Here is a 144,179-nt window from a genome sequence, read left to right as displayed (position 1 = left end):
GTAAAGCAAAGGACACTGTTATCAGAACAAAACGACTGCCTACAGATTGGGAAAGGATCTTCACCAACCCTTTATCTGACAGAAGGCTATTGATTTCTTAATCACCATGATATTTCTTATAGCCGCTCTCAGCTGGAAAATATGTAAAATTGTGACTTATTCCATAATACTGCTTGCACATTTGCTTGCACATTTATTCATTTGCTATATTATTTATTTGCTTTTTATTTACATATTTATGTATTTAGATTTTTATTTATTATTTTGTCTAGAGACATGACTTAGAAATTAGGAACACTGGCTGTTGCCGTTCCAGAAGATTGGGGTTCAGTTCCAAAAACACACGTGACAGTCCTTAACACCAGTTTCTAATGCCCATACACAGGGATACAAACATGAAAAACTCAAATGCACATAAGATACTTATTCATCAATTCAAGATTTTTAAAGTTTTACATTCACTGTACATTGTAATGTATTAGAAAAGACATTTCCATACAGTACATACTGAATTCTGAGCTTTTCCTCTGAAATGTAGTAAACCCCCAGCTTCTTTCTCCCATCACTCCTTTGTTTCCCTAGAAACGTCTACTTTCATATTATATACACGTAACTGCTTTTATTTATATCTATAAAATCAAGGACTTATGATTTAGAAAAATCAGATGACGTATGTCTTTCTGAAGTGGATTAATCGCATTAGTGGCTTTTTATAGACCTCCTATGACCCTCCCAGGGCTACATGGATGTTCTAATTTCAGGATTCCCACACCCAGCCCTTGTCTGTTTCTATTTTTATTCCACTTTCTTTAAAGATATTCTCTCTGTAATAACTCCACAGAGATTTTCAAAGAGAAAAGCACAATCATTACAGTTGAGAAACTGCTCTTGAAAGTTATTAGCTTGTGACTCATACCTGAAAGGAGCTAATACCTTAATTTCATATTTCTCTGCTCAAATGCAGACCAAGGCGTAAACTGAAATGAAACTTTACACTAATGGCTTCTTAATTATACCCATCTAAAAGCAATTACCTGAGTTTTAGCAGATACAAAGTTAGGGTTGATGGGACCAGCAGATGAGAAATGAGATGAAAGGTCATCTGCCAAGAAAGACCAGTGGAGAGGAGATAAAACAGCCAGGAAAGGAATAATACCCAGGTAAGTGAAGGTTGATAAATGTTGAACAATAGTCTCCTGGGTTCTGAAACGTTTGCCCCTTTATACCCTATTAGAAATGAGGCTAAAGCAGAAATGTTTTACTTAAAGATAGAAGTTCACTAGACCCAAGACCTTGTTATATGAATTAGAATTACTTTTCCTTTTTTTGTCATGTTGTGAGAAAATGTTACCCCTGGAACTAGGGTTCTAACGCAGAAGTAATTGAACAATTGCTCTTAGCATGTTGTAACTAAAAGGTGGGTATGTAGCCTTAATATCTGAACGTTGTGCATTTGTGTGCACAATGATAGAGTTTTCCCTGAGGTGTACCATTTATCTCTGACTTTTGATGATATTTTGTACCATGCACATTTTTATTATGTTCAGACTATTTGCAAAAAGCATGTATTCACTTGGAGATAAGTAGGTCTAAAATAAAAGTCATCAATGAGCCATTCTAGCTGAAAAAAAATACCAAATGGAATAAATCTATCTCTACTAAAACCTAAATTGATGGACAGATTTGATACCAGAATCATGTTTCATATTTTTTATTTTAACACAAAGAAGTGAATCAAGCTTTATTTGGGTAAACAAAGGCATTAAGCATTTTCTTTTTTTAAAATTTTTTATTAATTACACTTTATTCGTTTTGTATCCCCCCATAAGCCCCTCCCTCCTCCCCTCCCAATCCCACCCTCCCTCCCCTTTCTGCATGCATGCCACTCCCCAAGTCCACTGATAGGGGAGGTTCTCCTCTCCTTTCTTATCTTAGTCTATCAGTTCTCATCAAAAGTGGCTGCATTGTCCTCTACTGTGGCCTGGTAAGGCTACTCCCCCCTCAGGGGGAGGTGATCAAAGAGCAGGCCAAGCATTTTCTAAGTTGAAAGCCATTCTTGAGTCTTGTAAGCTCAATTTCTCTTCCTTCTATTTGTCTTCTGTACTTAAAAAAAAAAAAAAAATCTGCTCCACATCCCTTCTTATCTTCTTTGCTCCTTCCTTCCATTATCTGCCCCACCCCAACCTGTGGCACACATGGACTTACGCACAAGCACACACAGACACAGACACACACAGACACACACAGACACACACACACACACACACACACACACACACTGCTTCACTTTCACCTTTGAACCTTTCCACATTTCTCTCTGTGATTCATAGCCACAAGCTGTAGCTGTAATTTTTTTCCCTCTTCAAGAGTGAAGTACAAAAAAGAAATTGGGTGTTATTTTTTTTTTTTAATAAAACCACTTGTTGGTCAGTCTCAGTTTTCAGTTTAATGGGATCTAGAATTAGCAGGGAGACAGACTTCTGGGCCTGCTGTGAAATATCTGATTAGTTTAATTAAGCTGGGAAGATCCACCACACTATATGTGATACCATTCCCTGGGCTGGATCCTGAACAACATAACAAGAAAAGTTAGTTGAGCGAAAGCCTTCAACACTCTCTGCTTCTTGTCTGTGCATGCAACATGACTAGCTGCCTCATTTTGTTACTTTTGCTTTGTCTTCTCTGTTAGATGGAATGTATTCAGGATATGTTAGCCAAACTGAACCCTTTCTCGCTGAAGTTTCAATCTTTTATGTAATTTTTCACTGCAACAGAAAAATTAACTTAGGCACTGAACAGTTGTGATGATATAACTTAGACTCTCCAGAGTTCAAATAAAAGCTGGACACGGGACATGTATCATGAGTATTTTTAATCCTTATCTCCAGAAGAAACAGCTAAGGCAGAGAAGGTAGAGATGATATATAGACCTACACAAAGACACAGACCGACACAGACACAGACACAGACCGACAGACATAGACACAGACAGACATAGACAGACAGACAGGCACAGGCACAGACGCAGACACAGACACAGATAGACACAGACATAGAATAGATATATATTCCTGGGAATTTTCTGGCCACCACATTTGGCATACATAGCAGAAGAAAAACAGAGATCCTGTCTTTAAAAAATGTCTAAAGCAAGGAAGGATACCCAAAGTTATCTTTGACCTCCACATGAGCACCTCAGCATGCAAATGACTATATTTACATACAAACACATATTCAAATTAATGTGCAGGAACATACAGAGTATATAAATCTTACCTACATGCATCATACACACCACACACATACATAGCATGTATATCATAGCCACAAGTATCATAAACACAAACAAACTAATGCCAATGTATGTATAACTTAAGTCATGTTCAAGGACAATGCTACATCATCAAAATCTCCCAAGGATTTTAAACCTTTTCTCTAATACCTTAAAAATTTGAACCATCTCTTAAGCATCCCTGATTTTATTATTTAAAAAAATGAATGTTTTTTTTTCCCCAATGGCCAGGAACCAGTTATAGATTAAGCATTATGAATACAATACAAATTTCCAATTATTGACATGCATTCATATCCTTTCATGTTGTAATGTTTCCTTAGGCAGAATGTGTAGGAGGCATTGGTTTCTAGTCAGATAATATTTCATGCACTATTACAAAATTTAGATTCATTTTTATTTTTGTGACAGAATTTAAGACAAGAAACATTTTCTATCATATGCACAAAATAAAACAATGCTATCATATGTTACTTGTTTTGAATACTTTGATTTGGGGGTTGTATTATAAGTGATAATTTATTTAAATTATTGTATGAGTACTTTGTAATGACACTGGCACTCACTGAGATAAATAAAATTCTGAATACAGCGCAGTTGTAGGTCTTACAAAGGAATCCATAACCTATATTAATATACTCTGAAAGTATGAACTATTTTATGGGTAGAGAAGCATTCTCTGACAGAGGCATGAAAGAATGCAGCCTGCTTTAAGGTTCTGCAATTTCATCTGTTCTTCATCCCTTACTTAGGGATGTCATGTCGGTAGCCTCACGTGCTTGACGATGGCAGCATTTACACACCATTTGACATGTACTATGATTCATAGATCCACTTGGAGAGGATAGACACTTAATATATACTTGCTGGCTTAACAGTCCTTTTTAACTAGAGTCAAACTCAGTTCCTTCATTCAACAAAGGATCATGATACCAAGGGATCAAATGGTACAAAGATAACCACTAACTTTAGAAATGTGAGATTACTTAAATTTAATATAGAATGAAATTAGGGATTGCAATAGAGAACAAGCAAAGCAAAAAGTGAAATGTCACCATGTTATGCATTAAAGAAAAATAATTCTGTTTTTATAATCATAAAATGTGTGTTTATGAAGTACAGATATTGTAAAAAATATTTTTTAATAGTAACAGGTGGTGATATACACCTGCAATCTCAGTACTTGAGAGGTAGAGGCATGAAGATCAAAAAGGCAGGAAGGAAATGGAATCCTCTCTCAATCAAATACATTTTATCTAAAATTTCTTGTGAAAATAAAAAAGTAAACATTTAAATAATTTAAAGGTTATGTTAAATCTTCCAATATTCATTCACATAATAAAATGCATTTTGTTTGTCCTCTTGATTCCTTTTATTTTAAAATTTTATTTGAGTCAGAGTATTTTTTTCAATAGTCTTTGCTGGCCTCAAAGTAAAAATCCTCTTACATGTGGCTTTCAATTATTGGCGTTACAGGCTTGTATTACTTCACTCTGTTTGAATATGAAAGTTTAAATAACTGTTATCACAGTTATATCAGTCTTTCAACAGAATTTATGTTGGTTTCAGACCTTGGGCCCAAAAGAGAGGGAAATATGCTACATATCTCTTTGATCACTTTTCTTCTTGATGTATCTTGTAGAAAGTTCAGAGTCTGACTGGAAAGATGCTTTGATGGTTACAACTGCATACTAGTGACCCAAGTTTGGCAGATCACAATAGCTCATAGCTTCAGGGAATCTAATACCTTCTTCTAGACTCCAAAGGTGCCTGAGCTTACATGGGTAAGCAGCTTCCCCCAATATGCACAAAAATAAAAATTAAAAAAAAACTTTATAAAAATAAAACAATATTATCTATACTACTTATAAAATAATCAACATATTGTATTGTGCAGATATGTATGTATCTATTTTAAACTTAGAATATTTTACAATTCTTATGAGAACATATCAAACAAATATAAGGACCTTGTAGCTTCACCAGGAACCCCCAAACTTAATGGATATTTTTATTCATTGGAAACAAAGGAAAATGATCTCAAACTTATGCTTATCCAGTTATTGGAAACACTTAAAGGAGAAATAAACAAAACTCTCAAAGAAATACAGGCAAATAGAGCCACTCAAATAAAGGCACATAATGAGGAAAGGAACAAAGCAAACAAAGGAATACAGGAAAATATACCCACAGAAATAGAGGCACATAAAGAGAAAACAAGTGAAAAAAACAGAAGCCATCATGGAAATATAAGAATCCACATTCAAACTGATGAAGAAAATGGTGCAAGACATGAAGACAGAATCAGATCCAATAAAGAAATCACATAGAGAGAAACCCCTGGACCTGTAGTACTTGGAGAAAGGATCAGGAACAAAAATGTAAGCATCACCAACAGAATACAAGAGATGGAAGAGAGAATCTCAGGTGCTGAAGACACAATTGCAGAAGATGATGCATCTCTCAAAGAAAAACTAAAATCGGAAAAGTTCCGGAAAAGTTCCAAACACAAAACATCCAACGACTCCATGAAAACACAAAATTAAAGAATAATGGGAATAGATGAAAAAGAAGATTCCAGCCTCCAATGTCCAGGAAATGTTTTCAAGAAAATCATAGAACAAAAATTTCCCAGTTAAAGAAAGAGATGTCCATAAACATACAAGAGGCCTACAGAAAACCAAATAGACTAGACCAGAAAAGAAACTTTTCATGTCACATAAGAGTCAAAACACTAAATCTACAGAACCAAGAAAAAACATTAAAAGCAATAAGGGTAAAAGGCCAAGCAACATAGAAAGGTAGACCTGTCAGAATCACATTAGACTTCTCACCAGCAACTGTGAAAGAGAAGGACCTGGACAAATGTCAAACAGACTTTAAGATACCAGAGATGCCAACCCAGACTACCATACCCAGCCAAGTTTAGTTTTCAATCAACAGATGGAGAAAACAAAATATTCCATGATGAAACTAAACCTAAACAATATCTACACAGCAACCCAGCCCTACAGAAGATACTAGAAGGAAAATTCCAATCTAAGAAAATCAACTACACCCAAGAAAACACAGGCTGTTTATAATTTCATGGCAAAAAAAATTAAAAGGAAACAAGCATAGAAACATAGTAACACCATCTACACTACAATAAAAGGAACTAACATTCATGGGTCACTATTAACTATCAACATCAAGGGCCACAATTCTTCAATAAAAAGACACAGACTAATGGAATGGTTGTGGAAACAGGATCCAACATTCTGCTGCATTCAAAAAACAGACATCTACAACATATACAAACACTACCTCAGAGTAAAGGGCTGGAAAAAATGTTTTTCAAGCAAATGGACTCAGAAAAAAAGCTGGAGTAGCTATCTTAATATCTAATAAAATAGGCTTCCAACCAAAATTAATCAAAGGAGATGTAGAAAAACACTTCATTCTCATCAAAGGAAAAAACCACCAGGAGGACATCACAATCCTGAACCTAATAACCCAAATAAAAGAGCAAATGCATTTGTAAATAAAACATTATTAAAGCTTAAATCAAACATATACCCCAACACCTTAATAGTGGGAGATTTCTTTTTTTTTGGTTTATTTATTATTATTATTAGTAGTAGTAGTAGTTACATTTTATTAACTCTGTATCCCAGCTGTATCCCACTCCCTCATTCCCTCCCAATCCCACCCTCCCTCCCTCAGATCCTTCCTGCCACTTTCCAAGTCCATGGATTGGGGAAGACCTCCTCCCCTTTCTTCTGGCCCTGTTTTATCAGGTATCTTCAGGGCTGGCTGCAAAGTCCTCCTCTGTGGCCAGCAGGACTGCTCCTCCCTTGGGGGTAGGGAGGTCAAAGAGCCAGTCATTGAGTTCCTGTTAGAAATAGTCCTTGTTCCCCTCACTATGGGAAACCAATTGGTTACTGAGCTACCACGGGCTACATCTGAGCAGAGGTTCTAGGTTATATCCATACATGGTCCTTGGTTGAATGTTAGTCCCAGAAAAGACCCTGTGCCCAGATATATTTGGTCCTTGTGGAGCTCCTATCCTTTCCACGTCATACTAACTCCCTTTCTGCCGAAGGTTTGGTTATGAGTATTAGTATCTGTTTTGAAACACTGCTAGGTAGAGTCTTTCAGATGCCTTCGGCGTTAGACTCCTGTCATACATTCAATGCATATCCCATTTGTCTTTCTAAGTGAGGGTTGATCATCTTACCACGTGTCTGCTTTCTTGTTTATCATCTTTAGGTGTATAGACTTCATTATGTTTATCATATCTTGTAAGTCTATATAAGCGAATATATACCATGCTTGTCTTTCTCCTTCTGGGATACTTCACTCGGAATGATCTTTTCTAGATCCCACCATTTGCCTGCAAATTTCATGATTTCCTCCTTTTTGATTGCTGAGTAGTATTCCATTGTGTAAAAATACCACAATTTCTGTATCCATTCCTCTGTTGATGGACATCTGGGTTGTTTCCAGGTTCTGGCTATTACAAATAAAGCTACTACAGACATGGTTGAGCAAATGTCCTTGTTGTGTACTTGAGAAAATTTTGGGTATATACCTAGCAGTGGTATAGCTGGGTCTTGAGGAAGCATTATTCCTAATTGCCTGAGTAAGCGCCAGATTAACTTCCAAAGTGGTCATACCAGTTTAAATTCCCACCAGCAATGGAGGAGGGTTCCTTTTTCTCCACAACCTCTCCAGCATGTGTTGTCACTTGAGTTTTTCATCTTGGCCATTCTGATGGGTGTAAGGTGATATCTCAGGGTCGTTTTGATTTGCATTTCCCTGATGGCTAATGAGGTTGAGCATTTCTTTAAGTGTTTCTCTGCCATTTGATATTCCTCTATCCAGAGAATTCTCTCTTTAGCTCTGTTCCCCATTTTTTAATTGGATTACTGGGTTTGTTGCTTTTCAGCTTCTTTAGTTCTTTATATATACTGGATATTAGCCCTCTGTCAGATAAAGGGTTGGTGAAGATTCTTTCCCAATCTGTAGGCATTCGTTTTGTTTTGATGATGGTGTCCTTTGCTTTACAGAAGCTTTTCAGTTTCATGAGGTCCCATTTATTGATTGTTGCTCTTAGAGCCTGTGCTGTTGGTGTTCTGTTCAGGAAGTTGTCTCCTGTGCCAATGAGTTATAGGCTGTTCCCCACATTTTTTTTTCTAACCGATTTAGAGTATCTGTTTTTATGTTGAGGTCTTTGATCCACTTGGACTTTAGTTTTGTGCAGGGTGATAAATACATATCTATTTGCATTTTTCTACATGTAGACATCCAGTTGGACCAGCACCATTTGTTGAAGATGCTGTCTGTTTTCCATTCAATGGTTTTGGCTGCTTTGTCAAAAATCAAGTATTCATAGGTGTGTGGGTTTATTTCTGGGTCTTGTATTTGGTTCCATTGATCCTCCTTTCTGTTTCTATGCCAATACCATGCAGTTTTTATTACTATTGTTCTGTAGTACAGCTTGAGATTGGGGATGGAGATATGAGATATCTCCAGATGATCTGTTGTTGTACAGGATTGTTTTGGAGATTCTGGGTTTTTTGTTTCTCTATATGAACCTGAGAATCTTTTTTTCAAGTTCTGTAAAGAATTGATTTGGTATTTTGATGGGAATTGCGTTGAATCTGTAGATTGCTTTTGGCAGGATGGCCATTTTCACAATGTTAATCCTACCAATCTATGAATAGTAGGAGATTTCAACACTCCACTCTCACCAAGGTACAAATAATCTAGACAGAAATGAAACAGGGGAATAAGGACACTTAGAGAGGTCCTAAATCAAATGGACTTAATAGATATTTACAGAACTTTTCACCCAAACTCAAGAGTATACCTTCTTCTCAACATAGCAAGGAACTTTCTCAAAAATTGTCCATACAGTAGGGCACAAAGCAAGCCTCAACATATATAAGAAATAATCCCTTGTATCCTATCAGACCATCATGGCCTAATAATAGACCTCAATGACAACAGAAAAAAAAAACCTACATACACTTGGAAACTAAACAACTCTCTACTGAATGACAGCTTGGTCAGGGAAGAAATAAAAAAAGAAATTAGGGACTTCCTAAAATTCAGTGAAAATGAAGGCACAACTTACCCAAATTTATGGGATACAATGAAACCAGTGCTAAGAGGAAAGTAACCTAATTAAAAAATGGGGTATGGAGCTAAACAGAGAATTCTCTGTAGAAGAATATGGAATGGCACAGGAACACATAAGATGTTCAACATCCCTAGCCATCAGAGAGATGCAAATCAAAACGACCCTGAGATTTCACCTTACACCCATCAGAATGGCTAAGATAAAAAACTCAAGAGATAATGCATGCTGGATAGGACGTGGAGAAAGGGGAACCCTCCTCCATTGCTGGTGGGAATGTCAACTGGTACAACCACTGTGGAAATCAATCTGGTGCTTTCTTAGACAATTAGGAATAGTGCTACCTCAAGATCCAGCTATACCACTCCAAGGCCTATATCCATAAATGTTCAAGTACACAACAAGGACATTTACTCAACCATGTTTGTAGCAGCTTCATTGATAATAGCCAGAACCTGGAAACAACCCAGGTGTCCATCAATGGAGGAATGGGTACAGACATTGTGGTATTTTTACACAATGGAATACTACTCAGCAATTAAAAACAAACAAATCATGAATTTCACAGGCAAATGGTGGAATCTAAAAAAAAAATCATCCTGAGTGAGGTATCCCAAAAGGAGAAAGACACAGATGGTATATATACACTTATATACATCTATAAGATAGGATAAACATACTAAAATATGTACACATAAAGAAGATAAACAAGAAAGATGTCCAGGGGTAAGACGATCAATCCTCACCTAGAAAGACAAAGAAGATGGACATTGGAAATAGGAGAAAACAAGTAACAGGACAGTAGCCTACTACAGAAGGCACCTGAAAGACTCTACCTAGCAGTGTATCAAAGCAGATGCTGAGACCCATAACCAAGCCTTCAGCAGAGCGTAAGGAATCATATGAAGGAAGGAGGAATTAGTAGATCCTAGAGGGGACAGGGAGGCCCACAAGGTACAAATATATCTGAGCACAGGTGTCTTCTATGAGACTGTTTATCCAATCAAGGACTATGAACAGATATAACCTACAACCCCTCCTCAGACATAGTCCATGGTAGCTCAGTATCCAAGTAGGTTCCCTAGTAAGGGGGGGAGGAATTGTTTCTGACCTGAACTCATGAGCTTCTCCTCCCCCAGAGGGAGGAACATCCTTGCTAGTCCACAGATAAGGACATTGCAACCGTCCTGAAGATACCTGATAAGCTAGGGCCAGATGGAAGAAGAGGAGGACACCCCATCTCAGTGGACTCAAAGGGGGCAGGGAGTAGATGAGGGAGGGAGGAGAGGATTGGAGGGGAACGAGGAAAGGGGCTACAGCTGGGATACAAGTGAATATATAAAATTATTTAAAAATAAAAAATATTAATATAAAAAAAGAAACAGTCATAAAAATTCTCCCTTCCAAATAAAGCTTAGGGACAGATGGTTTCAGCACAGAATTCTACCAGACTTTCAAAGAAGGGCTAACCACAATTCTCTTCAAACTATTCCACAAAATAGAAACAGAGGGAACATTACCAAACTCATTCTATGCTGTCCCAGTCACCATGATACCTAAAACACACAAAGACCCAAAAGAGAAAAGAGAACTTCTGACCTATCTGTCTTATGAACATTGATGCAAAAATGCTCAATAAAATACTTGCAAACCAAATCCAAGAACACACAAAAGATATCATCCACCATGATCAAGTAGGCTTCATCCCTAGCATGCAAGGATGATTCAATATATGGAAATCCATCAATGTAATCCACCATATAAACCAACTGAAAGAGAAAAATCACATGATCATCTCCTTAGATGCCAAAAAAGCATTTGACAAAATCTAACACCCATTCATGTTTAAAGTCTTGGAGAGATCAGGGATATAAGGCACATATCTAAACATAGTAAAGGCGATATACAGCAAGCCTATAGCCAACATCAAACTGAATGGAGAGAAACTTAAAGCAATCCCACTGAAATCAGGGACAAGACAAAGCTGCCCACTCTCTCCATATCTCTTCAACATAGTACTTGAAGTCCTTGCTAGAGCAATAAGACAGTTGAAGGAGATCAAGGGGATACAGATTGGAAAGGAAGAAGTCAAATTATCACTATTTGCAGATGATATGATAGTATACATGAGTGACCCCAAAAATTCTACCAGAGAAATCCTTCAGCTGATAAACACCATCAGCCAAGTGACTTGATACAAAATTAACCCAAAAAAGTCTGAAGTCTTCCTGTATAGGAAAGATAAAGGGCAGAGAAAGAAATTAGGGAAACAACACCCTTCACAATAGCCACTAATAACATAAAATACCTTGCTGTGACTCTATCCAATTAAGTGAAGATTTGTTTGAAAAAACAAATAAAAAAAAAACTCATGTCTCTGAGAAAGAAATTGAAGATCTCAGGATATGCAAAGATCTCCCATGCTCATTGATGAGTAGGATTAACATAGTGAAAATGGCCATCTCATCAAAAGCAATCTATAGATTCAATGCAATTCCCATCAAAATACAAACTCAATTCTTTACAGACCTGGAAAGAAAAATTCCCAATTTCATATGGAAAAAGAAAAATCCCAGAATTGCTAAAACAGTCCTGTACAACTTTTCCTGATCTCACACTGTACTACAGAGCAATAGTAATAAGAACTACATGGTACTGCATAGAAACAGAAGATTCGGCAATAAACCCACACACCTATGGATACTAGATTTTTGACAAAGAAGCCAAAACCACATAATGAAAAAAGACAGCATCTTTAACAAATTGTGCTGGTCTAACTGGATGTCTACACGCAGAAAAATGCAAATTGAACCATATTTATCACCCTGCACAAAAATAAAGTCCAAGTGGATCAAAGTCCTTAGCTTAAAACCAGACACGATAAATCTGTTAGAAGAAAAATGGGGAAAGGCCTTAACTCATTGGCACAGGAGACAACTTCCTGAACAGAACACTAACAACATAGGCTCTAAGAGCAACAATTAACAAATGGGACCTCATGAAACTAAAAAGCTATTGTAAAGCAAAGGACACTGTCATCAGAACAGAATGACAGCCTACAGACTGGAAAAGGATCTTCACCAACTCTATATCTGACAGAGGGCTAATATTCAGAATATATAAAGAACTAAAGAAATTAAAAAAGCAACAAATCAAGTAATCCAATTAAAAAATGGACTACGGAGCTAAACAAAGATTTCTCAATAAAGGAATATTGAAAGCCAGAGAAACATTTCAAGAAGCGTTCAACATCATTAGCCATCAGGGAAATGCTGACCAATAGGACCCTGTGATTTCACCTTACACCCATCAGAATGGCTAAGATTAAAAACTCAAGTGACAACACATGCTAGAGAGGATGTGGAGAAAGGGGAACCCTTCTTCACTGCTTGTGGGAATTTAAACTTGTACAACCACTTTGGAAATCAATCTGGTGCTTTCTCAGACAATTAGGAATAGTGCTACTTCAAGATCTAGCTATACAACTCCTAGGTATATATACAAAATATGTTGAAGTACACAACAAGGATATTTGCTCAGCCATATTGCTAATAGCTTTATTCATAATAGCCAGATGTCCCTCAGCAGAGGAATGGATGCAGAAATTGTGGTATATTTATACAATAGAATACTACTCAGAAATTAAAAACAAGGAAATCATGAAATTTTGAGGCAAATGATGGGAAGTAGAAAAGATCATCCTGAGTGAGGTATCCCAGAAGCAGAAAGACACACATGGTATACACTCACTCATAAGTGTATATTAGACATATAGGATACTAAACATACTAAAATCTGTACACCTAAAAAGCTAATCAGGAAGGAAGACCCTGGGTCAGATGATCAATCCTCATTCAAAAAGGTAAATGGGATAGGCATTGGACATAGGAGAAAACAGGGAACAGGACAGGAGCCTACCACAGAGGGCTTCTGAAAGACTCTAGCCAGCAGGGTATTAAAGCAGATGCTGAGACTCATATTTTTTGGGCCAAGTGGCAGGGAATATTTTGAAAGAAGGAGGACATGAAAGACCTGGAAGTAACTGTAGCTCCACAAGGAGAGCAACAGAACTAAAAAATTCTGGGCACAAGGGTAAGGTCTTTTCTGAGACTAATACTCCAAGCAAGAAACATTCATGGAGATAACCTAGAACCTAGAACCGATGCACAGATGTAGCCCATGGCAGCTCAGTATCCAAGCGGGTTCCCTAGTAGTGAGAACAAGGCCTGTCTCTGATATGAACTCAGTGGCCTGCTCTTTGATCAGTTCCCCCTGAGGTGGGAGCAGGCTTACCATGCCACAGTAGAAGACAATGCAGCCAAACCTTATTGTCTAGGATCAGTTGGAAGGTGAGGAGGACCTTCCTATCAGTGAACTTGGAGAGGGGCATGGGAGGAGAAGCGGGAGGCAGGGTTTGATTGGGAGGGAAAAAAGGAGGGGGCTAAAGATGAGATACAAAATGAATAAATTGTAATTAATAAAAATAATAAATTAATTTTAAAATGATTGGAGAAGAATATAGTATTGTAAGTTGTCAGCCTTGCCACCTGAGGCCATGGTGGAGCCCCAGACCATGCCTACCTTAAGGCCATGTCTGGGTCCATGACCATGTTGCTTCAGGGGTTAGTGCTGATTAGTTCTTGGCTAATATTACCACTAAGGCCAATGTGGACCTCCCTGTTCTGGGCTGCCTTCCTGGACCGTGTTGATATTCACTGGCAGCAGCACTAAGGAAAAAGTGTCACGCACCTTGCTGGGCAGTACACCTTGCTGATCCTGGTGGCTAAGGAAGGTGTTAGACGGCCAGAGAACATGAGCATGGGAGAGCTGGCCCCAACACTTGCCTGCCCTGAGGGGGTATAAGCACAGGGAAGATGCCTTCCTTACCTACACCTACTGAGTTCGCCCTGATGTCATGGCCGTGAGGGTTCTGGTCCTGTCTCTACCAGCTGCTGGACTCTGGAGAGCAGGCTCTGAACCTGACCAGGGCAGCAAAGTAGATCTGGCTCTTATGGAGAAGGCACAGATGAGCCAGCCCTGAAGATGTGCAAGTGTAAGAGCTACCCTTACCCCTTGCCTGCTGCAGCATTAGGTGAGCTAGCCAGGGCAGTGCCTATCATGTGGGTGGCTGTGTGGTAGGGCTGGCAGGTTGGCCAACTCATCTACCACCCGCTTCCAGCTCCAGAGCTTTGAATTTTCTCACTCTAAAATCTACCGCATGTATGAAGTGCTGGAACTTGTGAAAGGGCCAGTCCTATAATCCAAATCTGAGGACTCCATGACATAGGCCAACAGGATATCCAAGGGGAATCCAGGTCAGGATCCATTATCAATGATGTAGCAGAAGCCAGAGGCCTTGAACCAGACCAATGACTCACTGTACTAAACATTTTCAAGTGAGAATGTGTGAAGAAAAGTATATACAATGGGACAACACACTGTGACACACTATGGTTTTCAGTTGAGATGTTTCCTATGCTTTGTTTATTTATTTTTAATTTTCATTATTTCCTTTTTGGGGGTAGGTTGAAAGGCAGAGGACTTATACTAAGGGATAGGGAGATGAATAGTGTTTGGATGCATGATGTACAAGTCACAAAGAATCGATAAAAATTTTTAAAAATATAATGAAATGAATTATGAGATGGGGTGAATTCATTGTTAGCATATTCATGGACTACTTAGGTAGAAAAAAATGGAGAGTTAGAAGCTGAAGATAAAATCAGATCCCTCTCTATATATCCCAAACACACAAAGACATTCTAAAAATTGTAGCTACTTACACTGTTTTGGAGGACACTGGCAGCCCCAGACTCATAACAGAAAGGTGGATAAGGCCACACCCATTTGAAGAGAAGCAATATCAAGTTGACTCAATGAGTTAAAAAAAAAAAACAAACAACTCACATTACTTTCAACTTTGGCCAGAGATGCTTCTCTTTGTAATGGGTAGTGACTAATGTAGAGACTCAGATCTGTTCAGAGTTGCTGGTTGTGCCCAGCTATGGTTCCATCACCTACATAAACCTTTAAACTCAGGTCTCAGGGAACACAGTGGGGAAAGGGAAAAAGAGGATGTAAGAGAATATAAGAAAATCTGTGAAATGACAACTTCTAGACATGACATGCAGCTGTCAACATCATCTCGTACTAGTTGTGATTACCTAAACAGGACCTGCACAAAATCAAGGACCTTTGGGACTTCAACCTTCGCAGCCTGCTATTGGCAGCTGATGGATACTGAAAGGAGATAATCCTTTCGTTTTGGGGACATTGGTACTGGTAAGTTACCTAGGTTCCACTGGTTGGCCTCATACCCATGTGTAAATGTAAAGCACTAATATAACTCAAGGCATTAACAAGAGAGAAAGAGTATATGAAGTTGGAGGGAAACAGTGCAGGGCACTAGGGGAGGTAAAAGAGGCTAATGGCACATGTTTAAAATAGATTACTGAAAGGTATGAATAAGCATCAGTGAAGTTGGAAGTTTTTTGTTTTTTGTTGTTGTTTTTATATAGTCCAGAAGGAGTTACAAAGGCAGGAAAGTAGATATTATATACTTTGTGTGTGTGTGTATATATATATTGTGTGTATATACATTTATGAAATTCTCAATTAATAAATAAAACATTTAATCTACTACTCTCCACAGACATTGCATAGAAGAAAGAAATAATGTGGGTATTTTCCTACCCTTCTGCCAAGTTCTCCAGTTGCAGATTCATGGCTTTGTTTACTCTGCATAACTCAGATTCAAATTAAACTGACACAGGACTCATTTCCATTCCCTTTTCAAAATTCGATGACTCATTAGATGGATTGGAATGGCTTTGAAGGATTCTCCACACCTAAAAAGCACCCAACTGACCCTTTAAAGATAGGAAGCTCCACTTTAAAATGGACAGATTCTTGAATGTGGGTCTTAGTATACAAACCAACCTATGTATAATTCAGATAGAGAGAAACCAGAACATTCCTTTAGATTTATTTTTTGTTATTGTCGAGTTGGGAGGATTATTCCCTTCACCAATTGGTTTCATGTTTTTAAGTTTTCTTGATTGATGCTCTGGTAAAAGCTTCAAATGAACACAATTTCTGCTAAAAGCTGTACTTACGCAATTCTCACAAACCACTGGCATTCAAAAGCTAGAAAGCACTGGTTTCTAGGGTATAGAATAAAAGGATTTAGGAACACAATTAGGAACTTGTTCCAGCAATTAGAGCTGAGTTTAATTACAAACTAACCTCTCAATAGACCATTTGACAACCAGCGCAAAGTGAGGAAGAAAGATCAGGAGGCTGCTAGAGGCAGCAATGGACAACTGTGCCCACTTATTTGTTTTTGCTCATGTTATCTCCAGGCTCAGTGTTGCTTTCATGAGGAAATAGGTAACAGATTTTTATTATTTAAAATGTCTTCCTGTTTAAATCTGCAAAAGGATTTTACTCTTACATGCTTTGTATTTCATCCATTCAGCATTCAGGCTTAAATTCTGTCTTATTCCACACCTAATGTTTATGGTACCCATGTGTCTTTTCTCCATCTCAAGGGAGATATCTTCTTAACAGACTCAAAGGTCTTACAGTGTCAAGGACTTATTGGTCTCTGAGTCTCACCCAAGCAGTATAGATGGGCACTACAGATGTGTCTTTGAGATGTTACTTCTCTAAATCCCTGATGTAGGTCTGAGGCTATGATCTCAACACGGAATTCTACAGGTTAAATTGAACAAAGGCCACTCTGGAATTGAGGACAAGTTTATAATTCCTGTGTGGCACTGGAGTCATTTATTTTTTACACATTAGCACTTCCCAAAATGGAGCCCTCAAAAAGATAAATAGGAAGCCATTGTTCCTATGCCACAATTTTCCCCTTAAGAATCAAGACTCAGATCCATTGGCTGGGTCTGTTACGTGGATACAGCTCTATGCAGGGCCACTCTGGCCCTGAGCACTGAGCCAATTACATGAGAGGCGGCCTGGGCCGAGTGGGATAAAGCGTGTCGTTAGGAATTAGAAGAATGGCACCGTGCCCCAACTCTGTTATTTTCTAGCCTTATGGTCTCAAATCACTCTCTTGACTTCTAAATTGGAAGCACAATTTCTTACCAACAAATTGCTTGAGTTCAATATTGCTTAATGCATACCATGTAACAGACATCACCTGAAGTTCTGAAAGTGTGATACAAATCAAACAAAGCCTTTGACATCACAGAGATGACATTGTAGCTTGGGACAACCTCTGAAGAAGCAGACGATTGAGCAGAGAAATGAAGAAAATTGGGGGATATGCCATTCCAGAGCAGAAGAGTTCCAAATCCAAAGATGCTGATGTTGGACAGCAGTCACCCTGCAGCAAGGCAAGAAACACCTTACAAGAAGAGGAAGCTTAGTGCATGAAATAGCAAAGGACGCTAAAAACCCATTCTAGTAATATATGTTACACTTCTAAAGTGAATTATATTATTCTCCATTTTTAATTAAATTTTTTATATTAATTACACTTTATCCACTTTTTATCCTAGCGGTAGCCCCCTCCCTCATTTCCTCCCAATCTCTTCCTCCCTCATCTCCTCCCATGTCTCTCTCCAAGTCCACTGATAGGGGAGGTCCTCCTCCCCTTCCATCTGACCCTAGGACTGGCTGCATTGTCCTCCTCTGTGGCCTGGCAAGGCTGTTCCACTCTGCCAGCCACTGAGTTCATGTCACAGACAGCCTCTCACATTCTCATTTTTAGTATTTATTTTTCACAGTGTTTACATATAAAGCTGTGAGCATTCTACTAGGATACCAGGTTATTCATCCCTCCCACACAAAGCATACTCCAAACCTCCTTCTTTTCCTCAGTCAGTCCCTCTCTTACTTTATTGTCTCATTTATAATATATTGTTATTTATTTTTTGAAATTTCCATGCACACATAATGATTTTTATCATATTCTTCTAAACCTCAGCCCTCTGCTCCCAGTTCTCCACATAGTCTCTGCCCAGCTTCATGTATCCTTTCCTTCTTTATTAACCCATTGAATCTAATTAATGCTTATTCCATGTGTATAGGTCTAGTATCATTTTTATGAGCATGGGTATGTTACCTGGTGCAGCAACACTGGAGAACACAAACTTTCCAGCTCCTACCAGCCATCAACTGCTAACAGTTCAGAAAAGAATGTATAAGCCCCTTCCTTATCCATGAAGAAATTGTGACTGTCTTAATGTTTTTGTGTATGTTTGTGTGGGTAGCCTTACCCTTTGTGTGTTTGTGAATTTATATTTCCCATGTCATAATCAGAAGACACATCCCCATTTCTAGCTCTTACCATCTTAGTATCTCTTTGTCTGTGATGTCCCCTGGGTATTGGAGGGCATGAGACAGATACTTACTTTAGGGATAAGTAATTAACAGTCACTAGTTTCTAGTATTTTGACCAGTTAAATCACTTTGTATTAACTGTTATCCATGGCCAGAATAATTTTCAGTGGCCTGGAAAGATAAAATAACTGATCTAAAGGTATAAATGTAAAACGTAGGAAACAATTTGGCTACTTAAAGTTATATATCCTTAATGAATTCCTCTGAGGGCCTATGGCATCAGTAGCTATCAGTTATTGTCCAGCTTACCAGCACTATGTATATTATATTACAATTATATGGGAGTGACACAGTATTCTGAAATATTCCAGTTTCATGAACTGAATATATAATACTTTGATAATTCAATTAAGAAGTAATTAAAACTTAGCATTTGGAGCTAGATGGGAAGTACTTAAATATGGTAGTTTGAGTCTTATTCTATGTGCTAATTTGGAGCTTCATGAGTTTAGACTTTTTTTTTTCTTCAGTCTGGACATCTAGGTTTTCTTGTCTAAGAAGGAGAATGAATCCCATATGGATTTTGTGGGGGCTTAACAATATGCTTAATAGTCAACATTATAACACCTGTGGAGCCAGAAGTGGTGTTAGGCAGTTTTACATTCATCTTCCCATGAGGTTGAAGCAGAGGATCTCCTAGGCCAATCAGTCTGGGTTAGTCTGTTAAGTCTGGACACAGTGAGATCATGTGTCCAAACCCAAACAGAATACAAAAGAAATTACCACCACCACTAACACAACCACCACCACTAACACCACCACCCTTACCAGCACCACCACTGCAAAAATAAATAAATAAATAAACAAACAGCAAACAAACAAACCAGAAAAATTAAAAGAAGGGAAAAGCAGATTCTCCAATAACATTTCCTATGTTTCTTGAGAGGACACATGATCACTTTTTTTTTCTTTTATTTAAATATATCTAATCTATGTGTGTATGTATACACACTGATAAGTTATTTTATATATATATATACACACACACACACCACTAATGATTGGTCAGATAAGATACAGAAGTGTTTATCATGCTAAATTATTTCTTTTTTTTAAAATTTTTTATTAATTACACTTTATTCATTTTGTATCCCCCCATAAGCCCCTCCCGATCCCACCCTCCCTCCCCTTTCTGCATGCATGTCACTCCCCAAGTCCACTGATAGGGGAGGTTCTCCTCTTCTTTCTGTTCTTAGTCTATCAGTTCTCATCAAAAGTGGCTGCATTGTCCTCTACTGTGGCCTGGTAAGGCTGCTTCCCCCTCAGGGGGAAGTGATCAACGAGCAGGCCAATCAGATTATGTCAGAGGCAGTCCCTCTTCCCATTACTATGTAAACAACTTGGACACTGAACTGCCATGGGCTACACCTGTGCAGGGGTTCCAGGTCATCTCCACGGATAGTCCTTGGTTGGAGTATGATTTTCTGGGAAGTTCCCTGTGTTCAAATTATCTTGTTCTGTTGCTCTCCTTGTGGAGTTCCTGTCCCCTCCAGCTCTTACTATTTCCCACTTCTTACATAAAATTCCATTCACTCTGCCCATCAGTTGGCCATCAGGCTCAGCATCTGCTTTGACAGTCTATACTGCAGAAGCTTTCAGAGGCCCTCTGTGGCAGGTTTCAAGGTTGTTTCCTGTTTTCTTCTGGCTTTCAAAGGCCCTCTGTAGCAGGTTCCGAGGTTGTTTCCTATTTTCTTTTTCTTCTGATGTCCATCCTCTTTTCCTTTCAGGATGATCACTTTTAAAGAATATATATACAGTCTCAATTAACTCAAAGAGTAATATCTATGTATCATCTACTTGTCTTTCATCTATCTATCTATCTATCTATCTATCTATCTATCTATCTATCATCTATCTATATTTATTTATCTATTCATGTATCTATCCTGTCATCATCATCTGCCTATATATCTAAGATAGATAGATAGACAGATACATACATACAAAGATACATAAATATATGGACAATGTTCCCTGTTGAATACCAAGAATGCATAGAACCTTAAGAGTTCATTGCATTTGTAGTAAGGGGTCCTTTTGCAAAAAGCAAATTGCAGATTCTGATAGATCCCTTTCACAGTCAAATTGAAATTCAAATGTTGGATTGTGTCTTTACCTCCAAATGCCCTTTAGGTACAGAAACTACATCCTATAAGTATTTTCAGAGACCACACACACTTAAAAACTGACTTGGCTCCTAGTAAAATAATTTTCCTCTAAATAGAGTCTGTGTGTGTGTGTGTGTGTGTGTGTGTGTAGGCCTCTTTTAGTCTAGAACATAAATGGAGTACTTCACAGGTTAGGAAGTTTCTCTTTTGTCTGACTCATCCCACTTGTCCCAGGATTCTGACTTCTCTGGTTTCTCTGGTATCACACAGGCAAAGGACATACTTTTGACTAAGTCAATGACATCAGCTTAATCGAGGAAGAAGCAAGTAGCTGCAGTCTTCTTCCTTTATTGAAGTGAGATTGTGGAATACTAGATAACTTTTTACCAAACTCTTATTTTTTTGTTTTATTTCTTTGCAAAGCATGTACCAATTATATTTCATTTAATTAAGTTTATAAATCATTTAGTGGTTATAAAGTAAGTGATTCAATGACTTGGACAATATGCAGGTAAATTAAATTATTTGTTATCATTATCAGTATCATTGTTAAGTTTAATTAACATGTGGATAGTTCATAATCAATGAAAGTAAATATTTAGGGAATCGGATCACTCATCCTTTCTTCAACTGAATTGTCAATATAAATCTTTGAGTTTACTTTGTGGCAGTTGTTATTCTTTAATCACAGATGAGAAAAATGACCCAAAAGTAAGGTAAAAAGCCTGCATAAGACATACATCTTCTGAATGGCACCACTTTTAGCTCGCTGACAATAGTTATCTGCTCCTGATCACTATCTGAACCACTGGGTTACAATACTGCTTTGTGTGTGTGTGTGTGTGTGTGTGTGTGTGTGTGTGTGGTAAGTTTCATTATAAATATCCCCTTTTTATAATGAGAAGGAGCTGGAGCCCACTGGCAGAGTCAAATGGTCCCCAAGTTGGGGGTGAGGACTGAAATAATTAAAGCAAGTCACACTACAAATGGGATCGGCTCCAGGGGGTTGTCAGTAAGAGTGCATGGTGAGTTTATTCCACAATTCCTTTTTATAGGCAAAGCAAAAACAAGTCACATCAATACAAAAAGAAGTTCATGGAACTGCCACATTTCTTTTCTAAAACTACTTCCCTGTATCGGATATGGTACAAGGTCACATAGACAAGCTTTAAGGGACTTGGCAAAACTTTCTCTTTTCTCTCTCTCTCAAGGTGAAGGCCAGGGTGAAACATGGTTTTTTTGCTTGTTTGTTTGCTTGTTTTATATATAAATAACAAAGCATTTTGACAAACAGACAGCTTTCCACAAGGAAACTATATCTCTGATCTCTGACAGTTAAATGATTTCAACAGATATTTACACTGTAATACATAACAGCCTCAAGATCCAAGCATCAAGTTCCTCTCTGTAGAAATACAAACACACACAGCCAGATAGACACATACAAACAAAGCTGTTGAAAATAATGGAATGGAAATTTATATATTAAGACATGAAGACTCAAGATGACATTTTTTACTGAGCAGCTATATATGTCTTTATATATTAAGACATGAAGACTCAAGATGACATTTTTTACTGATCAGAGAAAGACCTAGTTCTGGTCAAGATTTTGTTACCTTTCCCTGCTTTATTGAGTATAGGGTTGAATATTTGGCTATAGTTATCACAGAACATACAGATCATGTACTCTGTACATTGACCATTGCTTTTGTAACAATAAGATGAACCCTCACGATCTTCCAGAATGCAGATGACTCCTTCCTTCCTTCCTTCCTTCCTTCCTTCCTTCCTTCCTTCCTTCCTTCCTTCCTTCCTTCCTTCCTCCCTTCCTCCTGTCCTTGGATAAGAGCTGCATGCAGTCATGCCTCAATTTTACATGAGTACTGGTATCTAACATCACGTCTTTTTTCATATATATATATATTATTTATTACAATTTATTCACTCTGTATTCTAGCTATAGCTCTCTCCTTCATCTCCTCTCAGTCTTATCCACCCCCCCTTTCCCCCTATGCCCCTCCCCTAGTCCACTAATAGAGGAGTTCCTACTTCCCTACTTTCTGAGCCTAGCTCATCAGGTCTCATCAGGACTGCCTGGATCCTCTTTCTCTGTGGCCTAGTAAGGACATCTCACGAGGGAGAGGTGATCAAAGAGCAGGCAACCATGTTCATAACATTAGATCTTTAAAAAAAGCAAGCTCTCTAATGATGGAGGCATCTCATTTCCTAGACTAAATTCCTCTTTTCTTGCTGTCTCACTGCTAACAATTTCTCTAGAATTTTTTTGTTTTAGATTTTTGTTTGTTTATTTTGTGTTTTTTTTTCCTATTTTTTTTGTTTTGTCGTCTTAATTTTCATCCCAGTTGTTCAAATATTTTCCTATTAGACCCAAAGTAGAAAGGAGATATTTGCTAAATGATTGTGGGTCAAAGAGAGTTTATGTAGGAATGGCTTGAAAAGAGTACATAATTTTGCCTTTTTCGGATGTTTTTGTTGTTTGTTTTTCTTTTGGATTGACTTGTAATCTGTTGAATTTTCTGTTCCTCTATTTCCTCCCTAGAAAGAAAAATGCTTGCTTTGACATTTGAAGTGATATTTTCTGAGATTATAAGGTTTTCTATTTATACCATAGGGAACACAGGATTCAGGACAGTAAGTGTTCTCGTTTGTCTGTACTTTGTTGTGATAAAATATTCTGATCCGAGACAACTTGAGAAGAAAAAGGTTTACTTAAATGTATAAATCACATTCCATCATCATGGGAATCCAAGGCAGGTGCTTGAAGCAAAACCACAGAGGAACACAGCTTGCAGATTCACTCTTAGAATCATATTCATCTACCCTTCTGCTAAGCTTAGGTTTGGCTGCCTAGTGGCAATTCCATACACAGCAGACCAGGCCCTCCCAAATTACGTAGCAATCAAGAAAATGTTCCCATCAGTCTTTCTCACAGGTCAGTTTGGTGGAGGCATTACATGAATCAAGGTTCCCTCTTAGATCAACCATCATAGGGAAAAACACTGACTCTTGTCATACCGCTATCTTTTTTTCCTAAATAGGGCTCTGTTGAATGCTGCAGCTCTTGTTTTTAGCCATCAGTGTGTTCTGTGACCAGAAATGGGTTTCTAGACTCCAATAAGAACACTTTGTTTAGATCAGGCACGGTTACATCTAGGCTCTTATCTGTTACTTAAGCAAAACTTTTGTCTAGTGAGTAACAGAAACATATACAGTAGGATTCCCTTCAATATACGCTTTTAATGACTTTGTATATAACAAGAGGCCACACATTGCTTATCTTTCTTGATCTTTATTTTAAAAATAGAAGTATTATGCAGTAGTTCAGATTTTTTATTCCATATTTGGCTCATTTTCCCTCTGGGCAGATTTTTTTTTTGTAATGGTACACAGTGACTTAAAAGACAGTTCTTTGATTGGTTGACCAGTTATCCTGACTTTTACTTCAATTTTCATTATGTATGCAAATGTATTCAGGGGACTGATATGTATTTAGATGTGCTCTTTGTAAAATCCCTAGGATAAATTTCTGGGATTTTCTTTCACCAATGTAAAGAATAAAGGTAAACCCATATCCTAAATCTCTCTTTCTTCAAGAGGATTTATCCCTTTTTTATATGGTAAGTAGGCTAGCATGAGTCACGTTGAAGACTATATACTGCTTTAGTCAGGAAAAGCTAACAGTATCCATTATCTTAGCAGTGTTTTGTAATGATCATAAATTTGCTCCTAAATGGAAATAAACATCACATCTCCTAAATTCATAATATCCCTTAAGGTTCAATGTATACATACAATTTACCCATCACGATTCTATACATGGCCTTTTCGTAATAAGTCCAGCATTCTCTGCAGAAAGGAATCTGGTCATTTGCTATTTTATATTCCTTTATCTCAAGCCATATTCAGCAATAGGACTCAGTGAGAGAGCCAAAATTATATTGACTCTTTTCTCATTTTTCAGACTTTAGACCTACCTAATTTTGCTATTATCCTACTCATGTATGTCTCAGACTGCATTACATGATTCTTCTATCAAGGAAGAAAAATAAAAAAAAAATATTAGTATGACAAGTCAAAGAAACTTAATGAACCCTCCAAATACTTGCCCTATTGTTATTTGACTCAGCAAATGGAATGGAGTGTTTAAAACACAGAGGAGAGACCCATTGCTGACAGTTGGATGTTCATTCTGATATTTATAAGTGGTATCGCTTTGTGGTTATTTAACCCATATATATCACACTCAGTTTTTAATTTAAATAGCAGTTGTGGCTGCTCAGTCATAGTGAATATTATAGGAAAGAATACACATAAATTGCTTATAATTAATTATTACTTATGATAATGCAGCATGGTAAGTTAAATATTAGATCATGTCACCATTTTCTATGTAGAAATAAAACTTAGACATATTTAATAATGATTATGAATTGGCAAAGTCCTTGAGGGTAATAATAATGACAAATATAATCAGAAGTACAAATACTCTCATGACTTATTGAGCTTAATGTTCCACAGAGTTTTGCTAAAAGTTACAGATATCATCTCTTTAACATACAACAGCAAAATGAGGCCATTTCTGTCATTGACCAAATTTGCCAGATCTTGACATCTTTCCTCAGATAATACCATAACATTTCCTAGATGAAACAGCTACACAGTATTGTAGCCAAAACATGGTTTCTGAACGTATCCTGATCCCGAAGCCTTTGTAGTCTATTTCAGCTCTACCTAACTATCTCCCAATGTGGAAAGACAGTTCTTGCTGTAAAAGCCTCAGATGAGAGTTTGAGCATGTAAAATTGGTCACTGGTTAAAGACTGACTGTAAACAGCATTTGAAAAAGAAACCTTTTTTAAGTAACATTTAGAATTCCTTTGCAGATCCTCCCAGGGGCCATGTTAAAGAGATGACAGCTTGCAGGCAACTTAAGGAGAGCTAGATGAAATGCGCTGGGCTCTATGTGGGTTGGATGCACACTGAAAATTAAATACACTTTGGAAATGTTAATACATGCATACACATGTTCTTCTTTGTAGTGTGTTCCTCGTTTATCTAGTTTTTCCCATGTTAGCCCAACCACCCGCAAAGGTCTCAGAGGCATCTCCTGAGATCTGCCTTTCTCTCCCTGGCATTTTTGTATTCTCCCTATTGCTTCGTACACATCTCATGACTCCTGAATGTCATTTCACAGCTTGGGATGTTCAGAACCCAGGGATGTGGATGAGTAAGAACATTTTTGGGATTTTGAAACTATGTATCATTCAATAATAATAGTAACACTAAAACCAATGACGTAATAGTATTTCCTATCTGAAAGACATCTGAAGATTTCTTGTAGTCTCTTTAATAATGTCCATCCACTTCTGCAGGGGCCTATCTACTCTATGCCTGTCTTGCCATTCTGACTTTCCCCATCCTCTCCTTTTAGCTTATTCTATTATTCTATTCATACACAATTTAAAAGAGATCCTATTTTCATTCCATTTCTACTGCAATTCTGCACTGAAAGCTACTGGTTCTATGATGTTGGTTTATCTTGTACACCTTACTAATATTTTCTCACAGCCCTCATGTATTAAACACATATAGCTAAAAATTAAAAAAAATAAATTTTAACATTTCTGATAAAATTGTTAAATACATTTTATTTACATTTAAATTTGAATATGTCAAGACTCATATACTTCTACATACTTACAATCAACCATGGGAATACACAGAGGTAAGAGTAATTCTCTGATTCTTGTTTTTGAGTACTATGCAATAAACAGGTTCCTATCATCACTTTACATTAGTTAATAGTCTTTATCCACTTAATAGACTTTAATATTGATTCCAGAATACAGGCCAAAGAAGGAAAAGAATCACATGTTTTAAGGAGATTTAAATCTGCTTGAAATTCTAGCTGAATTCTAGATTGTGTGACTTTGGATAAGTTTCTAAATATCTCTGCAAATTCTTCATTATTCTTGAGTATTGTAAATAATAATAAGAGTTTTACAAAGCTGAAGAAAATAAAAATGTCCCGTTGCCTAATATAAATCCTATTTATTCTTCTCTCATACACTGCATCCTGAACACAGTTTCTCCTCTTTTCATTCTTCTGTGTTCTCCCAACTTGCCTACCAAGATCTGTCATTCTTCTATTCCCCTTCAGAAAAAAGCAGCTTTCCTAGGGATATCATTACAACAAGGTATAATGATAGACAATAAGCCTCATCATAGCAAGGCTGGGAGAGGCAACCAATAGGAGGAAAGGGCTCTAAAGAGCAGGCCTTTTGCCAGCTGCTTACACTTTTTCTTAGAAACTGAGATATATATTTTTAAATTTTAAATTAATATTTTTAAATTTATTGAGTTTACATGTTGATTTTAGCCCCCTCCCTCATCTCAGTGCAGTCACACCCTCCTTACCTCCTTCTCCCTCCCTCCCATACCCCTTCCATTGTTCTCAGAAAGGGAAAACCCTTCTCCCTTATCAAGTGGCCCAAGGACTATCAAGTCTCATCAGGACTGGTTGTATCCTTTTCCTCTGTGTCCTGGCAAGACTGCTCCACCAGAGGAAATTGATCAAGGAGCAGCTAATAGAGTCCATGTCAGAGATAGCGACTGCTCTCCTTATTGGGGGGGGGGGGCCACATTAATACTGAGCTGTCTATAGCCTACATCTGAGCAGGGGACATAAGTCCTTGTCATGTTCAAGTTCCTTGGTTGGTTCATCAGACTCATAAAAAAAACTTCCATATTTATGTTTCAATAGCATTAACATAGCAAAAATGGCTTTCTTAACAAATGCAATCTACAGAGTCAATGCAATTCTCATCAAAATACCAACACAAGTCTTTATACAACTTGAAAAAACAATTTTCAACTTCATATGGAGAAAGAAAAACAACAGAAAAAAAAATGTTATCTCCCACCTCTGATCTCAAGCTGTCCTGTAGAGCAACAGTAATGAAAACTGCATGGTAGTGGCATTCAAACAGACTGGTTGATCAATGGAATCGAATTTGGAGACCCTGAAATAAACCCACACACCTATGGGCATTTGATTTTTGACAAAGGAGCCAAAACCACACAATAGAAAAAAGACAACATCTTCAACGAATGGCGCTGGTCTAACTAGATGTCTACTCGTAGAGAAATGCAAGTAGATCCATATTTATCATCCTGTACAAACCTCAAATCTAAGTGGATTAAAGACCTCAACAAATAATCAGACACACTAAAAGTACTAGAAGGAAAGAGCCTTGAAATCATTGGCACAGGTGACAACTTTCTGAACAGAACACCAACAACTGCCTACTTTTTTAACTTAGGAACTGTGTGTTTTACTAAGATCCTAGTTCAGAATCAACACCCTTTGAAAGACTCATTTGGTAAAGAAGGAAATAAAGAAAGAAGAAGAAATTTTTATTTTATTGTGGTATTTAAATGAGAAACATAGCTGCACTCATGAAGAGCGATTCCCTGTGTATTTCAAACACATTAAACATGGGATTTACATTCAAGTAATGATGCAAGAAATGGAAATGTTTATTTATTTATTTATTTCAGTTTATTCACTTTGTATCCAGGATGTAGTCCTCTCTCTTCCCTTCCTAATGCTGCCTTCCTTCCCTCTTCTCCTCCCATGACTCTTCCATAGTCAACTGAGGGTACTGGAGGGTACTGGAGCTCCACAAGGAGAGCAACAGAATGAAAAAAGAAAAAAGAAAAAAAGAAAATGTTTGAGTAAAGAATATGGGTAAAGAACATGGGAAAAACTAATGGAAAGGCAGGCAGATCTCCTCTTCTCAGGAAGAGGACAAATTAAAACACATTTCCAGCAAGCCATTCACTGAGGAGAGATGGGATTTAAGACTTGGACACTGTCATGCCACCAACCTCTTCTGAGATGCAGCATCAATGCTTTAGCCACAGAAAAGGAGAATAAGCAAGAAAATACTTATTTTTTTGTTATTTTTTCATTTATTACAATTTATTCACTTTGTATTCCAGCTGTAGCCTCCTCCCTCGTCCCTTCCCAATCCCTCCATTCCTCCTTCTTCTCCTCCAATGCCCCTTTTCCAGTCCACTGATAGGCTTAGTCCTCCTCCTCTTTCATCTGAACTGAACCTATCAGAGCTCATCAGTACTGTCTGCACTGTCTTCCGCTGTGGTCTGGTAAGGCTACCCAACCCCCTTAGAAGGAAGTGATCAAAGAGCCAGCCACTGAGTTCATGTCAGGGACAGCCCTTGTTCCCCTTACTAGTATAACCCACTTAGAGAATGAGCTGCCATGGGCTACATCTGTGCAAGAGTTCTAGGTTATCTCCATGGATGGTCCTTGGTTGGAGAATCAGTCTCAGAAGAGACCCCTATGCCCAGTGTTATTTTGGTTCTGTTGTTCTCCTTGTGGAGTTCCAGTCCCCTCCAGGTCTTACTAACTCTCCCTTCTTTCATATGATTCCCTGCACTCTGCCCAAAGTTTTTCTATGAGTCTAAGCATCTGCTTTAATACCAATACCTATTTTAAAAGGAACACATGTTATAAAAGGAAAACAAACCCCTATAAAATGGCAATAACCAGAACATTCTAAATTTTGCATAGGACTTAAAAACACAGTGGGTATTGGATGTTTGTTTCAGTCTTGATTTGGTTTTATTCCAGTTTCTTTTCATTGCCTTTTTGATCACCTCCTTGAGCAGGAAGTAAGGAAATAATTGCACAATATAAACTTTAGCAATAAATAGATGGCTGTTATAGATAGATAGAAGATAGATAGATAGATAAACATGACACACAAAAAGATCCATTATCAGCTCACTAGTTAGCAGAGAAGCTATTCCAATGTAAATTTTTTATGTAGTAACAATGCTGTATTTTTAATATTTATTTATTATTTATACAGTATTCTGCCTGCATGTGAGCCAGCAGGCAAAAAGAGGGCACCATATCTCATTAAAGACATTTATGAACCACAATATGGTTGCTGAGAATTGAACTCAGGACCTTTGGAACAAGATCCAAGCACTCTTAACCTCTGAGCCATCTCTCTAGCTAGCCCAACAATACTGCTTTTATCTTTACTGCCACTGACTTTTTCTGGGCCACCGTAGTTCTTGTTGGAACAAATACACACATTCTCTTTCTCACCCTCTCTCTCTCTCTCTCTCTCTCTCTCTCTCTCTTTCTCTCTCTCTCTCTCTCTCTCTCACACACACACACACACACAAACACTTCTTCACTCATCTTTCCCATATTCCATCGAGGCACCTCAGACTTGGGAAAGCACACGTGATTCTTCTACCTGATTGATATGACTGAAAAACCTATTGGTCAGACCTTAAGTACAGGCTTTTCTTAGTGGCATTAAGTGGTTTTCCTTAACTCCACCTTTAGTTTCCTCTCTTGATCTCTTTCCTTTAATATTTTATGTCTGAGAAACATGACTATTATTCAGGTTTATTTATTTATTTTTTTATTTAACTTTTATTAATTACACTTTATTCATTTTGTATCCCCCATAAGCCCCTCCCTCCTCCCCTCCTGGTCCCACCCTCCCCCCTCCTTTCTGCATGCATGCCCCTCCTCATGTCCACTGATTGGGGAGGTCCTCCTCTCCTTCTTTCTGATCTTAGTTTATCAGTTTTCATCAGAAGTGGCTGCATTGTCAGGGTTCTAGGTTATCTCCATGAATAGTCCTTGGTTGGAGTATGAGTCTCTGGGAAGTTCCCTGTGTTGAAATTTTCTTGTTCTGTTGCTCTCTTTGTGGAGTTCCTGTCCTCTCCAGCTCTTACTATTTCCCACTTCTTACATAAAATTTCATTCACTCTGCCCGTCAGTTGGCCATATCTGCTTTCACAGTCTGCATGGCAGAGGCTTTCAGAGGTCCTCTGTGGCAGGTTCCTAGGTTGTTTCCTGTTTTCTTTTTCTTCTGATTATTCAGGTTTTTGAAAGGTTCTTCTCTTTTTCATTAAATCGTTATTTTGGCTCTGGCTACGTCTGTATCTCATGCACATTTCTATTATTAATAAAGTCTATATATGCATGTTTTCCCATTAGAGTCATAATCCAACTTGGTTACACATTAGAGCCACCTGGGAACTCAACACACAACAAAACAAAACTATAGCTTGGGCCTCACACTCACAGCTTCTGATTCAGTTGGGGTGGAATGTGGTTTACTACACACCTGGACAACAACAAACAACAACAACAAAACACTCCAGTGCCTCTGAAATGCACTCACGTTAGAGCCCTACTCCCTGAGGCCAAGAAGGTCCTTTTTTTTTTTCCTTTTTAATCCCTGCATCCCAGGGGGTCTACAATTATTCTGTGACATAGTGAGAATAAAAAACAACTTGTTACAACTGTACTAACCATTAAATGAAAGACTCATAATGAAGCATACTTTTAAATTTCTAAATGAGATGGATCAATTAAGAAAGATGAAGTTCCTGGGCATTAGAGAGAGAAAAAATAGAGCGATAAATTTCCAACACTGTTTGTAAATTGCCAAGTGCCTGGTATAGACATTCAATACTTAATAAAAATCCCCAAATCTGACTCAAATATAAACAAATAAGATATGTAATTAGGTATTGGAGAAATCAACTGCACTGTCAGTAGAAGAGTATAAAATAGAGAATGTGGTGATGTGGCTTTAGAAACATCATGAAAAAGCCAATAAAGATTTCTGTGGAAGCATTTTATAGAAGATGAGACCAAATCCACAAGAGAAATCCCTGCTCCTTGATTATGTTGGTGGTGCAACCAAGCCAGACCATAGAGGAAAAGGATTCAGGCAGTCTTGTTGGGAGCTGATAGGCAAGGGTCAGACAGTAGGCAAGAGGACCTCCCCTGTCAGTGGACTGGGAGAGAGGGATAAGGGAGGAAGAAGGAGGGAAAGTGGAACCAGGAGGAGATTAGGGACTGGGTTACAACAGGGATACAATGTGACTAAATTGTAAATAACGATATCATACAATATTATATTACTACTAATATAATATATAACTATTGCAATAATATAACAATTACTATTATTATTCATAAAAAGAAGATGCATTCAAGTTTTCAGCCCACTCTTCTAACTTCCATCAGTTCATTCAAGTGTGTAAACACTGATTATTTTTGTTACCATTATTTATCAGAAGCAGTAACCATGAGATAGTTAAGGAAGCTTAGAATCATGTCTAGGTAAAGAATCTAGAATACGGAGATAAAACTACACAGCGACTTTTCAAAGTCAGATATGTCTAAGTCAGTGTCCACAATAAGGTGAAGATCAATACTAGTTTTTTGAGTGCTGTAAGAAATGTGTTAGCTGATGAGAAATTCTTCCAATAGCCCAGAATGTCAGTTAGTACTAATATAGATAAAATACTATTTAGAATGTAGGTACATGTATATAATCATGTAAATGTATAATCATATGTATATATACGTATATAATCATTATCGCATACATATAGAATCATCAGCCAGCTATGCAAAATCAATTCTAACTTGTGAAAGTGCTCTAAAAATGTGAGTGTGTGCTCAGTTTTGTTGAAAAAATAAAAACTGACTTCTTCCATTTTAGGAGTAAATATACAGGTATTCATAAAACTGTGGTTGCAGAAACCTTTTCTTTTAAGCACACAAATACTGACAATAAAACCACCAAATTAGTGGACATCAGAGATTTTCTCTAATTTCCTAATTGTTCTCAAATACAAATTCTCTGTATTTGGCTTGACAACTGTTGCTATTAAAGCCATTAAGTTTGTGCTGATTAGATAAGAATAATTTGCAATTAGCGTAGAGATTGCTAGCATTAAAAATGGGCTCGTCTAATTTCTTGAGTGATCTTGAAACTGCTGTTCTTTCTGGTAGTCTAAATAATCACATATCAGTACTGATATAGCTAATTAATCTGATTAAGAAATTTTAATTTTCCAACTTCTTTTTTAAATATCAAAACTTTTGTGTGCAATTGCTTATAAATTATTCCTGATAGACCAAAGGTATAATTAGGCTTGATTTTTTCTATATAGACTCAACGATTGGTCCCCAAGTACATGATTATAAAAAAGAAATTATTTATTTATTTTTATTTAAGTAATGTTGATACTTTTGTTGTTGTCAAGTTTCATTTTTATTTTATTTTGTTTTGGTGCATGTTTGTTTTGGTTTATACACAATTTTGTGTGAACACACACATGATCTCAGAGCTTAAGAGAGAGTGGTGTTCCTTAATTATTATCACCTTTGTATTTGAGGCAAGTTCTCTCACTGAGACCTAGGTTTCACTGAGCAGGCTAAGCTCGCCAGTGAACTTCAGAGACCTACTTGCCTTGATTTTTCCAGCACAAGCATGTTGTGCTCAACCGTGCTTGGCCTTGGTGCTCCTGTTCTGTAGCTAAAACTCTGGTGCTCATGCTTGTCAGGAATGTTACTGATGAAGCTGTCTCCCCAGACCATGTTTTAACACAATCCCTATATCATCTTTAAAATTGCCAGATTCTTTTCTTCCATGAAACTCATGGAACACTGGGTTCTTCTTTGTTGCATGGAAACATTCATGGTTTGGGTTATAAAGGCCAACCTACAGAGGGAAGGAATAACTGTAATCAACAGTGGAGTTGTCATAACGCTAAGGAAACCTCTTGGGTCACTGGAGACTATTTTGATCCTAAGCAAGCTGACAGAATTATCCCAAAGCAATGACCTCTTCACAAAATGAAAATATTAAAGATTTTAGCTGGTAGCTTCTTATGAAAATCACCTGAGACGAAGCAGGAAGCAGGTGATAACCTTAGTGCCTCGTATTAAATTTGTGTTCTTGTAGAAACCATAGTTTATACAAGAAGGAGCAAGTTTCTTCTAGCTAAAACTGTTCTTTCTTCACCGTAGTTCCAGGAATTGGACAATTTCTTTATTCCCTTAAACTCTCTGTGATTTTGGCTAGTCTGAGAACTTTGTTTTCTCAACAACAACATGTATGCAGGAAATGTGGGCTATGTCTGTGCAGCTGTGTTTAGGGGCTTAGTTAGCTAAACATATGCCAATTACGTAACTATACACTAAAGTTATATGTGAAATTAAACCACACACCTATGTATTTAAAGAACATGTAAGGTTTGTAAACCAGCATAAATAATTAAATATACTACAAAAAGCTTTAAGTGTGATGAAGTGTTGCTAATTTATTTATTTACTGTTAGTAATTTAAAAGTATGTATTTTGCTTATATACATGAATTAATATTATATACACATGAACACATATGAATATGGAAATGTATGTTTGAACATAAAATGTCTTCTATGTGCTTACATAGCCACTATTAGGTATATTATATAATAACATACTAATGTTTTGCTAATGTATATGCACATTTTCAATCAATACATAGACATATGGCTTATTTATTTTTTATCCATGAAATGTAAAATGTACTAATATATTAATTATTACACACAGTATAAATATAATGTTACAAGTTGAATTTACCGAAGTGCTCCAGAACTCAAAATCTCTTGGCGCTGTAATGACACCACTGGCAGAAAGTGCCATGTATCTGTGTCCACGTGTGTGTGTGTGTGTGTGTGTGTGTGTGTGTGTGTGTGTGTGTGTGTGCAGGCACACTTCAGGGCTGAGAGAACTGGTTGCTCTGTACAGGTGTTTGATTTCTTACACTGACATGGAAGCTAACAACTGTATACAACTCTAGTTCCAGGAGATCTGACATTCGCTTCTGGCCTCTACAGTCATGCACAAAATCTCTGCGTGCACATGATGCTGACAAATATGCAGACAGAAGATGAATACATAGAAAATAAAACTAAATAAATGTTTTTGTAAGAGAGAAAGAAAGAAACAAATAAACAAAGAGAAAACAAGATAAAAAGAGAAAAATTAGGACAGAAAGAAAGAAAAGAAAGAAAGATTTATATTTGGTATTATGTGATATGTTACAGACACTCACAGGCAAATAATATATATTGAATTAAATGTTTTGCATAATATGTACATAAAACGTAAATAAATTTTATGTTTTAACTGAATGTTCAACCCCAAGACATTATCATTATTACCAACATCCCCAAGATATTAACATCCCTATTATGTATATTTCAAATATACTCAAAAATAAACAAAACAAAACAACAAAAACAAACAAACAAACAAACAAATGTATCCTGTACATTCAACACCTCTGATCCAAAGGTTTCATAGGGGATTTTTTTTCTTTTTTTGTATTTTATTTTTTTCTTATCAGTTACATTTTATTAACTCTGTACCCCAGCCGAGTCCCGATCCCTCATTCCCTCCCAGTCCCTCACTCCCTCCCTCATCTCCACCATGCCCCTTGCCAAGTCCACTGATAGGGGGGACCTCCTCCCCATTCATCTGATCCTGTTTTATCAGGTATCTTCAGGACTGGCTGCATAGCTCTCCTCTGTGGCCTAACAGGACTGCTCCTCCCTTGGGGGGTGGGGAGGCCAAAGAGCCAGTCATTGAGTTCCTGTTAGAAATAGTCCTTGTTCCCCTCACTATGGGAAACCAATTGGTTACTGAGCTACCACAGGCTACATCTGAGCAGAGGTTCTAGGTTACATTTATACATGGTCCTTGGTTGCATGTCAGTCCCAGAAAAGACCCTGTGCCCAGATATCTTTGGTCCTTGTGGAGCTCCTATCCTTTCCTCATCAGACTAACTCCCCTTCTTTCTTATGATTCCCTGTACTCTGCCAAAGGTTTGGTCATGAGTCTTTGCTTTGAAAACACTGCTAGTTAGAGTCTTTCCAATGCGCTCAGTAGACTCCTGTCAATGTTCAATGCGCATCCCATCTGTCTTTCAAAACGAGGATTGATAATCTTACCCCATGTCCGCTCTCTTGATTATCTTTTTTAGGTGTATAGATTTCATTATGTTTATTATATCTTATAGGTCTATATAAGTGAGTATATACCGTGTTTGTCTTTCTCGTTCTGGGATATTTCACTCAAGATGATCTTTTCTAGATCCCACCATTTGCCTGCAAATTTCATGATTTTCTCCTTTTTGATTGCTGAGTAGTATTCCATTGTGTAAAAATATCACAATTTCTGTACCCATTCCTCCGTTGATGGACATCTGGGTTGTTTCCAGGTTCTGGCTATTACAAATAAAGCTGCTATAAACATGGTTGAGCAAATATCCCTCTTGGGTACTTGAGCAAACTTTGGGTATATACCTAGCAGTGGTATAGCTGGGTCTTGAGGAAGCACTATTCCTAATTGTCTTTAGAAAGCGCCAGATAGATTTCCAGAGTGGTTGAACCAGTTTACATTCCCACCAGCAGTGGAGGAGGGTTCCCCTTTCTCCACAACCTCTCCAGCATGTGTTGTCCCTTGAGTTTTTCATTTTGGCCATTCTGATGGGTGTAAGATGATATCTCAGGGTCGTTTTGATTTGCATTTCCCTGATGGCTAATGAGGATGAGCATTTCTTTAAGTGTTTCTCTGCCATTCGATATTCCTCTGACGAGAATTCTCTGTTTAGCTCTGTTCCCCATTTTTTAATTGGATTACTTGGTTTGCTGCTTTTCAGCTTCTTTAGTTCTTTGTATATACTCAATATTAGTCCTCTGTCAGATAAAGGGTTAGTGAAGATTCTTTCCCAATCTGTAGGCAGGCGTTTTGTTTTGATGACAGTGTCCTTTGCTTTACAGAAGCTGTTCAGTTTCATGAGGTCCCATTTATTGATTGTTGCTCTTAGAGCCTGTGCTGTTGGTGTTCTGTTCAGGAAGTTGTCTCCTGTGCCAATGAGTTCTAGGCTGTTCCCCACTTTTTCTTCTAACAGATGTAGAGTATCTGTTTTTATGTTGAGGTCTTTGATCCACTTGGACTTTAGTTTTGTGCAGGGTGATAAATATAGATCTACTTTCATTTTTCTGCATGTGGACATCCAGTTGGACCAGCACCATTTGTTGAAGATGCTGTCTTTTTTCCATTGAATGGTTTTGGCTTCTTTGTCAAATATCGAGTATTCATAGGTGTGTGGGTTTATTTCTGGATCTTCTATGCGGTTCCATTGATCCTCCTTTCTGTTTTTATGCCAATACCATGCAGTTTTTATTACTATTGCTCTGTAGTACAACTTGAGATCGGGGATGGTGATACCTCCAGATGATCTGTTGTTGTACAGGATTGTTTTGGAGATTCTGGGTTTTTTGTTTCTCCATATGAAGCTGAGAATCTTTTTTTCAAGGTCTGTAAAGAATTGAGTTGGTATTTTGTTGGGAATTGCATTGAATCTGTAGATTGCTTTTGGCAGGATGGCCATTTTCACAATGTTAATCCTACCAATCCATGAGCACGGGAGATCTTTCCATCTTCTGAGATCTTCTTCAATTTCTTTCTTCAGAGACTTGAAGTTTTTCTCAAACAGGTCTTTCACTTGCTTGGTTAGAGTCACTCATTAGGGAATTTTATAGTGTGTGTGTGTGTGTGTGTGTGTGTGTGTGTGTGTGTGTCTATGTCCATGTCTGAATTTGTGTCAGTGTCTCTGTGTTCATGTGTGTGTGTGTCCACGTGTGTATGTATGTATAGACATACACATGTCAATGTAATAGAGTAAAAACATTTACTCTCTGTGTTATTAGTGGCCTTAACTGTAAATTCATCCAGATCATACAACCCCTTTGTCCTGTCTATTTGTGAGTGTGTGTTTGTGTGTGTGAATGTGTATGTGTGGCAGTTTGACACAAGCTAGAGTCATATGAGAGTGGAAACGTCAACTAAGAAAATGTCTCTCTAATGTTGGGCTATAAGCAAGTCTGTAGGATGTTTTCATGTTGGTGATTGGTGTGGGGTCAGTGCACTATGACCTTTGGGGCTAAGGCCTAGTGTAGTTCATGACAAGCAAGCGAGTGAACAGCACTCCTCCACGGCCTAAGTCCACTTCCTGCTCCTGGGACTCCTATGCTTTGAGTTCCTGCATGGGCTTCCTTGGATGATGAACAGTTATTTGAAAGCATAAACCAAATAAACTTTACTTTTCCAAGATGTTTTTGGTCAAGGTATTTGATCATAGCAATAGTAAAAACCTATTTGGGCAGAGTGAATGGATAATTCACCCAATAATTTTAGGTAAGAAGTGGGAAATAGTAAGAGCTGGAGGGGACGGGAACTCCACAAGGAGAGCAACAGAACAAGAAAATTTGAACACAGGGAACTTCCCAGAGACTCATACTCCAACCAAGGACTATTCATGGAGATAACCTAGAACCCCTGCACAGATGTAGCCCATGGCAGGTCAGTGTCCAAGTGGGTTACATAGTAATGGGAAGAGGGACTGCCTCTGACATAATCTGACTGGCCTGCTTTTTGATCACCTCCCCCTGAGGGGGGAGCAGCCTTACCAGGCCACAGAAGATGACAATGCAGCCACTTCTGATGAGAACTGATAGTCTAAGATCAGAAAGGAGAGGAAGACCTCCCCTATCAGTGGACTTGGGGAAGGGCATGCATGCAGAAAGGGAAGGAAGGGTGGGGTCAGGAGGGGAGGAGGGAGGGGCTTAGGGGAGGTACAAAATTAAGAAAGTGTAATTAATAATAATAATAAAATAAAAAATTAAAAAAAACTATTTTTATCTCAACTTCATAAGCCAATACAAATCTCATCATTTCTAATAATGAAGAAATAGCTGGCAACTACTCATGAGCAGCTCCTCAAAATGTGTAGATGTTTGAAATCTGCTTGTTAAATAGACCCATTCTTAAAGACTATATTAGATAAACTTACAGTGAAATAGATTGGTGATGTTTGTGACAAAGTCCTACATTTTGCCATCATCTCTGTTCTTAACATTGCTTATGTCCAGTTTTTCTCCCTCTTTCTGTGAGGGCACTAGCTTACAACACACCGGGATATACCCCTGACTTCTGTGTTCCCAATATCTGCTTGGTAGCTTGCGAAGAATCATTGCCAGAGTATTCATGCCACAGACATTGGTGTGACCAGGAGCCTGTGCTTGCCTCTCTTCTCACTGACTAATGGGATGATAAGCATTTGTCATTACATCCCATGAAGTGTCTCCTCTGCAGAGTACTTCACACTCTCTTGAAATGTAGTCACTAAATTAAGTAGCTGTGAAAAGAAAAAAGAATTGTTCTTTATATATATGTGTGTGTGTGTGTGTGTGACAGAGAGAAATAGCCTACATAAACCTAGTTAAATTACACCCAATAAAGTAAGTGCAAACTCTGGAAGGGAGGAAGATTTCCCTGAAAACTGTCAGAGAACACAGATACACACATGCCTTTTGAATAATGAATTTAATTTTCAAGTTTCACGTAAAACCCTGCCTTTCCTTTCCTTTCCAGGGCTCTTTCTTAACCTTGTCTTATTTCCTCTCCCTAGCCCTTTCACCTGAGCTTCTTAAAAAGCCACACTCCTAACCTGTTCCCTCCCTCTCCATTATTTTTCTAATCTGTCTCCGCCCACATAATTAAGGCAATCACCTCCTCATGCCTTCTATAAAGCAGCCTTAATTGTGCCTTCTTAGCTGGCACAGTGACATTCAGCCCACAGGATCTGCTAACAATCTTCAAGGCCCTTCCTACACTGTCCCTTCTCTGCTTGCCTTTCCCTTCCCTCCTGTGTCATGGCCAAGGTAGGTCTACTGCTTAAACACCTCTCTCCCCTTCCTGGTACTCCTTATCCACTGAGTTGTTTGTCAGATTTTGTCAGAAAATTAAACTTCTTTCCACTTATATTTTCCTCTAAGTATTTTCCAGTCCTTTTCTAAGCTCCCAGGAGATGAAATTCATTTGATTTTTTTATAAAAATCACTTGAAATATTGAAGGAGTTGTGGGTGTTAACACATTAAAACAACCCAAACTCTTCAATTTCTTCAAAAAGAAAAAGAATTAAGGAGGAGAAGGAAAAAGAAAAGAAAAGTCATAAAGTGGGTTTGTATAGTTTGGCAGTTAATGAAGAACACACTGAGAAACACTGTACAAGAAGAGTCAGGCCAGCTTCACAAGTCTGAGATTGTTTAAAGATATCATAGAAAACAGAAATAATGCTATAACACTCCTAGGCATATATCCAAAAGATGCCCCACCATTCAATAAGGACATTTGCCTAACTATGTTCATAGTAGCTTTATTCATAATAGCCAGACTCTGGAAACACCCTAGATGTCCCTCAACAGAGAAATGGATACGGAAAGTAAGGTACATTTACACAATGGAATACTACTCTGCAATTAAAAACAAGGAAATCATGAAATTTGCAGGCAAATGGTGGGATCTAGAAAAGATCATTCTGAGTGAGGTATCCCAGAAGTGGAAAGACACACATGGTATATACTCACTTATAAGTGGATATAAGACATATGATATAGGATAAACATACTAAAATCTATAGTACTAAAGAAGCTAAACAACAAGGAAGACCCTAGGAAAAATGTTTAATCCTCACTCAGAAGGGCAAACAGGCTAGACATTGGAAGTAGGAGAGGACAAGAAACAGGACAGGAGCCTTCCACTCGTGGCCTCTGAAAAACTCTATCCATCAGGGTATTGAAGGAGATACTGAGAGTCATAGCCAAACTTTGAGCATAGTGCAGGGAACGTTATGGAAGAAAATGGAGGTAGAAAGACCTGCAGGGGACAGGAACTCCACAAGGAGACCAACAGAGCCTAAAATTCTGGGACCAAGGGGCCCTGCAGAGATGGTTACTCTAGCCAAGAACCATGCATGTAGAGGACATAGGCCCCTGTTCAGAGGAAGCCCATTGGCTGCTCAGTTTTCAAGTAGGTTTCCTAGTAAGGTGTACAGGGGCTGCCTCTGACATGATCCAAGTAGCTGGCTCCTTGATCACCTCCTCCTGGGGGTTGCAGCCTTACCAGTCCACAGAGGAAGATGATATAGCCAGCCTTGATGAAACCTGATAGGCTAAGGTCAGATAGAAGGAAAGGAGGTCCTCCCCTATCAGGGAACTAGGGAATGGGCATAAGGGAAGAAGATGGAGGGTGGGTGGGTGGGACTGTGAAGAGACAAAGGAGGAGGCTGCAGTGGGAATACAAAGTGAATAAATTGTAATCAAGAGATAAATTAAAAAAAAAGATAGAGAAAGATGCCTGGGTAGATAGCAAGACAGATTTGAGGTTTCATAGTTTCTTCTACTATAAAATCATCTATGTGCCCCTCAGCTGTAGCTAAAGCACTAGACAGGGGACCAATATTTTTGACTTGTATTCATCTCTCATAGCTCACCAACCTCTGCCTTGTCAATTTATGGCATAATTTCATATCCCTGCTTGAAAACAAAGTAGGGCTTCTTCATTACCAGATCCCCACTGGATTTTGTTCATCGTCTTTGAGGCAAGACTGCATTGCATTCTTTCTTGAAATGGAACAAAAGGGTAAGTTGTCCCCAGTGATGCTGTGAGGTGTTTCTGAAAAGTAAAGAAAATAAGATAACTAAAATAAACTGTAAAAAGCAATCTCTAATCAAGCATTTCATAGACAGAGGTTGAAATGGGAGAAGAAAATGGGAGAAGAAAGATGGGTACTTGAAATTGCAGAGAGAACAGCTTTTCTTACAGTAGTTTTTTTTTTTTTTTTATCCTTGACTCTTAAACACCATGTCAATCAGTACTGGTGCCCTCATTTTTTATCTTATTACTACTTTGCATCTTTATTTGCAGGGATACTCTTCCATAATCCTCGTAATCCTCCAGTGGAAAAACAGGCAGCAGGCCTTCTTGGGTTCCCATGAAGAGAACAGAAACTCCTGCATTAGAGGCTCTGAATCAGTTTATGTATGTCAGTGGAGAAGGACTAGAAGTTGTTAGTCATGAACTTGATCCCTGATACTTCACTATGAAATTTTGACATACAAGCTATATCCTTGATAACAAGTATCACATAGAAAAATCACTGTTTTTGTTTTCTGGTGCTGTGGTTGATCTTGTTTATTCACTTGTATGTGAAAGAAATAAAATCCATATCTCTACTTATGCCATCACTCATGGAAGACATTAGCATAGAGCATTTGAAGAAGAGGTGTCTGTAAAATGTGTCTGTCTTTTTCACTTTTTTTTCTATATGTATATAGGATATGGTTGGGTTCCACTGAGTGGAAAAGTGATTTTTATTGGGGAAACACACATGCATGCAGACATATAAACATATATATACACATATGTACCTGTAGCTGAGGATCTGCTCTACAGATTTCTAAGTACAGTCAGTGAAATTTGCTAATGTTGGAAGAGTAAACCATCTGAGTCTTGTCCAAATGCCTAGGCAAAAGTATATACAAATCATTTGTATTTTAAGACATTAAGATTTGTTTATCATATTAAATAACAATGAATGACTCCAGCAATAGGAAACTACTTAATAAAAAGGGGAGGAAATTGGAGGTCTAATTTCAGCCGTTGTCTACATTTACAATCCAAGATGGGTCAAGTTTCCACAATATTTTAGAGAACAGGTGTTTCTGGGGACCTGCATCTAGAAGACACAGCTGCAAGTCTTCTGCATGTGTTTTTCTGATATCTCCCTTTGTTGAATACGTTGTTGACTAGCCACAATCACTCAGAAGAATCACTACTGTCTGCTCAAGAGAGGAAAAAAGCAAATCGCCTTGATACAACATGGCAAAGGTCCTATGCATACTAATTGATGTGGGTGGGCTACACTTTCTTCTGAATGAATAAGAAACACAAGTGCCCGCTCATGTTGGCAAGGATGTGGAACAAAGTGAACACATTTGCATTGCTAGTAGATGCATAGACATGTAGCAACTATGGAAATGAACAAAGCAGTTTCTCAGAAAATTGATAATCTATCTAACTCAAGACACAGTTATAACACTCTTGGTCACATGCCCAAAAGACCCACATGGACACTTGCTCAACTATGGTTACAGTGACTTTATTTATGAGAACCAGAAACTAGAAACAACCTAGATGTCAAATGAAGAATGAATGAGGAAAATGTGGTATATTTATACAGTGGACTGAGGTGGACTACTATACAGCTGTTAATAAAAATAACATGTTGTTTGCAGATACATTGGTGGAACTAGAAAAAAATTATCCTGAGTGAGGCAACCCAGACCCAGAAAGACAAACGTGATACATAAACACTTATATGTGGATGTAAGGTGTTAAAAAGATTATTAAACTATAATCCACAGACACAGAGAAGCTGAGTAACAAGGAGGACTCAAAGGGTGACACATATCTCCCTGGGAAGAGGAAATAGAATAGATTTTGTGGGTAGACTGGGAGCAAACAAGAGGGATCAGGTAGAAGAGGAAGAGAAAGAGGGAAAGAATGCACGGAGAGAAAAAGGGGAACATTTAGGGCGTAACATGTAAATCTAGGGCACTTGAAACTTCTTTGAACTTATGAGGGTGACCCTAAAGGATGCCGAGTGATGGAGAACATGGAGTGGGAACTCCAGATTCTTCCTCAACAGCAAAGCTATTAGTGGTGTCATCAAAGCTATTACTGGGACATCAACTCAACCGCCAAACCCTCGACCCACACTTGTACTGCTGGCAAGGTGTGCCAGGGCAGTCAGAGCTCACAGCTTGTGGGAGTGGTCAAATGACTAGTCTAACCTGAGGCCTAGGCCAGGAGTGGCAACTGACACCCAAACGCTGCCTGGAGGTTGCAGGAACTAGAAGCTGGAGCATCAAGGACCTGGGATAGAACTAAACATGATTGACAAACATCAGCCATGCAGTCGATCAATCACACAAGCAAAAGAGTGAACAAAATGATTTCTAATGATATTCTGATACACTGCTAGGTGGGTGCCTACTCACAGTATCATCAGAGAGGTTTCCTTGGGCAGCTGATGGGAGCAGAGGAACAGCTCCACTAACAAAGATTGGGCGGAGCTCTGGAAACACTGTGGAAGAGGAGAAAGGAGGATTGCAGTGGCTGGAAGGGTCAACAATGCTAGGAGACCATTGACCCACAGAATCAACTAAGCTGGCCTCAGAGGGTCGCACAGACACTGAAGAAGCCCTCACAGAGCCTCTATGGGATTGTGTTAGGTCCTCGGCATACATGCTGTGAGTGTTTAATCTAAAGTGTCTGTGAACTCCTAATAGTAAGAATGAGGGTGACTATGACTCTTTTACCTGTTTTGGGGACCATTTTCTTCCTACTGTGTCATCCAGCCTTGCCTCATCAAGTGTTGATATGAGGGTTTGTTCCTAGTCTTACTGAATCTTGTTATACTATGATTGGTTGATGCCCTACCTACTTTTTTTCTGAAAGGCAGAGAAGAAGTAGTGGATCTGGGGAACAGGGGAAGTGGAGAGGGAACAGAGAAAAATGGTGGGAGGAGAAACTGCAGTAGGAATGTATTGTATGAGAAGAATAGAGAAAAAGAAAAAAGATAAAAATCTAACAGAAAGAAAAAGAAAGAACGATAAAAGCAAGCAAGCCAGAAAACAATGACAGAACTCAAAACTGCTTACCTCTTTTGGTTTCACTATCTTCACAACTTTCTTTATATTATTTATTTAACCCTTTCCAGTGAGCGCAATGCCAGAAAATAATGTACAAACCAAAAATCTATGGGGTTCATGGTGGAGATTCTGGGGATTGTATTATAATAGCTCCATTATTCTTATTTAATAAAATCGTGTGTATAAATCACACACAGCTGAGTGATATATGTCAAATCTAATGCAAACTAGAAGCAGTTACATGACATCAACTTGCTACAAAAAAGACTGGAAAATATAAGTCTCACAAGGAAAGAGAATTTCAAGCCAATCTCCCCTGTGAATATTGATGCAAAAATACTCAACACAATATTCACAAACCAAATACAAGAATACATCAAAGATATCATCCACTATGACCAAGCAGGCTTCATCCCAGGTATGCAGGGTGATTCAATATATGGAAATTGATCAATGTAATCCACCATATAAAGAAACTGAAAAAAAGAAACATATAATATTTTCCTTAGATGCTGAAAAAAACATTTGATAAAATCCAACATCCATTTATGTTTAAAGTCCTGGAGAGATCAGGGATACAAGGCACCTACTTAAATATAGGAAAGGCAATATACAGCAAGCCCATTGCCAACATCATACTAAATGGAGAGAAACTTAAATCAGTCCCACTGAAATCAGGGACAAGACAAGGCTTCCCACTCTCTCCATATCTCTTCAACATAGTTCTTAAAGTCCTTTCTAGAGCAATAAGACAACAAAAGGGGATCAAGAGGATAATGTTCACAAAGGAAGAAGTCAAAGAATTGCTATTTGCAGATTATATGATAGTATTCATGAGTGATCCCAAAAATTCTACCAAGGAACTCCTACAGCTGAAAAATACCTTCAGCAAAATGGCTGAATACAAAATTAACTCAAAAAATCAGTAGCCTTCCTGTATACAAAAGACAAAAAGACTGAGAAAGAAATTAGGGAATCAACACCCTTCATAATAGCCACAAAGGACATAAAGTACCTTGGTGTAACTCTAAACAAGCAAGTTAAAGACTGTATGAAAAAAATTTCCAGTCTCTGAAGAAAAAAATAGAAATAGATATCAGAAGATGGAAATATCTCCCATGCTCATGGCTTGACAGGGTTAACATAAAAGTGGCCATCTTAAGGAAAACAATCTAGACTGAAAAACAAACCCACACATTTATGGACATCTGATTTTTGACAAAGATCCCTAAACCATACAATGGAAAAAAGATAGCATCTTCAACAAATGGTGCTGGTCCAACTGGATGTCTACATGTAAAAAATGTAAATAGTTCCATACTTATCACCCTGGACAAAACTAAAGTCCAAGTGGATCAAAGATCTCAACATAAAACCAGATACATTAAATCGGTTAGAAGAAAAAGTGGGGAAAAGCCTTGAACTCCTTGGCACAGGAGACAACTTCCTGAACAGAACACCAACAGCACAGGCTCTAAGATAAACAATCAATAACTGGGACCCCATGAAACTGAAAAGCTTTTGTAAAGCAAAGGACACCGTAGTCAGAACAAAATGATAGTCTACAGATTGAGAAAGGATCTTCACCAACTCTATATCTGACAGAGGGCTAAGATCCAGCATATATAAAGAACTCAAGAAGTTAAACTGTAACAAATCAAGTAATCCAATTAAAACATGAGGTATAGAGCTAAACAGAGAATTCTCAATAGAGGAATATTGAATAGTAGAGAACATTTAAAGAAATGTTCAACATCCTTCACTAATGGGGAAATGCAAACCAAAACGACCCTGAAATTTCACCTTATACCCATCAGAATGGCTAAGATGAAAAACTCAAGTGAGAACACATGCTGGAGAGGATGTGGAGGTAAAGGAACCCTCCTCCACTGCTGGTGGGAATGTAAACTTGTACAACCACTTTGGAAATCAGTCTGGCATTTTCTCAGACAATTAGGAATAGTGCTTCCTCAAGATCCAGTAATACCACTCCTAGGCATATATCCAAAATATGCTCAAGTATACAAGGACATTTGCATAACCATGTTCATAGCAGCTTCATTTGTAATAGCCAGGACCTGGGAACAACCCAAATGTCCCTCAACAGAGGAATGGATACAGAAATTGTGATACATTCAGACAACAAAAAACTACTCAGCAATAAATAAAATAAAATAAAATAAAATAAACAAAAACAAAAAACAAGGAAATCATGAAATTTGCAGGCTAATGGTGGGACTTAGAAAAGATCATCCTGAGTGAGGTATCCCAGAAATAGAAAGACACACATGGTATATACTCACTTATAAGTGGATGTTAGACATATAATATAGGATAAACATACTTAAATCTGTTCACCTAAAGAAGCTAAGCAAGAAGGAGGACCCTAGGTAAGATGCTCAATCTTCATTCATAAAGGCTAATGGGATGGACAATGGAAGAAGAAGAAAACAGGGAACAGGACAGGAGCCTATCACAGAGGCCTCTGAAACAGTCTATCCAGTAGGGTATCAGATTCGATGCTGAGACTCATGGCCACACGTTGGGCAGAGTTCAGGGAATCATATGAAAGAAGGGGGATAGAAAGACCTGGAGGGGATAGGAGCTCTACAATGACAACAATGGAACAACAACAAAAATTCTAGGCCCAGGATCTTTTCTGAGATTAATACTCCAAACAAGGACAATGCATGGAGATAACCTAGAACTCCTGCACAGATGTAGTCCATGGCAGCTCAGTCTCCAATTGGGCTCCCTAATGGGAGCAGGAACTGTCTCTGAAATGATCTCAGGGCCTACTTCTTTGATCACCTACCCCTGAGGGTGGTACAGCCTTACCCGGCCATAGAGAAAGACAATGCAGCCAGTCCTCATGAGACCTGGTAGTCTGGGGTCATATGGAAGCAGAGGTTGACTTCCCCTATCACTGGACTGGAGGAGGGGCATAAGAAAAGAAGAAGTAGGGAAGGTAGGATTGGGAGAGGATGAGGAGGGGTTGCTACAACTGGGATACAAAGTGAATAAACTGTAATTGATTAATTAATTTTAAAAAAGGGGAATATACGTGTCCTGTGGGCTCACAAACCTGAAAAGGATTGTTAGGATTCTCAGCGGCAGCGTTTTAGAATTATTCCCTGTCTTATGAATATGCTATTTCTTTACAGATGGATAGTCCTCATTTGACTTGGCACTGAGCACTTACTTTATGTCAGAGACTATTCTACAAAAGCTTTCTGGAGAAAACCCTCCATTTTTGAATACAAAAATAACCACTAAACAGAAATAAGTGAAATAGACTGAGAGCCACTCACGTTCTGCTACATCATTCTTGTCAGAAGCAATTCTTTCTCATTCCAACAGAGTGCAGAGCTACAGTGGATATGAGCGTTTAAATCAATCTTACTTTTTATTTGTTGCAAGCTATTCTTCTTGTTGTGTGACCTAGACAATGACTTAACCTCCCTGAGTGTCATTTTCTGTTGTAACAGGTATTAGGAATACCCAGCCTATCCTTAAAGGAAGGTTAGAAATATATAGTGCTCATAAAAGGCAAACTCAAACAAGCATTTCACTTTTTCTTGCAACACATCTCCTAAAACATTTATTCTTTGCATTCAAGATAGACAATCCTTCTCTGTGCTTCGCAAGCATTGTTAACATTATGACATTTTTCTCTTTCCTACTCATTCTTTTACTTAGTTTGGAGTTCTGGAGTTCTTTCTAGTATACCTATCCAGGCAGCCAAGACTGATATGTTAGAGCTAGTTTTTAAGCAAAATCTCAACTATTTTCTTTCTTCTGACACTCTATAGAAATTTTTTAATATATTTTTTATAATAAGTTTTTTATATTAATCACAGGTTATTTACTTTGTATCCCAGCCGTAGCCCCATCCCTCATTCCCTCCCAATCCCTCCATCTCTCCTTCATCTCCTCCATGCCCCTTTCCAAGTCCACTGATAGGGAAGGTCCTCCTCCCCTTCCATCTGACCTTAGCTTATCAGATCTCTTCAAGATTGGCAGCAATGTCCTCTTCTGTGGCCTAGCAAGGCTGCTCCTCCCTCAGGGGAAGGGGGGTCGAAGAGCCAGCCATTGAGTTCATGTCAGAAATAGTTCCTGTTCACCTTACTTAGGAACCCACTTAGATACTGAGCTACCATGGGCTATATCCGAGCAGAGGTTCTAGGTTATTTTTATACATGGTCCTTGGTTGGAAAAACAGTCCCATAAAAGACCCCTGTGCCCTGATATATTTGTTCTTTGTGGAGCTCCTGTCCTCTTACTAACTCCCTCTTACTTCACATGATTCCCTGCACTCTGCCGAAGATTTGGTTATGAGTCTTAATATCTGCTTTGATACACTGCTAGGTAGAGTCTTTCAGAGGCCCTCTGTGGTAGGCTTCTGTACTGTTACTTGTTTTCTCCTACATCCAATGTCTTGCTTCATGGTTTCTGTATTGTATACTTGCATTGACTTGTTAGCATCACTACTGGGCTTTTTGTTAACTCCTTAGGTAGTTAATCTTCATAATCTTGCCAGTCCTTGCCAAGTTACATAATGCTTGACACAACAAATTCTCTCTCTCTCTGAACTAAGTAAATATGTAATTCAAGTAACAATAGAAAGTGTTTATTAGAGTCCATTGTCAGTTAAATGATCTACAAGTTTAATTTCATTAATTGTTAACTAAAATTCCTTAGTGGAAGCATATATTATATGTTAATTTGTAGCCCCTCTTCTGGGGTCTTTTTAATATTCAAAATAGGCGCTTTAATATCAGACCACAGAGCTTATATTGGGGATAATAATTGTTGCCTTGACCAAAATCATAGGAGAATAAATGAGAGCCTGAACAGCAACTGAGCTATGAGTGTGATTATGAAATCACACCTTTCAGCATGATACTGTGTTGTCATTGACTCTATGAACATTTCTTCTTCCTTTTAAATTGGTGACAAAGTAACAAGAATTGGTTTTAAGTACAAAAAAGGACATAGGGGAATATTAGGGAAGAGGGAACAATTTGTTGGGGAGACAGGTCATAGATAAAAAAGGGTAAAGCAAGTTTATCTAAAACAAAGTAAGAAAAGACTGAAAAACAAGGGTATTTCGACTGATTAAAGTCAGTGGATGTGCATTATTTACCGCAAAACTAATACAACTTCATTCTTTGATATAAAAAAGTACTACAAATGATTGCTTATTACCAGAATCAAACTTAAAGATTGTGTTTGGAAAATAATTCCTGTTACTATGTCTTGATGTGTCTAGTTAGTACTTACAAAAAAAAAAAAAAAAAAAAAAAGAAAAAAAAGGAAAAAGCACTGAAATATTTTTCAAGATATCAGACTGAACTAGATGATTTGTATATTTTATGTATTTGTTTATACAATTTCTCAGAAACCCCTGAAGGGTTGTTTTTATATCCATTCCGACAAATGTTAAAAGCAGAGAATAAAGAAAAAAAAAATCATTGGTGTAATGTGTACAGCTACCTGTTAGTGGAGTTATGTTGTCTTGCATGAGACTTAAGGCTATTTGTTTTTAACCAATCATGTGTTTTTTTTTTTTTTTCTGATATTGCTACTATTTCCATTTATGATTGTGGATGACTTGTTTCCTGGTTATTTCATTTGCAAAGGAAGGGGATATTATTACAGGATGTCTTCTCTCTGTAAGTGCAGAGCAAGCATTTAATGCTTAATTGATGAATAAAATAGTAGGACATGATTGATTAGTTTTGTTAGGCAAAAAAGAAAGAATGCTTTGAGTATGGTACAGGCAATTGTCTTTGTAGAAGACAATGATCATTGGATTGGTAGTAGGGAATGTATTATCACAGATTCGTCCATTTCTGTCTGCACGCGTGATCACTGTCTCTCACTGGCTAATTGTTAATGCATGTTTGAGCTATTTTCACATGTCATTGTAGAGCTTTCAGTGTCTTCCTGTGCCTCTGCGATGTTAAGAATTAGAAGGCAGCGTAGTAGGAAATAATTGAAAGAGTGGAAAAGGGAACTTGGGATGATGAATGCTAGTAATTCATCCTGGAGATGAGGGTCCGACTTAACATTCTTCAAGTGGCTTAGAGGACAGCACAGAAGAAAGGTGGCCAAGTTCACATCAGAAACAAAGAACACAGCTTAGATTACAGCTTTGAAGACTTAGAGGGGAATTAATGAAGAGCTGCTGAGCCATGTGTCCTCAGGCACAAAGGCAAGCTGCATGGAGTAGGCTGCTCTTTTCCTTTCCTAAGCAGCATTAGTTAGTGAACACATTTCTTCTACTACCTCCTGCTAGACTCAAGCAGTGGTGTCTTGTAACAAAGTCATCAGTTGCTTGTGTATTGTGTTAGGCACAATGACTGACCGAGACGGTAATTATCCTCCCATTCTTTTAAGAAACACACACACACACACACACACACACACACACACACATTAATGTGAAGAAGTTCAGGTTAAGAAATAAAGGCTATTTTTTCCTCCAACTCAGACTGCTAAAAACGGCAGAGCAGTGATTAAAAGCCAGCTCTTTCTCAGTCTAAGCAACAACAGTGGCAGCAGTGGTAACAATAAGCAGTCAGGTGAATTATTGCATGGAAGACAGATTTTGCTAAAGCCTTTGTGTCTTTTATATTTGAAAATGTTCATACTTGGTTCCCAAGGAAGCTTTAAAATCTCTAATTTTCAAGCCAAGAAGTATGTCAGAATGGTAGTGTACTATCCAAAGAAAACATACTCCGTAAAATATGAAATGAGGATTTAAACTCAGATCCACACTCTGCTTCTGAACTTCATTCTTCATTACACACAGAGTCACACACATCCAAACTTCTGTATTTAAGGAATTTAGACTTCCATAAATTCTAATTAGTGCCTGTCTTGTAATAGTGAAATAAATATTGTTTAACTACAGTAAGCAGAGACTTCTTACTGGAACTGATATAACAAGGGGATCAGATAAAACATCACAAGAGCCACTTAGAAACAGTATTTTAGTATTGGAAGAGGTTTTGTGTGAGACACAGGGAGGGGACAGCAAAATGAGAGTAAAGCAGAAAAATAAATTGTGTAAGATTATATTAAGACAAAACATATGAGATTTACGGATTATAAACTGTTGAGATTGACCATGCCAGGGTCTTTGATGGTAGGTATAACAAGATTCAGTGTCCAGTGTGAATGAGACAGAAAGTAGAAGTTTAAATTTGTTCCTGTATAAGAAGTAAAACTGTATTTCTTTGTTGCTCTTGTTTCCAGGAGACTGACTGAGCTTTAGCCAGTGGCAAGGATGAGAAAGTGTTATGTCCTCTTGGACTCTCCATGAGACATTTTTGTTATATTTCCATCTACAGCCTTTCTTTTCATACCATGTGGATAAAAGAGAAGGTGCTTGAGATAACGGAATCCGTTGTTACTGCAGAGTAAATGTCCATGCTCAGAGATGAGCAGTCATCTCCCTGGAAAATCAACCATTGAAAGATTTCATGAAAGAGGTATGCCTAGACGTATCTGTGTTCTTAGGATCCCTAGCTTGAGAACCTTATCATTTAATAGTTTTTCATTTGTTGCAATATTTAGTTATATTATTAAATGTCTTTGCTTTTGGCTAAATATAACTAAATGCTATGCATATTATGTCACTGTATTTTCTAAAGACTCCGAATAGATAAAGATATTTCAAGGACTCTGAGAAAGCATGCAGTAAAGAGTCCAATCCCATTTAGTTTCCAAGCACACTTTCCTGCAGAAGCCAAGAAACGTGAGCTGTTTCCTCACATGCTCTTCTTGCTTCCTAAACAAGCATATCCATAGAAGATCTTGGCTTCTATTTCAAATAATCTGCCATTTCATCCTTTCTTCTCCTCTTCTCTCTTTTTTACTCTTCTTTCAGTCTTTGCTTTATATTTATTTCTCTTTTCCTCTTTAACCTCCTCTTTTTGATCCTCTTATTCCATCTACTTGTGGGCAAGACATAAAGAGAAGAAGAGAACAGATCTTAGACTTCACTTCTGTGCCACATAGTTAAGCTTCATTTTACCTTGGCTGCTCAGTTTTCACATTGCTGTTATTAAAGCAATCGTGTTCCTTTATTATTTGCTATGGCTTTCCTGAACCTTGCAGAACAGGATTCTCTTTCAAGTGAAGTTGACCTGGTTCTCCAGGTACCTAAAATATATCATTAGTTTTTGTGTGTTTGTTTGTTTGCTTGCTTGCTTAGAAACAGGTCTCACTATATTGTCTGGCTGACTTGAAACTTACTATGTAGACCAAGGTGACCTCAAACTCTGAAACATTTTCCTGCTTCAAAGTTCTGGGATTAAAGGTGTATTCTACCTTCTTATACATAAGTATATTACTATTTTTAAATTATGCCTGAACTTTTCGCCTCAGAGAGACCTAAAAGTGAAGGTAATTTTTAAACATTCAAACAGCACTTAATGTATGTTTAGTACGTGGAAAGATACCAAATGATAACAACCTTAAGAAAATGGGGAGGGAGGCTAGAGAGTTGCCTCACTGTGTAACAGCACTTGTCAGATTCACAGAGGACCTTGGTTCAGTTACCAGCACCCATATGGGGGCTCAGAACCACCTGGAACTATGATTGTATGGGATCTGACACCTTCTGCTTCTGCACGCACCAGGCATATACAGGCGCCCATGCAGATGCACAAGCAAAACACTCATACACATAAAATAAAATTTAAAGCTTTTAATGACACTTTTAATAATACCTAGAGTGTGATCCTTTTATCACAAAGGAGCAGATGAAGTCTGAATAAGACAAAAAGAAAGATAACTTTTCCAAAGGCTCTAGAATAGCTGGTCTACAATCACAACCTTAATCTCTTAAAAGTTTTTCCTCCTATACAATTGCTAACATGCATTGTATGATCATAGTGATAGGATTCATCTCATCCCTTATCCAGAGCCTCAGCCACATATAATTTTCCTTATTGCATCTATACTGAGTTGGAATTAAATGGAAAATATTTTATTATTACCATCTTTATTATTAATAGTTTCAGATATTAACTCAATATAAATTTTCTGCTTTGGAATAAGGCATTTTTTTCCCTTTAACATATGTCCAATATACCTAGAGAAAATTGAGGATTCTAATTTACCTGTGAGTTATATTTTTGTAGATGGTAATATACTGTTATTTCATTCTTTTAAAATATATATGATTTTAAGGCATAGTAATCTCCACTATGAAGAAGGTTCATGCATTGTTAGAAACTCGGCAGTAAAATTATAATAGCTTACACTTGAAAAATCTATTGAATACATCGTTTTCCTATGAATCTTAGATCCCCTGGTGAAACAGACAGGAAGTAGACAGTCTCATCCTTGTTTTCTGCAGATGAGAAAGTCATTCATTTGGAAATATAATGATTCTCCCAAGATCACAATGGCAGTAGGAGGTTGGACCAAACCTATAATAAAGTCTTTTCTAAGTCTCATGTTTCATAGGATGAGGAAAGTGGAGAGAGACCCGCCTTTCTATATGATAGCTCTGGGATCAGCTTCTCTGTCGCCAGCTGCATACCTCTGTGTCCTAGAGAAAAATCACTTCCTCTCCTGAGATTCTGTTCACTTATCTGTAAGACTTCGTTGTTTCTCGTATTCAATGAGACATCGCATAGCAATTTAGCACACTGGAAGTTCTCACCACACATTCATTCTTTGAAATGGAATGATTCTTGGATTGTCAGTGTTTGGGACTTTTTTTTTTTTTAATTTCAGTTTTAAGGGGAAATAAGCTTTATTCTCTCTAGCTGTTAAGGGAGAAGTTTGTATTGCCTTGGATAAGATACGGTCTTCTTTGCCTCGTGTTGACTGTGATGAATGGGGTGTTCCTATTACCAAGTAACTTTAAGAACAAGTGGGAAAACATGTGATCCTATTTCCTATGTTCTTTAATGTATGATTTTCCTACTCTACATACAACGTACTACCCAAAGACTACGGAAGATCCAATGAGATTCTTAAGATGTTTGGCCGAGAGTCCTAGGGAGTCTAAGATCAACTAGAGAGACAAACATATTTGCCTTTTAAGGCATGTACCAAAGAGAAAGAAACCAAGAGCCACAGGGAGCAAAAATTCATCCACCTCTGTTCCTGGAAGTACCAAAGGACTATTTTGTCAAGAGACTTTATATCACCTGATTTTCCCTGGCCTTTTCTTCTGGCAGTACTCTCTGTGTGTCACCAGCCCCTTATTTTAAAAGCAATGTGAATACCTGACCATTCTAGTCCCTGATAAATAAGCCAACACCGCTGGAAGCTTCAGTAACAGATAAATCTATCCAACCAAGGACATTTCCCAAGTGCGACAGGCTGTTCAAACTCCTTAGCAGATTGCAGCTGGCACCAGTCTCGTTAATTTTTTTTCTTCTTCTTATAATCATAATGGGATCTCAGCAATAAAGATGGATTTGTTAATTTCATCCCCTTCTCACTTTCTCTTTTAATCACTGTTGAGCATAAATTAATTTCAGTTTAAAGAGATTTTGTCATTGTCTAGGGCACAGTAAGGTCAAAAAACAGGAGCCTCTGAAAATAGTCATCATTTGTTTGTGTTGTTTGGTAAAAAAAAAAAAAAGCTTTAAGAGAGAAAGAAAGAGGCAGGAAAGAAGAGAGAGTGAGAGAGTGTGAGAGAGAGACTAGAACATCTGACTACACAATTGTTACACTGAAATTTATTTTCTCCATTGTATTTTATGATGTAGACTCCAATTAAGTTAATATCAGGCTAGACACCATTTACCCATTTGCAGGTTAATATGCAGGGTCAAATTTTAGGTCGTAGACTTGTTTAAACCCCAGTTCTGGTACATATCTGCTGTGTGCTTGAGAAAAAAAAATAACAAAATGTCACTATTCTACCCACATCTTGTAGAAGAATTGTGTGCAATTGATGAAAAAAAGTTTATAATGTCATATGTATTGGTCTGGAAGTTTTAAGTATCCCAAAATGTGTGTCTTTGTAAATTAGTCATGTAGGAGTTTATGATGAACTAGGGACTTTGGGTAAAATTTCAGAAACTTATAGGACTACTAAGGAATGCCTCCTTCACAACACTAGGTAGAGAAAAATTAGCAACAACATTGGTGAATACATTCCTGAGTTATATATAAATAGGAAAATATATCCTTTAGGAGAATATGGAAGCCAAGTTTAGTGCTACTGAGATGAAGGAAAACCCTTATTTCTGTTTGTTGTTATCATGTGTGATCTGGAGCAGTTGACTATACCCCGATCCTTAGATTCTTTGAAGTGGATAGTGGGGAAACTTCCCACATTTCCTTACTGACAAGGTGCAGTTAACGTAATAAATGTAATCGCGAAATTCAAGATAAGGAAAAGATTTGTTTACCTTGTATCAAATTACTAAACAAAATGATAAAAATGTTAAGTACCTATAACATTCTGTGTGTTAGCAACTGCTCTAAGTGCTTTAATGTAATACTACACCTTTACTGAAAACCATAAAGATCAATATTGTGATTTTACACATAGAGATACGTATCTCTTAATCTGTGTCTGTAGAGGCCAATGTCCAATACCCAATATCCAATAACTGGTGGAACCACAAATAAAGTGCATGCAATCTAAAGTCACAGATTATAATTTTGTTTTTTTTTAATTTATTTATTTTTTATATTAATCACAGGTTATTTACTTTGTATCCCAGCCATAGCCCCATCCGTCCTTCCCTCCCAATCCCACCCTTCCCTCTCAATCCCACCTATTATTTTGTATTTATTTTTTTACTATTTTAGTTGGGATAAAGTAAGGAGATTTGATGGTAATTATCAAGTTGATATTAATATTCTTTTTTCTTTATTGCCATCCTTCAACAAGTATTGACTGCATACCAATAATTTTTTTGAATTCTTAATTTTTGAAATTTTATTTTATTTACTTTATATCCCAAGGGTACCCCCTCCTTCATCTCCTTTCAGTCACCACTTTCTACCCTCTTCTTACCCTCTCCCTTTTCCCCCAGAAAAGGGGAAACACCCTCTCTAGCACATCAACTCACATCAGGACTGAACATATCTTTATCCCCTGAGGCCAGGTAAGGCAGCCCTGCCGAGGGAAAGTGATCCAAAAGCAGACAACGAAGTCCATGTTAGAAACATCCTACACTCCTCCATTCCCCAGGTGCCCCATATGAATACCATGCCTCCCATCGACCACATGTATGCTGGGGGCCCAGGTCCAGGCCATGAATGCTGCTTAGCTGATGTCTCAGTCTCTGAAAGCCTCCATGGTGCTGGGTTAGTTGTCTCTGTTGGTCTTCCTGTGAGCTTCCTGTCCCCTCCAGGTTCTTCCATCTTTCCCTCAACACTTCCATAGGAGCCCTGGAGCTCTGCCCCATGTTTGGCTGCAAGTCCCCGCATCTGTGTCAATCTCACCCCCTGCTGGCTGGAGCCTCCCAGAGGACAGTAAAGCTCTTGTCTGAAAGCAGAGCAGAATATCATCATTAGTGTCAGGGGCTGGCTCTGTGCTATGAGGCGGGTCTCAACTTGGGCCAGTTATTGGTCTGACTTTAACTCAATCTTTGTTTCCTTGCTATTGGATCATAGGTTTCTTTTCCGGTGGGTTGTTGTTCCCCTCCTTCCACTAGTCCTGCCTGCTGGCGTGGAGGTGGCCACTTCATATTCCCTCCTCCCCCATTAAGAGTCTCAGCTAGAGTCATACCCATATCCTCCCAGGAGCCTACCCTATTGCAGGTCTTCAGCTTGATGCCCCCCTTCATATTTTCCCTTCTTGTTCCCAGCCCTCTCACCTCCCACCAGTAAATTTTTATAGCAAACAAATACTCTGAGAACTCCCAAACTCTGGTCAGAAGAGTGATGCAATATTCTAGAGCCCCCGTTCTGACTTTTTATATCTTCAGGTGGGAAGCCTCCTGACTTTATCCTCCTGTCAACCTTTGAAGGTAGATACTCCTGAAAACAATGCTCTGCATTTAAGAAGATTGGTGCTTACAGGAGCTGAATCACTGGTATGAGAACATGCACAAAAGTACTGAAGCTAGATTTTGGAACAATACCAGCATATAATGTTACCCGGTGATTTTTCATTGCTGGCTGCATTACAAATGCTCTTTATTTTTTATTTATTATTTATTACAATTTATTCACTTTGTAGCCTGGCTGTGGCCCACTCCCTTGTGTTCTCCAAATCCCTCCCTCCTCCCTCTTCTATCCTTATGCCCTTCCCCTCGTCCATTGATAGGGGAGGACCTCCTCCCCTTCTATCTGACCCTAGCCTATCAGGTCTCATCAGGACTGGCTGCATTGTCTTCCTTTTCTTTTTCTTTCTTTCTTTCTTTCTTCCTTTCTTTCTTTCTTTCTTTCTTTCTTTCTTCCTTCCTTCCTTCCTTCCTTCCTTTCCTTCCTTCCTTCCTTCCTTCTCTCTCTCTCTCTCTCTTTCTTTCTTTTTAATTGCCAGATATACTTTAATCAACTATAGGCCCTGTTTTCAAGTATTACACTTAATTTTAAAATAATGAGTTAATTTTGCAGTAGAAAAATATCTTTACTGTCTCAGAGTTCTTGTCCTCCTATTTTCTTTTTTATCGTTTTTTTTTTTATTGTCTTCCCTTTATAAACAACAGTAAAAACAACCAGTGGTGGAAATTATTTTACCAAAGGTGTGTGCGTGTGTGTTCGCATGCACACATGCACATTTATATTGGCCATATTCAAATTCTAGCAGCTTACTAAATCGCATTTTATCTGTCTATCTATCTACCTATCTCTTTATTTATTTACTTTTGAGATAGGGTCTCTCACTGTACCAGGAGTTCACTGGTTAAGCTCTGCTGGCAATCTAGCTAGGCCAAGAATATCAAAAGATCTCACTTTCCCACTTTTCACCAGTGGGATTATAGGTACATGATAGTATTCTTGGTCTTGGTTTGTTTGTTTGCTTGCTTGCTTAACTGGTGCTGGTGATTTGAACTCCAATCCTCCTATATGCATGAGAAATTCATTGCTGCTGAATCCTAACCCCAAGATAGTTGTTTTGGTTGATTATGAATGATTTTTACTTTAAATTTAATCTCTTCTTCCTCCTCAGTTTTAGCTACATTCCAACCATTATGCATATCCCAAGTTTGGATATCTGGAAGAAGCAATGTCAATTTTTTTCTAATGATCATTCCAATTCATAAGCATCAGGTATGGGCATCATCTATTTCAACAACCTCTAAATATATGTATGAACATTTGGAAATTCTTTTGTGCTGGCAGGAAAGCAAAGGTTCAAGGAAATTAAAGTAGAGAAATCTGAAAATGTTATTTAACTAGTTTTTGGGCACTTTAAAGGTGATTTGTTTTATATGTGAACTTGGGGTGCTTTTATTGAACCAAAGTCCAAAGGAAAAGTCATTAGTGTTTCTAATGCATGTTATAGCAATTGTGCTTGGCTCAACCCAATCATTTTAGGTTCTCTTCCAGCTACTGAGGAAAAAAACTTGGGTGATTGCCATGTCTTACATTTATTCATATGGCAAGTGCTAGGGAACAGGGTTTAGGGTATAAAATGTGTACACAGTCATTAACTTATCTTAGTTTATCCTTAAAACAACTTTATCAGCTTCTCAGCATTATCTTCACTTTGTCAGTGAAGAATACAAATTGTTTCCATGGATAATCAATCAAGAATTATTAATTGGGCTAAACAACTCTAAGGGTTACTGCTGAAGGAGAATAGGGGTAGGTGAATGGAAATGTCCTACTTTTTTGTCAACCACAGCAAAGCTTGCTTATGCTCCAAGCAATATTTTTTAAGGGTCAACTAGTTTCAAATGACATATGGAGTTCATGTATATGTAGTTATAATGATAGAGTTTTAATAAAGATAGGATTGCAGGTACTTTCCTGTAATAAGGGAAGAGATATGTGATTTAACCATAACTCAATTATATTTCTGAAAATTAACTTGAATGAGATGATTGGGTTTTAACAGGAATTGTTCTGTATAATAAGTGTGGCAGAGATCCTTGGTGAGTTTCAATGTTTCTGATGAGCTTCAAATCTTCAAACATTTTGAAAGCTAAGCCACTGAGAAATAAGATCACACTTAATGAGATAGCCTGGATAATTCTCAATAATGTCCATCTGTTTGAATCTCCATTTTTTATCTGAAATAGATGGCTGCTGGACAACAACAAAATTTCACAGTTAATGGAGGTCAAGTTACTGGTTGACCAGTGTCAACATTGAGTGTCCTTCCTCATTTGAGTCTTCTTGTTTTCTGATACTGGGTCTCTCCGTTGCAGGGGCTTGCTGATTTGTCTAGTCCTGATGGACAGTAAGTCTCAGAAATATGTCTGTCTTAGTCTCTCTAATGTGGGGATTACAAGCATGTGCCATCTTACCTGGCTCCTTTACATAGGCTCTGGGGATATAACTCATGTCCTCACTCTTGTCTAAGAAGAGCTTTATGGACTGAGCAACCTCCTTAGAATTATCATTTATCACTTGTGAGGATTCTAGTAAGGGGAACATGGACTGTCTCTGACATGAACTCAGTGGCTGGCTCTTTGACCACCACCACCCCCCCAACCCTAAGGGGATAGCAGTTTTGCCAGGCCACAGAGGAGGACAATGCAGCCAGTCCTGATGAGACCTGATAAGCTAGGGTCAGATAGAAGAGGAAGAGGACCTCCCTTATCAGTGGACATGGGAGGAGATGAGGGAGGGAGGGTGGGATTGGGAAGGAATGAGGGAGGGGGCTACAGCTGGGATAGTAAGTGAATAAACTGTAATTAATATAAAAATAAAGATTTAATTTAAAAAGTGAGTTTGTATTTTTTATTACAATTTATTCACTTTGTATCCCAGTTATAGCCCCCTGCATAATCCCCTCCCAATTCCACCCTTCCTCCCTCTTCTCCTCCTATGCTCCTCCCCCAGTCCACTGACAGGGGAGGTTTTCCACCCCTTCCATCTGACCCTAGCCTAGGTCTCCTCAGGCTTGTCTGCATTGTCCTCCTCTGTGGCCTGGTACAACTGCCCCCCCTCAGGGGGAGGTGATGAAAGAGCCAGCCACTGAGTTCATGTCAGAGAGAACCCCTGCTCCCCTGACTAGGAACCCACTTGGACACTGAGCTTCCATGGGCTACATCTGTGCAGGGGTTCTGTTATCTTCATGAATGGTCCTTGGTTAGAGTATCAGTTCAGAAAAGACCCCTTGGCCCAGATTTTTTGGTTCTGTTGCTCTCCTTGTGGAACTCTTGTCCCCTCTAGGAAAAACAAACAAACACACAAACAAACAAAAAACCTAAGGAGAACAGAGCAAATATACCTGGGTCCATGAAGTCCTGCAGAGACTGATACTCCAACTGAGGGCCATGCATAGAGAGGACCTAGACACCATGTTTAAAGGAAGCCCATTGGCAGCTCAGTTCCTAAGTGGGTTCACTAATAAAGTGTACAGGGGCTGTCTCTGACATGAACTCAGTGGCTTGCTCTTTCATCACCTCTCCCTGGGGTGTGGAACCTTGCCACACCACAGAGGAAGACTATGCAGCCAGTCTTGATGAGAGCTGATTAGCTAGGTTCAGATATGGGGGCTAGGGGAGGAGGTTCTCTCCTATTAGGGGACTAGGGAAAGAGCATAAGGGGAGAAGAGGGGAAGGTTGGCTAAACTGGGAGGAGATGAGGGAAGGGGCTGCAGAGGGGATACAAAGTGAATAACTTGCAATAAATAAATATATAAATAAAATTAAATTTAAAAAGTGAGTTTTTATTATGACATAGATTTGTCACATAAACACATTCTTCTACTGTTGAGTTCTATATTCATAATGCAATATCATAAAAAATTGTAGTATTGATGTTTGTTTTGCCTTTCATTTCACTGTGCTGCTTCTCTTTCACAAATAAGTTGATTTGGTGGGAGAGAAGTACAAATAGTGCTCGAAAACTATGCCTAAACCAAAGTTTGAGTAATGTTATAATGAATGTAGTTGAAATCTTCATGGGTGGTCCACAGAAATGTTTTTTACTCTTTAAATGGGGACCATGTATTCACCAAGTTTGCACTGGAGAATGAGAGAAGGCATTGAACTATTTTTGTCTGAGAAGAAAGAGAAATAACATGTACACAGACAGTCTTTAATATCAGATTACTCAACTCTGATTTTACAGTGGTATAAATACAGCAGTAGAAATACATTAAGTAGAAAGCATACTTTGAATGTTGATGTCTACCCAGGCAACCAGTAAATGCAACCATTTTCTGTCCTCATGCTGGGCAGCAGCAGTGAAACAGCTTCCAGTTACCTAGACATATGAGCACTAGGACAGACACCAATTCTCTGTGGCATATTGTGTTGTTAAGCTTTGTTTTTCTGTAGATGTATGACAGGCATTCTGAATATGTCATATAAGTTAATTATCCCATTCCAACTTCCGATGGGTTTATTGAGATGAAAATTTATCATAAACTTAGGACCATCTATGCTTTAAGTAATTGCCACTATGAAGAGGATGCATGCCATCAGAGCTAATGGTCCGTGACAGGGAGACCAGATAGAATGAACTCCATATTCTGACAGAAACACAAAATATTCAGAATCAAGACAATGGCAGTGGAATGGATAAAGGGCCAGATTCTAGAGATATTTTGATACAATAATGAGCTCTTTTTCCTGGTAATGATGATGGCTCTTTTATAGCACAGAAGGTGCACCCTCATGCCAAATACTTCTAAGGTCTGCAGACTTCATGCCAGAAATTAGCACAGGGCATTTTGTCATGCTTGCTGCCTTGAATAGTTGTCCTCAGTGGATATTTATTGATTTGATTTAATTACTTTATATGGAGTACAACTGAATTAAACTAAGCCATGAGAAGTATCCTATGCAGAACACACACACACACAGTATACAAATATCTTTATTTCATCTTTACAGTTCAGAATGAGAGATTTGTTTTTGAAGTAGATGGTAAGGATGACAAAGATAGGAAGGGTGAGTGGTAAGAAAATGACCAGAGTGTCTTTCTTCTACTTCTATAAGTTTTGGGAACTGCAGTGAGATAGAGAAATCACCAAAGGGTGAATATGCTCCCTCTTCACCAATATGAATGAGTAAATGGCAATTCTCCTTCATTAAAATTCTATGGAGATAAAGAATGAAAATTTGTAGATAATTAGCCGATTTCTCTATTTGCAGAAACTCGGTTGAGCATAAATAAAGAATGGCCCTGCTATTCATGCATGGGGACATCATCTACAAATGGAAAAATCTGCTCATCACCATTACAGAAGATTTTTCATGTCATTTGCTTTGAAGCATTAGCAAAAAGGGAATGCACAGTTAGCCAAAAGGTAGCTACTTCTTTGCTCACTGACCCTGACTTTTGCTTTAGTCACAGCTCCATGAGAAATGAAGTCATTGCATCTAGTGCTAGAGACGAGGTAGTAAGAGAAGAGAAACCTGGCTGGGTTCCTGTAAAATGGGATCTAGTTATGGTTCTGAAGACCAGTGTGATCCCAGAATAAAAGGCAGTGGTTTACTAATTGCTACCTAATCTAACCTTCACAAATTGCCATGAATTTTTCTGTCTTAATGTGATCATCCATATGTCCTGACACAACTTCCATTTGGAGAGCCTTTGATAATCTTGTGATAGTCCATGTGTTCTGGATTTTACTTTTGTTCTTTATCTAGTCCTGAATAACTCTAATGTATATGAGGACCTCCTTCATCGTTAGCCTTGAACACATCAAAATGATCAATTTGACCAGAAACCACCTCTGATATACTTGTTAGTGTTAATCATTACTTTAGCACATTCCCTAAAAGTGTCAGACAGTACAGATTTATTCTAATATACTGTTATCATTACCAATCTTGTCTGATCAGAAGCGGAAGGCTAATAATGTATCTTGCAATTTTTAATCATCTATTATTATTTTTATTTTTTTTACTATTTTAGGACATAGAGTAAAGTCAGTCTATAAAACTACAGAAAGTATCAGAGGATTTCCAGGTCCTTTTTTGAGTGTCATTTTATTTCATTTAGCTTTCTCAGATGCTCTAACACAAGCCGGATAAAGCATGACTTACTCCAAATTTATAGTTGAGGCACATGTGTAGAGTCACGTAGTTATTTTTTAAATTTATATGTTCACTTTATACCCTGTTGTAGCCTCTCCTACCTCTATTCCTGTTCCCCAAACTCTCTTCCTCCTATCCCAGTCCTTTTCTCCTCAGTAAAGGGGAGCTCATCAAGTCACATCAGAACTGAGTGCATCCTCTTTCCCTGTGACCTGGCAAGGTAGCCCTACAAGGAGAAGTGATCAAAAAGCGGCAGACAGAGTCTATGTCAGGGACAACACCTGTTCCCCTTGCTGGGAGACCCACATGAAGCCTGAGCTGTGCATTGGTTACATCTGTGTAGGGGCCTAGGTCCAGTCAATGGATTGTCTTTGGTTGGTACTTCAGTCTCCATATTCACTTCTGGGCCCTGGTTTACTTGGCTCTGTTGGTCTTCTTGCGCCAGTCCTGTCCCCTCTGGATCTTTCTATCCTTCCTCTTAGTTTTCCATAAAACTCCCTATGCTTTGCCCAATGTTTGGCTCTGAGTCTTAGCATCTGTTTTGATCAGCTGCTGGGAGGAGCCTCTCAGAAGTCAGCTATACTGTGTTCTTGTCTGCAAACAAAGCAGAGTGTCCTTGATGGTAGCGGGGATTGGGGCTCTCCAGTAGAGTGGAGAAACAGGCATTGGTTGGGCATTCTCTCAGCCTCTACTCTTTTTTTTTTTTTTTTCAAATCTCTGTGCATCTTGTAACTAGAGTAAATTTTGGGTCAACGTTTTGTAGGTGGATTAGTGTTTCCCTCCCACCACCATAAGTCCAGCCTGGCTAGAAGGTGGCCTCCTCAATCTCCACATCCCCTGCTGCTAGGAGAATCAGCTAGAGACATTCCCATATCCTTCCTGTACTACACCCAAGAAAAACACAGGAAATAAATAACTCCATTGCAACAAAACCAAAATAAGAGAAACTTACAAACACATCACAACCACCAACATGAAGCCTTTGATCACACTATGCATGGTAAAGCAACAGTTTTCCCACTGAAAGTTCAGAGGCAAAGAGAAGATAGGTTTCAGGCAACCTTCTAAATTGTAGTTTACATTATGAACTTTCAGGTACTCAGTGCCACTGAGAATGTACTAGACATAGGCCATAATGCAACTTCATTTATAAAGTAGACAATACACTTAGGTGATGATGTGCTAATAATTGATTGAGATAGCAATAGAAGGTTTCTTTTATTTTTTTCTGATGCAAATAGGCACTTTATGAAGGTGACCATTTAATTGTGATGTTTTTAATTTGTTAACCAATATTTTCCTCCTTTTCTATTTCTTCCTTTCCTCTATTCCTATGGGGTTTTTTAAACATTTAATTCTTAAAACTTGGTCAGAAGATATCAGGTATTTAGATGATTAAAGACAGAGAGAGATTAAAGGGGTGTCTCCACAGTTCAAGTGCTTCCTGCTGTTGCAGAGGACTTGGTCTCTTTCCTGTACTTGCACACTTGTTTACAATCATATCTTGCCCCGGTTCTGAAGTTCTGATTTCATGCTATGCTGTTCATGGGGACTGTATGCGTGTATGCAGTTCAAATACTCAAAAACATAAAATAACCTAAATCTAAAATATTTTAAAGATACAGTGAGACATATGCTTAGGAGTTTAAAAAATTTAGTCCAGAGGAGGGACAAAGGACAGAAGAGATGAGGGAGGGGGCTACTGCTGGGATACAAAGTGAATAAACTGTAGTAGTAATAAAAGAACATTAGGAGGGAAGTGAACATTTTTACAATGTAGCAGATATCCTGGTGTTGTGAATTTGATAAAGCAAGATTATAAAATACGATGTAATAAATATTGAGATGGTTTGGAAAAAAATTAGTCAGTTTTAACTAGGTTTTCCATCAGCAACGATTACCACTCTCATAATGCATTCATAGGCAACATACAATGTGTCTAGACCTTGAGTAAATTCACTGTAACATTATTTAAATTCTAATTTGCTGGATTTATCTGAATTTTCATTTAACACCTGTAAAGTAAATGTGTCTGCATTTTCAATATTATCCAGGTGCGTAGTACAGTCTTGTTTCTTTTCTCCTTTTAGTTAGGAAGCGATTTTTCCCCATTGTATAACCATATTGGTTTCCTCATCTTTTTCTAAATAATTCCAGCATTGTAAAATACTTTAAAATAATAAGGAAAAAATTCTGAATTGTTATTTATGCTCTCTTATCTCTCAGCTTATCCTTCATTTCATTTTATTGAAGACTAATAACATGCTTTCTTTGAATTAACTTATGCTCTCTGTGCACTCTTTCACACAGTTATGGCATACGTGTGCATACACACATGTAGGTGTGTATATAAATATGTATATGTATGTTTGTATGTACTTTGTGAATCATGTGCTGAAGTCTTTACTCACAAAGTTATAATATTCTGGGGTTGGGCCTTTTGGGAGTGAGTAGACAGATAAGGGGCACTTCCATAAATGAAATGATTCCTTTACATAGACTAGCTAATCTCGTGGCAGTAATCTTCTACACAGAAGTGTTCCAGTGGAGAGCAGCGGGTTTGTGTTCAGAAAGCTTAAACTTACCTTTAATTTGTAGTACTTAAGTTATTGGTGGTTGAGAAAAATAATTTTGGTGAGCTATGAATTGAAATGTAAAACTATTCTGATTTCATTGTTCAGCATTTTGATGTAGATGATCAAGATATCAAGATTTTTTTAAAGCTTGTTTATGAATCTTTTGTACCAAGAAAGTCATAGACAATCTCCAACATTAGGTGTTAATAAATTAAAAATGAGTGTGTTGCTAACTATTACTGATGAATTTGTTTCATTTTTATCTTAATGTTTCTGAAATCAACTTATGGACAGATAGCAAGCTACAAGCTATATCCATGAGATCTGAGTAATGACAAATATCAGAATAAGTAAAAATATCATATGCAAAGAAACAAAGAAGTAAAAGTATCTGAAATTCACAAAGATGGGAATCTTGAAAAATGTGGACAAAAAAAGAACAGTGAAGAAAAAGGAGTCATGTTGAACATGATGACTTTGGCAATTTTTCTGCCAAATATAAATATGGATACAATCTCAACTTAAAAAAGTGGTTAATCCTTTGCCAACTTTTACATATATAAGGGGTTCATATCTAGAAAGTACATACATAAACACACATACATACAAACAGAAAGAGAGAGGGAGTGAGAGAAAGACTATAAAAATAAAAAGCTAAATAAGTAATCTGAGCAGAAAATGGGCCAATGACCTGAAAGGTATTGAAAAGTGTAAACATATGGACAATAAATAGTGCCCAAAGAGTTCAATATTCTTAACTGTAAGAAAAATATAAATGTATTCTTCTGAACAGCAAAAGAGATAGGAAAATAGGTACTCTTTCTGTTACACTACGAGTGGGAATGAAAACATATAAAACAACTATCAAATTTCTGTGGAGGTTTCTCAAAAAAAAAATAGAAGAACCATATGATTAACGTCTGCCACCACGGATATTTACGAGAATGATGTCGTGTGTGCATAACCATGTTCAAAACTGCAGTATTCACAATAGCTGAAAACGTACCAAGCTTGAATGTCTGTCCCCGGTCGAATGGAGAGAAAATGTGGGACACATACAAAACTGTACTTTACTCAGCCATAAGGGAAAATGAAATAATGACATTTTCAGGAACACAAATTCATCTGGAGATCATTATATTAAGTTCAGTCAGGCACAAATAGAAAGATAACCCACATTTTCTCTCAAGCACAAAGTTTAGATGTAGGTCCTGCCCCTCTCCGAGACTATTCAGTTCCCTTCAGGTTAAACAACTGAGCATCTGTCATAGGTATAATGTCTAATCCCAACGATGGCCAGAGATGCAGCAGCCACACATCCATATATCTGAACATATCACATGTGCACATACACAATGCAAATTAATGTAAATGAAGGAATGCACAAATATGGATCAAGGCTTAAATTGATACATGGATACATATTTCAATATTTAAGTTTTTGTTAATCCATAACATTTTTCACTTCAAAAACTTCTATCTTGAAAGTATAATATGCAGTTAATAAGGCAGCTGTCTAATATACATATACACTGAGAGAAGAGAAATTTTGGAGAGAATATGAAAATAAGAAGAGGTCCATGAGGAATCCTTAGGAAATAATTAAGATGTAGAAGGAAAAAATACTGACAATACATGCTCTGGGGAAGCTCAGTAACCGACACTGGGGGAGAAAAACAATCAGCAAGAAAGGAGATGGGATGTGGGGAAGAGCTAGGAACACAGCTGGAATCATGTGACATCAAGTGCAGAAATCTCAGTTACGTCTGCAACATGGAAGCCGGGCACAAAGAATCTGTGAAAGGTATCATTGTGGCCTCAGTGTTACCTGGGTAAAGTCCAGCTTTTAGCCATCATTCTTTACTTTAAATTTGAATCTTTTTGTTGTTCCATTTAGTCTGGTGAGCTCAAAGTAACTTAAAAAAAAGAAAACAACAGATATTTAGAAATGGATTTCTGTAGTTTAATATCATCACTCATTTGCTTTCTTTTTAAAGAATTGCATAGTTGTCTTCCCTTATAAAGGTCTTAATTTCCTCAGACTGTTTGTTTTCGTGTTTGCGCAAAACCTAGGGTTTTGCAGACAAATGTTCTATTTTGAGCTCTGTTTCCAAGCACCTGAAGGTTTTCTATATAACTCCTTTTTACTTAGTTTTCTTAGGGATGACTTTCCTAAGAAAAGTCTGATGTGAACTTTATTTCCATATATAAGTAGTCTGTAATAGAGATTCTGTGAACATTTGTTTTTCTACCTAAAGACAGTTTACTTTCTTGGAGAACTCAATTGTCTGTATATGCTCAGAACAGTTTTTCGCATACATAAAATTTCCATACTTATATCTATTGAATGAATGAATGAATGAATGAATGAATGAATGAATGAATGAATGAATGTAAGCCAGAAAGATGTTTCTCCCGGTAAACGTGCTAGCTGATAAGTCTGTGCTCTATCCCTACAGTCAACATAGAGGAGATGAAGAATTCCTGAAAATTGTCCTCTGACCTCTACCTGTATGCCATAAGACATGTACACACACACACACACACACAGATGCACATACATACACACGCATACAGACACACAAAATGTACACACCACACTCAATAACTGCTAAAAATAAATGAATAATCACACACAAATATAAATAGAGTTGCAAATTGAGACATAAGTACATAATTAAATATTTATCTTAAATTTATGTGTTACTTCATTGTATTTTCAAATTCCAAATTCTTATGTTTAAAGTGATATTATTCAGTTATCAGTGCAGCTGGTGTTATGATTTTCTACATCTTGCGATAATGTGACTGAAGACTGAAAATGGTTCCCAAAGGTTAAGATTGTGTTTAGTGTCCTGACTAAGACATGGATTAACATTTCTCAATCCTGACTTTGGTGGCTTTTTTCATTTACTGCTCAATTGTCAGTTTCAATGATTTATAGCAGAGACCCAGAAGGTTTTACTGCTTCTCTTTGCTATGTGTCCTTTCTCCTCCTTTTTTCCAGAGGTATACTGAGCTTCTTCTGAGCCTCCTCCCACGACAGCATCCCAGCATGCTGAGAAAGAGGCCCTGCCGAATCTCATCATCATCCAGTTGGCACCCTTTCAAACGATCCACTCAATGCACAGATAGCACTGGGGTAAAATGAGTTCCTCTTAATTGATTTTCCAAACCAATATGGCACAGGTACTCCCTCTTTGTGCCATCTCCTCCCTCTGCTCAGAGGCATTCTGCGCTTGTTCATCATTTTAATTAGACATTACACCTGGCACAAATGCTGAGTTGATTAACCTTAAAGGAGCTGGATAGGGTCTCTGATAGTTAACATGGGGCCCTTGACATATTATAACTCATGTTAACATGTGCTGTTGCACAAACGCACAGCTCCTTCAGCCCATTTTCCAAAGCTACAGTTCAGGGTAATAAATAGCATCTACAGAGAGCTCTTTGCGAAGCATGCTCTCATAATAATGCCATGGAATATAAGCTTTTAAGATGTATTGGCGTGGACTCTGCAGATAATACTTTTTAATGTTTATATAAATGTACCTTCTGTGTCATGGGGATTATAAGGGTTGGGTCTTTGGGGCAGAAGGTTAAAAAGAAAGAGATGCTGTTTAGAGTTGAATGGCATGAGGCTCCATCCTGTTAACTATTATCTTTGAGTACTCTCTTGACATTCCTGTTCTCAAACTTCTTGAGTGAGAAATAGAGCCATAGAATGGGACAGCATTCTTTCTCATTGCCCCAGTATCTGGAATGACCGGCTATCGATGTACATCTCAGCTATGGTGACAATTCTGGAAAATTCTATTTCTAGAATGCTGTTTAAATAGATATTCTGCTTTAATAATCTCCTTTGTAGGTGAGATCATATAACACAGAAGAGCTAGAGAGTGCAGATTCAAGAGGTGAAGGTATAAAGATCAGCTGTCCTGTACCCATCCCATGATTGTCGCCTCAATGTTCTTCACCCCTTCAAAGCTACAAGCAAAAGAAAACAAATGATGCTCTTGGGACTCCTTTTCTGCTGTTGGGTTGACTTGTCTACCTTAATATGAGGGCTTTTGCCTTGTCTTGTTTTATCCTCTTTTATCATGTTTGTCTGTTGTTTCATGGAGGCCTGCTCATTTTTGAAGGGAAGTAGATATGGGAGAGAGGGGAGAGAAGGAGTAGCTGGGAGAAATGAAGAAAGGGGAAACTGGGATCAATGTATTAGATAAGAGTAGAATTTATTTTCAATTAAAAAATGAAAAAGAAAAGAGAACAAAATCTAAAGGCTTTATTCTTTCAGAAAGCTTTGTGTTATTTTTTTAGAAACTTTAAAAGTTTCCATTAATAAAACTATTAACATATATTTAAGGGTGTTGTTCAGTGTGTTTTAACACACTTCATGGAAAATAATAAAATTAATGTATTTATCACATTTATTACCTCATATATTTATAATTCATTGTGATGTGAACATAAAAATACTTTTAATGAATTTTTAATTTTTAGTGATAAGCTGTATATCACAGTAACCCTGCTGTGCAAGGGAACTTATCTCTCCTAACTTTAACTTTATACCTATTGGTCAAACTTTCTCTGTTCTTCTTCAAAGTTTTTCTCTCTGGCTTCCATAATCCCTTGATTTTTTTTTTTAAATAATAGAAATTCAACTTTGAATGTGGTGATGACTTGTTGCAGTTCTGATTTATACAGTCATGATAATTTACAACGTAGACTATTTTTCATATGTCTTCTTTTGAGAAATAACTGCTCATGTTTTCCACACATTTAAATTTAGTTATTTATTATTTTGCTGATGACTGGTTTAGTTTCAGATGCAAAATGATATTAAAAACTAAAGCAAAACAAACAATCAAAAATAAAGAAAAACACAGAAGAAATTTTCCAGATCATCAGCTTGAATAAGTATCCTTAGATAAAACCCACAAAACACAAGAAAAAAGTGGAAAAAAAAAGAAAAGGGTTACTACATTTATTTTTAAACTTTTCTGCATAGTAATAGAAGCAACAGAGGAGAGAGATTGGGAGAAAACATCTGTGAGTTATTTCTCTCACAAAACTTTTTTTTAATAAAAAAAAAAAGGTTTTATTTTTTTAGTGATTTCTGGCATTTGATTCACAGAAACAACTTTGATTTTGAACACTGGTAAATGGACCCTGCGGTCCATGACAACAGGAGCTAAGTAAACAGATTCTTGGTCTCTGTCATGCAGTGGCTGACATACAATAGGGATAAAGAAAGAGTGACCCCCAGCAGTTGAAAAAAGAATAGAAAGCTGCTCTTGTCTGGGTAGCATTTTTGTCTCTTAAACATTACTGTCTTTAATAAGAATGTACCAATTTGACTTTGGTCAACTTCTGAAATTATAAAGTTAGAACAATTTACTGAGGAGGAGAAAAGTCTGTTATCTATGCAAAGCAACTATTCGTGTAGCTGGACCTGTGTGGCAGAACTGTATTTGGGTTTGAGGATTTATGTGCCATCAGTCATGTTGCAAACTCTTTTGAACCCAATATTTCTTTTGTGTTAAGTTGTGAGGAATCAATTGATGTACATGACAAATACGGATCTATTATATATGATGTATATGAACTGCTCTCAAGCTTCTTTACTTTTTTCTTTCTTTGATGATGTTATATTTCAAATGACTTGATTACTGTTTACATTATACTGAGTGTGCAATATTCCAGACACAAAATATGTATATTAATTTAATAATAAATTTTATAACAAATTCACATATATATAATGTGTCTTGAATCTTGCACTGTTAAGTAAAGAGTGTTGCACATTCAGTTTTAAGTAAACATTAATCAATAGTCATTTGGCATATCATAGCAACAGACAAAGATAGAAAGAAGTAGAGAAGCTTGAGAGACGTCAGTTGAGTTTATAGATGAATAGAAGTTAGGAAAAGGTTAAATTTAAGGTATTTTTGTTTTGCCTTAAAATGTGGAAATGTTAGGCTCTCCACAAATTCTTCCAAATGAAAATTTGTGTTCTGTTACACTGATCTTATTTTTTTTATATTCTTGTGTGGAAATCAAAGGCAATACCTAAAAGATAGGCCTACAAGCACCTCGTTTTATCTCCCAAAACTAAAAGACTTCAAAGGTGGCCTACTTAAATAAAATCCCTGACCTGTAATCCTTGTCCATTTTTGTAAAAAGGCCGACCTTTCCCTGGCTTATGGCTCATGGCAAACAGAAACATCCAGACCCACAAGAGTTCCCTGACTGCTTATGGTATACTGAGCTAATCGGTTTCATCTTTGCGGTACACAGGACCTGGAATCTCTTAAAGAGAAATCACACCACTCCTGCTAAAGAAATGGTCACAATCCTTCAAATGATGTAGTACATATTCAGGACCTCAGCTCCCTAACCACATGCTCAGGATTTCTTGGCATCATCTCTTGCCATTGGGGAAGAGTGCCATTCATTGACTGCTGCATTCCTGAGTCCCTCGCTGAATATGTCATTAACATCCCTCCTTTGTGTGTATGCTAGTCTTTGCTAATTCCTTGGATGCATAAGGTCAGTACTGGGAAAGGTGAAAGAATTTATTTTGGAATCATTAAATGACGAATAAATTAACTGTAAACCAGTATTATCTCTTGCAAAATATTTTCACTTAAAGGAGAGCTGGTTTCATGTACTGACTCTACTTTCAGCTGCAGTCTGGGCAGGTATTGTAGACTATGAATTACAGAGTTAGCTTGTCGACAATTAGCATACAAAATCAGACCGTACTAGTTAGTAAGCACTTGTCCGTTAGCACCAAGCCTACCTTTCTCAGTGAGAGTAAACATTCACCTTCCTTACCACCTGGTTGTGCTAAGAGAAGGTCTCAGGTTAAGAGACTGAAATCAAAACAAGCCTATCTTCTTTCATCTGCTTGATTGAAGCAGCATTGTATTTCTGTTGCTACAACTGAATCCATTTCTGAGTCTCCTCACCATGCTCTAAAAACCAAAACCTTTTTTTTTTTTTTTTTTTTTTTTTTAATCAAGCACTATTCTTTTTAAGTGACCACTGGGGCTTTGTTCCTGATTGGACCACGACTGACAATGGCCAATTTTCATAGGGAACTGAGTAGAGTGTTCATCTGTAGGGTTTTCTCATTAATTAACACTGTTACATCTTACTATTATTGTCTTGCCTCATTTGGTAAAAATACACACAACATGAAATTTGGCCTTGCACATGGAACACAAAAGTATACCAGTGGTTTGGCATCCCTGTATAACCATCACCACAATACATGCCAAGATCCTATCGTTTTGCTAAAATAAAATGACTGTACCCCTAATAAATTCGCTACCAATTTACCCTCACTTTTGGCAACTACCGTTCTGCTCCCTTTATTTGGAAATTTGTTTGTCCCAGTACATTACATAATCATAAACTCAATATCTTTTTATATCTGTTAGAAAAATGCTTCCAAGGTTTATCAATTATTGTACATGCATTAGAATTATTACAATTTTAATTTTATTATTTTAATTGACATATTCAAACACAAATTGTTTATGTTGATCTTCTCTTCTCCCCATCCCGCCATTACTCAGTGTCTTCCAGTTTACTGTCTGTGCTCTTAATTCTGCTCTTCTTTCTCATGAGTTCTCTTGCCATTCTAATTTTCTTTCATAATCTCTAAAGCTGAGTGTCTTCTTAGGTTCACATATTGCTCATTATTTACTTATTTTTCTTTCATATGGATGGGTATTTGGGCTGGTTTTCTCTTATGGTTGTTATAAATAATAATGCTACGAACACAGGCATACCAAAACTTTTTGATTTTATATTTTTAATTCTTTGAGGATATGACTTGTCTTCATGATGCTGTGATGGAGGTACCATATTTGTAAGAAGAATCCCCCCTCCATCAGAAAATATTTTGGCCTTTGTGCCATAGATAAAGTGAACCTTGTTGAATGTTTCATCATTGAAATGAAGCAGATGCTGGTTGCATAATATTTTTTTATGCTTGCCAATGACAAAGTACCAAAAACTTGTTGTCTTCAATGAGAAAAAATATACTCATCTATATTTGTTCTTGAGGCTGAGATGTTCAGGATTAAGGCAGAGAAATATCCACTGGCAAGCAAGGACACATTCTCGCAGGCTGCAATTCTCTTGCTATGTCGTCACATGTTAGAAAGGACAAAAAAAAATCTCCCTGGGAAGTCTTTTTTATATAAAAACTAATCTCATCCATGATATAGTCACCTCCCAGAAATCCTTCCTATAAAGATCAAAATATCATCATATGGCAGAGTAGGTTTCAACAAATGAATCTAAAATGGGAAACATATACAGGAGCCTTCCACAGGGGCCTCTGAAGGATTCTACCCATCAGGGTATTGAGACTAATGGGCAAACTTTGTGCAGGGTGCAGGAAGGGTTATGGAAGAAGAGGAAGATAGAAAGACCTGGAAGGGACAGGAACTCCACAAGGAGACCATCAGAGCCAAAAAATTGGGCACAGGGGGGCCTGTAGAGACCAATACTTCAAATAAGGACCATGCATGGAGAACATCTAGACCCATGCTCAGAGAAAACCCATAGGCTGCTCAGTTTCCAACAGATCCTAGTAAGAGGAGCAGGGTCTGTCTCTGACGTGCAATGAGTGGCTGGCTCTTTGATCATGTCCCTTTGGAGGTAGCAGCCTTGCCAGGCCACAGAAGAAGATGATGCAGCCAGCCCTGATGAGACCTGATAGGCTAGGGTCAGATAGAAGGGGAGGAGTTCCTCTGCTATTAGTGGGCTAGGGAATAGGCATAGGGGGAGAAGAAGGAGGGTGGGTGGGACTGGGAGATGAGGGAGGGGGCTGCAGCTGGGATACAAAGTGAATAGGTTATAATAAACAAATAGATTAATTAATTTAAATAGCAAAATAAAATGGGAACATAAATGTCTAGTCCATGTTGTGCCTAGACAGGAAGTTCCTGAAATGTGTAGCAGAACAATACTATGTTATTTAACTAGCACAGACTGTGCTCAAAACAATTTCGTTTCTCACAAGGAATGCACAAGAGTTCCAAGCTCTGAATTCTCAACAACATTTGAAGATTTGTCATCTTTTGCATAATAGTCATTTTAATATTCAAGGAAGTATCTGGCTGTGGTTTCTTTGGTAACAGTATTATACATGTTCAAGCACCTTGAAAAGCACTAGTGTCCTACATTAGACTGTACATGGATGCTGTCAGGGTGACAATGGAAAGACTGAATAGAGGGAGAAGGGTGGGTTCATCAATAGTATTCTTTCTCTAATTTTGATACAACCAGAATTATTATGCTCTGTAGAATGACTTGAGCCCTCCATCCTTTTTTTCTTTTTCTTATTTTTTACTTTTTTTTCTTTTTCTTTTTTTTTTTTTGTTTTGTTTTGTGTAACTGAGAAAAGCTAGCCTTAGGAAAAAAATTCTTAGTAAATTTGGAAGGAGAGTATAATAATAGCAGAAAAAAATGAGACAAAAATTATTTTCTTGCAGTCCAGCTTACTATGTTCCTTAAACTTATTTGGCTAACCTTAGTTTTGTCTGGTAAGTTATTAAGCACAAACTTAATTAACCAGGGACTTTTGTCACCATCTTCTTCTCATCTCTACAGACTACTCACTACCCTATAATATGAGATAGATAAGTTTGATATGTTAAGTATGTATAGGATATATCATTACATAGCAACAGGGAAGTGGCCTGGGCTGCACTGATCCTCTGGATTAATTTTAGAATTAAAACCCATCTCAATCTTCTGATTTCTCCTTCCATTTCTTTCTTCAGAGACTTGAAATCTTTTTGTTGTTGTTGTTGTTTTTGTTTTTCATACAGGTCTTTCACTTGGTTAGAGGCACACCAAGGTACTTTATGTTATTTGTGGCTCTTGTGAAGGGTGTTGTTTCCTTGATTTCTTTTTCAACCCATTTGTACTTTTAATACAGGAGGGCTTCTGATTTTTTTTTTTTTTTAGTTAATTTTGGATCCAGTCACTTTACTGAAGGTGTTAATCAGATGAAGGAGTTCTCTGATAGAATTTTTGGGGTCGCTCATATATACTATCATATCATTTGCAAACAGTGATACTTTGACTTCTTCCTTTCCGATTTGTATCCCCTTGATCTCCTTTAGTTGTCTTCTTGCTCTAGACAAGACATCAGGAACTATGTTGAAGAGATGTGGAGAGAGTGGGCAGCCTTGCCTTGTCCCTAATCTCAGTGGAATTAACCTAAATTTCTTCTTATTATCTGTTGGATGAAGCCTCTCAGATGACAGTTATGCTAAGTTCTTGTCTGCAAGGAAAGCAGTGTATCATTAATAGTGTCAGAGGTTGGGTATCAAGTTAGGCCAGTCACTGTTTGGCAGTTCCCTCAACCTCAGTTCCGTCTTTTATCCCTGCACAACTTGTAAACAGAACAATTTTGATGGAGTGTTTTTGGGTCAGTTGCTGTTCCTCTCCCTCCGCTAGAAGCCCTGCCTGGCCTGGACTATAGGACGTGGTCACTTCAGTATCACTATTTCCCACGGCCAGGAGTCTCTGCTGATGTCACCCCCATATCTTCCCAGCTGGCTAGGTTGGTGTCCTCTTCCTCCCTCACCACTCCATCTGTGTCTTTCCTGAAGCTGTGCTCAAAGAGGTCAACCTTCCCAAACTGAGGAGAACCAGGCTTAGGTCAAGGGAGTCTGAGTAGCTGTCCCCTGCTAGGATCTCCAAACCAGCTCAAGGTCCATTTGAATTGCTCTTCCAAATGTTCCTGTGTAGAAGACAGAGGTATCATCCCACAGAGTGAGGAGTGGAAACAGAGACTTAGAACCAAAATGATGAGAGGAAAGAATTCTCTGGCACATCACGCAAAAAAAAATTTAACAAACTTTTAGAATTGTTAAAATTTGTGATGTGTCAGAAAAACATCCTTTGTTTTCAAATGCCACGTTGACAATGCATACCCTTCAACTTGCTATCCTGTGTGACTTTGTGAAAGAACATGGGCTTCATTTAATACTATTGAGAAGAAAGTACATTTATTCTGCTTATTTGCTTTTGGGAATGCTATTTTTGCTTCTTGGATATTCAGGATTGTTTGTTTTTAAATTATCCTGATAATAAACTCAGTTTCATAATGTGTTCTAAAAACTCAATTAGTAATGGAAATGACATAAAAAAGTGAGAATGATTTTAATATACCATGTATGTCACGTCTGACTCATCATGTAGTCATTCTATGGATTAAGATCCAAAATTCTATCTCTAGTCCTTTCAGGAATATAAACGCTTTCTGTGCAAAGCACATTCTACCTATTTCACTGTTTCTCAAAATTCCTACTGCTGCAATCCTTTGTTACGGTCCCTCATGTTGTGGTGAATCAGACTATAAAATCATTTTCTCTGATACTTCATAACTGTAATTTTGATAATGTTATGAAATGGAAATGGAAAACGTATTTTCCAATTGTCTTGGGTGGCCCCTATGAAAGGGTAATTTGACCACCAAAGGGACCATGACCAACAGGCTGAGAATTTCTGACATACAGACTTTTGTTAATTATGATTATTGTTCCTAGGCCTAACTGGGAAGTTCTGGGGAAGGGCCAGTATGTGCTTGCTCCATACTATTAGTGCTCAGTGACTGCTGACTGTAACTATAGTGCAAAATGGTATGTGATGGGTGGAAGGATAGAAGAAAAAAGGTGCATTGTAGAAAAAAATGAGGAGGTTTAAGCTTTGTTCATGTGTGTTTAGTTTCTGAAAAATGCTAGGCAGGTACAGATTGACTCACACACAGATAAGCCTTCCATGGCTCTTCTGAGCTTAATCTCCCATTACCTGTCTCTAATGTTTTGCTTGGTCATTAACTCAGACTGTGGTGGAAATGAGAATTTTAATATATTTTATCAGATTGAATTCCTCACAGGCCCAGTGAACTGAATTTCCATTAGTGGTTCTTTCTGTTTTTAGGCCACAATATTGTATTTATCTTTTGATCATATGACATTGCAGAAAGAATCTAATGACTACCTTATAGAACTGGAAGACAGAAGAGCCCCTCTCTCTGGTTCTGTCACAGGTGGAAAATAGGACTTGTGGTGTCATGGCTGCTTAACTGTTAGGAGAAATGTCAGATTGAAGGTCTCTTATATAAAATGGACACATGTTCCTAAAGTCCTAGTGGCACATATTATGGATCAAACTGTTTCTAAAGTCAACCCTGCATCTCATTCATTAGCATATACAATAAAGCATACATTGTATATAATTAAATTACCAGAAAGCTCACCTGAAGATTTGCCTTCTTTAACTGACAAAGGAAGACTGTGGGTTTTCATTTTCCTCAATCATTCTTTCAGGTTATGTTTTTAATTTTTCTTTCTGGAAATAGAATATATCTTTTCATTTTGGAAAAGATTATTTCCTATAGCTTTGTGAATTTGGTATCACCTTTTTCACAGCAGGTGTAAATGAGATTGCTTTTCAAAGTCCAGTGTCTATATTATAGGTGTGAAAGTTGCCTTGGATTTTTGCTAACTAGAGAGACACTGAAAGTTAGAAGCATCCTCATGGCACTCTCCATAGTCTTAGTTGAGACTGTATACAATGATTTATTTACAAGGTAAATATAGCAATGGAAGTAGAATAATTGGGCTTTTGTAAATCCATTTCAATATCTAGCTCCAATTATATCTGTATGTGGGAACCATTACTAAAATCCTCAGCAATGAGAACCAGTAAGTTCTTTTATTAACTGGTATGAATTGAGCCTCTCTCTCTTTCTCCCTTCTTGCCTGTTTGGCTTAGCTTTTTTTTTTTTTTTCATCATTGTTTTCTATTCATTTTATAAAATGCTATGTCTTGTTATGACTATTTTAAATATGAACACTGTGTATTTTGCTCATATTTACCACCCTTTTCTTGTTTTTCCTTTTTCTTCTTCCATGGATTCCTTTCCTCTTACCAAATAGTTTCTAGTTTGCTTTCTTGACTAGAACAATAACAAGATTTAGTATATGGGAGAAAGTCCACTGTATTTATTTGTCTTCCAAATCTGGCTTATTTCACTTAATACATGAGCCACAGTTCTATAGATGTTTTCCAATAAATGACATCGTTTCTAGCTTCACTTTTCCTCATGAATGAATAATAGTACTCTGTTATACTCTGACATTCCACATTTCTTTAACCCACTCATTTGATGACTGTGTGTATGAGTATCTAGGCTGATGTTAAAGCATACATATTTTGAGTTAGGCTGCAGCAAACATGGATATTCTGATATTTCTACTAACTTAGATACTTCATGTTCACTACGTTAGATTTAAAATATCTTTTATAACTTAAATGCTTGCTCCCCAGCTGGCTGTATTTTTTTGGAAGCTTCGTGACCCTTTAAAAGCTCGGTCCTTTAAAAGCTCGGTCTTTCTAGTAGAGTAAGTTACCAAGGGATGTGACATCCTTGGGTTCTGTCTAGTCCAGGCTTCTTTGTCAAAAGCCAGGTGGTCAGCCACTGGACACTTCAACTTAGATGTTTGTCCATCCATTCTTTGCTATAAGTGATAGAAATCATCTGAGATGAGCAGAAATAAAGAATTACTTCTGTGAAGTTTCTCTCAGGCTCATGTCATAGAGATACAAAGTAGCAAATTTTAGGCATATACATACAGGTAACAGTATTATGATACTTTTTATCAGATTTTGGGGAACCTCCAGGTTGATTTTGATAAAGGATGAGTTAATTCACACTGGATCAGCAACTTGTTTAATTAATTTTGTTCCTCACCAACATTTCCGGTAGCTTGTTTTCTTATTTATTTTCTAGTTGGTAGAAGTACAGCCACAGGACAATAACCTTCTCTTAGGTATTTTTAATTCTCCTGGTAATCCCTGCCTCTCTGTTCTGCTATGTATTATTTCTAGTCTTTTTAGAAAGGTAGTTTTTAAAAGTTATGACTTGGGATGGTAGTAATCAATACCCAAATTCAGAGGTTTCAAACAAAACCTACTTGTTTGTTTTTGATTCTGCAGGATGAATATTTCAAATGAGTTCATCAGAATTGATCTTCCAGTCTGTGTTTGTGTCCTTGGTGAAAAAGTTTACGTGTGATCTCTCTTGTTTTGAAATTGACTCATGATTATTTGGAGTGATAGTGGGGGATGAGCCACATAAATTTATCATCCACCGTGTTAATGCATGCTCATTTGTGTGCCAATTACAAGACTCAACAATTGCAGTCTTCATTCCATGTTGAAATGCAGAGCTGGCCAAACATTGTTTCTGCTGTAACCACATATGTTAGGATTGTGTAACAGAGTTACATGGCAGGTTCACAAATCACGCCATGCGACTAGTTCCATGTGGGAGGTTTATTAAGGGACAGGAGGAAGGAAAGGCAGTAGGAAAGTGGTAGGGAAGGGGAAAGGGAAGTGTGAGGAAGGTCACAGAGACTGTCTCTGGGCAGGGCAGGAGAGGAAGAGAGAGAGAGAGGAGGAGCTTGGAGTTCTCTTATAAGGTGACCCAGACCATGTACAGGTGGGGCAGGTGGTCCATAGGTGGCTTCACAGGTGCCTGATACCCAGTTTGTCAGGTCCCTTGGGGCTGGCTGTAGAGATGCCTGCTTACGGATCCCAACATTCCTTCCTTTCTGTTTTATTAACATGAGGAGCTAGGAAGGAGTGATGGTGGGGAAGGCATAGGGGCAAACTTTGCTCTTCAAGCTACTTCCTGCTGATTAGGGATGTTGTCATTCTCAGGGTACAGCTGGTCCCCACCATCAGGGTCAATTGGAAGGTCATTGTCATCCAGTTCTGTGGGCAGAGGTTAATAATCCTGTAAGAGTAACTGATTAGTGGTTTGGTTAGAGAATATTTGCATTTGTTGTTGGAGGAATGTAGAGAGGAAGTTAATTAAGCAGGATGCAAAAAGTAAAAGCAGAAAGATGAGCAGAAGAGCTGTGAGGAAGGGCAGAATCCATTTCCATAAGTTCTTGAAGGCTCCAGAGCTAGAGCCCTTGAGCTGTTCCCTTTACTTTTATAGATCTGTCTGGAGTTGTTGGATTTTGTCTTTTACTATACTGGATTAGTTGACATAAAAACCTCATCCTCCTGGAGGAAGATGAAAAGGCCACCTTCTTTAGCTGTGAGGAGATCCAATCCGCATCAGTTTTGAAGTACTACTGCTGTCAATGAGTCGATCTGTCTTTGGAGGGTTAGTGTTGTCTAAGCCACTTGCTGGAGATCCTGGATGAACAGGGAAGAAAGCTGATAATACAAAGTTAGTGAAGTGGCTGGTCCTACTGTCCCAGTCTGGACAGCTGCCATGATTCCTGCAACAGTGAAGAGAAGCAAGATTTGAATTGTCCTATTATCTTGCTGGGCAGCTATTGAGTCTACAACGGGGATTGGAAGGGGCTCCTTTCCATTTATCACCCCCAGCTCAGGAAAGAGGAGCACAAGCGTGCAAACTCCTGACTAACCAGCAGGCAGACAATTTTAGACCTGAGTTCCACAAAAAATCAAGGTATTATTAGCAGTAGGGTATTGGGGTTGAGATGAGGTATGAAGGATTATAGTTTTATTACACTCTAAGGAACTTAGCATTCCTACAGAGTGTTTCCCAGATGCCTTGAAATAGCTTGCCACACCAAAGAGGGTGAGATGAAAAAGGTAGGGGGTTGTGGCAACATCAGAGTCAGGGCAGTTAGTAAATGATGAAGGTTGCTTGACAGAATGATGGGAGAAGCTGTCAGTGGTAGTTCTGAGTTGGTCCTAGGTAGGACACACAGCCAACAAGCTTTAAAATGGCCTGGTTGGGTCACATTAAGAAGCTTGTAGGCCGAGGTCAGAGTCTGAAGTAGGGGACAAAATGACAGTTTTGTATTATTGGGGGGGAGGGGGTGTCAGAGAGGTAATGACCTTAGAGCACACAGGCAGAGTTAAACAGCTCCTGAGTGGTGAGTGAGGATTGAAATAATTAAAGCAAGTCACATCAGTACAAGAAAGAAGTTCATGGAACTGCCAAACTTGTTTTCTAAAACTACTTCCCTATAGCAGATATGGTCCAAGGTCATGTTTTCTAAAACTATTTCCCTATAGCAATATGGTCCAAGATTACACAAACAAGTTTTAAGGAACTTGGAGAAACTTCCTCTTTTCTTTCTCAAGGTAAAGTCCAGGGTGAAAATATGTTTTTGATAAATAACAAAGCAGCTTGACAAACAAGCAGCTCTTCACACTTAGAGGCTGGTAAAGGAATCAACTAGTCACAATTGGTAGGTAGGGTAGCTAGGAGGAGAGACGATGCTGGTGAGCTTAGAATCAGGCGAACGGGTGGAGTAAAAGAGATAGAGGCTCCCACTTTGGCTAAAAAGTCCCTTCCCAATAAGGGAACTGGACAGGTTGGCATCACTAAAGAGGAATGAGTCAAGGGAACACCCCTGAAAATACAATTAAGTGGTGGAGTCCAGCAAGGCTGGCAAGGCTGTCCCCCTACCCCGACAATAGGGAAACTAGAAGGAGAGGTTGGTCGCCAGCACTCCTTCAGGACTAAGTAAGTAGCTCTAGTATCCACAAGGAAAGGGCTACCCGACATCATAATAATTACCCATGGCTCCCTGCTAGTGATGGCAGTGGTCAGGTCAAGGGAACCCGGGTACCTTCAGTTGTCTGAAGCCAGGCCTAGGATATCAGCCGGAGGGTGATCTGGAAGTGATGCCCCCATATCATGGGAGAAACGGTGGCAGTCAACATCCCCATATCCCTTTTGGTGGCATTTTGGGCAAGACCCCAGTGCCTTGCAGGGGTTAACACAAAATTGGGCCCACTGACCTTTTGACCACATTTGAAACAGAGACCCATGGTCCTTGTGCCTTAGGAGGCAAGGGAGCCTGGATAGTGGCTGAGGCTGGTCGGATGGCCTTGGCCAGCAGTTGGTATTTTTGCTTGTGGGCTTTTTTATCTCTCCAATGGTAACCTGTAAAGGCCAGTGCTAAGACTTCTGTCTATGGAGTCAGAGGTCCTCTCTTCAAGCATTTAAGCTAAGCCCTAATGTCAGGGTAACTCTGGGAGAAAAAAATAGGTCATCAGAAGTTGCCGGCCCTCTGTACTTTCAGGGTCTAGATTAGTATGTTGTAAGAGGGCCTTTGTAAGGAACTCTAGGAATTGAAATGGGTTTTCATTCTTGTCCTGGAAGACCTCTTGGAGATTTTCAAAATTAACTGGCTTACGGGAAGCCTTGCGGAGACCAGCCAGGAGGCAGGTCGTGAACTGATCTCTGGCTAAAATGCCTTCTGGAGTATTACAATCCCATTGTGGATCCTGGTTGGACACCACCTGAGCCGCAACCAGGTGTGCTGCATTTGTTTGGTGAACCTCATCTGCATGTGTTCTAGCCTGTTCCCAAACTCGCCTGTGTTCCTCAGTAATAGGTTATTGGTAAGAATTTTATATCATGGAAAGTAAGACTAAAAGATTGAGTGAGATATTGAAATTCTTTAATGAACGTACAAGGATTAGAAGCATAGGATCCTAGTCTCTTCTACTTGAGAAAGTTCTGTTAATGAGAAGGGAACATGCACCCTAACTAAGCTATCTACAGCAACCACCTCCTGCAAGGGAAGAATTCAGGCTGGTTTATGTTGAGTAAAAGGAGGCTTTGCTATAGAACAAGAGCAGGTAGTAGGGGAGCTAATAGCTGTTGGTGGGGTGAAAGTGGGTGCCAAAGTAGGACAACTAGGACATCCTGTTGCTGGGGAGGGGAGTGAGGGTTCTGGAGAAGGTGAAGAGGAAGAGGAGGAAGCAGAGGAGGGGGAAGATGGGAAGATGCCAAATGTTGGGAAAAAGCCAAGGGTTGTGAAAGACGAGGTGGAGGTTCATCTTCAGGGTCAAAGGTAGAGAACTCCTGAGGTTGAGACATTGTAGCTAGAAGTTGTTGGGTAGGAGAACAGGAAGAACACACAGAAGATTTAGAGCAGAGAAGAGAGAAAGCTTTAACATACGATACCTCCCTCCGTTTACCATATCGCTGACAGTAAAAAGATTCCTTAAAGTACTGGGATTTAATGTGTCGTTAATCAGCCAATTTGAACTATTATCTAAGGAATATGTAGGGCAAGTTTTATTACAGAGGCGTATAAGCTAAGAGGCCTTTAACTCAGGCTCCATGCTTAGGGTTTTAAAATTCTCCAGAAGGCATCCCAATGGGGACACCTGAGGAAGGGATGAATGGGCAGTTCCCATTGGGAGGGTAGGAGTCAGTGAGCTGTCAAGGTGTCCCAAGAGCAAGGTTTGACCCAGTAGAGTGGTCCTACCTGATCCAGCAACTCATCAGCATTGGCCAGAGACGAGGGGCATGGCTGCTTGTAGGAGACACAGTTTACCTAGCACTAGGATTTTTTGTAGGCGAGTGTGAGGGGGAAAACCTGTGCACCTAGAGGGGAAAAAATCTGTCCCAAGGGAAAAAGGAAGCCCTAAATGGAGGTAGGCAAAAAGGGTCAACCATAGCCATGAAGACTGTGGTTGAGGATACCTCCACCTCAAAGGGTAGTGGGAAGTTGCCAGATGCTCCACAGTCAATTTCCCTTACCCAAAGAACGATTTATGCCAACTGATGAGGGAAACTCACCAATCTAGCCGCTGTTGAATGCAGCAGATAGCAATCTAGTTGCCAGAAAGTGGCTCGTGGGTGGATTTGGAATGAAATAGTTTTCCAGTGGCTTCCGTGGTGTGCTGGCAACCACCACAAGGCGAGGCCCCTGGAGATATCTACTCCCAGCCAGCGCAACGCTAGGATTGTGCAACAGAGTTACACGGTGCGTTCACAAACCACACTGGTGCCATGTGGGAGGTTTACTAACGGAAGGGAGGAAGGAAAGGGAAGGGGAAGGAAGGGATAGAGCAGGGGGAAGAGGTCACAGAGACTGTCTCTGGGTAGGGCAGGAGAAGAAGAGAGAGAGAGGAGGAGCTTTGCGTTCTCTTATAAGCTGACCCAGAGCATGCATAAGTGGTTCCAGGTGGTCCATAGGTGGCTTCACAGGTCCCTGATACCCGGTTTGTCAGGTCCCTTGGGGCTGGCCATAGAGATGCCTGCTTACAGATCCCAACAACATGGTCAAAGCAGGTTACAGAGTAGAGTTGAGCAAGAAAGCTCACTGAAAGAAAGAGGTGAAAGGAGGAGAGTAGGCATTATTTTCTTATGAGAAGGGATAGACATATTATACTTTTTTTTTTCATTTTTGTTTTAAAAATCTATCTTGTTTGGCTTTCAATGGAATGGCTTTCATTGTGACATTTCCACACATAATTATTCTGCTAGCTGTTTCTTACCTTTCCCCTTTTCAGATGTACCCTTTCCCCTTCCAAATTTCCCATGGATCCTTTTACATATATATATTATCCTTTGTTGCACCCTCACAAACACAAACACACGCACAGAGAGCAAAGTTATTTTAAAGCTTGGATACTGCAGAAAGTGAACTAGTAGTCTTCATTGTCAAATATCTTTCACTGGGTCTTTCGTCTCTCTTTGTAATATAGCTCAGCTCAGCTGTGGGCTATGAAAATATACTTGTCTTTTCATACCTTTTTTGGTCTTACATCTGAACAATACTGTTGTTTTTCTTTATAAACATAGTTGTTACTCTTGAAACACTTGGCAGATGAATAAATGGATTCTTATCTATAAAATCTTAACAGTGATGCTATTATTATACAAATTGCCTTCTGTTCCAAACATCTGTCTTCCCTGTGAGATCAAGATAGGTCAAATATTTCTCATGTGTCCATTTTGAGTCTCTGATACCACTGTCTGAAGGTAGGCTCAGACAGTGATATAGACATGAATCTGGTTTTGAGTAGGGATTATCTTGTTTAAAAAAAAAAAGGCCTGTAGAGATGGGGATATTCTGTTCACTGATAAATCACACTGTGTTGTAGTTCATAACCACAAGAAGTGCAAACCTCACTGCAGAGAGTTAATTATAATCAAATTAGCTTGTTGTGTCTTCACCTAAATAAAATCAAATATTTGTTTTATGGGCCTATGAACATACACAATCATTCTTGCAACTCAACATGCAACAGAGGTAGCATGGACATAAAAGAGCTTGTGCATTTTTATGTGTCACCAGGGAGATAAAGAGATAACAAACAAACAAACAAATGATCTACAGAAACGAATTGAAGTGGTTTGGTGCAAACTAATCTATTTGTGACTGGATATAAGACAAAATTCAGCAGTCTATGCCAAAGAGTGGACAAAATAAATATTTTAATTCCAGTTGCAAAATTTATCAGATACAAGAAATCGGACTAAATGCTCAGACAAAAATTTGCAACAGTAAAATTTCTATTATTTTCATACATAACTATATATTTATATATGAATGCATAATTTTACAATCTTTATTCTTGTATGCTTTTAAGTGAGGTCACTGCTTTGACTGTTAGCCAACCTGAAGGAAAAATGTATGAGATTCCTAATCTGCAGTGAGGAAAGAGGAATATGGTAATTAGAAAGAGTGGCAACTTAAAGGGGAAAGTGGATAAGTGGAACTCCTGGGGAAAAAGTTTGAAGTTCAGATATGGGCATTTTTAATGATGATACTGCCTAGAACCTCATATGTTCTACACAGTGCTTGATGTCAAGAAGATTCAGTTTATCCACCCTTCATTTTTTTTAACCCCTTTAATTAAATTTTATGCTACTATGATATCCCTTTTATAGCGGACAACCAACACAGAACCTTGGGACTCAAATGTGTTATAGTTCCTAAGTGCTGTCTGCCATGAGAGTCTGAATTGAGGATGTGGTTCTCAGTAAAATTTTATCAGGACATAAAGAGATTTCTACAAGTAGAATTTTGTACATGGTAAGCAGATCATTGGAGGCGCTTTCTTAGGTAAAGATTATTGTATTTGTTATGGGTGATAGTGTAGTTCAATAAGAATAGATCGGTGCAAAAAGAAAATAAACCTGAATTCTCCAGGTTTCTGGTTAATTTTGTGGTGGTTTGTACAAACTCTCCCTATGATATCATGATGGGCCTCAGCAAAATCTTAACATGGGGAGTTGTCTGATCTTGAATTTTTAGTTCTCAATACTGTAAGTTAATAATCTTTTCTTTATATACTTCCCTACTTCTGGAATTTTCTTATAGCAGCATAAAATGAACTAATACACAGTGCAAATGTGAATAGTGACATAATTTTTATTATTCATATGAGGGTTTGCACCAATTATAATAAGTGTAATGATAATAATTAAAATCATCACTTTGCCAAAGATATCAAAGATTTTCTATTCATGATTTTTTTTGTTTTGTTTTATTATTTTTAATTATTTTTTTTATTTTTTAAACTTAATTATTTTTATTCGCTTTGTATCCCAGATGTAGCCCTCTCCCTCATTCCCTCCCAATCCCACTCTCCCTCCCTCATCTCTTCCCAAGTCCACCAATAGGGAAGGTTCACCTCCCCCTTCATCCGACCCTAGCTTATCAGGTCTCATCAGAAGTGGCTGCATTGTCTTCCTCTGTAGCCTGGCAAGGCTGCATCCCTCAGGGGGAGGTGATCAAACAGCTGGCCACTGAGTTTATGTCAGAGAGAGCCCCTGCACCCCTTAATGAACTCAACTCTCCAATAAAAAGACACAGACTAAAAGAATTGTTGCAGACACAAGATTCAAGTACGTTTTTTTAAGTAAAAAATAATTTTTTGTTACCATATCTTAACTCTCCCTCTAATTTATTCTCTGCTGTTACGACAGTCTTTTCAAAATGTCTATTTTAACATTTCTAGCCACTTAAAAATATCTAGTAGCTTCAAATTAATTTTCTATAGCTTAATAGTTTATTTTCATAGCAAGCATTTAGAATCTTTGATTACTTCCTATTTCCAAATTATTCATGATATTTCTCACCTCTCTAAGTTGGAAAACTTGATCTTTCTCTTGTCTATTGGGAAAATATCTAAGCTTAAACTTTTGCACTTGAAAATTCTATTAATGTGCTCATTTATTAATCCAACTATGTATTTGCCCTTTATTTTAACTCTTCTACTATTAAAGTAATGTTCTTTGTGCACCAATCACGTACCACTGACCACATTCCCTAACAGGGATATGACGACCAAACAGAGGGGCAGTCAATGCTGTTGGAGAACAGCCCCCATACCTACCTTAACTGATAGTGCTAAGCACTTCAAACCTCTCTACTGCTGTAAATTTCGAGCTTCATAAAATAATGATTACATTTTACCATATAATTAGATGTGTTTTGAAAGTATATTTCTCAAGTTCCAGACACCTTATGAATCCAAAAGACAAGATCATAGCTGATTGATCCCTTGAGACTTTTTACTCTCAAGAACAGAAAATTGTGTACATAAGGAGCTATATAAATATCCATTCGAGTTTTAATATGTGAAAGAGGATCATGAAACTTATTTCATGTTCAATAGAGAGGTAGCAGAAAAAGACCAGGCATTTCATTGTACATCCTGAGTTCAAATCCTGGCTTTTTTCTTATACTACTTCTATGATTTTTACTATAATATTGAGACAAGAAGTCCTATAACTTTTCATCTACCCAGTAAAGATCAATCATACATCATCCTAATTATATAAACATAGCTTATTCAAATTAACACATTTCTCACCATAACATCAGCCACAATACACATGAAATAAGCGTGTGTATTGTTTATTAACGGAGCTATTGATATATTGTTCCCAGACATTTTTTTTTTTAAATAACAGCTTCTAAATACCAAGTATGTGGGTATGGAAGAGGAAAATCCAGAATTTGGATTTTCACACTAAACAGATTGTTCTCCTTTTTATTAAATCTGGCTTTGCATAGCAACTTCTTAAGGCTGAGAGTCCTCACACCCCTCCTTTGGCCCATTCTCTTTTCTGTAACCCAGTTTTAAAAGGCTCATCTTAAATGCCATGAGACAGTAAGAGGAGTGATGGAAGTAGGTCTCATTAGCAGAGCGGTCCAATTATGTCCAGCTTTTCCCGTACCTTAAAAGAGGCAGTGCCCATTTCATGGGCTGTACAGAGATAGAAGGGTTCTGAGGGTTACAACGAAGGTATTTATGTTCAGGGTCATTGAAAGAGGCTTTAAATGGAAAATATCAAAAGAATGAAGGTCTGTGGCAGCTTTCCCTTCACAGTATCCTGCTAAATGATGACTTTGTGTAATTAAAATGAACAAAGTATGTGTCGACATTACATCTTCGCAATCACAGCACTTTCTTTCTCCTTTTGTTTAACTGCTTTGTTCATCTGAAACTGGTATTAAAAAAATAACAGAAATAGAAGTTGAATGTATTCCTGCAGGGCTGTATTTTTAGTAGCTCATCACTTTGTAAAAGTGGCTTAGAGGTTGCAGAGTCTAATTATGAACCTAAGAAGTTGGGATTGAGGAGAAAGGGGGCATTGGAGTAAGAGCAGTTGAGAATAAAGCAGGGCAGGCTTGAGTGGGTGAACACTCCAACTGTACTCCCCGTGGGTTGCCTGCTGAGCAAGAGAATAAAGAACATTAGAAAGCAGGGTGAGTCCTTGGCTTAAATGTCACCAGCAGAGGTTTTTGATGTGCAAAATTTCTAACTGGTTTTAAGAAGAAAGTATCATCTGCTCTAATATACTCACCAAATTAATAACCCATGGAAAAAGCCTGTAGATTTAGGGTGATTCAAGCACAGGAACAGCAGACACAATAAGCAGCCTGACTAATAGAGCAGACAGATGCAGAGGAACCAAGAATGAGATGCAGGGAAGATATGAGGGGTGAAATTTTTATAACCTTACTGACGGTCAAGAGAATTAAATGATAGTTGAATGCAATTTATTTTTGCCAATGATTTATTATTAGTGCACACATATGTTTATAGCACTATCATAGCTGCCAAGTTGTTTCCTGTCTTCATTTACAGTATTTTATTCCTCAAAGATGACACACAAAAAGTATTCTAGCAGTTATATTTGGCCACTTATCATATTAGACCTTTGTGCAAAGGTAAACTGAGGCAAGACTGTAATAAGCTGGGGCACAGGGATAGTTTGAATTAAGAACTGGGACAGAAATAAAGTAGGTCAGGTAGGAGAGAGGTAAGAAAAAAAGAGTGTATTGATCTAAGTCTAAGTGGACAAAAATAGGCACTGGGAAATGTGCGAGGGATGCAGGAAAATGGACCAAGTTGCAACTAGATATAAAGGTGAAGAGAACCTGATGTTGAATTGCTGAGGGGAGCTTTTCCCAGAGCAGCCACTAAAATCTGATTAATTTAGCCAGTATGTGTGTTCTTTTAAATGCTAGATGACAAAGCTTTTTTACTTAAAGGCAATACTGGCATATCCAGTTCCCTCTAGTTTATTATAAAGTAAATAGATGACTTCTTATGATAAATAATATGTAGACTACAAAATTATTATTTCTCATATAGTTTACTTCAAGAACAAGAATGAGTGAATGATTCCCAAACTAAATGGACAATGAGGGATAATATATTACTTTTATTGTTGCTTTCTGCATGTATCACTTAAATATTCTTGTGTCATAAATCACTTTAAAGAAACTAAGAGCCTTTAATGACCAACTTTCATTTAATATTGTTTATAAGCTTATAGATGATTTGAGAGACTATGTGGATCCTTGACAGCCTGGCTATTTTAGTTGTTTGTTTTATGTGCGTGTTTTAAGCCTGTAGCTTGGGAAGAGAGGGCAGATCTAAGAATTCACATAAATGTATGAGCATGCATAGCATTAAGATGGGTGTGCTTTTACTATTATTTAACTTGGAAAGAGACATACAGGTTGGTCACATCACAATGACAAAGAACTAACAGAGTGACAGCATGAATTCTTTGTTTTTTGGTGTTTAGGTTCAGATTTGGAACAAAATCAATTCTCTATTTCATGATTATGAACTCAGATTAAAAGGGGAAATAAAAGACTCATCCTCTTGATTGAAAATCTTGCCAAATCATTCAGCATATGTATGGAGGAAAAAGTGATCGCTGTCTTTCGGATAACTATGTACTACTTGACTCTCAAGTGCTTATAAACATCACTCCAGCAAAGCATCTGTAGGTGGCACAATAAGTTAGGCTGAGTTAAATTAAAGAATCAACCGCACTATGAAATATACAAATATGTATTTATGTATATATTCAAATGTGCAGTATGTTATCAAGTCTCACTGAGGCAGAATAGGCAAGGCTATGTGCACAGCATTTAAAACTGATAGATTAAATCGTTTTCTTTATTATGGCTTCTGCTGATTCATACTTATATTCTCCAATTCTGACTTTTAATCTAAAACATTAGCCACATAAGAACCTGGCAAGTGGATTTGTCAGAAAAAACTATATAATCTATATGTCAATATATTTTTCAGCATTGAGCTTTTATCAGAGAAAGTATTCCATACATATTTGTTATTGTTATTTTCCTTAAAAATTATTTCATTAGAATACAAAACTGAAGTTCTTATGAGAAAGATGTATTTGTGTCATTGAAACAGTTGTATACTGGTGATTTGGGTATTTATCATATAGCAGAAAACTTTTTTAGATATTTCTAAGCTAAATTTTATCAATGTCTGTGATCAACATGGAACATAAACCAATAAGGGCTGCAATCGTTTTTCATCTTATGAAGCTGAAAAGATCCTAGATATGGCAAAATTAACTGACTTGTGGCTTCCAATGACATTTTCTCAGTCTATCCTGTAGGTTAAGGAAAATATAGAGGAGAATGAGGGTATTTTCATAGCATATTAGAGACTTGAAATCAAAGTCCCTCTGTTCCTGGACTTTTTTTTTTTTTTTTTTTTACCTCATGAGATATGATTTAATTGTGACAGTGAATGAGCAAGCACGATGAGGTAGCTCAGATTCCATCTCCCTGAAAGACTAATGATATCACAAAGAGGAAGGAAGAGACGGCACCAGTAAGGGCTCAGCTGCAATGCCTTCATACTTGTGTTCATGTAGTCCATGACTCCAAGATAAACACACATGTCCTATTTAAATAAGTGCAATTCAATTATCCCCCCCCCCAAAAAAAAAATAGAATCAGAGACTCTGTAATGTTAACTTGTTAAAAACAATAAATAAATCAATTGAATGGCAGGAACAAATTCCTAAAAACATTGAGTCTTAACTTCATTTTTGTACATAAAAATAAGGAAAAACCAAAGTTTCAGATTGGTGGGCCATGTTCTCTTGGTGTTCTCCAGCCACTCTGACTCCTGAAGAATTTCCTCCCTCTTTTCTGCAGTGTTTGATAATATCTGAGGACAGGGACCATATAGACACCTTCAATTTAAACTTTCTGTCTGCATAGTGTTGGTTTATGGGTCTCTGTCTGCGGCAGGAGGAAGCCTCTCTGATAATGACTGGACAAAACAACTAAATATGTGCAGAGCAGCCTAGAATTAGAACAATTTCATTATTTTCTTCATTTGATTTGATTTTACTTTGGTTTTGCCAGCTCCGTTTGATTTTGCCTTAGGTCTCTGGACTATCCAGTCTCCAGTTCCTTGGCCATCCAAGCAGTGTAGAGCATGAGTTTCCTCTCAGAGTGTCCACAAACTGTGTGCCACAATTGCCCCAGTACGTCTTTGAGGCAGAACAGATTGTAGATGGAGGGCTCGGTGGCTGTGTTGATGTCCAGCTTTCTCTTCCAGTAGTTTGCAGAGTACCTTGTCACTCCAAATGAGTAGAACATGGGAGTGGGTGAAGGGTTTATGCAGACACATGCTCAGCTGCTCTATTTTCAGTGAGTTGTCAGCTCACAGAGACTAAAACAGCAAGCACAGGGCCTGCATGGGTCTTCACCAGGTACTCTGTGTATATGTTATGGCTATTAGCATGGCGACTTTTAGGCGACTCCTGACCTAAGACCAGATGTATGTCTGTTGCCTACACTTGAGACTATTTTCCTCCTATTGGTTCGCCTTTCCCAGCCTTTTATCTCAGTGCTTGGGAGTCAGAGGTAGTCAGATCTCTGAGTTTGACGTCATGCTAGTCTACACAGATAGTTTCAGGACAGCTAGGTGTAAAAAGAAAACCCTATCTAAAGCAACACCCCCCTCCCACCACCACCACAAGAATAAAAGAAAGAAAAAGAATTACAGGCAACTTGTGAGCGCTGAAATAGGGAGAAATAATCTTCCCCAGGAAAGAACATACTAACTGATTTTTTAATATATGTATGCTTGTGTGTGTAAATGCACGCGTGCTCATGCATTTTATAGTATGTATGTATCAGAAATTTCTGTCCATACACTCAAAGTATTTGCTTTTAGAGTCTATATCTAACTTAACAGATCTACTCATTTTAGGTAATAAATAACCTTAATCTCTTTAATCTTCATATTCATTTATTGGTAGAGATGAACTGGTTGAATGGTTTTTATTTCTTTATTCATGTATATTTTATTCTCTTGTCATCTAAGTTTTCTGTTCTTCTTAATTCTTCCCATTTGAGGAGACTAAATATATATGAGAATTTTATGTGATCCACATAAACCTACTCCAAAGCACATATTCTTACTTTTCAAAGTGCTGCCTGTGGGTGTTGGTACTAATAAGGGTTTTTTTCATGATACAGTCCTTCTGAATTATAATGCCTACAAGATTAATATATATCCATTTCAACAATATTTTCAGAAATATTGCTTATGATAATATGTTTATGATAAAGTCTCAAATGCACTATTAGGTACTGCAGGATTAAGAGTTATGAAGATGTAAATAAGCCATTACACACATGTGCACAATCCTGCCAGCATGTTTGTCTGGCCATTCTTTATGGCTAGAGGGTCAATCGCTTTAATAAGAATGCTGAGATAAAAAAGAAAAATATATTTATACCTCAAATATCTCATTCTTTTTCACTTGCATAGTGTCTAAATAGTAGGAAAACATTTTTACTTAATATTTAACAGGCAGCTGTTGTCACTCAAGAACCAAAGGAAATGAAAGCACCAAAAAAAAAAATCAAGATAAAAAAAGAAGAATGATAAAGCATTCTTTAGAAGTGATTAAGAAGTAGAAGAGAAATACAAAGAGGAGAAATACAAAGAGGAGAAAGAGCAGAAGAATTTAGAAGGAAAGGCCAAAGTAATCAATTCTAGATTAGAAGAGATGGCAAAAGGATGGACATTTGATCAACAAAAGGAATGATAGAAACCTGAAAGTCAGGATTTGAGACTATCCTATGAGGAAAGATCTCTTTATGGAACTAAAATTGTCAACTGTATGTTGAACTCTCATCTCCATGTCTGCAAGACAACAACATTTAACATGATCTTCCTAAGATGTTTGAGTTTTAGAATTCTATACATGAGTTTGACTCTCATAGAGCACTGAGATGAATTTTAAGCCCTGAAGCAAAGGGTTTGGCTTCTTCCTACTTCTATAAGAGAGGGAGAAAGAACGAGTTCTTTTCCATGGAGTTGAAGTGTCTGTATTTTAAACACAGACCATATAACATAATGTTCTTCTATAAAAGAAATGGTCAAATTCAAGTATAAAAGTACTTAGATATCTTACAAATTAAGAAAAAATGAATAGATGTTACAGTCTTACTCATCTAGTTGTTCTAAGTAAGAAATATATTCTTCCTTAAAGTTTGAGATGTGGACCAGGCTGGCTTCAAACTCACAGAGATCTACCTACCTCTCCCTGCAAAGTGCTAGTATTACAGGCATGAAATGCATTCTTACCTGGCAACAGAGAAAGAGTATCCAGACAGTCCTGATGAGACTTGATAAGCTATAGTCAGATGGCAGTGGAGGAGATCTCCCCCTTTCAGTGGACTAGGGGAAAGGGATGGAGGGAAGATAGAGGGAGGGTCAGACTGGTAGGAGTTGAGGGAGAGGGCTTCAATTGAAATATATAATGAATAAATTGTGAAAAAAGTTTGAAATGAAGAGTTATTATTTACAAATTAGTGAAGAGGAAGTTTCTGGTTTCTTGAAGACTCTGTTTTGTCATATGATGTTTTGCTACAAGCTGGGCCTGTGTCTTGCTGGATGTTGTCTTATGAGAAGGCACATGATGTTCTGGTGTGAGCTCTCTCTTACAAGGGGCATGACTTTCATCAGCTGGAAATATCTATGGGTAGATCTTGAAGAGCAGAGATACACAGAGGCCTATGTACAATGAGAAATCACTTTTTTGGATTGACATTGCTGCACAGATCTCCATGCTATAAAACTTGACTTCACAGAGAGAAATGTTCCAGAGAACTTCTCTAGGTAATCCAACTGAGTCTGTGGCTTTCATGGATTTAGTGTTGCTGCTTGGTGTTGGCCTTTGGACTGCCCTGCTGGTATCTTTTTTTTTTTTTTTTCCCTGCTGGTATCTTGAGGACTGAGTTTGGTAATCACCTAAAGACCTATCTATCCTAGTCAGCAAAAGGCAGATAAAAGAAGTCTACATCCCATTTCCCTACTAATCTTTTAAGTAAGGTCAAGAGGTTGGAAGAGAGGTAAAGGTGTTTAAGAGATCTGAATATTGATCACCTTACCCCAATACTCACCTAGAAAGACAAAGGGGATCAACATTGGAATTAGGAGAAAACAAGTAACAACACAGGAGCCTACCACAGAGGGCATGTGAAAGACTCTACCTAGCAGTGTATCAAAGCAGATGCTGAGACTAATAACCAAACCTTCTGCAGAACAAGGAGTCATATGAAAGAAGGGAGAGTTAGTATGACCTAGAAGGGATAAGAGCCCCACAAGGAAAAATATATCAGGACACAGGGGTCTTTTGTGAGACTGTATCTCCAACCAAGGACCATGTATGGACATAATGTATAACCCCTGCTCGGACATAGTCCATGGCAGCTCAGTATCCAAGTGGGTTCCCTAATAAGAGGGACAAGAATTATTTCTTACCTTAACTCAATGACTGGCTCATTGAGCTTCCCCCTCCCCCCCACGAGGGAGGAGCAGCCTGGCTATGCCACAGATAAGGACATTGCAGCCAGTCCTGAAGAACTAGGGTCAGATGGAAGGGGAGGAGGACCTCCCTTATTAGTGGACTCAGAAGGAGGCAGGGAGGAGATGAGGGAGGGAGGGGAGTTGGGAGGGAAATAGGGAGGGGGCTATGGCTGGGATACAAGTGAATTACCTGTGATTAAAATAAAAAAAGAAAAAAAAATGCAAAAAAAAAAAAAAAGAAAGAAAAGCAAAAGAAAATCTGAATAGAGTAGGTTTGGTGAAAAATCTAAGCCTACAAGTTGGAAGTCAATCCAAGGCTGTTAGTAAAGCATACTTTAAGGAGACTACTTCATCTGCAAATGAATATGTATTTTTATAAAAAAATTATGCAAAATTCTAGGAAAATGGAATTGAAACAGCTTTTGATTTTTAAGGGATTTCCTAGAGGTGTTGCTGTACATTAGCAATTGTAAGGTATTCATTGTTAAATGGTAATAAGCCTGTATCCATTCTTTAGCAGAATTTATCATGAGTACCTTTTAATTTGTCAGTGTTGCTATTCCCAAGGAGAACTTGCTTTGAGAAATTTGATATGACTTTAGGGAAGCTTCTTATCTTTTAGTATCATTTTCTTTCTTCTGTACAAATGAAAGGGTTGGGTTAGAAATCACTAATGTTCTTTACAGGTATAAAATGGTACAGTTAAATAAAGCCTGAAAAATATCATTAGTTTCATTTGAAATCATGATGCGTATGTGCATGAAACAGAACAAAATAATAAGTCTGCCAATTTGTGTGGTGCAGAAGATCAATGTTACAGAAGATCAGAAACTCAGAATTTCAATGGGCTCACGCTGTTAGAACAGAAAGGGATTCTAAGGAAAAGAAGGGCAAGAGGAGGGGTATATCAAGAAAAGTTTTAGTACAAAAATATCGTTCGTGTCAAGAAATAGAACCCTATGTGAACCAAGTAAGAAAGTAAATATGTTTAGATTGGACAATTGTCAGCTATGTTCTGAGTAGCATTTAAATTTCAGCACAGTGAGAGGTAGGAGCTGAAACACCGTCAGAGTGCTTGTTCCAGTCCGTGTATACCTGCTTTGCCCACTCTTTTACACATCACTTTTGCTATCTAGCAGGAAATGCCACCGTGTTTTATATTACTTTTCTTGTGTCTATTGTTTCAATGAAATACCATGACCACAACAAGTTGGGGAGGAAAGGGTTTATTTCGCTTATACTTTCGTATCACTGTTTCTCATTGAAGAAAGTCAGGTTAGTTGGAGCTAATGAAGAGGCCATGGAGCAGTATTGCTGACTGGCTTTCTCTCTATATCAATCACTGTTTTTAAAATGCCATACACTCTTGCCTAAAGCCAAATCTTATGAAGATATTTTCCCCATAACTTAGGCTCCTTCCTCTGATGACTCTAGCTTGTGCCAAGTTGACATAAAATTAACCAATACAGATGACTTAAATATCTTTTATTTATAGGTAAGATTCCTCCAAGAACAGCCCAGATCTCAGGTTGAGCCTTTGACCAGACCATTTGACAGTCTTGCAACATGTATTTTATAAATGAAGGTTGTGGCTGAGATTTTAGAAAGCCCTTCATGGCATAGCAATGAGATGAAGTACATAATGTTCCAAGAGAGTGAGGTAGAACGGTTCTTCCCTGACTTCACATTTTCATCTCTAGAAAAACGACTCTACCTGCCTCTCTTTACTATGCATGAAACTCTAACCGTAGTGCAAGTTCAAGAGAAGATAGTGTAGATCCTTCCTTCTGTGGAAAAAAACAAAAACAAAAACAGAAAACAAAACTGTGTGGCCATCTTAATGTGGTCAAAAATGAGTTCCACAGCTTCCTTATACTGTCAGTTAAATTAATACAGTATATATATATATATAAAAGAATATCTGGCCTGAAACATGTACTTTAATAAAGTACAATCAGAAGAAAAGAACAATAACTCTAATTATTATCAGCTTTAAAGAGAGTGTCTGAGAAAGCTCATAGCTTGATACTGAGCCATCATGTATAGGTTTCTCAAATTGAACTGATTGTTTGTCTATCAAAGCCAAAAACATAAGAAAGAAAAACCTTGATGGGTCAAAAATGACAGAAGTGAAGCTTGCCCCAAAGCAACATACAGAATGAAAGCATCTTGCTTATGGGGAGATAGGACATGTCTTCCCCCATTGAACATAATTAAAAGAGAAAGGAGGAAAAAACATGAATAGAACTTCTCTTCCCTCTCATACATGCTGCAGTGACATATCAAACAGATATGAACTGACCTTCCATCTCTAAGACACCCTGAGTAGAAGTACAGTCAATAAGACAGCATGCTCATTCATGTGCAAGGCCTCTACCCCTATCAAAGGACACAGATGAAAACTGACAACTCTCCTTTCACTAACTACCTCTTTCCTCCTCACTTTCGTACTGGTAGAAGATGCCTTTGGGTATAAAGGACTTGAAATTTGTAACCATGGCTGTTTGGTGAGATATTTTGTCTCAGGATTTAGCTAAAGAATTTTTGTATGTTCATTTACAGTCTCCTACTTAAAAAAAAAAGTTTAGAGAAGAAGTCATTGTGAAGAAGTTCAACCTCTTTGTTTAGATTTAGGTAGTCACAGAAATCTGGTAGAGTGTTTTTATTATTATTATTATTATTATTATTATTATTATATTTAAGTGATACAATACTGTAGTAGTGCTCCCTTATAAATGAAGAGACCATTCAATGACTTCTAGTCAATATTAATCCAGAATCTATAATCATACTATATATATATGTATATATATGTATATATATATATATGAAAAATATATATGAATTAATGAAAATGTATATATGATTAAAATACTTTCTCTTCTTTATCTAAAAAATGATTTTAAGATTTCTGACAAATCTGACTTGCCAACATCTTTCACCTTTTGCCCTCTGGTTATTAATCACAAGTATGCAATTTTATGTAAGAAATGGGAGTTAGTAAGAGCTGGAGAGGACAGGAACTCCACAAGAAGAGCAACAGAACAAGAAAATTTGAACACAGGGAACTTCCCAGAGACTCATACTCCAACCAAGAACTATTCGTGGAGATAACCTAGAACCCCTACACAGATGTAGCCCATGGCAGTTCAATGTCCAAGTGGGTTACCTAGTAATGGGAAGAGGGACTGCCTCTGACAAAATCTGATTGGCCTGTTCGTTGATCACCTCCCCCTGAGGGGGGAGCAGCCTTACCCTGCCACGGTAGAGGACAATGCAGCCACTTTTGATGAGAACTGATAGACTAATATCAGAAAGGAGAGAAGAACCTCCCCTATCAGTGGACTTGGGGAGGGGCCTGCATGCAGAAAGGGGAGGGAGGGTGGATCGGGAGGGGAGGGGGGAGGGGCTTATGGGGGGATACAAAATGAATAAAGTGTAATTAATAAAAAATTTAAAAAGAATGGAAGATTTGATCTGTCTGCAATGAGTACTGTGTGATAAGCTGGTGAACAGCATATTCTAGACAGAAACTCTGGACAGATGAGTCAGCATCCCAGGTATTCATCACACTGAAGAAGGCTACAGTCTGTTTCTGAAATTCGTCTTTTATACTTAATGCTTTTTATTATTCATCTGATGATTTTACATAACGCATCTTGAGCATACTTGTCCCCCAAATACCCTTTAGTGTCTTCCAAATGTGTAGTCACCAACACACATCTCCTGACATTGTGTTCTCCTTTTTAAGCATAATAAGCTATCTGTTCTAATTTGTGTTCATATTCTTTTGGGTATGGGCTCATTTGCTGAAGAATGCTGACTGACTTGATAACTCTGACCATACCTAGCAGGAGTTCAGGACTGAATCTTGTATGCAAAAGGCACAGTTTTCTCCAGTCCTCAGTAACTGCTGGTTTTTCCAATCCTTTAATCCACCCTTCTGTGATGATCCCTGAAACTGGGGAGGAGGTATTGCTGAACACATCACAGTCATTCTCTGTACTTCAACAAATTATAATTTTCTTCATTAATTACTATCCACTTCCCAAAGAAACTTCTTCGGTTAAGTCTGTGAACTTCATTAAACTACATATATACAAATTTGCACAGATATAAAAATGTAGAGATCAGTATGACACTATGTCTATTTATTTACCATGCAAAGATAACACAAAGATATCAAAGCTATATCCCCTTTTGTATGAGATTGTACAACTTTTAAAATGTGATTGTGAGGCTGGAGAGAAAGCCCAGGGGCTAAAAGCCACTGTGTACTGTTCTTGCAGAGGAACCAGGTCTAATATCCTTTCATTCATGTCAAAATCTTATAACTTCCCGTAACTCTATTTCTAAAGCCTTCTGATGACTCTACCTTTACAAACACCTTTTTATACTCATGTGCATATACCACCAATTGATAAAAACACATAATTAGAAATAAACACATCTTTTAAAATATTTGAATGAGTCTTTTCTTTTAAGTAGATGGTCATAAATAATTTTTGTAATCTTGTTTTCCCCATAACTGAGTATCACTTAACCAAATTCCATGACATCCATGTGTTTAAATGCTCTGTGACCATGAATTAATGTTGTGGAAGTATATTCAATGACATGGAAATTGTTCACAGAAAGTTTGATATGTTCATCAATTAGCTTCAAGTTTCAGTTACCTTGTGCTTTCTGTAGAACTTTCCTACTGGAAAGAAATATGAAATTATTTAAGAGAAATTTGGGGGTTAGAGACAAGGGTAAGTCAACAAAGTATTTGCCCATGTAAGCATGAGGACCTGAGTTCAACACCAAGGACCCAGGTAGAAAAGTCTCATGTGGTGGTGCATGCGCTTAATTCCAGCTCTTGAGAAGATAGATTCCCAGGGCTCACCGGCCAGACAGCATAGTTAAATTGATGGATTTATGCTAATGAGAAATCCCTGATTTCTGAAATGCCTGAAAATACCAAGGAGGAAAGCACCTGAAGAATGGTATCCAAGATTGGCCATAGGCATCCACATGTGAGCGTGTTTCTGTTGTGGAAAGTCACCTTTGAGGATATACCTTAATTGTAACGAAACCTTGCATCAAGATTAGATAGTATCTCAGAAAAAATAAGCAGATGTGGTTAGTGTTCCTTCTTGTAGAGTTTAGGCAAAGTACTACCACTGAGTGACAGTCCAGAAAGGACCACTGTTCACAAATAAAGGTTGATAAGAAAAGTCACAAATTTAATCAGAATATTTACAATGCTCACAAGAACATAGATGTCCTTTGGCTATAATCAAATGCCTTAAGAATTTGTAGGCAACATGAAACAGCATTCAACTTTCCAGACATATGGCATAGTATTTAGGACAAATTATTCCATAAGGCAATAAAGCCACTCATTGATAATTGGTGCCTTGTGTGAGAAAAAGATAATGTATACAATGTATACATTTCTTTAAAAAACAAAAAAATCCCACTTCTTTCCTAAGATTCCCTGCACTCTGTCCAAAGGTTGCCCATAAGTCTCAGCATCTACATTGATAGTCTGCAGGGCAGAGCTTTTTAGAGGTCCTCTGTGTCAGGCTCCTGACTTAAGATCTAGAGAGGACAGGAACTCCACAAGGAGGGCAACAGAATCAAAATCTGAGCACAGGGGTCTTTCCTGAGACTGATATTCCAACCAAGGACTATGCATGAAGATAACCTAAGACCCCTGCACAGATGTAGCCCATGGCAGTTCAGTGTCCAGTTCCATTGTAATAGGAACAGGGACTGTCTCTGACATGAACTGATTGGCCTGCTCTTTAATTACCCTTCCTTGAGGGGGAAGCAGCATTACCAGGCCACAGAAGAAGACAACACAGCCACTCCTGATGAGACCTAATTGACTAGGATCAGAAGGAAGCAAAAGAAGACCTCCCCTATCAGTGGACTTTGGGAGGGGCATGCATGCAGAGAGTGGAGGAAGGGAGGGATTGGGACTGGAGGAGGGAGGGAACCACAGGGGGGATACAAAGTGAATAAAGTGTAATTAATAAAGAAAAAATAAAATTAACCATAAAAAAACATAAAATCCAAACTTAGTAAAGGTAAGCATTATTCCAAAAATTCTCAGAGATGTTTGTTTACTGGTTAACTTTATAAGAAAAGGCCATAAGAGTTGACTGTAAACACAAATTAAAATTGGGTTAGGCTGAAATGTAGCATCTGCCACTCTGTTTTAGAAACAGCATTTCTAACAGAGAGCAGGAAGTCTACTACTCTCTATGTATGGACTTTTGCAAACTCAGGAAAACAGCTATGCTATGGGTTTGCTTTTCTATCTCCGTGTTGCTCATAGTTAAGGTAGCCCTTCTGCAGAAAGCCTATGTCCTAGTTAAATGTTTTTCTGGGGAGGTGTTACTATGCATGGCTGTGATGATATTATAGAACATCAGTTCCAGTGTTGACTTATGTGGCTCATCATGCGTGAGGGAGGAATCAGAGTGCACTTGAAACAAAACACAGCAGGGTCAAACCCCTCAAGTTTGAATAAAGACACTTTCTGTCATTCCTGGGATTTTAAAAATATTTTTTTCTGAAAATATAATCTTTTCTTATATAATACATGCCAAACATATTTTACCCACCCTCCTCTTCTCCCACTGTCCCTCCCTCTCCTCCAGATCTACTCCTCCTCAATTTCTTCTTTAAAAAAATGCTGTTCTCTAACAAAGGATATCCAAACAGGTTAGAAAAACATGTAGCAAGAAGGCAAAAGCCCTCATAATGAAGGATGGACAAGGCCTGAAGGATGCCCCATCCTACAACCATATCATTTATTTACCTATATTTATTGTGAGTTTATCCATAACAGCCAGAAACTAGAAACAAATTAGATAGTCCTCAACTAAGGAATAAATAGAGAAAATGTAATACATTTTAAAAGTGGAGTATTACATAGCTTTTATAAAAGGTGACATCAAGGAATTTGCATTCAAATGGTTGCCACTAGTGAAAACCATCTTGAGTGAATTAACCCAGTCTCAGGCAGACAAACATGGTATGTATTCAATTATAAGGGAATAAATATTAGCTGTAAAGTAAACGATAATTAATCTATGATCCACAGACCAGGAGGGGATGAGTAAGAATGGCTCTATGAGGAAACATAGATCTCCCTGGGAAGGAAAAATAGAATAGATTTGTGGGTGGTCTGAGGACAGCTGGGGAAAAAAGCAGGAGAGATTGTGTAGGGTCATAAAGGGAGAGAGTGTGAGGAGAGACAGCTAGAATTGGCAGGCATTTAGCGGGTGTATGGACACCTACTACAGTGGAAACTTTCTTGAATCTATAAAGGTTACCTATTAGGGTGCCTAGTAATGGAGCATATAAATTCTGAACTGTCTATCTTTTGTAGCCAGGCAAGGCTTTCAGTGGTGGTGGGTCTGGGTTGCATTCAGTTGAGCTGTTGGCTGAGTGGGTCTTGTGGAGATCCCTAAGCAACCTAGTTTGTCCTGAAAAATGGACAGTTGCTCTCTGAAAACTGATGTCATTGAGGTCCCAATGGTGAGGACAACATTACATTGTTCATTGAATGTGGTGATGTTGTGCTGGTGCCTGCATGGAGCCTTGATCCCTACATTCTAATCTCTTTGGAATGAGAAGATATTCTGCAGCCTATGGAAAAAAAAGAACAAGGACACCAACCCAGACACAAAATCCCCTACCTATAATCTGTCCTGCTTAGAAGCTCTGCTGAGGCAAAGGAGACACAAAATTTTTGTAAGTGGTCAACCAATGTTTGGTTTAACTTGAGGCTCAGTCATTGAAAGACCATCCTCCACACTGCCTAGATGGCCAGGAATTGAAGAATGGATAACCTGGAAACACCCCTGGATTTTTGAGTAGGTTCTTAGGATTTGATCTTAAGTCCTCATTCTTTTTTTTTTTTTTTATGAGGAAAATAATTTTATTTCTGAGTATTCTGAATGGCTACAAGTTGAAAATGAACAGTATAATATAATGGTGGTTGTCATTTATAGGAGGCTATTACAATTTATTTCTTTATAGGACAAAAAGGAAGCAAAATTCTATGATGAGAAAAACAAAATGAAAAGTTATTTATGTTTATTTATATTTGTTTATGTTTACACGTGGGCCTGCCTGAGATTCTGGGCATCATGTATGTGCAGGAGCCTCCAGGAACAAGAAGAGGTTATCAGATTCACTGGAACTAGAGTTACAGATGCTTTTGAGCAACCATGTGGGTGCTGGAAACTGAACCAAGGTTCCCTGCAAGAGCAGTAGTAAATGCTCCTAACTGCTGAACCATCTTTCCAGCCTAATATTTTCTTACTTTGAAATATAATATAGCCTGGGCTGCCTTTGAACATCCTATATAGACCTGAAATTGACCTTGGATTATTTTGTTTTGAAATTTTTCTTTATTACTGTTGTTATTATTATTATTAATTACAATTTATTCACTTTGTGTCCTGGCTGTAAACCCTTCCTGTTCCCCCCTATGCCCCTCCCCTAGTCCACTGATAGGGGAGGTCCTCCTCCCCTACTATCTGACCCTAGCCTAGTCACATCTCAGGATTGTCTAGAACCTATTTCTTTGTGGTTCTAGTAAAGCCACTCACCAGGGGGAGGTGACCAAAGAACCAGTCACTGAGTTCATGTCAGAGACAGTTCCTGTTCCCATTACTAGGGTACCTACTTGGAGACTGAGTTGTCATGGGCTACATCTGTGCAGGGTGTCTGGGTCCTTTCCATGCATGGTTTTAGGTTGATTCATCAGTCTCTGCAGGACCCCCTGGGCCCAGATATTTTGGCTCTTTTTTTTTATTATTTTATTTTTTTCTTATCAGTTACATTTTATTAACTCTACCCCAGCCATGTCCCAATCCCTCATTCCCTCCCAGTCCCTCCCTCCCTCCCTCATCTCCACCATGCCCCTTGCCAAGTCCACTGATAAGGGGGACCTCCTCCCCATTCCTCTGATCCTGTTTTATCAGGTATCTTCAGGACTGGCTGCAAAGCTCTCCTCTGTGGCCTAACAGGACTGCTCCTCCCTTGGGGGGTGGGGAGGCCAAAGAGCCAGTCATTGAGTTCCTGTTAGAAATAGTCCTTGTTCCCCTCACTATGGGAAACCAATTGGTTACTGAGCTACCACAGGCTACATCTAAGCAGAGATTCTAGGTTACATTCATACATGGTCCTTGGTTGCATGTCAGTCTCAGAAAAGACCCTGTGCCCAGATATCTTTGGTCCTTGTGGAGCTCCTATCCTTTCCTCATCAGACTAACCCCCCTTCTTCCTTATGATTCCCTGTACTCTGCCAAAGGTTTGGTCATGAGTCTTTGCTTTGGAAACACTGCTAGTAAGAGTCTTTCCAATGCGCTCAGTACACTCCTGTCAATGTTCAATGCGCAACCCATCTGTCTTTCAAAACGAGGATTGATAATCTTACCCCATGTCCGCTCTCTTGATTATCTTTTTTAGGTGTATAGATTTCATTATGTTTATTATATCTTATAGGCCTATATAAGTGAGTATATGCCGTGTTTTTCTTTCTCCTTCTGGGATATTTCACTCAGGATGATCTTTTCTAGATCCCACCATTTGCCTGCAAATTTTATGATTTCCTCCTTTTTAATTGCTGAGTAGTATTCCATTGTGTAAAAATACCACAATTGATTGTTGCTCTTAGAGCCTGTGCTGTTGGTATTCTGTTCAGGAAGTTGTCTCCTGTGCCAATGAGTTCTAGGCTGTTCCCCACTTTTTCTTCTAACAGATTTAGAGTATCTGGTTTTATGTTGAGGTCTTTGATCCACTTGGACTTTAGTTTTGTGCAGGGTGATAAATATGGATCTATTTTCATTTTTCTGCATGTGGACATCCAGTTGGACCAGCACCATTTGTTGAAGATGCTGTCTTTTTTCCATTGAATGGTTTTGGCTTCTTTGTCAAATATCGAGTATTCATAGGTGTGTGGGTTTATTTCTGGATCTTCTATGCGATTCCATTGATCCTCCTTTCTCTTTTTATGCCAATACCATGCAGTTTTTATTACTATTGCTCTGTAGTACAGCTTGAGATCGGGAATGGAGATACCTCCAGATGATCTGTTGTTGTACAGGATCGTTTTGGAGATTCTGGGTTTTTTGTTTCTCCATATGAAGCTGAGAATCTTTTTTTCAAGGTCTGTAAAGAATTGAGTTGGTATTTTGATGGGAATTGCATTGAATCTGTAGATTGCTTTTGGCAGGATGGCCATTTTCACAATGTTAATCCTACCAATCCATGAGCACGGGAGATCTTTCCATCTTCTGAGATCTTCTTCAATTTCTTTCTTCAGAGACTTGAAGTTTTTCTCAAACAGGTCTTTCACTTGCTTGGTTAGAGTCACCCCAAGGTACTTTATGTGGTTAGTGGCTATTTTGAAGGGTGTTGTTTCCCTAATTTCTTTTTCGGCCCTTTTGTCTTTGGTATACAGGAGGGCTTCTGATTGTTTTGAGTTGATTTTGTATCCTGCCACTTTGCTGAAGGTGTTTATCAGCTGGAGGAGTTCTCTGGTTGAATTTTTGGGGTCGCTCATATATACTATCATATCATCTGGGAATAGTGACACTTTGACCACTTCCTTTCCGATTTGTATCCCCTTGATCTCCTTTAGTTGTCTTATTGCTCTGGCTAGGACTTCAAGTACTATGTTGAAGAGGTAGGGAGAGAGTGGGCAGCCTTGTCTTGTCCCTGATTTCAGTGGGATTGATTTAAGTTTCTCTCCATTGAGTTTGATGTTGGCTATCGGCTTGCTGTATATTGCCTTTACTATGTTTAGGTATGTGCCTTGTATTCCTGATCTCTCCAAGACTTTAAACATGAATGGGTGTTGGACTTTGTCAAATGCTTTTTCAGCAACTAAGGAGATGATCATGTGGTTTTTCTCCTTCAGTTTGTTTATGTGCTGGATTACATTGATGGATTTCCGTATGTTGAACCACCCTTCCATGCCTAAGATGAAGCCTACTTGGTCGTGGTGGATGATATCTTTGATGTGTTCTTGGATTCGGTTTGCAAGTATTTTATTGAGTATTTTTGCGTCAATGTTCATAAGAGAGATAGGTCTGAAGTTCTCTTTTTTTGTTGGGTCTTTGTGTGGTTTAGGTATCAGGGTGACTGTTGCTTCATAGAATGAGTTTGGTAGTGTACCTTCTGTTTCTATTTTGTAGAATAGTTTGAGGAGAATTGGTGTGAGCACTTCTTTGAAGGTCTGGTAGAATTCCGCGCTGAAACCATCTGGCCCAGGGCTTTTTTTGGAGGGGAGACTGTGAATGACTGCTTCAATTTCCTTGGGGGATATAGGGCTATTCTGTCTTTCTACCTGATCTTGACTTAATGTTGGAAGATGGAATCTATCAAGAAAATTGTCCATTTCATTTAGATTTTCAAATTCTGTGGCATATAGGCTTTTGTAGTATGACCTAATGATTGTTTGAATTTCCTCTGTGTCTGTAGTTATGTCACCCTTTTCATCTCTGATTTTGTTGATTTGGATAGATTCTCTCTGCTTTTTAGTTAGTTTGGCTAAGGGTTTGTCTATCTTGTTGATTTTCTCAAAGAACCAGCTTTTTGTTTCATTGATTCTTTGAATAGTTTTATTTGTTTCTAATTGATTGATTTCAGCCCTGAGTTTGAATATTTCCAGCTTTCTGCTCCTCTTGGGTGTATCTGCTTCTTTTTTTTTCTAGGGTTTTCAGTTGGGCCATTAAGTTGTTTGTATGTGATGTTACAAATTTCTTCTTGCAAGCACTTAGTGCTATAAATTTTCCCCTGAGCACTGCTTTCAATGTGTCCCATAAATTTGGGTATGTTGTGCCTTCATTTTCATTGAATTCTAGGAAGTCTTTAATTTCTTTCTTTATTTCTTCCTTAACCCAGCTGTCGTTGAGTAACAGGTTGTTCAGTTTCCATGTGCGTGTAGGCTGTTTGTTATTTCTGTTGTTGTTAAGGTCCAGCTTACGTCCATGGTGGTCAGATAGAATACAAGGGATAATTTCAATCTTTTTGTATCTGTTGAGGCTTTCTTTATGACCAACTATATGGTCTATTTTGGAGAACGTTCCATGCGGTGCTGAAAAGAAGGTATATTCTTTTGAGTTTGGATGAAAAGATCTGTAGACGTCTATTAGGTCCATTTGATTTAGGGTCTCTGTAAGTGTTTTTATTTCCCTATTTGTTTTCTGTCTAGTTGGTCTGTCCTTTGGTGAGAGTGGAGTGTTGAAGTCTCCCACTATTAGGGTTTTAGGATCAATGTGTGATTTAAGCTTTAATATTGTTTCATTTACGAATGTAGGTGCTCTTGTATTTGGGGCATAGATATTCAAAATTGTGATGTCCTCTTGGTGGATTTTTCCTTTGATGAGAATATAGTGGCCGTCCTTATCTTTTTTGATTAACTTGAGTTGAAAGTCTATTTTATTAGATATTAGGATAGCTACTCCTGCTTGTTTTCTGGAACCATTTGCTTGAAAGACATTTTCCCAGCCCTTTACTCTGAGGTAGTGTTTATCTTTGTTGCATAGGTGTGTTTCTTGGATGCAACAGAATGATGGATCCTGTTTTCGCAACCGTTCTGTTAGTCTGTGTCTTTTAATTGGGGAGTTGAGCCTGTTGATGTTGATAGAAACTAGTGACCAACAATTGTTACTTACTTTAGGTGTGCTGTTGGTGGTGTCACTGAGTTTCATTGCTCGTCTTCTTTTGGTTTATTTGTTGTGTAGTTATATATTTCCTCTGTTTCCTTTGATGTAGTTGTTTTCTTTGGTTTGGAGTTTTCCTTCTAGTAACTTCTGTAGAGCTGGGTTACTATGTAGATATTGTTTAAATTTGGTTTTGTCTTGGAATATCTTGAATTCTCCGTCTATGTTGATTGAAAGTTTTGCTGGGTATAGTAGTCTGGGTTGGAATCTGTGGTCCCTTAAGGACTGTATGATTTCTGTCCAGGCCCTTCTGGCTTTCATAGTTTCTGTTGAGAAATCTGGTGTGATTCTGATAGGTCTACCTTCATATATTACTTGGCCTTTTTCCCTTGCTTCTTTTAGAATGTTTTCTTTGTTTTGTAGGTTCAGTGTTTTGACTATGATGTGACGTGAAGAATTTCTTTTCTGGTCTAGTCTACTTGGTGTTCTGTAGGCCTCTTGTATGTTTATGGCCATCTCCTTCTTTAAGTTGGGAAAGTTTTCTTCTATAATTTTTTTGAAAATATTTTCTGGACCTTTGAGCCTGATGTCTTCTTTTTCTTCTACTCCTATTATTCTTAGGTTTTGTCTTTTCATGGTGTCCTTGATTTCTTGGATGTTTTGTGTTTGGAACTGTTCTGATTTTATTTTTTCTTTGAGAGATGTGTCAATTTCCGCAAGTGTATCTTCGGCTCCTGAGATTCTTTCTTCCATCTCTTGTATTCTGTTGGTGATGCTTACCTTTGTAGTGCCTGATCTTTTCTCTATGTTCTCCAGCTCCTGGTTTTTCTCTATGTGTGTTTTCTTTATTGATTCTAATTCTGTTTTCATGTCTTGCACCATTTCCTTCATCTGTTTGAATGTGGACTCCTGCTTTTCATCGATAGCTTCTATTTTTTGTCTGTTTCCTCTCTATGTATCACTAATTGTGCCTCTACTTCTTTGGGTATAATTGCCTGTATTTCTATGAGAGCTTTGTTTATTTCTTCTTTATTTGCCTTCATTTGTGTGAACATTTCTTTGAGAGCTTTGTGCATTTCTTCTCTGTTTGCCTCAATTTTCGTGGTCATTTCTCTGAGAGCAGGATTTGTTTCCTCTTGGTTAGTCTTGATTTCTTTGATTATTTCTCTGAGGGCTTTGTTCATTTCATCTCTATGGGCCTCTAGTAGCTGGAGAAACATAGTTTTGAGGTCATTTTCTTGTATATCTAGTGAATTGAAGTGTCCATTGTTTTGTGGGGTTGCTGGTGAGGTCATTGTGTCCTGATTTTTGTTGGGAGTGTTCTTATGTCTGCCTCTAGCCATCTGGTTATCTATAATCCTCACTGGTTGTTCCTCGAGATTGTAGTTTGGGCTATCATCCTCTCTTTCTGTTTTCTGGACTGTTTTTTCAGGAAGATGAGAGAGGTTCACTGCTTTGGGGGTGTGCACTGTGTTTTCAGTTTTTCCTAAGTAAAGAATGTGACGCTGGCGCTATTCGCGTGCGCTTTTAGCGGGTGCAGTGTGCATGCGTGGATTGTCTGACTATTGCAGTGGCCTGCAAGCCACTATTACGCAGTTCTGACTGAGATCCAGGGATTGTTTGCCTTGATTACCCTGGTGGACCCACAAGGCAGAGGCTTCACTGTTGGGGTCGCTATCCCAAGAATCCCTCTGATGCCCACACTAGGAGTGTGGGTGCCAGGGATCTCGTCTGGTTGCTTCTGTGGAGAGGCCCTGGGTCTGGGGCAATCTCTCCCTAGAAGGCTCACTCACTCTCTTGCAGAACCAGTTGGAACGCACAGAGGTTCCCCTTGCTCACTACTCTCTGTTTTGGCCCTGCTGTAGAAGTGCACAGGTAGGCTATCAGTCAGCTCTGTGACACTGTGGCCGCAGAACTCGGTGTCCACCTTTCCTGTGTGCTGCCTCTTTGTCCTTTCCCTCTGCCAGGAGGGGTTATGTTGACTGGTCCCTGGGTGGCGCGGAAAAGAGTTAGGTTGAGTGTACTCAATCCCAGATCCCGGGCCCAGATCTCTCTGCCAGAAGCAGCCTAGCGGTAGAATCTATGTTTGCTGATCCCGAGAGAGTCCCGGGTAGGGTTGAGTGTCTTCAGATCCAGAGCTTGGGTTTCTTTGCTAGGAGCCGCTGGAGAGAGGGTGCTGTGTCCTTGGCAGGCTGCCTCTCTGTCCTTCCCCTCTGACCTTCTCCTCTACTAGGGCAAGCTTATGGAGGTGCTCTCAGGGGAGTGCCAGCAGGGGTTGGGGCTTCTCAGTTGGATCCTGAGCTCAGTTGGATCCTGAGCTGGCGGCATTTCTCTGCCGGGGGGGAAGGGGGGGGGGAGCGGTGATAGAACTTGCTGCTAGACCTTATTGTGCTGGACCCAGGAGAATCTCAGGACGTGTAGAATGACCACAATCCCAGATCCCGAGCTGTAGTTGTTTGCTAGGAGCAGCCGGCAGCACTGGAGTTCCAGCACTGTGAAGCCGCTGTGCGCCTCTTTATCCTTCTGCTCCACTGCAGCAGGATGATGGCGGCATTTGGGGGAGTGCCCGAAAGGATTGGGTTTTCTCAGCCCCGATCTCAGGTTGGGGTACAGACAATGTGGTCTGTGGCAGATTCTGCTGGATGCCTCCTGCCTCCTCCGAAGAGGGAGTAGGGATTTTGAGCTGGGCACGTAGTTGCAATCCGTGTGCGGCGGGAGCTCAGTTGTGATGGTGGCAGGTACCTGTGGTCAGAGAGACCTTCCAGGGAAAGACTGGGTGACCCGTGAGCAGTCTGGCCACTTTCCTTCCCCGTGGGGTTTTTTTGCAACTGGGTCTCCCAAGCCTTAGTCCCCCTTGTGCCCACCGATCAGCCTGGGAAATTGATCGTGATTAGCAGGCTTGCGGCACCAGCCCAGAGACCCAAAGCCAGCGTTAGCCGGGTTCTCTTCCGGGTTCTGGCTGGGCAGCCGAGAGTGGACCCGACCGCTTCCCACACCGTGGGAGCCTCCTCTCACCTGGGAAACACGATTGATCGCTGTAGTTTTAGGGCCCAGAGTTCAGTCTCCTGGTCGCTGCCCAGAGTGTGTTGTCCAGCTTCTTAGACAAGGTGTTCTCCCGGTGCCGCCATCTTGGCCGATATCAAGTCCTCATTCTTATACATCAAGGACTCTTACCCACTGAACCATGACCAAAGCTCTATGACATACCTTAATGCTGTCAATTGGAACAAAGTTCTATGAAGAAAATGTGAATTATTAATTTTAGTGCTTTTAATATGAACAAAATTGAAATTAATTAATTGATACTAATATAATTACTATTGCTACATTGTTTTCAATATTACTATTATTTATGCACAGTGTTTTGTTAAAAAGTAAATAAACTAGCTGTAGCCTAAGCATTTTCATGCATTATATTTTTAGATGTAGCTATTATCTTTTAAAACACAATAAAATTGGTGTTCAAGGAAGTTAAGAAAATTTTTGCAAATTCACCATGCAAAGTCTACTTGCATTTATAATTAGAAATTTGCATGAATCTGTCTTCATCGCTGTTACTTCCAGTGCAGTGTCCAGTTGTTCCCTTTTACAGCCTTCCATAGGAAAATTCACGTGAACTCTTAGAGCAAGAAGGAGGACCCTGGGTAAGATGATTATCCCTCAATCAGAAAGGCACATGGGATGGGCACTGGAAGAGAGAGGAAACAGGGAACAAGACAGAAGCCTACCACAGAGGGCCTCTGAAAGACTCTACCCAATAGGATATCAAAGCAGATGCTGAAACCCATAGCCAAACTTTGGGTGAAGTGCAGAGAATCTTACGAAATAAGAGGGAGATTGAAAGACCTGGAGGAGATAGGAGCTCCACAAGGAGAGCAACAGAACCAAATCTGGGCCCAGGGTCTTTTTGAGACTGACCAAACAAGAACCCTGCATGGAGATAACCTAGAACTCCTGCACAGATGTAGCCCATGGCAGTTCAGTGTCCAAGTGGGTACCCTAGTAAGGGGAACAGGGACTGTCTCTGACATGAACTGATTGGCCTGCTCTTTGATCACCTCCCCCTGATGCGGGAGCAGCCTTACCAGGCCACAGAGGAAGACCATCAGCCAAGCCTGATGAGACCTAAATCGACTAGCATCAGATGGAGGAGGAGGACCTCCCCTATCTGTAGACTTTGAAAAGTGCATGGGAGGAGATGAGGGTAGGATTGGGAGGGAAAGAAGGAAGAGGCCACAGCTAGGATACAAACTGAATAAACCGTAATTCATGTTAAAAAATAAGAATTAAAATTAAAAAAAAATAGATCATGTTTCTCTAAAGGAATGATTGTGGTTAAAATATATCCAAGAAGGAGTCATATGAAGTTACAATTTTTCCATTACCCAGAATAGCATTTGTTTTCTAGTAACCCAAAGTCTTGCTTTGATGTTCTACAACAAGAGACAGAGTGCAGGGATTCATATGAAAGAAGGGAAGTTAGTATGATATGGAAAGGATAGGAGCTCTACAAGGACCAAACATATCTGGGCACAGGGTCTTTTCTGAGACTGACACTCAACCAAGGACCATCTATGGATATAACCTAGAACTTCTGCTCGGATGTGGCCCGTGGTAGCTCAGTAACTAAGTAGTTTTCCAAAGTAAGGGGAACACGGACTATTTCTAACAGGATCTCAAGGGCAAGCTGTTTGACACACACCCCCCCCCCCGGGGAGGAGCAGTCTGTTAGGCCACAGAGGAGGACTTTGCAGCCAGCCCTGAAGATACCTGATAAAACAGGGTCAGATGAAAGGGGAGGAGGTCCTCCCCTATCAGTGGACTTGGAAAGTGGCAGGGAGGAGACCAGGGAGGGAGTGTGGGGTTGGGGAGGGAATGAGGGAGCGGGATACAGCTGGGTTATCTTTGTTAACACAGAGTTAACAAAATGTAACTAAAAAGAAAAAAAATAATAAAAAAATAAAAAAAATACATATTATCTGTCATATATTTTAAGTGAGGGTTATTTGGGGTGGGGAGTACAAAAAGCAACAGCCACCCTATAGTTCACAATAGAACAATTCTTACTCATCTTACAAAAGTTCCATCTTTGGTGCACTTTCAAATACCCATGAATATCCTGGTTGTTTCTCACAGCTGGTACTTCCTGGAAGACGACGTAAAGGACAGTAGAAGCGTAAATAGGCAAAGGGCACTGTTTAGCCTGTGGCTTTCTGGTTTGAGTATTTAAGGGTGAAGTGATTTTTCCAACCAATCTGTCCCACACATCTGACTTGCCCTCCTTATCCTCATAAGTTTTTTTTTTTTTAATGGTGGTGGCTTTTATTTAATATTTTAAAATTTATCTATTTTTATTAATTATAATTTATACACTTTGTATCCCAGCAGTAGCCCCCTACCTCAGCCCCTCCCAATCCCACCCTCTCTCATTCTTTTCCTCCCATGCCCCTCACAAGTTCACTGATAGGAGAGGTCCTCTTTCCCTTTTATCTGACTCCAGCCTATCAGGTCTTATCAGGACCAGCTGCATTGTCTTCCTCTGTGGCCTGGAGGGGAGGTGATCAAAGAACAAGCCATTGAGTTGATGTCAGAGACAACCCCTGTTCCCCTTACTAGAGTACACACTTGGACACTGAGCTCCCATGGGCTACTTCTGTGCAGGTGTTCTAAGTTATCTCCATTTTTTTTTTCCATGCAGCTAATGAACTCTGTGAATAAAAGTGGCTCACTGCATAGGAAAACTGGAAAATGTTTCCTCAGGAGCTCTGGGAAACTAAAGAAAAAGATGGCCAGAATAAAATATTAAATCAGTAGAAAAATAAATCCAATTCAGCTTAATGACAGTACTTTGGGAATAAGGACCTATTATGCTTATTATAATTATTAATTTTTAATTTCAGTGATAATTATTTGTTTTCTTTTATAGAATCCAGCATTGGATAGAAAATATCATTATACTGACATAGTCATGAATCCACTGACTCATGGAATCACTCCATTATATATAATTTAAGTACATTATCTATTTTTAAAGGGAAGTCATATGATTTGCCATGTTAACCTATACTAAGTAAAGACAGGTTTCTGAAGACAACAAATATAAGAACCAGTGGGTGTAAATATGGGGACCAAATTTAAACAAAACAAGCCCAGACATGAACAGGATTCAGAGGGGGCAGAGTCTACTGGAAGTTATTTTATGACAATATTTATCTGTCTGTCATACAACTTTTTTTTGTAAAGCCTGATAGAAAATTCCTATGAATCAAATATTCATCTCCATGAATAGCTGGGTAAATTTAGATTCTGAAATGATGTTGAGTTGACCATTGTTGAGCTTCTTAGAGACAACACTAAAAAGAAAAATCTGATATTTAATAAATGAAAAGAGTTGTAACATTTGTGAGGAAAGATAATTATTGCTACTTTGAGTGTTGAGATAATGATGTCTCAATGATTTTTCCTATGAGTGACATTCGATAATTAGTGGGATGGGCCAAAAGAAAATTTGCATTTGTGTTAATTTTTGAATTCAACTCACACTATATTTGTAGTACAATTGATAGAATACCACAAAGAACCTCCATGTAATCATCTTCTGGTTTTGGTAATTTTAATATCTTACAATAATTAATTTCTCTGAGTTTAGCTTTTCTGTACTAAAATATAATAAATGTAATATTTTATCATTTGCCCTCAGTATGGTCTTTATAACTACATTTTTGTATAAAAACTGAAATTGCCATACCAACAAAATAAAAAGTAAAATCCTAATTGCCAGCACATACCACAACAGTTTATCTGCTGCATTTAGGACAGGACACATGTCATACCGAAGGACATACCTGTGTCTAATTACTGTTTGTGTTTCTGAAATACTTCAATTTCAAAATTCACGAATTAATATTCAGAGGGAAGAAACTCTTATTTGCTAAATACGGCAGGCTTTTACTTTCCCCAAATGGTTTATGGAAAGGCTCTGAGAAATATAATCTTGTTTCTTCACCTATGCTTGGAAGAATAAGTATGTCTGCTCTGCTTCATGAGTGGCAAATTTTATTTAAAACAAAATATGTAATTCAGTAACTTTTAATGTAAATATATTGTCATGACCGTACTTAAGCTACAATTCATTTACAATACCTCATAAAAATTCTTTCATACCTGTATGAATTTAATCAACTCATAGTAAACACCTGATTTGTATCACCAAAGGAGAGTTCTGTCTGCTTTTCAAGTTCCTAGCATGATATTCCATAAAGCATCGTTGTTAGGTATCAGCCATATTTTTATTACTCGTCATTATGTTATTGAAGCACATTCATTGTCTGTTGTATTTGATTGCATCAACATATTCCATCATAAAAATATACTACAAACTCAGATTCCTTTGGTACATATCTTAAATTGTTGTGGGTCTGTTACCTTGACAAATGGAGATGTTTACACAAAAGCATCCATAAATGAGCATTTTCATCTAAAGTGTTAAATACTGAGGAGTGAATGTGTAAGTATATGTTTACTTATGGAGAAAATTAAGTTTTCCATATAGTTTTTCTTCCTCTTTTTTTAACATTTTATTTTATTTTTTTTTCTTATCAGTTACATTTTATTAACTCTGTATCCCAGCCATGTCCCGATCCCTCATTCACCTCCCAGTCCCTCCCTCCCTCCCTCATCTCCACCGTGCCCCTTGCCAAGTCCACTGATAAGGGGGGACCTCCTCCCCATTCATCTGATCCTGTTTTATCAGGTATCTTCAGGACTGGCTGCAAAGCCCTCCTCTGTGGCCTAACAGGACTGCTCCTCCCTTGGGGGGTGGGGAGGCCAAAGAGCCAGTCATTGAGTTCCTGTTGGAAATAGTCCTTGTTCCCCTCACTATGGGAAAACAATTGGTTTCTGAGCTGCCACAGGCTACATCTGAGCAGAGGTTCTAGGTTACATTCATACATGGTTCTTGGTTGCATGTCAGTCTCAGAAAAGACCCTGTGCCCAGATATCTTTGGTCCTTGTGGAGCTCCTATCCTTTCCTCATCAGACTAACTCCCCTTCTTTCTTATGATTCCCTGTACTCTGCCAGAGGTTTGGTCATGAGTCTTTGCTTTGAAAACACTGCTAGTTAGAGTCTTTCAAATGCGCTCAGTAGACTCCTGTCATATGTTCAATCCGCATCCCATCTGTCTTTCTAAATGAGGATTGATAATCTTACCCCATGTCCGCTCTCTTGATTATCTTTTTTAGGTGTATAGATTTCATTATGTTTATCGTATCTTATAGGTCTATATAAGTGAGTATATACCGTGTTTGTCTTTCTCCTTCTGGGATATTTCACTCAGGATGATCTTTTCTAGATCCCACCATTTGCCTGCAAATTTTATGATTTCCTCCTTTTTGATTGCTGAGTAGTATTCCATTGTGTAAAAATACCACAATTTCTGTACCCATTCCTCCATTGAGGGACATCTGGGTTGTTTCCAGGTTCTGGCTATTACAAATAATGCTGCTATAAACATGATTGAGCAAATATCCCTTTTGTGTACTTGAGCAAACTTTGGGTATATACCTAGTAGTGGTATAGCGGGGTCTTGAAGAAGCACTATTCCTAATTGTCTTAGAAAGCGCCAGATAGATTTCCAGAGTGGTTGTATCAGTTTACATTCCCACCAGCAGTGGAGGAGGGTTCCCAATTCTCCACAACCTCTCCAGCATGTGTTGTCCCTTGAGTTTTTCATCTTGGCCATTCTGATGGGTGTAAGGTGATATCTCAGGATCGTTTTGATTTGCATTTCCCTGATGGCTAATGAGGATGAGCATTTCTTTAAGTGTTTCTCTGCCATTCGATATTCCTCTGTCGAGAATTCTGTTTAGCTCTGTTCCCCATTTTTTAATTGGATTACTTGGTTTGCTGCTTTTCAGCTTCTTTAGTTCTTTGTATATACTCAATATTAGTCCTCTGTCAGATAAAGAGTTAGTGAAGATTCTTTCCCAATCTGTAGGCAGGAGTTTTGTTTTGATGACAGTGTCCTTTGCTTTACAGAAGCTTTTCAGTTTCATGAGGTCCCATTTATTGATTGTTGCTCTTAGAGCCTGTGCTGTTGGTGTTCTGTTCAGGAAGTTGTCTCCTGTGCCAATGAGTTCTAGGCTGTTCCCCACTTTTTCTTCTAACAGATTTAGAGTATCTGGTTTTATGTTGAGGTCTTTGATCCACTTGGACTTTAGTTTTGTGCAGGGTGATAAATATAGATCTATTTTCATTTTTCTGCATGTGGACATCCAGTTGGACCAGCACCATTTGTTGAAGATGCTGTCTTTTTTCCATTGAAAGGTTTTGGCTGCTTTGTCAAAAATCGAGTATTCATAGGTGTGTGGGTTTATTTCTGGGTCTTCTATGCGATTCCATTGATCCTCCTTTCTGTTTCTATGCCAATACCATGCAGTTTTTATTACTATTGTTCTGTAGTACAACCTGAGATCGGGAATAGAGATACCTCCAAATGATCTGTTGTTGTACAGGATTGTTTTGGAGATTCTGGGTTTTTTGTTTCTCCATATGAAGCTGAGAGTCTTTTCTTCAAGGTCTGTAAAGAATTGAGTTGGTATTTTGATGGGAATTGCACTGAATCTGTAGATTGCTTTTGGCAGGATGGCCATTTTCACAATGTTAATCCTACCAATCCATGAGCACGGGAGATCTTTCCATCTTCTGAGATCTTCTTCAATTTCTTTCTTCAGAGACTTGAAGTTTTTCTCAAACAGGTCTTTCACTTGCTTGGTTAGTGTCACCCCAAGGTACTTTATGTTATTATTGGCTATTGTGAAGGGTGTTGTTTCCCTAATTTCTTTCTCGGCCCTTTTGTCCTTGGTATACAGGAGGGCTTCTGATTGTTTTGAGTTGATTTTGTATCCTGCCACTTTGCTGAAGGTGTTTATCAGCTGGAGGAGTTCTCTGGTTGAATTTTTGGGGTCGCTCATATATACTATCATATCATCTGGGAATAGTGACACTTTGACCTCTTCCTTTCCGATTTGTATCCCCTTGATCTCCTTTAGTTGTCTTATTGCTCTGGCTAGGACTTCAAGTACTATGTTGAAGAGGTAGGGAGAGAGTGGGCAGCCTTGTCTTGTCCCTGATTTCAGTGGGATTGATTTAAGTTTCTCTCCATTGAGTTTGATGTTGGCTATTGGCTTGCTGTATATTGTCTTTACTATGTTTAGGTATGTGCCTTGTATTCCTGATCTCTCCAAGACTTTAAACATGAATGGGTGTTGGACTTTGTCAAATGCTTTTTCAGCAACTAAGGAGATGATCATGTGTTTTTTCTCCTTCAGTTTGTTTATGTGGTGGATTACATTGATGGATTTCTGTATGTTGAACCACCCTTGCATGCCTGGGATGAAGCCTACTTGGTCGTGGTGGATGATATCATTGATGTGTTCTTGGATTCGGTTTGCAAGTATTTTATTGAGTATTTTTGCGTCAATGTTCATAAGAGAGATAGGTCTGAAGTTCTCTTTTTTTGTTGGGTCTTTGTGTGGTTTAGGTATCAGGGTGACTGTTGCTTCATAGAATGAGTTTGGTAGTGTACCTTCTGTTTCTATTTTGTGGAATAGTTTGAGGAGAATTGGTGTGAGCACTTCTTTGAAGGTCTGGTAGAATTCCGCGCTGAAACCATCTGGCCCAGGGCTTTTTTTGGAGGGGAGACTGTGAATGACTGCTTCAATTTTCTTGGGGGATATAGGGCTATTCTGTCTTTCTACCTGATCTTGACTTAATGTTGGAAGATGGAATCTATCAAGAAAATTGTCCATTTCATTTAGGTTTTCAAATTTTGTGGCATATAGGCTTTTGTAGTATGACCTAATGATTGTTTGAATTTCCTCAGTGTCTGTAGTTATTTCACCCTTTTCATCTCTGATTTTGTTGATTTGGATAGATTCTCTCTGCTTTTTAGTTAGTTTGGCTAAGGGTTTGTCTATCTTGTTGATTTTCTCAAAGAACCAGCTTTTTGTTTCATTGATTCTTTGAATAGTTTTATTTGTTTCTAATTGATTGATTTCAGCCTTGAGTTTGATTATTTCCAGCCTTCTGCTCCTCTTTGGTGTATCTGCTTCTTTTTTTTCTAGGGTTTTCAGTTGGGCCATTAAGTTGTTTGTATGTGATATTACAAATTTCTTCTTGCAGGCACTTAGTGCTATAAATTTTCCCCTGAGCACTGCTTTCAGTGTGTCCCATAAATTTGGGTATGTTGTGCCTTCATTTTCATTGAATTCTAGGAAGTCTTTAATTTCTTTCTTTATTTCTTCCTTAACCCAGCAGTCGTTGAGTAACAAGTTGTTCAGTTTCCATGTGCGTGTAGGCTGTTTGTTATTTCTATTGTTGTTGAGTTCCAGCTTAAGTCCATGGTGGTCAGATAGAATACAAGGGATTATTTCAATCTTTTTGTATCTGTTGAGGCTTTCTTTATGACCAACTATATGGTCTATTTTGGAGAACGTTCCATGCGGTGCTGAAAAGAAGGTGAGTTTGGATGAAAAGATCTGTAGACGTCTATTAGGTCCATTTGATTTAGGGTCTCTGTAAGTGTTTTTATTTCCCTACTTGTTTTCTGTTTAGTTGGTCTGTCCCTTGGTGAGAGTGGAGTGTTGAAGTCTCCCATTATTAGGGTTTTAAGATCAATGTGTGATTTAAGCTTTAATAGTGTTTCAATTACGAACGTAGGTGCTCTTGTATTTGGGGCATAGATATTCAAAATTGTGATGTCCTCTTGGTGGATTTTTCCTTTGATGAGAATATAGTGGCCCTCCTTCTCTTTTTTGATTAACTTGGGTTGAAAGTCTATTTTATTAGATATTAGGATGGCTACTCCAGCTTGTTTTCTGGGACCGTTTGCTTGAAAGACATTTTTCCAATCCTTTACTCTGAGGTAGTGTTTATCTTTGTTGCATAGGTGTGTTTCTTGGATGCAACAGAATGATGGATCCTGTTTTCGCAACCGTTCTGTTAGTCTGTGTCTTTTTATTGGAGAGTTGAGTCTGTTGATGTTGATAGAAACTAGTGACCAACAATTGTTACTTACTTTAGATGTGGGGTTGGTCGTGTCACTGAGTTTCATTGCTTGTCTTCTTTTGGTTTTTTTGTTTTGTAGTTATATATTTCCTCTGTTTCCTTCGATGTAGTTGTTTTCTTTGGTTTGGAGTTTTCCTTCTAGTAACTTCTGTAGAACTGGGTTACTATGTAGATATTGTTTAAATTTGGTTTTGTCTTGGAATATCTTGAATTCTCTGTCTATGTTGATTGAAAATTTTGCTGGGTATAGTAGTCTGGGTTGGAATCTGTGGTCCCTTAAGGACTGTATGATTTCTGTCCAGGCCCTTCTGGCTTTCATAGTCTGTTGAGAAATCTGGTGTGATTCTGATAGGTCTACCTTCATATGTTACTTGGCCTTTTTCCCTTGCTTCTTTTAGAATGTTTTCTTCGTTTTGTAGGTTCAGTGTTTTGACTATGATGTGATGTGAAGAATTTCTTTTCTGGTCTAGTCTATTTGGTGTTCTGTAGGCTTCTTATATATTTATGGCCATCTCCTTCTTTAAGTTGGGAAAGTTTTCTTCTATAATTTTCTTGAAAATATTTTCCGGACCTTTGAGCCTGATGTCTTCTTTTTCTTCTACTCCTATTATTCTTAGGTTTTGTCTTTTCATGGTGTCCTTGATTTCTTGGATGTTTTGTGTTTGGAACTGTTCTGATTTTATTTTTTCTTTGAGAGATGTGTCAATTTCCGCAAGTGTATCTTCGGCTCCTGAGATTCTTTCTTCCATCTCTTGTATTCTGTTGGTGATGCTTACCTTTGTAGTTCCTGATCTTTTCTCTATGTTCTCCAGCTCCTGGTTTCTCTCTATTTGTGTTTTCTTTATTGATTCTAATTCTGTTTTCATGTCTTGCACCATTTCCTTCATCTGTTTAAATGTGGACTCCTGCTTTTCATCGATAGCCTCTATTTTTTTTGTCCGTTTCCTCTCTATGTATCACTAATTGTGCCTCTACTTCTTTGGGTATAATTGCCTGTATTTCTATGAGAGCTTTGTTTATTTCTTCTTTATTTGCCTTCATTTGTGTGGACATTTCTTTGAGAGCTTTGTGCATTTCTTCTCTGTTTGTCTCAATTTTCGTGGTCATTTCTCTGAGAGCACGATTTGTTTCCTCTTGGTTAGTCTCGGTTTGTTTGGTTTTTTTCTCTGAGGGCTTTGTTCATTTCATCTCTATGGGCCTCTAATAGCTGGAAAAAGATAGTTTTGAGGTCGTTTTCTTGTATATCTAGTGAATTGAAGTGTCCATTGTTTTGTGGATTTGCTGGTGAGGTCATTATGTCCTGATTTTTGTTGGGAGTGTTCTTACGTCTGCCTCTAGCCATCAGTTTTGCCTAAGTAAGGAATGTGATGCTGGGGCTATTCGAGTGCGCTTTTAGTGGGGGCAGTGTGCATGCGCGGATTCTCTGACTATTGCAGTGGCCTGCAAGCCACTATTACGCAGTTCTGACTGAGATCCAGGGATTGTTTGCCTGGATTACTCTGGTGGACCCGCAAGGCAGAAGCTTCAGTGTTGGGGTCGCTATCCCTATGATGCCCACACTAGGGCTGTGGGTGGCAGGGATCTCGTCTGGTTGCTTCTGTGTAGAGGCCCTGGGTCTGGGGCAATCTCTCCCTAGAAGGCTTACTCACTCTCTTGCAGGGCCAGTTGGAATGCACAGGGGTTCCCTTTGCTCACTACTCTCTGTTTTGGTCCTGATGAGTAAGTGCGTGGGTAGGCTAACAGTCAGCTCTGTGACACTGTGGCTGCAGGACTCTGTGTTCCGGCACTGTGAAGCAGCTGTGCGCCTCTTTATCCTTCTGCTTCACTGTGGCACGGTGATGGCGGCGTTTGGGGGAGTGCCCGAAAGGATTGGGTTTTCTCAGCCCCGATCTCAGGTTGAGGCACAGACAATGTGGTCTGTGGCAGATTCTGCTGGACGCCTCCTGCCTCCTCCGAAGCGGGAGTAGGGATTTTGAGCTGGGCGCGCAGCTGCGCAGCTGTAATCTGTGCACAGCGGGAGCTCAATTGTGATGGCGGCAGGTACCTGCGGTCCGAGCGACCTTCCAGGGAAAGACTGGGTGACCCGTGACCAGTCTGGCAACTTTGCTTCCCCGTGGGGTTTTTTGCGACTGGGACTCTCAGCCTCAGGCACCCTTGTGCCCACCAATCAGCCTGGGAAAGTGATCAGGACAAGCAGGCTTGCAGCACCAGCCCAGAGACCCAAAGCCCGCGTTAGCCGGGTTCTCTTCCGGGTACTGGCTGGGCAGCCGAGAGTGGACCCGACCGCTTCCCACGCCGTGGGAGCCTCCTCTCACCTGGGAAACATGATCGATCGCTGTTGTTTTAGGGCCCAGAGTTCAGTCTCCTGGTTGCTGCATGGAGTGTGTTGTCCCGCTTCTCAGACAAGGTGTTCTCCCGGTGCAGCCATCTTGGCCCCCCCTTCCATATAGTTGATGTTGCTTTCATTCCTTTCTTATTTGTGTTGACATTCTAGTAATTTATTATTTGTCATTTCTTTTTGGTAATATGTCATTTTTAGTTTTGTCAATCTCACAAAATGTTCAGTTAAGTAAGGTTACTGAAAAATTATCACTTTTTTTTTATTTGATAAAGTCTCCTTTCCATTTTTTGTTTTTATTTGTCTTTTACTATTGAGCATAAGGATTTTTTTTCATATCCTAGATACAAATCTTTAAAGGTGACTTAATACAAGTCACCTTTATGACTTGTATTAAGTCATATGAAAATTAAGATTTTAATGAAATTAAGGAAATTTAAGATTTTAAATGATCAATTTTATTGTTAAATATTTTGGTTACCAATCTCACAAAGATATTCTTATATTCTTGCACATTTTTTTTTCACAAATTTGTTGTAAAAAGTTTCAGATTAATTTTTTAGGTGTATAATTTGTCTCAAATTAACATTTGTGTAATTAGAACTACTGGTCAAAGGATGTTATTTTCCATAATAGAGGCAGTACTTTTTCTAATAAGGATCTTTCTGAAAAAGAAATCACATTACTGCACAGATGATGATTTATTTGCAACCTGACCTTCTGTTCTGTCAATTTATTTATACCTAGAGTAAATTATTTTTATTACTGTATATTTATAATGAATTGATGTCTTTATTGTACATATTTTAGGTCTGATTTTTGAGAATTTATTGAGCATTCTAGTTCCCTATCTTATATAATTCTTAGTGATCTTGCCAACAACTGCAACCAAACGGACTTGAATAGTTAACAGCATTGGGATTGAATGATTGAACCATTTAGGGAAAACTGAACATCTAAGAAAAAACAAAACAAAACACTTCTTTCTTTATATTTTAATTTTTTCTATATATTCTATTTTAGTTTTAAATCTGTATATTCTTTAAGGATTCAAACAAATAAATATCTATATACACAAATAAATATGATAATAATCTCCCCATTCTGCACGAGAAACCTGTCAGTGGACACATCCCACGAAAAGAATATTTCTACCTACCTCATAAATTATCCACCACTACCAGCTCTTTAGTGAGGACCTAGGCCTGGAATTCATCTCTGCTGCTGACTTCTGGAATTGTGCATTGCTTGATCTTGTTTAGGTCTTGCTGAAATAACTCACAGCTGCTGTGAGTTTATGGATACATAGCCACGCCATGCTCAGGGGACAGCATTTCTCAGCAGCCCTCTTGGTTCTTCAGCTGCTTTCACAATCTTTCAGCCTCCTGTTATACAGTGTCCCCCGAGCACTGGCTACATGATAGAGATGTCCTATTTAGTGGTGAGCATTCACTCCCCTTCATCTATAAATATGAACAAAGATATTGAGAAGATAACTTGAAAACATATTCATTTGGCAAAATTGCAATAACTGTTTCTACTCCTAGGACCTAGGACTTTCCTAGACATGATTTTTGACGTGGATTACAACCCCAGTCTTGGAATCCCCTCCTATGGAGCAGGGATCAATTTCTATCACACAAAACTTAGTTACTCCCATGACAGTCCTGTGACCATTGCATAGTCTCCATTGTTTACCGGGAAGGCCTGTATTGTTGCATTCAGTGTCCAGCACTGCGGAAGCCCGTTGATGTGTTTTCTTGCTAGTGACCTGCTCACCACTTTCCAGCAAAATGAAAAGCATCTAACAGTCAGTTTGAAATTGATTTCTCTACCTCCTGCAGCCAAAATGTGTAGCGTCTTCAGCAATAGGGTTTCACCAAGAACACACGCAATGTTCATGTCATTCTCTACTTGCTTTTTCTGCAGAGAACTACGAGTTTATAGTTTTTATCATATTTTTTCTGTTTTTATATTGGTGACATTTGTAAATAATATTTATAAATGCAATTCTATATTTGTTTGTTGCTAGTATTTTGAAACACATTCTTTGGTTCTGTTGTGGGTTATTAATATTTATTATTGATTTTATCTTTTAGTTAAACAGTGGTTATTCCTAAACAAGCTGTATACCAAAATCAGCACACAGAGAATAGGATTTATTTAGTTAACCTAGAGCACAATGCTGGGCAATGATTACTTCATCCTAAACCTCTAAGCCTGCATAGTTTCCTACCATTCAGATTTTACACATTATACTTGCTTTTAGTCATATCATACGTCCAGTTCTTCTTTCCTCTTGGTTCCAAGTCCTTTCCAGCCTATCTCTGCTCTCCTCTCCTCCCACTCCACTCCTTCTTCTCCCTCTGGACCAGGGTGTCCCACCCTATTCTCTCCATTGCACAACATTGGCTGGTTGTTTTATGAAAATACAGAGAACAAATCATGGCATGTTTACACAAACTTGAGACAGGTGATACTTAGAATAAACATCACAATGCAATGTCCAGATTGAAACCAGATAGTGAGTAGAGAAATCAGCATTTGAATGAACAGGGGTAAATTGTATACATTCCACAAGAACATTATACCAGCAGGTTCAGTGATCCTGTATTCTACACCTTGGTATAACATATAAAATCTTTTAACTTATTAATTATTTTTAAGACATTTACAATTTATTTATTTATTTATTTTAAATTTTTATTATTAGTTACATTTTATTAACTCTGTATCCCAGCTGTATCCTGCTCCCTCATTCCCTCCCAATCTCACCCTCCCTCCCCCATCTCCTCCCTGCCCCTTTCCAAGTCCACTGACAGGAGAGAACCTCCTCCCTTTTCATCTGGCCCTGTTTTATCAGGTATCTTCAGGACTAGCTGCAAAGTCCTTCTCTGTGGCCTAGCAGGACTGCTCCTCCCTTGGTGGGTGGGAGGTCAAAGAGCCTGCCATTGAGTTCATGTCAGAAACTTATTAATTATTGTTGATACTTTATTGTGATGACATAGTTTGTGAATAAATATACATTTTCTTTCTAGAGTCTGTGCTTTTTTTTCTTTCATCCTAAAGATTCTCCAGTGTAAATTTAGATGCTTTAAAACAAACATTGACATTTGTTATTAAATATCAGAAACTTTAATACTTTGCCTTTAAGCATGATGGTAACTCTTTATCTTCTATCTATACCCACTTTTAAAAGAGAAGTTTTTTTTTTTTTGCCTGTTTCCACTATTATGCTAAATGTTCCTATCATGTGTTTTGTTAAATATTGCCAAACATTGTATCATGTACTCAGTGAAGGAAGCATGATGCTGTTTCTCGTTTTACCTTTTTTTGGAAGCATAAACAAAAATTAATGTTTTTCAAATACTGAACCAAATTTACATTTCTCAGAACAAGTCACTTACTCAAAATATGTTTTACGTTTTGTATATTATGAGATAAACTTGATATTTTATATATATGTGTAATTATGTATAAACATTGACATTGGCCTGAAATTAAGTTCAAAGTACTCTATGAAGCAATTCACTATTTCTGGGAAGAGTGTATGCGAATGGTTCATTCCTAGTCCTAGTTAACTTTAATTTTCTACTCAATGCAGCCTATTGTCATCAGGGAGAAAAGCTTCAATTTAGGAATTGCCTAAACCAATTGGCCTGTGGGCATGTTTGTGTGGGAGGGTCTTCATTGCTAACTGCTGTAAGTGGACCCAGCCAGTTGTGGGCAGCTGATCATGGACTGTATAAAACAGCTTTAGGAACTGAGATATAGATCTGATGAAAATACATTACATACATATATGAAATCCTCAAACAGCAACAAAAAATGCCAATAAAAAAGGCAACTAAGTGTGGACCTTAATGAGCAAGCCAACAAGCTGAACACCCACCACCCTCCTCCATTGTTTCTGTTTCGTCTTTCTTGCTTGAGCTCCTCACCTGACTTCTCTCACCACTGAACTGTGAGCTGGAAATATAAGTGGAAGGTGAACGCTTCCTTCCCCTGAGGTGCTCTTTATCAGAGTTTGATAAAGGAAAAAAATTACAACAGTATACCTTCAGCTATAATTATTGATGCAATTAATTAATGAGACTATATGTGCCCACTTTTTATTTATGCCATACATTTGATGCCATACATTTTGTCATGTAAATAAAAAGAAAAAAAATATGTAAAAATGAAAAAATACCTTTAAGACTAGTGTTGTTTTTTAGGTCTTGATGGATTTTTTCCAGCTAACTAGTATCAAGTTGTCTATGACACTGTCTAAATTCCTATTAATTTCTTAAGGAATTTTATAGAAGTTTTCTTGGTAATTCATCAGTGGAGCAATTCTGTTTTCTGGCTAGTTGTTGTATGTGATCCAACTAGAGATTTTCTATTTTATTGCTCATTTCAGAGACCGAACGTTAGGTTTTATGAATTTGTAGTGTGACTGCCTTCAGTTTTATTTACTTTCCATTTTATATGTAATATTTATTGCCTACTAATTACAAGTAGCACAATTTATTTCTTTACATTATTAATGCAAACTTAGATTATTTTTGCTAATATGTTTTTGTTATCATTCAGTTGAAGACTTGTTTTCCTTGTGATTTCGTATTTGCATATTATAATTCAGATGGGAGCTTTTAACTTTAAGATTATTTGCAGATTTTGCAACTATATCATTGTGTTTGGTGTGTGGGTGTGTATGAATGGCTTGAACCTGTCATAGTCAGGAAACTATCTTGCATTGTTCACTCTTTTGACCTCACACACCTTCTTCCTGGCTGAACACTTTCTGCTGAACTGACTGTTCAATTTCCAGGAGATAAAGGATGCCCTGGTTTTGGGCTAATATTGCCTTGATGTCTGTTATGTCTTACTGGTTCATAAAGTACAGCCTCCTTTAAAGTACTAATTCATTTTTGTACATTCCTAGCAAATAAAAGTACAATATTTCCATATAAAATTCTAAATCAAATTATTGTTCTGCCTACATATATGTAAAACTTCTCTTCATTCATAAAGATGAAGTGTCCTTAGGTACATCCACATGCAGCATGTTTGATCTGTGACTGTTGCCTGACGTGTTTAAGCAATGTATTTTTCTCTGATAATTTCTGACTTGAATTTAAAATAAGCAAATATTCATTTACATGTTGGTATCTCCATCATAGTCTATTCTTCTTCTTCATCATTATTATTGTTAGTATTTATTACAATTTTTTCACTTTGTATCTTAGCTATAGCCCCCTCCTTCATCTCCTCCCAGTCTCCCCCTCCCTCCCTCTTCTCCCCCTATGTCCTTCCACTAGTCCTCTGATAGAGGAGGTCCTCTTCCACTGCTCTCTGACTCCAGCATATCAGGTCTCTCCATTTTTATTTGTTTTCTTTTCTGTGTTTTTCTCTTTATATCTGTCATTTATTGCATAATTATCTAAAATTGAATCTCTGCACCTTTATTTAACCATCTTCTATTTACTTTCTACTTCATCTTTTCTTTATCATTTTCTAATGTATCTTTATGTATTTTTGCGTGTTTCATAATGTTTAAGCATTCTAAAAAATATTATTACAATAGTGTCAAACATTGTTTACAGCCATCATATTATCACATTACGCTCAGAACATGTTCTCCAAATCCATGTGTGTGTGTGTGTGTGTGTGTGTGTGTTAAGCACTCTTGCACATGTGCATATCTATGGATGTTCACATACACAGGTTGTGATTAGATGGAAAGGCAGGAGGTAGAAATGCAGTGTCATAATCAATCGTCTTGTTCACTGAAGCATGATCTCTCACTTGAGAGCCCTCTGAGTCAGCTGGTTTATCCAGACAAATAGCTCTGGGGATCCTTTGTTGATGAGCTGTGCTTGCTGAGTTTACTCTCCTCCATACCTACAGTGTTTACATGGGTTCTTAGCCTCCTAACTCTAGTCGGGATGGACCAGTAAACATTTACCCACTGAATCACCTTCTCAGACCCAGAACTTGTTTGTCTCTTGAAAGTTAAACTTTTTTGCCAAAATTCTTCATTCTACATGATGATTAACACAAAGACCCATAAAAATTTATTTAAATAATAACTCCATGGGCTGGAGAGATGGCTCAGAGGTTAAAAGCACTGGCTGTTCTTCCAAAGTTCAATTCCCAGCAACCACATGGTGGCTCATAATAATCTATAATAAGATCTGGTGCCCTCTGTTGTACAGGCATGCAGGCAGAATAATGTATAAATAATAAATAAATCTTAAATTCTAACTCCAAGGCCTGTGAAGCTAATATACATTTCTAACTTTCCCCTCTTGCTTCATTATATATATAATATATGTATATATTATACGTATATACATAATATATATTATCGTTGTCTCTGATGTTATAGAATGAATCTTGGATTAACACAGTATAAAAGTATTATATTACTTATAATATCATCTATATTTTTATATTCCCCAAGCAAAATAATCCCAAGTGTGAACTTGTCAATTCCTTTGCTGTTTGTTATGCTTCTACTTTAGACTACTAATGTAAAAAATATAAAAAAAGTATTTTACCTAATTATAGAATTAAAATGCTCTTACTAGAAACCATAGATTAACAATAAAACAACAACAACAACAAGACAAAATAAAAAACAGTGCCAAGAATGGTTTGCCTTTTTTGGAGTTGTTGGTCAATGAGGTTCAGTTAATTTCTCAGAACATTATAGGGTATCCCCAATGCTCTTGATTAATGTCCAGAGCAATACCTTATTGCTGAAGATACCACCTATTTTAGTCATAGCACATGGAGAAATCAAGATGGTACTCACCTGATATTTTCATTCCTACAGCCTAGCTTTCACAGTACCAGAAGGTGTTTTGCGAGATAGTGGAGGAACACAGAAACATTTAATGTTGCACAGCTATTAATCCTTCAAGCTACAATAATGATAAATTTGACGAAACATGCTCATCGTGGCAATACTGGCATTATTATCACAGAAGTAACCACCTAGGGTGGTGACCTAATCTGATTGGAATTACTTTCTGCTCAAAAAAAAAAAAAAATGAAATTTATACCTGGTTCTATTATCAGAGCTTAGAACCTGTAATTATACAGGCCATCAGCTGTAGCAGAGAACTTTCTCTTATTATTCATCTAAATGGACAAACTTTGGGCAGAGTGCAGGGAATCTTAGGAAAGAAGTGGGAAATAGTAAGATCTGGAGAGGACAGGAACTCCACACGGAGAGCAACAGAACCAAAAAATCTGAGCACAGGGGTATTTCCTGAAACTGATACTCCAACCAAGGACTATGCATGGAGATAACCTAAGAACCCTGCACAGATGTAGCCCATGGCAGTTCAGCATCCAAGTGGGTTCCATTGTAATAGGAGCAGGGACTGTCTCTGACATGAACTGATTGGCTTGCTCTTTGATTACCTCCCCCTGAGGGGGAAGCAGCATTACCAGGCCACAGAAGAAGACAATGCAGCCACTCCTGATGCGACCTAATTGACTAGGATCAGAAGGAAGCAAAAGAAGACCTCCCCTATCAGTGGACTTGGGGAGGAGCATGCATGCAGAGGGTGGAGGAAGGGAGGGATTGGGACAGGAGGAAGGAGGGAACCACAGGGGGTTTACAAAGTGAATAAAGTGTAATTAATAAAGAATTTTAAAAAAGATATGATAAACATAATGAAATCTATACACCTAAAGAAGATAAACAAGAGAGAAGACCAGGGGTAAGATGATCAATCCTCAGGTAGAAAGATAAATGGGATGGACATTGGATGTAGGAGAAATCAAGTAACAGGACAGGAGCCTACCTCAGAGGGCCTTTGAAAGACTCTATCTAGGAGTGTATCAAAGCACGTACTAAGATTCTACACTTTGGCAGAGTGCAGGGAATCATATGAAAGAAGGGGGAGTTATTATGACATGGATAGGATAGGAGCTCAACAAGAACCAAATATATCTGGGCACAAGGGTCTTTTCTGAGACTGATAGTCCAACCAAGGACCATGTATGGAAATAACCTAGAACCTCTGCTAGGATGTAGCCCTTGGTAGCTCAGTAACCAATTGGTTTCCTAGTAAAGAGAACAGGGACTATTTGTCAATGAGTTCATTGACAGGAACTCAATGACTGGCTTTTTGACCTCCCCACCCCAAAAGGGAGAAGCAGTTCTGCTAGGCCATAGAGGAGGACTTTGAAGCCAGTCCTGAAGATAACTGATAAAACAGGGTCAGATGCAAGGGGAGGAGGTCCCCCCCATCAGTGGACTTGGAAAGGGGCAGGGAGGAGATAAGGGAGGAAGGGTAGGATTGGGAGGGAATGAGGGAGCAGGATACAGCTGGGATACAGAGTTAATAAAATGTAACTAATAATAAAAATAAAAATAAAGAAGATGTGGACCCTGGGTTACAGTGGATGGCTGAACACCTGGGGATAGATATGCAGCAAAAGTTAGACTTGATGTGCTAAAAAAGAAAAGAAAAGAAATAGAACACAAAGTTGGGTAGGTAGATAAAAGGAGTCGATCTAGGAGAAGTTTGGGGGTAGAAATGATCAAATTTGTTGTATGCTATCCTCAAAGAACTGGAAAGGAAGAACACTATTTATTTTGGTCCTGATTTTTTTCTGTGATCCAAATTTCCACACGGCTTCATTTTCCTTAACTTTGAAGAATTTCAGTACTTCTTATAATGTACAAGCACAGCAGGTTTTTTTTTTCATATTTACTTAGAAATGTCTTTGTCTTCATGTTTTTAAAATATATTTTCATTTTGTATTAGATCCTAGGTTGACAGTGTTTACCATTTCTTTTGTTTTTCTCTTAGCCATTTTATGATACCATTTCATTATCTTTTAGCTTCCTTTTTGTATGATGAAATGTCAGCTCTCATTTTTTATTTTTATTTTTTTTATGCAGTATCTTGTTTTTCTCTGGCTTTCAGGAAGTTTTGTTTCAGAGACAAATACTGTTCAGTTTCTGTTCCCTTTTGCTGGCTTTCAGGTGTCTTGAAATTATTATTCTTTTCCCAGATTCTGTCTCTCTGTTGTCAGCTGGACATTTAATCCTAGATAGGATGTTGTGTCATTACTTGAAATAGAAGCCTACTTGTTTTTTTTTTTTGTATTTATTCCTGTTTTTGCTATTTCTGCTGTACTTCATTCTTTTGCTATTTCTGGTGTACTTCATTCTTTTGTGGGAAGAGCATTTTGTCACATCATTTTCTTTCTGTCTGAACATTGTCTTCAGGTTTCTTTTAGATCAGTGAGTTGATGGCAAAATACTCTCATCTTGCTTTATTTGAAAAAATCTTTTCATTTTCAAAGATGATAAAATGATTTCACTGAGTATTAAGTCTTCTGTCTGTCGCTGTCTCTGTCTCTGTTTCTTTCTCTCTCTCTCTCTCTCTCTGTGTGTGTGTGTGTGTGTGTGAGAGAGAGAGAGTGAGAGAGAGAGAGAGAGAGAGAGAAAGAGAGAGGACAGAGAGAGATTTTTAAAAATGTTCTGTTGTGATTGCTTACTGATTTTCACACAAGAGCTTTAGGTACTCTTAATTTTTCCTTTGTTATGAACCAGTTTTTTTTTTTCCTGTTCTGTTTCATTTTAACAATTTTATTAAAACATGGCTTCAGAATTTTGATTACTCTATATTCTCTCCCCCTTTTTAGCTCCCTTTTTCTAACCATGGCTCACATCACTCAACAGCATTTCTAAACTTATGAGCATTATTATTGTTTGAAGAAAACAAAAAAAAAATGCTTTTCTACATGTTTCTTACCGCACACTTTAAGACTTGTATATTTGTCCACCATATGCACCCACAGGCTACTTTTATCACTTTTCATACATTCATACATAATTTATCTCTTTGTTCTGATTTGATTATTTTCTGTTCTAAAATTCTTGTGGTAACTTAGTTCTTAACTCCAGCAGAAAGGGCACCTGTGGAAATAATTAAGCCATGGGGCCTCTTTCCAGTGAGTGAAGTTAGTCTTCTCACAAGGGAGTGCAAAGGAGCAACTGAGCTCTTTTCTGCTTTTTGCCATGTAAGGAGACAGCAATTTGTTCCTTTGGAGGATGTGAAGTAAGGTGACATCTTGAAAGAGATACTAGCATGCATCAGGAACAAACTCTCCTAGCTCCTGTGACCACAAAAGATGAATGTCTGTTGTTTGTATAATACTCTGCCTCAAGTGTTTCCTTTCAATAGCATACACATTTTAAAATACAGTGCTGATACTCGAATAGTATCTAGTGTTAGAATTATAGTACTTTGATATGTTTTCCTACCCAAACAACATTATTAATTCCATGTATGAGCGTGGTCTTCTGATACTATAGCTATCATCCTTAGAATCCATACTTGCTACTTTTTATATTTTGCACTTTCATCGCCATTATTTCTACATTATCCTTTAAATCCTCCGGCAACATTGAGTGGATTTATACAGCATCTGTTTCAAAATGCTTACCTGCTAATTCAATCATTTCATTCATTCTGAAATTTATTTCTATTTACCGATCTTCCCCCGGTTTATCCTACATTTTCTTGCTATTACGATAATAATTTTTCATGAGAAGCCATATACCTGTCAACTTTATGTCAGAATGTGCTCTATTTTTGTAGCATTGCTTCTTTTTTTAATTTTCTCCTAAAAACGCTCTACAAAAGTAGTTTAAGTTTGCAACAACATTGAGAGCACGGTGCTCGTATTTTTACATGCCCTATGCACTCACATATGCAACCCTGGCTCCTTCACTGTCAATGGCTCTCCCAACCAATGACCTACATTAACATAACAGTATGGGTTAATGTTCAAGACTCATTTAGAGTTTACTTTTGATGCTGTACATGCAATGGAACAAACTAATCATTTTGATATCTTTCTCTGCCTTATAGAGCCTGTATGCCGAATGCATTCATCCCCTTCCCTCATCACTCTTGGCAAACATGGATCATTTTACCATATTCATAGTTTACTCTTTTTAGAAAGTCAAAGAGTGTACCCCATTTTCATATTGGTACCTTTCACTTAACAATATGCCTTATGTCTCCTTTTTGTCTTGGTACCTTGTTTTTACTTGTATAATACTCTGCTGTCTGAATGAAACATAATTTATTTGTCCATTCACCTATGGAAAGATATCATTACTGCTTGTAATTTTGACAGTCATGTGTAATATTTATTGTGAGGAATGACACAATTTGTGCTCCTACGTAGTTACTTTATTTGTGCAATGAACTGAACATTTCAACATGCTCATTTTGTGTTTAGATTTTCTTTTACTCTGGGGCTAGTCTCTCCTCTGTACTAGTTTCGTGTTTTATTTGTTTATTTTGTTTTTGATTTTTTTAAAGGTTGTGTTATATTTATCGATAATATAACAGTCATCAATTTACAAGTGCTAAGGATCAATCCCAGGGTTTCTTTCATACTAACCATATGCCCACTGAACTAACCTCAACCTGTGAAAGTTATTTATAAATATTTTAATTCTTTTTAAATTTTTTTATTTATTTTTTAATTGATTATAGTTTCTTCACTTTGTATCCCAACTGTAGCTCCCTTCCACATCCCCTCCCAATCCCACCCTCCCTCCCACTTCTTGACCGATGCCCCTCCACCAGTCCAGTGATAGTGGAGGTCATCCTCCCTTGCATCTGACCCTAATCAATCAGGTCTCATCAGGACTGGCTTCATTGTCTTCTTCTGTGGACTGGTAAAGATGTTCCTCCCATTAGGGGGAGGTGATCAAAGAGCAGCCACTGAGTTCATGTCACAGATAGTCCCTACACCCATTACTAGGGAACCCATTGGACACTAAACTGCCATGGGCTACATCTGTGTATCGGTTCTAGGTTATCTCCATGCACAGTCTTTGGAGTATCAGTCTCAGAAAAGATCCCTATGACCAGATTTTTTTTTTCAACAACTTGTGGAGCTCCTGTCCCCTCCAGGTCTTTCTATCCGCCCCCCTTTAATAAGATTCCCTACATTCTGCCCAAAGTTTGGCTTTGAGTCTCACCTTCTGCTTTGATACCCTGCAGAGTAGAGTCTTTAAGAGGCACTCTGTAGGCTCCTGACCTATTCTCTGTTTTCTCCCTCTTCCAATATCCATCCCATTTGCGTTTCTGAATGTGGATTGATAATCTTACTCAGGGTCCTCCTTCTTGATTAGCTTCTTTAGGTGTACAGATGTTAGAATGATTATCATATATTATATGTCTAGTATAAACTTGAAAATGAGTATATACCATGAGTGTCTTTCTGCTTCTGTGATAACACACTCAGAATGATCTATTCTAGATCCCACCATTTGCCTGTGGATTTCATGATTTCTTTGTTTTAATTGTTGATTAGTATTCCATTGTGTAAATGTACCACAATTTCTGTATCCATTCCTCTGTTGAGAGACATCTGCATTGTTTCCAGGTTCTGGCTATTACAAATAAAGCTGCTAAGAACATGGTTGAGGAAATGCCTTTGTTGTATACTTGAGGATGTTTCGGATGTGTGCCTTGGAGTGATAATGCTGGATATTGAGGTAGCACAATTTCTAATTGTCTGAGAAAGTGCCAGACTGATTTCCAAAGTGGTTGTACAAGTTTACATTCCCATCAACAATGCAAGAGGGTTCCCCTTTCTCCACATCCTCTCCAGCATGCATTGTCACTTGAGTTTTTGGTCTTAGCCATTCTGATGGGTATAAGGTGAAATCACAGGTTTGTTTTGATTTGCATTTCCCTGATGGCTAAGAATGTTGAGCATTTCTTTAAATGTTTATCTGCCATCTGATATTCCTCAATTGAAAAGCTTTGTACACCATTTTTAATTGGATTACTTGCTTTATTGCTGTTTTTCTTAAGTTCTTTATATATTCTGTTTGTTAGCCCTCTGTCAGATATAGTGTTGGTGAAGATCCTTTTCAAATCTGTAGGCTGTTGTTTTGTTCTGATGACAGTGTCCTATGCTTTTGAGAAGCTTTTCAGTTTTACGTGGTCCCATTTATTGATTGTTACTCTCAGAGCCTGTACTGGTGGTCTTCTGTTCAAGAACTTGTCTTCTGTACCAATGAGTTCAAGGCTCTTCCCTACTTTTTCTTCTAACTGGTTTAGTGTGTCTAGTTTTATATTGAGGACTTTGATCCACTTGGAATTTAGTTTTGTGCAGGGTGATAAGTATGGATCTATTTGCATTATTCTGCAAATAGACATCTAGTTGGACCAGCACCATTTGTTGAAGATGCTATCTTTTTTCCATCATATGGTTTTGGCATCTTTGTCAAAAAGATGTCCATAAAGGTGTCCAAAATGTGTGGGTTTATTTCTGGGTCTTCTATTTGATTCCATTGATCTACCAGCCGGGTTCTATGTGAGTACCAATCAGTTTTTATTACTGTTGCTCTATAGTACAGCTTCAGATCAGGGAAAGAGATACCTCCAGAAGATCTTTTATTATAGAATATTGTTTTAGGGATTCTGGGTTTCTTGTTATTACATATGAAGTTGAGAATTTTTCTTTCAAGTTCTGTAAAGAATTGTGTTGTAATTTGATGGAAACTGCATTGAATTTGTACATTGCTTTCGGTAAGATGGCCATTTATACTATGATAATCCTGCCAAGCCATGAGCAGGGGAGATCGTTCCTTCTTCTGATATCTTCTTCAATTTTTTAATTCAGAGATTGAAAGGGTTTTTTTATTTTTATTTTTTTCATACCAGTTTTTGACTTGCTTGATTAGAGCTACACCAAGGTACTTAATGTCCTTTGTGGCTGTTGTGAAGGGTGTTGTTTCCCTAATTTCTTTCTCAACTCTTTTGTCTTCTGTATATAGGAAGGCTACTGATTTCTTTCTTTCTTTCTTTCTTTCTTTCTTTCTTTCTTTCTTTCTTTCTTTCTTTCTTTCTTTCTTTCTTTCTTTCTTTCTTTATTTTTTTAGTTAATTTTGTATCCAGTCACTTTGCTGAAGGTTTTAGCAACTGTAGGATTTCCCTGGTAGAATTTTTGGGTCACTCATGTATACTATCATATCATACACTATCACTATCTGCAAATAGTGATACTTTGACTTCTTCCTTTCCAATTTGTATATCTCTGTTATCCTTAAATTCTCTTATTACTCTAGGAAGGACTTCAAGAACTATGTGGAAGAGTTATGGAGAGAGTGGGCAGCCTTGTCTTGTCCATGATTTCAGTGGGACTGATTTAAGTTTATCTCCATTGAGTTTGATATTGGCTATAGGCTTATGTGCCTTGTATCCCTGATCTCTCCAAGACTTTAAACATGAATGGATGTTGAATTTTTTTCAAATTTTTTTCTCAGAATCTAAAAAGATTATCATGTGTTTTTTTTTTTCTTTCAGTTTGTTTATATGGTTGATAATTTGTTAGATTTCCACATATTGAATGACCCCTATATACCTGGGATGAATCTCACTTGGTCATAGTGGATGATATCTTTGTTTTGTTTTTGTATTCAGTTTGTGAGTGTTTTGTTGAATATTTTTCATCAATTTTCATAACGGTGATTAGCCTGAAATTATCTTCCTTTGTTGAGTCCTTATGAGGTTTTGGTATTAATGTGACTATGGCTTCATAGAATAAGATTTGTAACGTTACATTTGTTTCTATTTTGTGGAAGAGTTTGAAGAGTATTGGTGTTGGCTCTTCTTTGAAGGTCTGGTAGAATTCTGTGCTGAAACCATCTGGCCCTGGGCTTTTTTTGCATGGGAGACTTTTGATGACTGCTTCTATTTCCTTAAGGGATATAGGACTATTTAACTGATTTATGTGGTCTTCATTCAGCTATGGTAAGTGGAATCTATGAAGAAAATTGTCCATTTCATTTCGATTTTCAAATTTTGTAGCATATAGGCTTTAAAAGTAAGACCTAATGATTTTTAGGATTTCCTCAGTATCTGTTATAATGTCCCCCTTTTTATTTCTGATTTTGTTGATTTTGATAGTGTCTTTCTGCCTTTTAGTTAGTTTGTCTAAGGATTTGTTTGATTTTCTCAAACAACCAGCTCTTGGTTTCATTGATTCTTTGAATTGTTTTATTTATTTCTAATTGATTGATTTCAGCCCTGAGTTACATTATTTCCATTTGTCTACTCCTCTTGGTGTGTCTACTTCCTCTCGCCCTGCCCCCAGGGCTTTCAGGTGAGCCATTAAGTTCCTTGAATGAGATATTTCGCATTTCTTCTTGAAGTCACTTAGTGCTATGAACTCACTTCTTAGCACTGCTTTCATTGTGTCCCATAAGTTTGGGTATTTTCTGCCTTCATTTTCATTGTGTTCTAGGAAGACTTTAATTTCTTTAATTCCTCCCTGACCCAGATGTTATTGAGTAGGGAATTGTTCAGTTTCCATGTATGTGTAGGCTTTTCGCTATTTCTGTTATTGTTGAGGTCCAGCTTTATTCCATGGTGATCAGACAAGATACAAGGGATTATTTCAATCTTCTTGTATCTGTTGAGGTTTGCTTTGTGACCAACTGTATGGTCTATTTTGGAGAAGATCCCATGAGGTGCTGAGAAGAAGGTAAATTCTTTTGTGTTTGGGTGAAAGTTTCTGTAGATGTCTGTTAGGTCCATTTGATTCATGACCTCTGTTAGAGACATTGTTTCTTTGTTTAATTTCTGTTTTATTGACCTGTCCTTTGTTGAGAGTGGGGTGTTGAAGTCTCCCACTATTAATGTGTGGGGATTTAAGTATGGTTTAAGTTTTATTAATGTTTCTTTTTCTAATGTGTGTGCCTTGTATTTGGGGCATAGATGTTCAGGATTGTGATGTCTTCTTGGTGGAATTTTCCTTTGATGAGTATAAAGTATCCCTCCCCATCTCTTTTGATTAATTTTGGTCCAAGTCTATTTTATTAGATATTGAAATGACTACTCCTGCTTGTTTCTTATGTCCATTTGCTTGGAAAATCATCTTCCAGTCCTTTATTCTCAGGTAATATCTATTTTGTGACTTAGTTGTGTTTCTTGTTGGTGTTGTTTAAGCATCCTTTTTTTTAATTTTTTTTTTTTGACACTTGAGCCCATTGATGTTGAAAGAGATTAATGGCTAGGGGCTGTTTGATGTTGGTTGTGATAGTGTGTTTGTATGCATGGCTACTTTTAGTGAAGTTACTTCCTGTGTTTTACCTGACTGTAGTTAGTTTTCCTGAGTCGTATTTTTCTTTCTAGTATCTTCTGTGACGCTGGATTTGTGTGTAGGTATTGCTTAAATTTGTTTTTGTCATTGCATATCTTGTTTTCTCTATCATAAAGAGTGGGAGTCTTGTTGGGTATAGTAGACTGGGCTGACATCTGTGTTCTCTTAGGGTCTGCATGACATCTGTCCAGGCCCTTCTGTTTTTCATAGTCTCTGTTGAGAAGTCAGGTGTGATTCTGATGTATTAGTCATTATATGTTACTTGGCCTTTTTCCCTTGCAGCTTTCAGTTTTTTTTTTTTTCTTTGTTTTGTATACTTAACTGTTTTGATTATTATGTGACAGGGGGATTTTCTTTTCTGGTCTAACTTATTAGGTATTCTGTAGGCCTCTACTTTAAATTTGGGAAATTTTCTTCTATAATTTTGTTGAAAATATTTCCTGTGCCTTGGAGATGTAAATCTTCTTTTTCCTCTATTCCTATTATTCTTAGGTTTTGTCTTTTCATATTGTCTTGGATTTTTTGGATGGTTTGTGTTAAGAATTTTTTAGATTTAACATTTGTTTTGACGGATGCATCAATTTCTTCCATTGTATCTTTTATACCTGAGATTCTTTCTTCCTTCTCTTGTAATCTGTTGGTTATGCTTACCTCTGTAGTTCCCATTTTCTTCCCTAAGTTCTTCCTCTCTATGATTTCCTCTGTGTTTTCTTTAATTTTTTTCCTTTTCTATCTTCACATCTTAAATTGTTTTGTTGATTTCCTTCACCTGACTGATTTTATTTTTCTGTTTTTCCTTCAATTCCTTCACCTGTTTGTTTGAACATTCTTTTATTTCTTTCAGTGATTTAATCATTTCCTCTCTGAAAGCCACAAATTGTTTGGCTGCATCTTCCTGCATTTTTTACAGATGGCCATAATCTGTTCGATTTATCTTCCTCTCTTTCTTTACACATTTCATGTGTTTACTCCAATATCCTCTTCATAAGCTTAGATGTGAGGTCATCTTCTTGAATTTCACTTATGTTAGGGTGTCCAGGGCTACTAGCCCCTGGATAACTGGGTTCTGGAGATGCCATATTGCTTTGCCTTTTGTTGATTGTGCTTTTACACTGGCCTTTACCCATCTGGAAGTCTAGTTGTTGGCTGTTAGTTTCTGGTGCCTGCTGGAATCCTGAGGTGGGGAGACTCACCTTAGCAGGATTCTGAAAGAGGACACCTCAGTTTTTTGGGTATGGTCAACCAAATGGCAGTGTTTCTTGGGAATTGCCTCAGCTCACCTCAGGATTATGGATCTTTGTGGTAACTGTGGTTGTTGGTAAGCAGGGCATCTATCCTCCTACCAGGAGAAGTCATGGAGACAGCTTCCCTGTCACTGGGTTTCTTGGTCTGAATTTAGTGAACTGCTACTGCTGCTCTTACACTGTTTTTGCTGGGTGCAGCCCTCTTCAAGAACCAGGGAGCCGCACAGTTTGGTAAGTTTAACTAGGGATAAGTGTTTGCACCTAGGAGCAGGAACAGGGGGCTGATTCAGTGGCTCTCAGGCTTCTTTAGGTCTGAGGTTGGACTTCTGTGCTCCAGTACCCAATCAGAGTGCAGCACTTCTGCATGAAGCGGGAGACTAGAGCCTGGAGCCTTCGAGAAACCAGAAACTTTTCCAGAGCTTGGTGTCCTGAGATCAAACCTAATGTTTCCTCCACCCTGGGGTTTCTTACTGACAGGGAGCCCCAGGAGCCCCAGTGTGTGGTGTTTTGGGGTCCACAGATCCTTCTGGGTTGATGAGTAGAGCATGCAGGCTCCTGCAGGAACCTGGGAGCTTTTCCCAATAACTTTTTTTGGGGGGGTAGAGAGCTGTATGGGAGGGTTGGCTGAGTGCCCTGTCGTCAGACCTGTTATTTCCCTTACCAACGGGTCTTCTGACAGGGAAACACAGAATCTAGTGCCCTGGGGACCACAGTTCTGTCTGGGACTGTGAGGCAGGCATGCAGGCAGGTCTCTGTTCTGGATGCTGAACAACTGCTGGATCCCAGGTCCTTTTTCAGGGATTGTCTGGGTGACCTGAGGTTGGTCCCCATTGCTTCCTTCATCAAGGGGTTTTCTCTCAACTGGAAATCTCTGTCTCTGTTGTTGTGGTGCCCACAGTTCAGTCTGGGATGGTGATCAGAGCACATGTGGCTCTGGGCTGATGACAGAGCACCTGCCAGGACCCAGGAACTCATTTGTGGTTTTAGCTGTGTTACCTGATCCTGATTGCTTCCCACAACATGGGGTTTCCTCTCACCTGGGAAACACAATCCCTGGTGTTTTAGGGCCCAGAGTTAGGTCTGTTGGTTGCTGTGTAGTCACTGCTGTCCTGCTCTTCAGACACAGTGTCCTCCTGGCGCTGCCATCTTGGATCCCCGTCTGTTTTTGTTTTCGTTTTTTAATCTGCCTTATATTAACCCAATACTGCTTCGTGTATTCAATGAGCATTCTTCCTGCTGGGCAATCAGAATTTTATTTTTCCCTATGATTTTTAAGTTCAGGTGAGGTGTGTGTTTGCAGTCCTCCTACCAATAGCATTTTAAAGTTCTTTATTTGCACATAATTATTATATATAATAGCGGTTTGGAGGTCATAGTGGGATAAAAGGATAACATAAAAGCTGGAGGAAGGGAAAGGTTATAGGAGCTCTGATGTGGATGTCTGGCTGTCAGTCATACATGGTCTTTGCACTACAGCCCATCAACATCACGTTTTTTGTTTCTCAAACTTACACTCTCTGAATGCACGCATTATTCTTCAGCTAAAGACAAGAAAGCCATATGAATATTTCTTCAGTGTCTTTCCTCTTTTCCCCTAGATCTTTCTTGTACGACCTTTTCCACAAATTTCAGTGACTTCATTATTTCTCAGTTCTCATGGACAAACAAGCAGTCTACACCCTTTGTTCCCACTCCTCCCTTTTGTGACCCTTTGTAGCAATCCACAGTCTTTAGAATGAACTTATTCATTCTTTTATCTAACATGCTCCTTTGCCCTCCTCATCTCTAAAATTGGAAAGCCACTCTTTGATGCTTTTATTTTATTTTATTTTTTTTAGCTTTTTAGGGTTTATAGTAGACAAGATAAAATAATTTCATCTCAGTTACCTCAAGTGGGTCAGAAAAAGGAAGATCTAATTTGTTGACTTATTTGCTTTAATCCTTTGTTTGTCTTCTCAAGAGGATAGTTGGTTCTCACCATAATAATAGGCTTAAAAGTTAAAATATTGATGTTTCTTTCATGAATCCTTAGAAGTAGTTACTTACTGTTGGTGTGAACATTTAATGTAGCATAGATATCACTGCATCTCAATAAGCCTCGTTCTTTGTAGACAATTCTAAGGGTTTAAAATTAACCCCTTATGATTTGTTCAAATCTCCCTTCCTTTAATTCCATTTTATTATTTTCTTCCTTCTTTGTTTTAGTCTTGAATAAATTATCATTCTGCTGTAAACATGTACTCATTAATAAAAACAAAAGAACAATACCTAATTTTGTGTACCACCCTTTTATTAACATAATTTTACATCTGTTGTCTTAGTGAAATCAGTATAATTAGTACCATTATTAAATATGAATAATCTGAAATCCTAGAAGTACAAGCTAACATACTTAGAAAGTGGTGCCTAATGTAGAACCTCTCACAACTACATCCATTTTAGTAAGATGTGTGTCTGGTATGTTGTGGTCAAAAGAAGAGAAGGGTTATAATGGTTTTATAATCAAGAATAAACATTGACTTGCTTACCATCATGTCAAGTATGACATTTATAGGTTTAGCAGAAAACAGAACTCTGGTAGGCAAAAATAACTCTAGTCAGGTAGAAGTGAAATAATCTCACAAGATGCAAAGAGACTATAATAAGTTAAGGGGAAGTGGGGTTGTCTCTGACAGAAACTCAGTGGCCAACTCTTTGATCACCTCGCCCTGGGGCCGGGAAAGCAGACCTGCCAGGCCACAGGGGAAGAAGATGCAGCCTGTCCTGAAGAGACATGATAGGCAAATGTCACATAGAAAGGAAGGAGGACCTTCCCTATCAGTGGACTAGGGGAGGGGCATAGGGAGAGAAGAGGGAGGGAGGGACTGGGAAGAGACAAGGGAGGAGGCTACAGCTGGGATCCAAAGTGAATAAATTATAATTAATTAACTAATTATAATTGTATTATATTATTATATTGTATTATGGAAACATAGTTTAGCTAGAAAACACTGCTTACATAATGAGAAAATTATAATCCAAAAATAATTTTGGTGTTTTATTAACCATTTATTATATATTGAAAGCATAAATGTATATTTCTTTTAACATTTACAGTTAAAGATTAGAAAATAGCATGTGTCTTATTAAAAGTAATTTCTATTCACCTGATTAATTAGCTTGTCAGAGGATTATCCATAAAATGTCACTAAAACCTTTTTAGTTCTTTCTAAACTCTGACTACTTGGATCAACTCAGATACTCTAGTTCAGAGTCCTCTTCAAGCCGACTGATTCAAACTGACTTCTCTTACTTCTCACTGAATTAGTTTGCTTGGCCTCTATCTCTAGCAATCTGTTCTTCTCATTATCTGACTTATATCTTCACATGTGTCTAGTTTATTTTCCTCTACAACCTGTCTCTGTAAAAGTGTCCCAGGAAAAACTGCCCCTGAACTCCATGAATTAAATTGCCATTAACTGAACTGTCATGCTCTCAAGTCCACTGCTCTGCCTTTCAACTGCCTCCCAACTCACTGAACTCTTTCTCTCTGCACTGTTCTCTCAACCAGCCACTATTTCTGTCTGTTCTCCTGAGAATTGGGTACATCCGATCTCTGACTCTATAAACTCTTTCTCTGATTTGTTACTTTGTTTGCTTCCTAATTAGACATCACTTTCAAACATGGCTGT

The sequence above is a fragment of the Psammomys obesus genome, unplaced genomic scaffold, assembly GCF_907164565.1.
Source record: "Psammomys obesus unplaced genomic scaffold, mPsaObe1.curated_primary_1811, whole genome shotgun sequence".
In the NCBI taxonomy this organism is placed as follows: Eukaryota; Metazoa; Chordata; class Mammalia; order Rodentia; family Muridae; genus Psammomys; species Psammomys obesus.
Note: the sequence above shows the minus strand (reverse complement) of the source record.